The following is a 121,896-nucleotide window of genomic DNA, read 5'->3' as shown; positions in this document are numbered from 1 at the left end:
CATAACTATTGGGATTCCAATTTCCTTCAATTAATGAACTATGCATTATCACTGTAATCTTGAAGTGCATTCAAAGCTGGTTTAAAACTATAAGATGTTTTGAAATGTTACTTTGAGGATTGCATGTTTGAATCTGTTCAAAAATAGTATTGTTAACATTGAGCGGCATTGTACGTCCTTCACTTCTTTCCTACAAAACTAATTATTTGAGTATGTACCTACATTTCTGACCCGCAAGCTAGCAATTCCCAATTCCTTATTAAAGTAAATTCTGCACGTATTTAGTTTGAGCTGACAAAATTGCATGAAACATAACTTACATCTCCATTTTCATTTGATTTTTTTCTCTTTGCCAAAAGATCATGTCACTGTAAAACAGTGGATTGATTATTCATGTGGTTTTGCACATGTACCCGTCAATACTGTCAGTCTAAAATTGCATATTGCGCTTAAAAACAAAAAAAATTAACTAGTGGGACAAGTACTGTTTGGGTCAGTCGGATATATGTTACCACTCAATAATTAATAAATCAAACAAGCTGCATTATAAAAGTGCTTTTCATATGGTTTGATACATTATGAGTAAGACGTCGTTTCAATTTCCTACTGAAAGTTTGTCCGTCAATTGATACTTCAGAGGAATGCTGGGCAAGGGAGCTCAGAGCCGCACGAATGGTGATGTGAGAGCAAAAGTTCATCCACACGCACCCTCTTCTATGGGCGAACTGCAATCCCTCCGCTAACGAGCGCACGAGGCTAGCTGCAGTCAGAAACTTCGGGGTAGGTGTGGGTTTTCTTTCTCAACCTCAACCCTTCCATACAAATACAAAATCCAATATAATGCCGCACATTAAGTTGACGATTGACCCCGTCATTTAAAATAACACTGAACTGCAAGATGATTGACAACAGCAACAGTTGCGCTGTGACTTAAGGAAAGTAAAACTTTCAAAATAAAAATTACAAGGCACGGATTTTTATTCTTAATTGAATGCAAAGTTTCTTGATGCTTAAATTTGCTTTGGAAACAAATGAGCTATCGTTGGCACTGAATATTTAATAATATTTAAAACGGTCTCAGTCCCCCTCGATTTGATTGGTTTGGTTTGTGAGTGGAGCCGGTGGGGATTTTGACCGCCCCCGGTCACTGACGCGATGTGGTACAACCCGGTAATTTAAGGTGCTGCCAGTTGCCAACAAACAGAACCACGGAACCAACGGGCTTCTTTTATGCGCGTTGAGTAAAGTCAGTGCCCCCCTCCTCCCCCCCTCCCAAAGACTGAAGCCGACCTGTCCGTGCAGATGGACAACGAAGGAGCGGTGAGTGGTGCCAAGGCAGCGGCCCTACAAGTGGAGCTCTGGGGGAGAGAGAGGAGGTCTAGGGGGTGGCAGGAAGGATCGGGGTTAGTTGTTTTCTATGAACTTGAGGAGGGATTGTCTACTACAATGATCAGCGTTATCAGTCCGATTATAATCGGATTGTAATCGCAGGCGCTGCGATCTCTCATCAGCTATATACATATATCAACTATTAATAAATCTGAACTTGGGCTGGAGGTGGGCGAGGCTGGGAAGGCGTGCCGGCAAAACACGGCCACGCCGCGGCTTTAGTTCGACGCCAGTGTGAAGGGAGCTGTTCCGGGGACCGAGATTTTGTGTTAGGATTTCATTTTCGGTATATTTCTTTTTGAATTTAAAGTTATTTAAACGAGATCGCGTGCACCAGGTTTGATTTGCGGAAAGGGAAAGGTGCGAAATTCAGTCAGGGTTTACATTTTCGTAATAGGAACGTATTATTTTAACAATTAAGATTGAAATAACATTTCGAACGATACTAACTTTGAATTCGATCGTTGTTTGATTTAGTAATTTTTCACATTAAATCCCATTTGCCGTTTGGTTGTTATGATTTAGTTCGGGGAAAAAAACAATGGTACCCTTTTGTTTGATGCTGACTTACATTCCCGGCGACATTTACTGTGGGATTTGGACATTAACGACCGTAATATGCACATCCGACATTCTCGTCCCGAGTCCCTATAGCGTTTGGAGGATTGTTTTTTTGTTCGTGTTTTTGTTTTTTTGGATTTGCGAGCGTCGCCTTTCCGCAGCTTCCCGCCAAAACCCGTTGCGCGGGCGCACTCGTTCCAGTTCTCGCCAGTTTGGTCAGATCCCTTCGGACGCCGAGGGCGGGTTGCGATTCGCTTTAAAAAAAACCAACGGGGCCGGACTACATACTACCGGTATTGAATAAATATACATTAAGTTTTTTTTTAAATTGCTTTGAATAATTAAATAGAAGAGCAAAATTTAAGATTTTTTTTAAAGATTGTTGATAATGGGACGGTTGAAACAAGATTCGTTTTGCCGATTTCTATTATTTTAACTTGTAGAGACAAATGATTGAAAGTAACGCGTTTTTTTTTGTTAATGTTATTTCACATTTTTTGAAAAAAATTAGACAGACCAGACACGGCCGCGGTCGACGTCGGGTCAGTCATCGTGTTGTTGCGGATGAGGCGAGGAGGTGGGGAGAGAGCCGCGTGCACGAAGTAACGGCTTTCGAGCGCGCGCTTCTGCGCGAGTTCCAGCCCTGTAATTATGTTTGAATGCGATTCACTCACTGGGCGAAGTCAACAAAACTCTACCAGATTGATTTGGTTTTTTATATGTATATAAACGTTTTGCTAAGATTAAGCAACGTTATCAATTGTGATTTTTTTTTTTGTGGCAGATGTGATTTTTTTTTAAGCAGTTTTATTTTTCTACCGAGTTCTGGAGATTTTTTTTAAAGTGTGAACAATTAGAAAGTTTAGCGAGTTGTAATTTCTCTACCCAAAACAAAAAAAGACCTGGAAAATGTTTAAGTTTGTTTTAAAACGGAAAATCGTGGATTCACTTTTTGAAATGAACTATGTATGGTTCTTGGGAGTGCAGGTAAGAGCTTCTCGTGGTGACGGAGAAGTTCAACTGTTTCTCCAAATATGTTAACAGAACATGTACAAATATATTAGGCATTTCATTAATGGTTTACACAACTTTTCCAGTTCCAAGATGGTAACAGAATTAACTTATGAGTTTTAATGCTAACATTTTAATTTATACCATAGAGCAGAGAAGGTTAAGGGGAAATTTGATAGAGGTGTTCAAAATCATGAAGGGTTTTGATAGAGTAAATAAGGAGAAACTGTTTCCAGTGGCAGAAAGGCCAGTAACCAGAGGACACAGATTTAAGGTAATTGGCAAAAGAACCAAAGGCGACATGGGGAGGGGGGGAATTACTCAGCGAGTTGTTATGATCTGGAATCCACTGCCTGAAAGGGTGGTGGAAGCAGATTCAATAATAACTTGTAAACAGGAATTGGATGAATATTTGAAGTGGAAAAATTTGCTGGGAAAGAGCAGGGGAGTGGGGCTAATTGGTTAGCTCTTTCAAAGAGGTGGCACAGGCATGATGGGCCAAATGGCCTCTTGTGCTGTATCATTCTATGTGCTTACTGCACTGAAGTAACACCAGGTATATAAAATTGCTACTGTCATTATGTTTAATTGTAGGAATTATATAAACTACTCTGCTTTCTCAAGTAGAGGTCTCTTCATTTTTTCCCTTAAAAGAAAGTTTAAGTGTGTACTGACAGTTGAGAAATTTAATTTTACTCATGGTATAATTGCAAACTACTGTTAGGATGGACAGTCTGTATGCAATGAAAAATGAATTTTTTTTGAATGGTATTGTCCAACACACCAGACCTCAATAGGTTCTTTGAATAGTTGGACCAAAAACACCACAACATTATTATTATTTTTACCTTCTATCTGTATTTTACTTGTACTGATCTTAAGCACATTTTTAAATGTTGAGTAGAATTTTCTTGTGTAAATAAAATGCTGTGAAATGTATTGGAGATGACAGATTAAAAAACATTCACAAAATTAAACTTAACAAAAATTAATGCTACCCATCCATATTGTGTGCTTTAGCATTTTAGAACAGTTAAGGTCTAAGTGATTGAAACCGATTTGAATCAAACAAAATGAAAGTGTTTGCACAATAAGTATCCTTTAGTTTAAAGCCCATTGATGAGGATTGCTGGTGTTATTTGATTTTACTAAATTACTAATAAGTATTAATGAGAAAAGAAACTTTATTTTCAAATGTACCATTTTCTGTGTTGTTCATATTCTGTAGCCAATCTAAGCATATTCAGATCAACCATGAATGAGCTTAACTAGTAATTCTGGGTATGGTTTGATTTTTAATTTTTTTTCTTTTTCTTTTAATGTATTTAGTTTTATTGGATAGCTTGCTTGGTTGTTCCTGAACTCATGAATCTCTGTAACCTGGTTGAAGTGTGCCTTAATATTTAATAATTATTGACGTAAAATTAGGTTTAATAGTATAAAATTTTACTGGGTACAAAAGTTCCAAATTTTTTTTAAAAGTTCCAAAAAGGAAAAACTATAAATCTGAGGTTAGAACAGAAAATGAACAGAACAGTTAACGTTTCAGGTCAAAGACCTTTTGTCAGAACTAGAAGATGTTAAAGTTTAAAACTTCAACTCTTTAACATCTTCCAGTTCTGACGAAAGATCTTCAACCTGAAACGTTAACTGTTTCTTTCTCCACAGATGCTGCCTCACTTGCTGAGTTTTTCAAGCATTCTCTGTTTTTATTTCAGATTTCCAGCATCCGCAGTATTTTGCTTTTGATTTAGTAAAATGCTTGTTTACCTTTCAATCTTGGATTCCAATGACGGGTTACACACCCAAAATGTCATAACCTTGTCTTCTTTTGTACGCTGACTGATCTTCAGTGTATTTATAGCACTTCCTGTTTTTATGCCAAATTTATCAGTTGCTTGGCTCCGGATAACTAGTTAGACAGAGCAAAAAGAGAGGTGAAGGAAACAATAATTGAAATTGAGGCAATGCTAGTTTTAATTAGAGACAAACTGAACAAGTTGGGAACAGAGATTGGGAAATTATTAATAAACAGTAATAAAAAAAATTGTAGAACAAGAAACAAGTGCACACGTAGATTTTGATTGACTGCCTTGTGGCCAGCGCTTTAAGTGTTAAGATAGTCAAAATCCTGGAAGTAACAGCAGGACAGAGGGAAAATGTGTTACTAACAAGATGGTGTTGCCTACTCAAAGTACAATTTGCAGTATGGCTGGGTTCAGAATTCTTAAAATCAGATTGATTTAGAAAATGTGAAGCAACAAACTCAAAAGATAGGAGCCAACTGTTCTTGATCTGACATTGACAAGAGAGAAATGTTCATTATTATTGGAACTGACAGCTTCTTCTGTGTTCTTAAAATGTTATAAAATCCTCAATAGAAAAAAAATTATTAACTAAATACGGATGTATCCAAGTACAATTTTCAATTGTTCAAAAGAACGAACGGGGTCTAACCATTTATCTAATTACTAGAGTTGAAAATGCCAATTTCTGGTCCTTGTCTCATGGCAGCTCAGTCCTGGGATATGCCTGCAACAGGCTGAGTTTTAGCTGTGGCTGCCTAGCCCTGCATCCTCTTTTCCACAAGTGGAGGCATCTGATGAGGCTGACTGGAGAGAACCCATGTGCTGCTATTCTGATAGAGAGCACCATTATGTGAGGACTCATGCAATGCCACTGATACTGTACCCTGGTTCCGCCTGGTTTGTGATCAGCGGAACAATTGGCCCAATGGTGGGCAGATAGCTGCAGAGGTGCCTGCAGCTGCCATCCTCTCCAGAGCCCCTTGCAGTTATGAGATTTCCCTTATGTAGGCACATAGGGTGTCAATGGACTCTTATCATGATTCCTGCAATCGGCATCAGCTGGGGGTTGTCCTTACTGCCTCACACGTAGGTGTGATACTTGGCGAGCATCCAATTTGTAGCGGGACCTGAGATCTGAGTCCCCAGAGTTTTCAGCCAAGGACTCCCGAGCTTGCACTTAGACCTAGCAAGCTCCTCCTCCATTACCCATTTCTCATTTTTCTTCATGCATTGTGATCCACCCAGTGCAATATCCTTATCCCTGCTATTTCCCGAGGCTAAATCTCTTTGGGTTGGTGAATTGGGGAGAGCGAGAGAGCAAATGATGGCGTGAGTAAGTTTACAAGCCATGACCTTGAAGTTGAGTGGTCAGGCACATCCTTCTCCTCTCCTTCGCATTTGATTTATTTAGAGAGGTTATAATGGGTCACTGGCAGAGAAATCCTAAATTGTAGTAGGTACAAGAATTCAATTGAATGGAGGTAGACTGCTGCTGCAGCAGGCAATCGAAAAGAAAGACATTGAAACGAAGTGCCTACAGTTGGCACTGGCTCTGTGACTTCTCTGTCCTTGGCAGGCAACACTCTGTGTCTCCTAAGAGTTCCACTACCGTTTCCTTGAAGTATGTCAGATGCCTACAATCAGGTCACATCTGGTGGTGACTCGGGCATTAAGTGCCACCTTGCCCTGCAAGTAGGATGCAGACAGGCCTGTACTTCTCATGGCATTCTGTGCATTCCAAGTGTCAAAGGACTGGGAATGTTACAAGGATAAGGAAACAGATGTGAAGTGAGAATTTGAAGGGTTAACATGCATGTGAGTCTTGTGAAAGGAGGTGCATGCGTATGTGATATCTGGAAAAGCCACGATGCACATTGCATGCCTCTTTCATCCCATGAAATCTGAGATGAGGAGTGGACTGGCACACATGATAGTGCAGTAAAGATAGAGAGATGCTGTTACCTTGCCTGCCCTCATTGGGTCATTAAACTTCTTGCAGCATTGCACTGCTGTCCAGGGTGGCAACAAAGCTGCATTTAGTGCCACCTCCCTTGACATGGCTAGAGCCAGTGATATCACTAGCCTTTTCCCATGAACTTCAAGCAGGCATCTCTTCTGCTGCACCTGCTTCAGTAGTTCTCCTGGTCTGCGTCAGAGCAACTGGCTACTTTGCAAAACAGCAACAAAGAAGCTCTGATCCTTATTTCATTCAGGAGGGTTGCCTGTTTCTCTTTTCCTTTATAAAAACATATATTTTCATTATCAAATCATTTATATAAGTTTAAAAAAATACAATTACAATAAATCAAATAGTACCTGCTTGTCTTTTGCACTGGAATTTCTTTCCTGAGCAATGGAATTGACACTGGCCCCTTAAGCTATTGCAAGCTTTTTAAATTCTGCATCAGCTGGAGCTTTCTGCCCCCTCCCCTTCTGCATAATGTACCTATGGCAGGCAGAGTTGGGCTCCCTGTCTGCCCATCACTGTAAAGTGAACTGATCCCGGACATTGGGATGTGGTCAGCAATGGAACTTTGCAGCAGCTGTTTTTGTGTCTTCCACAGCTATCGCTTTCTGCCATTCATATATTCAAATGAGAATAACAAAGATAACCACTTGAGGGAGATATAAATTTAAAAGGATTGTAGGAGGAAATCAGACAGGATAATGAAGCTGAGATGTTGGCTTGCAGCTAGCCAAAGGGAGCATTATTGGAGTTTTGGGAACAGTCTGTCCATTTACTAGTCCATACAGCCATTGTTTTGGCAGCTGCAACATGAGTTCAGATAGACTGGAGAATGGGAATACTTTGGAAAGAAATTGCCAATAAAAAGTCTGTAATCAGAGAGCCAGAGGGTATAAACAAAGAATTAAGAAAAAGGGTGAAAAATTAAGAATTGATGAACACAATAAATTGTTTCGTCAGAATAGTAGATATGTGGAATATACACCCATCAAAAGCAGTTGATTAACAGTTTTAAAAAGAGCTGGCAGCTTAACTGTTTAGCATGAGATTGACTGTTAGAAAGAGAAATGCAAACATGGAGGATCAAATGCCCCATGGACATGCCTGTGTTAATGCAAATACCACTGGTATACAACTAGGAACACAGGAACAGGAGAAGGCGATTCAGCCCCTCGTGCCTGCTCCGCCATTTGATAAGATCATGGCTGATCTGTGATCTAACTCCATATACCTGCCTTTGGCCCATATCCCTTAATACCTTTGGTTGCCAAAAAGCTATCTCAGATTTAAATTTAGCAATTGAGCTAGTATCAATTGCCATTTGTGGAAGAGAGTTCCAAACGTCTACAACCCTTTGTGTGTAGAAATGTTTTCTAATCTCGCTCCTGAAAGGTCTGGCTCTAATTTTTAGACTGTGCCCCCTACTCCTAAAATCCCCAACCAGCGGAAATAGTTTCTCTCTACGCCCTATCTGTTCCCCTTAATATCTTATAAACTTCGATCAGATCATCCCTTAACCTTCGAAACTCTAGAGAATACAACCCCAATTTGTGTAATCTCTCCTCGTAACTTAACCCTTGAAGTCCGGGTATCATTCTAGTAAACCTACGCTGCACTCCCTCCAAGGCCAATACGTCCTTCTGAAGGTGCGGTGCCCAGAACTGCTCACAGTACTCCAGGTGCGGTCTAACCAGGGTTTTGTATAGCTGCAGCATAACTTCTGCCCCCTTGTACTCTAGTCCTCTAGATATAAAGGCCAACATTCCATTAGCCTTCTTGATTATTTTCTGCACCTGTTCATGACACTTCAATGATCTATGTACCTGAACCCCTAAGTCCCTTTGGACAGCCACTGTTTTTAACTTTTCACCATTTAGAAAGTACCCTGTTCTATCCTTTTTTGATCCAAAGTGGATGACCTCACATTTGTCTACATTGATTTCCATTTGCCACAGTTTTGCCCATTCACCTAATCTATCAATATCGCTTTGTAATTTTATGTTTTCATCTACACTGCTTACAATGCCACCAATCTTTGTGTCATCGGCAAACTTAGATATGAGACTTTCTATGCCTTCATCTAAGTCGTTAATAAATATTGTGAATAATTGAGGCCCCAAGACAGATCCCTGCGGGACTCCACTGGTCACATCCTGCCAATGTGAGTACCTTCCCAGTATCCCTACTCTCTGTCGCCTTTTGCTCAGCCAATTTCCTAACCAAGTCCGTACTTTTCCCTCGATTCCATGGGCTTCTATCTTAGCTAACAGTCTCTTATGTGGGACCTTATCAGATGCCTTCTGGAAGTCCATATAAATAACATCCATTGACATTCCCCTGTCCACTACTTTAGTCACCTCTTCAAAAAATTCAATCAGGTTTGTCAGGCACGACCTACCTTTCACAAATCCATGCTGGCTCTCTCTCTAATGAACTGAAAATTCTCGAGGTGTTCAGTCACCCTATCCTTAACTGTTCAGACTAATAAAGTAAATTGCAATATACCAATTTCTTAGAATTTTGCTACATTATTTTAGGGATAGAAGGGATTTCTGACTTTTATCATCTTTGAGGCTTTACCTGTAGTTAATGATTTTCTTCAAGAAATTTTAATTAATTGGGTGAAGTCCATTAATCAAGCAAATTGCAGATTGTGGAAAGAATAGGACAAATATACTATCTCCTTCTGTACTTGTTTTCCAAGGTTTCTCTGTGGTCCTAACGCATATAATATACTGGATGAGGCTAGGAGAAAGAAGGGTTGGCAGAAAAGGAGTTTCTTTTTAAAAAAAGATAACAGTTGAATAAAACTTTGTGTGTCTGTGCATATGATATTGGTAGTTTTGTAGTAACAATAATAAACTAGTAAAATGCCTGACTAGAGCTGATTTTTTTCAAAGTAAGCCCAGAAATTAGGATCAAAGGACATAAATTTTAATCAATGAAAAGTAAATGTAAAATAGATATATATCAAAAACGAGTGAAATATTTAGAATAACCTGCTGGCGTGATTAGTAGAGACAAGCACACAGGGATCGTCAAAATGCAGTTTAATGTGAAGGAAGAGTAGGCTACTAGAGGATGAGCTTTGATGGACCTCATGGCCTTTTCTTGTTAATGTTTCTTATGTTCCTAAAAGGGGGGAAAAGATTAAGTAGAAACCAGAGAAACTTAAAAAATAAGTACATTTTTGCTGCTGTTTTTATGATAATTAATGAAGTGGGGAAATACACTTTGGACTGGAGGGATGCATGCTCAGTTCCCTGTTTTTCTAACTTTCTAATTTAAGCTCGGTCACCATGAAAAGGTGCCTCTAGCGACCTACTTGCTTTGTGGGGGAGAGGGCAGATTTGAAAGACAGCATTTGTAACCCTGCATCTATTAGGAGTTTACAAAGGTAAATTAACAAATACATTGGACTATCTTGAGGACCTGCACAAGGTATATGATCTGGTGAGACCTGTGTGGAAGAAGGAAAATAGTAGGGTTGCATAGCCTCTATAAAATATTTATCACCTTGAGTTTGATGGTAGTTTTTGAAATAGCCTTTAAAATTTGGATTTGAAAACAGCTTAATTCCACCCTCTTCCAAACTCCTATTATAAAACTCATGAAAATAAAAGCCTTGCGAGTGACTATATATTTGCAGTACTTTGTTCCAGGAACTGATTACATCAATTATGGCATGAGTTATAGTTTTGGTGAGTTGATGGTTTAAAAAATCCTTTTCTTTTACAGCAGCAAAATTCTAATCTGCCACAAATGGATTCTTCATCTCCATCTCCAAACCCAGTTTCCCCAGTGCCACTGAACAATAACAATCCAACCAGTGCCCCAAGATTTGGAACAGTCATTCCCAATCGGATTTTTGTAGGAGGAATCGATTTTAAAGTTAGTTTCTTATGCATTCTAATACAATAGTTGTAATATATTTTCACTAAACAGAGAAGTTTGTAGATTCAAGGCTATTTGTGTTTCAGGCAGCTTTATATGTTTTTTTCGTAGACAAATGAAAATGATCTAAGAAAATTTTTTGCTCAGTATGGAACAGTTAAAGAAGTCAAAATAGTAAATGACAGAGCTGGAGTTTCTAAAGGGTGAGTATAAAAAAACTTTGAATAAAAAAGCAATTTAATCACCTCAGAAATGGTGTGAGGAAGGGCTAATGGGAGAGATGCTTCTTTGTTTGATTGTTATGCACCTGAGAAGTCAGAAATTTACATGGGATTGAAAACTTTGATTAAAGTTCTCAGCAATCCTACCAAATATTTTTAGGAGTCTGCACAATTGATGGGAAATATATATACTGAATTTTTCCAGTTGTCAATAGATTAAATTATTAGAGGGCTTCTAGTCCTTCCTTGTTAAAATATTAAAGATCTAAGCTTAAAACACCCAGCATCCTAGACTTCATATGTTAAATAAACCTCAGGTGCTCACTACCTCATGCAGTTTGTGTGAGTTTGTCTGGCTGATCATCCTCAGTGATGCTTATTTCTGTGTCACACTTGTACAGGACATGACAAATTCCTGAGGTTTCGTGTTCAAGAAAAGAGTACCAACACGAAGTATTCTTGAGTAAGATTTCAGAAAAGCACATTTTAAACCTAAGAGAATGGCTTTAAGGAAGATTAAATGGAAACTAGAACTGGGAAATATTTTGTTATAGTTACTTTAGGATGTGGAAACGACATCCATAATTACAAGACAAATGTACATGATTAAAATTATAGTGACTAAATAATGAGGTCTAAAAAGAGATTAAAGCTAAAGAGAATTTAAAACGGCATAAGAAAATAGAGTAATAAGGAATGGGAATCATACAATAGTCAGTTTGTGACCATAACTAAAATGAGTGTCAGATGGTGGAAGAGGGCAAGAAAAAGGCAGATTGAAGAAGTAACGAAAGAAATGTTTTAATTGAAACAGTTTGACAGAATCATAATGGTTGGATTAATCCTTTAAATAATAACAGGTAAGAAAAGAATTGGATAGAACTTTGTATGTATTTGTCTGGGATTGGTAATTTTGTAGTGGCATCTACATAACAAACTAATAAAACACTTGAAAGCAGCGGATCTTTGTGTTACCTTTAAAAGCATATTGAACTTAAAAGTAGGATCAGAAGACAGTGAAAAATAAATTGAGATACTTGAAGTAAACCAGGAATAACTTCTTTCCTCATAGACCGATAAATGTTTAGACCAATTTGCTAGGTGGGGTAGTAGAGAAAAAAATTAGGGATGTTCAAAATATAGTTTGATGTTATGATGGGAGAGTTTGGACTCAAGGGGTGAGCTTCAATGGGCTGTCGGCCTTTTATGTTTTTTAAAAGTTAAGTTGGGTTGGAATTTTATGAGGTTTGGGAAATGGTAGATATGTGAAATGAATTCTTCAGATTTGTCTACATTAGACAATGCCAAACCCACTCATTTTGGTTCAGAAATTTTACATATGTAGAGGTCAGTAAATCATGTTTTATGAAGAAGTTCAAAATAATAGGATCAATTATTTGGTGTGTTGACTATTACTGGCTAGTTAAAGGAAAAGGTAAATGTAGGAGACTCCTTTTTATTCTAATTCTCATTTTATACTGGAAATGGCATACTTACAAAAATTTTGATTGATTCTTTTAAACACATTTCATTTTCTCTTTATCTGCTGTGAGGTACACAAAGTTGTGTCTTCCTGCTTGCCAGGTCACTCTGACATCACAGATGATTGATGTCCTGAAGTGGCTCCATTAGAAACAATGGGGTATGAATCAGACTGGCCTAAGAACTATTCTGGAGGGCCTCCAGGAAATGACACTACCATCCAGCTACTTTGCATCCCTAGCCAGTAGTGTAGTGTCTGAGGGTCTCTTGGCTTCTGGGTTGATCTGAATTTGCAGCTTTGTTGTTTTTAACGGATGTTAGTGGCATAACTGGAGTCTGGGAGAGTGATGCTACCTTGTGTGCCTCCAGCAGGCAACAAAACTTTCCATTTGTTCACAAAAAAGTTAATCAGGTAAAGCATAGGTGAGTACTTTGAATAAAAATAGTGCCTTTAGAATGATCTTCACTTTTTAATACAAAGATAACATTCCAATTTAGGCATAGAGTCCATCAGTCTCACGGACCACTGAGTGAACGTACTGCTAAAAATCATACTAGAAAGAAGCTGATTTGAGAATTCTCACGGTACATTTTGGTTTTAGAAGTGGGAAAGAAATGTGCAAAAGAATATTTGGTTTAGGAATGAGTGCTAATAAGCAGTAGAAGAGAAAAGTATATTTATACATAATAGATTGAGAAAGTGTTTGACAAGGTGAAGCAATGAAGATTAATGGATGTCCTGCAAAAATTTGGAACTGATGAGAAAACATAAGGATTATTAGAAATCTTTGCTAAGAAAGGAAGTATTAATAGAGTTTAATAGGGCTGAATTTCCTCTGCTATGCACTCGGGGAGCACTCAGTTCCTGGCTTCAAAGCAGATGAAAAAGATGAGGAGACCCTTGATGACTCAAGTAGAGCAGGTGCAAGCATATGGCTGCTCTGCAACTAAGGTGGGAGGGACCTAATGGTACCTCCCACCTCATTTCCTACAGGTATGCTGTATTGTGCACCCAAATGCAGGATGTTAGGCCTTTCGCTCAGTCCCGCTTAGATTGGATGATCTGGGGCAGGCAGCAAGACCATGAAGGACCCTAAAAGGTAAATGACTTTTTCCCCAGGTTCCCTATCAATTTTCGGCGCTGCAGGCCTACTGATTGTCACTTTTGGACAGCAGTCTGTACCGCTCTTAGGCCTGCATAAGTGGCTAGATTTCTGCCTCCAATTCTGGCTGCAGGCCCCTACCAAGGGGTGGGCCTGTATCTGAAGAATCTTGTCCTGCACTGATGGCCTGAACACAGAAATACAGGTGGGTTCAGGTCATGTCAGGCAGAGTGCACTTCGGACACGCTTCCTCTGTCTAATACCTACTCGGGGGTAGCAGTAGAATTGGCCCCAATAAGTTAACAAAATGGTAAAAGATCAGAAGAAAAGTGAAACAAAAGTGTTACATTACTCAATGTTGTCAACATACATACTTTTGAATTTATTGTGAGAGTCCATTTGCATGCTTAAAAGTGAATTCAAGGCCAATGAAAAATTGATAAAACAACCAAAGGTACACCAATAATACAGCACTGATTGCAGATACAAACATGACATTATAAGAGATACTTAAGGAAGCAAATCAAACAAGTTTTATATATATATATATATCTTGAAACTAAATGGTAAGAAGACAAAATTAAAGGTAATGTTAAAGAAGACATCCCAGAAATTGACCTTCGAGTATGCTAGTCAAACAAGATTGAATGGCCAAAGTAATAGAAGTTAAACAAGATAGCGATTGACACAAAAGTGAAGGATTTCTGTGCCACTGTTGATACGATGCAGAATGTTTAAATGTTATGTGTAGTCAACAGCATTATATGGACATGAAAATTGAATTTTTGAATGCTGAGGAAGACTGAAGGGAGCCAATTTTCCATTGTTTTGCGACCAAGTAACACTTATTTCCCAGGACCATCATAGAGGAAAAGGGGGTGGAGACCCGTGACACTGGGTTTCGAGTCCCTCTGTGCTGCACATGTATTTCTGGTGGGGGGATGGTGCTCACACCTCAAAAGCTACAAAGCATTATCGTAACATGGTAATGAAGTGCGAATGATATCACCATGCCTCCTGCCTCATTTTCTTGGGCCTCTCTTTGGCACATGCCCAAGCCTAGGCCCCTACAGTTAGTGGGCCTTACCGCTTACCTTACCTCCTCAGGCAGCCAAGTCCTGGGGGCAGCAATAAGATGAGTCCCCTTTTTTGTTTAACAGCCAACAGGACTGGCATCAGCCAGAAGGTCTACTAAGTGTGGGTTCTTCTGAAAGTAGTCAGGAGGCCCAGAAGCAGCTGGATATTACTGCTGCTATAGGCTTCTCAGGCCTGCAGCAACTGTAGACTTTTCTCCTTCGCTTCTTGGTACAGGCCCCTTTTAAGGGGCATTCCTGTGCTCAGAAAACATCATGCTGGAGAAATTACCTAAATACGGTCAGACTCGGGTCAGGTCAGGCAGAGTGGGGGAGGAAAATGGAATCCGAAGGTGTTTGAGTTATGGTTCTACAAGAAGGCTAAACATTAATTGTATTTTTAAAAAATGATTTAAGAGGATCTTTGAACTAGTACAAGAAATGAGAAGTGATCAGATTAATTTTGGTAAGAACAACAACATAATCTGGGCATGTTATTTTGTAGCCGATTTGTGTATTCATGGGACCATGGCTCAAAGTTGCTCGTAATTCAGAACCAATTGTGATATAATTGACAGCACATACAGGCCACAAGAATGGTTGGTGTGGGGGGAGAGAACAAAAATCAGATTTACTGGTAATGATTTGATTTTTGCTTCATACCCTGGAAAAAAAATGTTCCTTTTAATTCACAAAACGTTTTGGGAAAATATTATGTAAATAATTAAGCCTTGTGTAGGTCCTAGGCATGACACCTAGGATGTCATGCCCTGGCAGGGAACCTCATGTCACCTCCCTCACCTATGCCTGAGCACAAAGTCAGAAAATTATCCCTTAATTGTGTGCTTGATCATTCAGTTTGGCTCAGCTAACCACAGTCTGTTAGTTAAGTATGTTGAAATGCTCAAATTTGTAGCTATCGCTGGACATCTGGGAAAATATATTAAGTATTGTTTTCTAATTTTCCCCCATGATTTTTTTTATTTCCCTGTGATTTTGTGGATATTGGTATTATATTACTATGTTTGTTTGCGCTTTTTCCCCCCATATTTTATCCTGCTTGAAATTAGGTCCCAACATGCATGTGTGGCATCAGGCCCCACCCAGGTGACCTCCAACCCTGGTAACTTAGCATTAATTAACAAATATTTTTACTTTGGTCCTAAGTCTTGTTACTGTGCAAGCCTTCCCACTGTATTTTTAATACGCCCAATTTTTTGCGCTTCCAAACAGAGTGGTCTTGTGTGCATAGGGTTGAGCCCTTCCTAGCGACTGGACACTTCATGGGTTGCAATATTTCTGTTTTCTTTCAGGTTTTGTTGGGCAATTTTTTTTTACTGGTGTTACAGTAATCTGTGTGTTACATAGGATAACACTTCTGTATTTATAAAACAAAGTATCTTCTGATTCACTTGTAATGGTGCCATGGGAGATCACCTAGTTTTATTTAAGGAGGCCTTGACTTTTGGTACCCCCAAGAAGCACATCTCCACTTCAACATCAGCAGTACACTGAAGTTCAAAATGTTTGCATTGGTTAAGCCACTTTCCACGCTGGTTCAGAAGTCCATTTTTTGCTTGATAAACAGTTGATGTAAATCTCAGCACGAGCAAATAATGCAGTCAGGGTAATTCTGTGCCTAAGTTCCTGTACTGATTAAATAGAATTTCTATTCATTCATAGTCAATGGATGGAAAATCTAGCCTTGGATTGATCTTTTGAGGAATTTTTTTTAACTAACACCACTCCTGCAAGTATTGTGAAAAGTGATCAAGGACTTTTCTCACATAAGCTATTTTAAAGATGTCTTTTGAGTCTATATTCTTAGCCATGTAGAACTTTGCTTCAAATAAGGCATGGTTTTTACATGTTGTTACAGCACAAGACATTTGAGCATCCATTGGTGCTGAGTGATGTACCTGGACAGTTGTTGGCAGCTTTCGGAGTAGACTGAATAGTAACATTTGGATACTAAAGAGTCATTGAAATTATCAAACAAGAAGAGGCCATTCTGCCCATTGTGCCTGTTTTGAGAAGGAATATCTCTGAAAAGTAAAGATCCACCACTCCACCATCATTCTACAATCCACGTGACATCCTAACTGGAGCCATATATCCTGCAGGATCAGAAGAATTTTTAGGAACAGGAAAACGTCTTTAGGACCTGCAAGCCTATCTCCTTTTCAGAGTTTAATCACACCTATTCACCATATTCCTCAATCCTTTTTGTTTCTAGAAACACATTAAAAGGGGTGATTGCACAATTCGGCACTGCCAGCAGGGAGCAATGCTCACGGGACCTACGTTTTGGAAAATCATGTGTTGCACTTCCTGGGAGTGCTGGATTGTGCAATTATCACTTAATTGACTCAAAGCCAATATGCTATCATTGAACCAGTGAAATGTGTAGCACAAAAGGGAGACCATTTGGCCCAATGTTTTCTGGAGCTATCCAAACTAATCCCGCTGTCTCTTCATAGTCATGCATATTCCTTTGTTTGAAATGTTTACCCACTTTTTTTCTAAAAGGTGCAATGGCCTTTGCCTCAAGTTCTCTCAATGGAAAAGCATTCCTTGCTGTAACAATTCTCTTCATAAATAAATCTCTTCTTAACTCCTCTAGTTTTAAATTGATGATCCCATGTCACTGATACCCCAACTGGAAGAAATAGTCTTTCCTTATTTACCCTAATGAAATGTTTCACATTGTTAAAAACTTCTACTAAATGTCCTTAGCATTCTCTGTGCCGTTGGAAATAGTCACAGCTTTACTGGCCTTTCTGAGTAAATTATTTCACAAACTTACCTTATGGTTTAAAAAAAAAAGTTCTATTTTGTTTTGCTTTACTCCTAATTTCCCTAGTAAAAAGAATTCAAGGCACTGGGCAACTGGAGTAAACAATTATATTTCCACAGCCAGAAGTGCAGAGTGGATGATCCATCTCGGCCTCCTCCCGATATCCCCACCATCACAGAAGCCAGTCTTCAGCCAATTCAATTCATTCCACTTGATATCAAGAAATGGCTGAGTGCACTGGATACAGCAAAGGCTATGGGCCCCGACAATATCCTGGCTGTAGTGCTGAAGACGAGTGCTCCAGAACTAGCTGCGCCTCTAGCCAAACTGTTCCAGTACAGCTATAACACTGGCATCTACCCGACAATGGAAAATTGCCCAGGTATGTTCTGTCCACAAAAAGCAGGACAAATCTAATCTGGCCAATTACCACCCCATCAGTCTACTCTCAATCATCAGCAAAGTGATGAACAGTGCTATCAAGTAGCACTTACTCAACAATAACCTGCTGACCGATGCTCAGTTTGGGTTCCACCAGGACCATTCAGCTCCAGACCTTATTACAGCCTTGGTCCAAACATGGACGAAAGAGCTGAATTCCAGAGGTGAGGTGAGAGTGACTGCCCTTGACATCAAGGCAGCATTTGACCGAGTGTGGCACAAGGAGCCCCGAAGTTAATGGGAATCAGGGGGAGAACTCTCCAGTGGCTGGAGTCACATCTAGCACAAAGGAAAATGGTAGTGATTGCTGGAGGCCAATCATCTCAGCCCCAGGACATTGCTGCAGGAGTTCCTCAGGGCAGTGTCTGTGGCCCAACCATCTTCAGCTGGTTCATCAATGACCTTCCCTCCATCATAAGGTCAGAAATGGGGATGTTCGCTGATGATTGCACAGTGTTCAGTTCCATTCGCAACCCCTCATATAAAGAAGCAGTCCATGCCCGCATGCAGCAAGACCTGGACAACATCCAGGCTTGGGCTGATAAATGGCAAGTAACATTCATGCTAGACAAGTGCCAGGCAATGACCATCTCCAACAAGAGAGAGTCTAACCACCTCCCCTTGACATTCAACGGCATTACCATCGCTGAATCCCCCACCATCAACATTCTGGGGGTCACCATTGACCAGAAACTGAACTGGACCAGCCATATAAATACTGTGGCTACAAGAGCAGGTCAGAGGCTGGGTATTCTGCGGCGAGTGACTCACCTCCTGACTCCCCAAAGCCTTTCCACCATCTACAAGGCACAAGTTAGGAGTGTAATGGAATACTCTCCACTTGCCTGGATGAGTGCAGCTCCAACAACACTCAAGCAACTCGACTCCATCCAGGACAAAGCAGCCCGCCTGATTGGCACCCATCCACCACCCTAAACATTCACTCCCTTCACCACCGGATCACCGTGGCTGCAGTGTGTACCATCCACTGGATGCACTGCAGCAACTCGCCAAGGCTTCTTTGACAACACCTCCCAAACCTGTGACCTCTACCACCTAGATGGTGGTATAGTGGTGAGCATAGCTGCCTTCCAAGCAGTTGACCCGGGTTCGATTCCCGGCCATCGCAATTAATTGTTCTTATTAATTTACTTTCTTCAGAAACTCGGAGTTTGCAAACGAATTTGATGCAGTTCAGTTGGATATTGTTTCCAAAATAATATTATCGTAAAATGTTTTACAAGGGAACATAGATTCAAGGTAAAAGGCGGGAGGTTTAGAGGGGATTTGAGAAAGAACTTTTTCACCCAGAGGGTGGTTGGAGTCTGGAACTCACTGCCTGAAAGGGTTGTGGAGGCAGGAACCCTCACAACATTCAAGAAGCATTTGGATGAGCACTTGAAATGCCATAGCATACAAGGCTACGGACCAAATGCTGGAATATGGGATTAGAGTAGACAGGGCTGATGGCCGGCGCGGACATGATGGGCCGAAGGGCCTCTATCCGTGCTGTATAACTCTATGACTCTACGACTCTAGAAGGACAAGGGCAGCAGGTACATGGGAACAACGCCACCTGCATGTTCCCCTCCAAGTCACACACTATCCCGACTTGGAAATATATTGCCGTTCTTTCATCGTCGCTGGGTCAAAATCCTGGAACTCCCTACCTAACAGCACTGTGGGAGAACCATCACCACGTGGACTGCAGTGGTTCAAGAAGGTAGCTCACCACCATATTCTCAAGGGCAATTAGGGATGGGTAATAAATGCTGGCCTTGTCAGCGACGCCCACATCCCTTGAATGAATTTAAAAAAAGCTCTATAAATGAGGCTGGCATCCTATCCTATCTGGTCCATTGGGCCAAATTTATACGTAAAATTTTGCACAATGCTATCCTTTGATAATGCTAGCATCTGTCTCCATTTGGATGATTCTTAAGGTATGTGAGATAATGCTATATCTCCTGCATGGAAGTGGGTTGGGAAATTCAGAGATGCTCATACTAAGATGCTTTTGACTTTAGAAATATAACCAAAGCACTGCATAATTTCAACATGTTTTGGACCTCATTTTGATGAAAATATTAAAGATGGTAACACTATAACATTTGGTTTAAGATATATCTTAGAACACAGGATAATGCCTATGGACCTCAAGGCCACATACTTTCATGCTAGGATTTGAGGCTGCAGAAATTACTTCGGTTGATAGTAGTGGAAATTCATTACCATTCTAATCAGTTTCACATCATTTGGTAGAGTGCTCACAAAGTGCCATTCCATATATATAGCACCTACACCATGATCTGTAATTCGGATGATTGGCTGGCGAGCCCTTGCACTCAAGAAACTACGTGGACGGCACTTAAGAGAAATTTTCAGCAAGACAGGATTTCCTCCAAAACAGAAAAGTTGCAGTTACAGCCAAAGCTGCTGAATTCCATAGGGGCATAATCATTGCTAAAATTAGATATTTTGAGAACTCTGCAGCTTGAATCCTCCCACCTGCTGTCATAAGAGTCACATCATTCAGCCTCAATGCTATAAGCAGATCCAAAGCAGGTATTTTATGGTACCTGATAGAAGACTGTTCATGAGACCCTGTAGAACTAAACCTGCTGGATGCATTGTTGCCTGAAACGCTCATTTGAAGATTTTGCGATAAACGTAAAAGCTGAAAATGCTTTAAAATGGTGGTCTTTGGAGACAACATCCATAAAATTACAACGTGACATTTCAGCATATGGGCATCTAGCACATTTATTTGAAATTTCTTTGCACTATTTTAGCAGGTAACCTATCTATGGTGAACGGTTTAATGCTCCAACCCATGTTCCCATTCAAATAGTTGAGAGGAATTTCATGAAGCATTTGTATATTAGTACCAGATGACATAATTTCAGGCACTGAATGCCAGCATGGCACCCATCTTCTTAGCCTTTTGACCAGCATCTTCCCCACAGATGTACCCATCCAAAGGCGTGTGGGTTTACCGGTACTTATCAATGAATCTTTAACTCATTAATCTCTATGAGCATATGGACTGAAGCCTCCAATTCTTCTATCCTCTCTTTCATCTCTTAATTAGCAAGAAACATTCCTAACAATAGTCCTTTCTAAATACTTAGTTGCGATAGTTGTCTAAATATTGCAATAAACAAACCATTGCTCTTATTTCCATTTCCTTTTGTTTAAGCCTAATGCCGGTCATATTTACATAAACCAGTAAACCTACTTGACAGTTTTTTCTATTGAGGTTTTATAAACTATTACGCTGAAGTATTTTTGAGAATTTTTTGCTGCCATACCTGGCTCAGCTAGTTCTTTTGCACTTCAGAGGCACAAGGGAAAACAGATACTGATCCAAAGAAGGAAAGATGAGGCGGGTTACCAAAAGTTTGGTCAACGAGGTGGATTTTTAGTAAGGTCTTGAAAGGAGGGGCTTAGAAAGGAATTCCAGAGTGGGGCCTAGGTAGCTCAAAGCACACCCGCCAACAGTGGGGTGAAGGGTGGGAGAAAGTACAGTAGGCTGGAGTGAGGAATGAAGAGTTTGGGAAGGAGGAATTGCAGAGCTGGTAACAGTTACAGAAGTAGGGGAGGGCGAGAACATGATGGGAATTAAACATGAGGATTTAAGGCATTGGTGAATCAGGAGCCAACAGATGTTGGTGAGAACGGGTGATTGGTGAGTGGGACTTGGTGCAGGATAGGATACAGGCAGCAAAGCTCTGGAGTTTGTGGAAGATGGGAAGCCAGCCAGGAGGGGATTGGAGTAATTGAGGCTAGAGGCGACAGAGCCGCGAATGAGGGCGTCAGGAGCAGATGGGCTTAGGTATTGGTGAAGGCAGATAATGTTACTGAGGTGGAACTAGACAGTCTTTGCGATGGGGAGGATATAGAGTTGAATGGGACGTCGAGGTTGTAATCATGTTTGATATATTTTTCTGGTGAGTTGGATAGAGTCGGTGGAAAGGGTACAGAGTTTGTGTTGGAGGCTGAAGACAAAGGCTTCGTTATTCCCAATGTTTCGATGGAGGAAATTAGTGCTCGTCCAAGGGTGGATGTTGGACAAGCAATCTGATAGCACAGAGGCAATTGAAGGATCAAGAGAGATGGTAGACAGGTAGAACTGGGTGTCAAGCATACATGTGGAAGCTGAACCCATTTTTATGGATGATATTGCCACAGGACAGCGTGTGGTTGAGAAGGGGCCAAAGGATGGATCCGAATGGTACAGGGGCAGAAGCCATTAATAAGGATGCTATGGCTTCAATCGGATAAGTAAGAATGTAACCATGCAAGAGTAATCCCACCCAGCTGGATAATGGAGGAGAGGTGTTGGAGGAAGATGGTGTGATTGTCGAAGGCTGCAGAGAGGTTGAGAACGACAACAAAGTATAATGCACCACAGTCACAGAGAATGTCGTAAATGACTTTGGCCAGTGCCAAAATTGATGTTATTTTGGCTGCTACAGAAGGTTTCACTCCTAATTTTGTTAAAATCTTGATTGCTTTGATGAATTATCAATGGCCTTTGATCGCCAAATGCTTTTGACAGTGCCCATTACCATGCATTTTTGTAAGTAAGTCAGAATCATTTGGTGCATCACCAAAGCTATATTCATGGATATTTGATTTTCTATTAACTCAAGAGTTCCCTGTATCTCTGTCCTTTCTCTATTCCTCCTTTATATCATTGAACTCCTCTGCTCATTTTCCAACCTCATCCACTCTTCTGTTGATGATTCCGCTCTACATTTATCACTTTCCTGCAGATTGCATATCCATGAATGCTCACAACCTCCAGTCCTCTAAAGTGCAGTAGCTTACCATTACATCTTGATCTTTTCCATTTACTTAGTGAAGCGATGAAAATTGTTAATGTTTTTCATAAATCTAGCCAACTGCTAGATTTTTGGTCTTGGTCTTCATCTATTGACATTTTTGATCTCAAGTAGAACTTCCACATCTCAATTGCTGAAGTTGCCCTCCAAGAAGTGTATTTTCCTCTATTGTGCCAAATGTTTCTTCTCTCAACAAAACACTTTGTTATGCCCAAGTCTGCTCAAACACTTGAATACTGCTGATTTATCTGAAGAAGCTCTTCTTGTGATTCTTTTACTATTCTGGACTTGATGCAGGAAAAAGCTTTTTGTCTGATAGGCAATCTGTTTCTAACATCTTTTCTTTTGCAGTCTTCCTTGCCTTTCTTCTTCTGTTCCTTTTTGGTTCTAAATACAATGTTCTTCACCCTTTTCCTCCACCCTACTGTTTTGAAATGAAACTCGTTCCACTGTCTCCCACTCGAGTAACTCATGCATTCTGAGGACCAGAGCACTGCAATTCCTTATCTCCCTCACTCTTTCCTTTCTCCTACAGCCTTTAGAGTTTTAAAACCCAAGCTTTGTAGCATCTATTAATTACTTCCTGATTTACCTTATTCTTTTCAGCCTTGACGGTGACCCATCACTGGAGGTAGCAACAACTTCCTGGAACGTAATATTTACTTTCCTTTGACCTAAACTGCAAGTACTAACAAACATAAACAACATTGAGTAACACCATTTGGGATGGTCTAACCACAGATAATCTTGAGTTGTCTACCTGCCTGTAGAGGCCAGGAATATGTGTTTGGCATTGCTGGTGTGTGTGGGCATTCTTCCAGCATCATTGCATTAACTGCATGTAAACAGTGCTCTGCAGTGTAAAATCACCTACACTACTTGAAAGAAACTGCACATATGTGAATGCCACACATCCTCATTAAATCTGCCACATAGTATAAATGGGACGGAGATACTGGCCCCAAAACTTGAGAGGGTGGAATACTTGATATTTGCCGAGGGGTCAGAAATTTGTGGCTGAATCCGGTTATACTGGGATTCCATCCAGTTTAGGAGGTCCAGCAAAATCTGGTGTGAGAGGGGGGAATGGGCAAAACCTCCATCCGGGCCTCCCATGGAATTCTATTCATTACGCCCTCAGCAGAACTTTTGCTAGCTGAGAGCTGGTGTCAGTTCTGTGAAGGCCCTTGTAAAGTCCCCAGAACTTCACAAGGAGGGGATTGATTATGTTCTTTGGCCTTTTTTAATCACAGAAGAGGACAGAACCTTTCTGAAATTCTTAGGTCCTTAAATGATTTCTTCATGACATAGTGCCACACTGATTTTTGCATTACTGTTGGAATGGATGCCTCTGATGTGCCTGTACAGGCCCACTCTAACTATGATAATGACACCATTCCCACAATTTTGGACAGGGTCAGCATCTGTCAATGCTGGAGTCCCACTCCGCCACACTTAACTGGCAGAGTTGGGACCGTAGAATTTCAGGGACAGTTTTATTTATCTTGGACTTGACAGTAGAAGAGGACGCTGGCTAACATTAGGTGATAGTTACCCACTTTTGGTATTAAGACTACTTAGATTTTATATGTGGAGATTGAATGCTTAGGAAATAAAAGGGTAAATTTGGTGCAGTCTTACTCGATGAATGCAGATCAGAGAATTTGTATATGCAGATCAGCTTGGCCAATTCACAACATACCTAATTTTCCAGTGATTAAAATGAATACAAAACTCTTTCTCATCATGTCTTTTGTTTCTGTTTGAGCTTGTTTTTTTTTGTTATTCGTCAAAAATTGAGGTGTGATTCAAAGCAAGCCTCTTATATAAAATGGGAGTGTGGAAGATTACCTGACCAAATGTATACTGTCAAACTTTTTAATCAACAGTGTCCCAAGTGTTTTCTTTTGTTCAATGGCAGAATATTGTCCAAGGATGTTGAAATTACATAACAAATGAAGACCATACTTATTTGGGGGAAGTAAACATTTGAAGAAGCTCTGGAAAAAAGCTTACAACTGGGATAGCTTGGGAAAATGTGATTTTAAAACTAGTCATAAGAAATTTTATAAGAACAATGTTTCATCTTCTGAGTCTTTTTAAAAAGATTTTATGCCAATAGCAATTCATTTTTGCCATCACTACTTTTTATTATCCATTACAGTAGTTATAACAATTTTTAACTGACCTAAAATTAAAATTTTAAAATAAATTTGCATTACTGTCAGATATCAATGATCTGCATCATTTTTCCTGTAAGAACTCCTTAAATTTGTCAGAAATACATCTAGATTAATGTGTTGACATTTCTGCCCGTACTTTCCTTTAGGTATGGGTTTATTACCTTTGAAACCCAGGAAGATGCTCAAAAAATTTTACAAGAGGTAAGAGCCAATAATTTTCATTTTACAAAAATCTTGTAACTTAAAAGTGTAGTCACTCTTTAATTGTTCTTCACATGTCCTGGTTCCGTCCAAATAATAATTGGCCTAAGAGGAAAAGAGGTTGGAATCTATCTCTTTAAAAAAAATCTAAGGTATGTATCAAACCAATCAAGTGTTTCCTTCTTTGTATGTAACTATCTTTCTGCATCGTATGTGTAGTGCACCCCATTATTCATTCAATTTTTCCCTTACCTCACCAAGTGGCACTGAGGCCAATTGTAGTGCTGCTGCAGCTGAGATCATTTAACCCAGGAGAGACCAAATTAACCCTGGGACACTCCTGGCTGCATGACTCAGTACCATACCTCTGGTGTACATCTTCCTAGAATGTCATAGGGGAAGGTTATACCATGAACTTCAATGGTTTCTTTTTCAAAAAAATGTTTATCCAAAGTATTTTCTAAAATCTTTGTGAATGCAAAACCTGTTGTCATGAACAGCCACGATTATTGCCTCCAACAGAGTTTTCCATTGTGACTAGTTTCTCTGCCTCACTTCATGATTTTAATTAATTAATAAAAGCCAAGGCAATAGATGAAATACAGTCCCTTTGTCTATCATCAAGGAAAGTACCAAGTGTTCAAACCAAGTTAGCACTGAATATGATATTTGGACTTTTGAAAAAGTGTTTAATAAACTGCTGTGTAAGAGGTTTGTTGTAAAAGCTAAGGGCTATTGTATTAAAGGTAAAATGCTGACAGGGAGAGAGCAATTGGTGATGGATAGAAAGCAGAGGTTAGGATATTTAATGGTGTGCTCCAGTGCTGGGGCCTTGTTTTGTTCTCTCTATATATCTAGCTATCTATATATATAATGTATATTCATTATATAGTCATACATATGAAAAGCATTACCACAAGTGGCTGTTGAAGCCATTTGCAGTATTACATTCCATATTCACAACATTTAAAAGAATTAAATTATCAGAAGGAGATAAGTAAGAAAGCCTTTCATGACCTCAAGACGTCCCAAAGCGCTTACACCCAATGAAGTACTTTTTGATGTGTAGTCACTGTTGTATTGTAGCTAACACGGCAGCCAATTTGCGAATAGTGTTTTAGTGATGTTGATTAATGTGTAGCCTGTGCAATAGGCCAAATAGCTTCCTTCTATGCTGAAATGTCTACATTTCTGTGACTAAGCTATCCTAAAGTTGTCCTGCATCGGATGTCTTTTTTTGTGGGGGCCGGGGGGGGGAGGAGGAATTATAATTGCATGCTTCCCACAAGGGACTTGCGTTGTTCTTAGTGTCACATGTCATGTTTTGGATAAAACCAATGCATCGGACGCTGATGTCCAACAGTGACATCTGTGCAGAGACTAGTCTGAGGTCAACTTTATTCTGTGGGGAATCACTTATTTCCTAATACATTGAAATACCAAAGAGGAGTATTGATTATGTTCCACGCTTGCAACAAGGCTTTGTAACAGCCTCATGCCCACGTTTTTCTACAAATTAGAGTTGTAAGATACCAGTGTGCCATATTATCTTTGTGAAGGTGTTTGTGTGGTCTCAATCTTTGATAAGAAATTTTATTTTATCAATCTCCACATATAAAATAGGAAATACTTTTATCTTACAGTGGAAAGTCATATTAATTATTCACATGGGGCACAATTTTAAAATGGTAGTGTGGGGGAGGGTCAGTGGGCACGCGGGTAACCCAAAAAAAAAATCTTAACGTTCCCCACGCAATCACAACTTACTTGGTGGCCCTTAACGTTGTTTCCGGGTTTGCCATCCGAAAGCTGCGCAATGGGCAGACTGTGCACCCGCATGACCTGCTGTCAGCTGGAGTGTCTGGATTTAAAGGGCCATTGCACCAATAGCTTTTGCTGGAGCAAGCACACAGAATGGAGCAGCAGGGGGGCAAGCCAGCTCCAAGATTCAGTGACGCCTCACTTGAGGTTCTGCTGGCCGGAGTGAGGAGGAGGAGGGAAATATTTTACCCCGCCGACAGGAGGAAACGCCCTGCCTATGCCACCAAGACGGTCTGGCTCGAGGTGGCAGAGGAGGTCACCAGCAGAAGCAACATCTGCCACACTTGGATCCAGTGCAGGAGGCGTTTCAATGACCTAACTAGGTCAGCAAAAGTGAGTACACTTACTGATTCTCCTGCATTCTGTGTTCCACATCACCACCCACTCCCCCGCTCACATCATTGTGCACTGCCAAGACTACGCCATCATATCACTCCTCACACCCACTTAAGGCTCATCGTCAACTTACCGTCACTTCCTGAGCACTTCCTCACCCCCCCCCCCCCGCCATTTGTGAACCCACCACTACCACTCATCCCATTCCTGATCCAGTGTGATGTCTCTGACTGATACTCACTCTCTGATGCATTTCTTTCATGGTCAGTCTCGCCCAAAGCAATGCATTCATCGGCTGACCACTTCAACCTCACTCACTGACGTCTGTACTTTCTCCGCTGATACGAGAAGAGAGCCCAAAATGTATGGGAGAGGGCCAGGACTGGAGGGGGGGTCCGCAACAAATAGTGGTCCTCGCGGAGGACAAGGCCCTGCAGATCAGCCACACCCTCGAGTGCCTGTCGTCGGGAACGCCGAGACTGGCACCCAACAAGTGTCTGGTGACGTAACTTTTAACATTCATCGCACACAACGTGAATTGATGTTAATGATGCTTGGCATGTTGAACACCTCAGTATGCTCATTGCAACATTACTCATCTGTGATTATGCTTAATATTACCTTCTGTTCTCTTCCAGGCCCTTCAACGACCACAGTGACGGCAAAGAGTGATTCCTCAGAAGAGCTCCCGGGCTCTGAGGGCGCACCGTCTCATCTTAGTAAGCCATGCACCAGCGCAGATACTCACACCTCGGTGGGTCCGGGTAGTCAGTTGGGTTGGCACCTGGTGAGTCACCACACACAAGTGAGCACGAGCAGACACTGGTGGCAGGGACAGCTGTGGAAAGTCCTCGTCGGTGAACGCACTCCTCTTCCAGGCTCTGCTCAGCTGGAGGCAGATGCTGAACACCGGGGGCCATTCTTCAAAAGGAGAATGATCAAGGGACAGCAGCACATTTGCGAGGTACTGGTACAGGTGCCACGCACACGCTCCACAATAGCGGAGAGGATGGAGGAGTCCACTTCCTGCACTAGTGGAATGGTAGCGCAGGTATGTGCGGGAATGTCTGCGATGGAGAGAAGTCTAGCCTCCATTGAGCTTTAAGCACAAATGATTCCATTCAGGCCCTGACAATGGCCGTTCAGACTCAGGGTGAGCAACATTCTGCCGCCTTAAGCAGGCAGACAGAAACTTTACAAGTGGGCTTCCAAAGCATCACACGTCCTCCAAACTGTTGTCCAGCGGGGTAGTAGGAGTGATGTGGGCCTGGCCCAGGAGAGAGATGATGGCGAAAGGGGACATGGAAGTGGGGACGCCACTCAAAGCACTTCAACGTCTCACCTGTTGTCCCCCTCTCAACCAGTACCCACAATGCTGCCTCCTCTCCCGGTGGCCGAGTCTGCCCTTGCACAGGTGCAGGTGGAGAGTCTTTGGCGGGGCCCTCACGGGCTCCAAAACCCAAAGGGCATAGGCCAAAAGCATCTAAGCAGTCGGGGCATGAACATGAGCAGCCTGCCACTACCTCTGCTGCAGTCACAGAGGATGCACCACAAAGAAGTAGTGGGAAGCGAAAGGCTACGGTTTTGTGACCACAAAAGGTATGCACAAGGATGTCTGACAGACTGTCATGTTTTTCATTTATATTTGTTTTTTGTTACATTCACATTAAACGTTAGCATTCTCACCGCTACTGCCATGTCTTGCTCATTCTTGAGTGCCTTTTGTGATGGCGCCCGTTCATGTGCTTCATCATGAACAGCGAGACTTGATGCCACCAGTGGGTGCGTTTACAGCGGTTGTATGTAGTTGTAGAACTGTTTCGTGCAGGTGTGGGGGGGGGGAACACTGGCGTTGGCGTTGCTTTCCAGGTGGTCTGAGGACTGGACTATCTTAACATTGCAGATGTCCCTATGAGAATCGGTCAAATATTAGTGACTCCCAGGCCTCACGAGCAGCCAAATGAGCTGCTGCTCTGTCGATGGGTTCCTTCTCCTCCTCGTCCTCCTCTTCAGTGTTGATGGCAGATGTGGATGCTGGATCAGAGCATGGGGCCCCATCAACTGGTAACCCTCTATGTTGCGCAGGACTATAATTCTACCCACTCTCATTGGTGCGTATTGAAGTGCTCCCCCAGAACGATCTAGGCACCGAAATCGCATCTTCAGCAGTCCAATCACATGTTTAATGACAGACCTGGTGGCGATGTGACTGTCATTGTATCGACGCTGTGCAGCGAAGAGAAACCCCACCAGCCACATGTGCAGGGGGTATCCCTTGTCTCCGAGGAGCCATCCCTTAAGCCTGTTCGTGGAAGAAGGCTGGGATGTTGGATTCCCTCAGAATGAATGAATCATGGCAGCCGCCAGGGAATCTGACGCACGGGTGAAGAAATCTTTTCCAGTAGTCGCAAACGAGCTGCACATTGATGGAGTGATATCCTTTTCTGTTGATGAATAGTCCTGGCTCGTGTAGAGGCGCTTGGATTGCTATATCCATGCAATCGATTGCACCCTGTACCCATAGGAAGCCAGCTAGAGAGTGGAAACTCACTGTCCTCTCCATCCGGCTGAGATCATCCATGGGGAAGTTGACGTAGTGGGACGCCCTGCGAAACAAACCATTGGTGACTTCTCTTATGCACTTGTGGACAGACAGCTGAGAGACCTTGGCGATGTCATCGGTGGCGCCCTGGAATGATCTGGAGGCGAAGAAGTTGAGGGCAGCGGTCACTTTAACTGCTACAGGCAAAGCGATGCACCAGGCCCAGGGAGCCATGCGCCAGGGAGCAGCTCGGCATGAAGGAGGCTGCAGATGTCTGCGACCACCTGGCGACTCACTCTGAGCCTTCGTAGGCACTGCTAAGAGAGGTCCAGGAAGTCTGCAGATCCTCTCATGTGGGTAGTGCCTCCTGCAACGTCTCTCTGTTGTTCCCCTGTCCTCTCTTGTGCAGGTGCCTATGGCACACCTCTGTGTTGTGGAGCTGCAAGTGGCAGAAGTGCATGCCGTGCCTGGCGAGGATGGTGATGTTCCTCCTCCTCAGAAGTACTGGTGAATGCAGCCATTGCACCCCCCTCCCCCCAATCCTGATGATGTCAGATTGTGGGGGTCCAAAAAGTAGGTAAATATGTGTAAACAGAATAATTCTGAGTGTGAACCAAGAATTTTCAGTCTAAATACAAAGAACTTCCAGCCAAAAGTTTGTCTGAGAGAACTGAGCGCCCTGCTGCAATTACGCACCTTTTATCCCCATTTTTCAAACAGGGATTTAAATGGCTGCCGGCTGCAACCCGCCTAGTTTCCCATGGCATGCTTCACACAGCACAGGAAACACGTTGGGGCAGCGTTGAAATTGCTTGCCAGCATGATTAAGTACATTAATGCAGATTTTAAGTACTTTAATTCCCAGTTTAAATACCATAAAGCCGGCGGGACTTCCGGGTTCGGGACCTGATGCGCACCCAGCGGGTTGGAGCCGGGTTTCCTTCCCGCTCCAGAAATGCCCGATTTTGTTTGCCTCCAACGCACTCGAACTTCGATGTTAAAATCGTGCCCATGGTGTCCGATAATCCTCCCTCGTCCCCAGCTGTCCTGAGTCATGATCTCGCTTTATTTCTCGATTTTTTTTTTTTTTTTCCCCCTTCCTGTAAACAGCAAATGTCTTTGCTGCTCCCTACACAGGAAGTCTGTGCCGTTCATTGGTGTTATTCCAATTAGTTTTCTAGGCATTTCCATAATTGTATCCATTCCCTCAACTTTTTAATCATTCTGATTGAATTTCTCCTGGTCCTAGGGCAGTGTACAATTGGACAAATTGTTTCAGGCCAACTAATCCTTTTAAGGTGTTTATGTTCAGTCCTTGATATTAAAAGTACTTGATTTGCAGTTGATGCTAGCACCTAGTTTTAGAATTTTTGGAGAGTACCACAGAACCTCTCTGGTCACTGACTCCCACAATTTTTGTCTTAGGCATCCTCCAATCATGATGTCTCAGGCTCGTTCTAGGGCTTGCAGAGATTAGCTGAACCACTGAAAAAGAACCATGAACTCTAGAAAATCCAAATTCAATTCAGGCGGCGCAGGTTAACCTGAGGATCCAATTTGGTAAGACCCACGCCCCAAATTTGGAACATAATTCAAGTAAGACTGAAACACTTGGCTAAGTGCCCCTCTTTTTCCCTTCTCCCGTTTGCACTAGTTGAACTCCATTTCACTGTAGCTTATATGGCTCAGAGGAAAGGAGGCCCATGAAGAGGCGTGGTGCAGGCAAAGTGGAAGGAGAGGGCTTGTCAGTGAGTGCCACCTCCAGAACCCCACATGGCTGCTTAATGCTGAAAGATCAGCGACCTTACCAGGTTAGCCAAGGTAAGAGGAGGCAGTCACAATTTGAACCAATGCAATGTTATATACATGGTTCACATTTCCACCCACCTTGCCCTCCCTGTGTTGAGCACCATTTCATACTTCCCTACAATGTTCATGAGTGATCAAAAGACCCTTCACATCCCTTTCTTTCCTTGTAAGTGTCCCTTCACTCACAGCCTAACATGTTGGGAAGTAGTGAAAGACTCAATGTATTTGCTTACTGACAGATGGGTTGCATTCCATATGATGGCAAGCAGAGTGCCTTCTCACTACTTCCTTCTTAAAGGAGAAAATACCCCCCAACCAGAAGTTGCTATCGAAGGAGGAACACCAGAATTCTGGCCTCAACTCTTAGGAGGAAACCATGGAAATATTGGGTAGGCATGACAGGGAACCAGTGGGAAATGAAGAATTAGGAGGGAGGTGCCAGCTGCAAGTTGGTCCACCTCATGTCGTCTCTTTTCAGTTGCTGCTGCTCAGCTGCAATGTCACAATGCATTGCCAGTGCATAAGCTCACAACTTGTTTTGAAAATGCATTTGCCATTGTGCAGCTCATCTACTCCTGCTAACCTCTTTTTGTGCCCTTCTAGGTATGCCATAACAACGAGCAGCAACAGGAATCTGGTCCCTCTGTTTCAGCAACACCCAGCCCCTGTTCATTAACCTTATTAGTGCACCTCTTCCTCGCAAGCATCAGCCCAAATACACCCTTCCCCCTCCCCGGCGAAGCTTAATTAGTGAAATCTGGTAAGCACAGGAGGAGCTGGGGTGGAAGATAAGGAGGCAGCTGTTGCTGGCCAAAGTATCAGGAAACTGCTGCCTTCCACTGAGAAGCCACAGGGTACAGATCTCAGGTGTCCAGCAGTTACAACAAGTTTGCTGGCAGAAAATCAAACATATGTTCAGGCAGTGGGAGTAGTCCACTACTCATATCTGCAACGTTGATGGATGTGTACACAGTCATGCAGTCAATCCTGAACCAGTGGCAGCACCACCACAATCAGTAGGGACTCCAAAAGCAGAGGATTTACGAACATTTGTAGCTTCTAGCATGGTAGCTGTGACTACTGCCCTAGACGCCTTGGGTGTCAGAGTACAGAGGGCTACAGGGCTAAATTGATTGGTACCACACAATCTGCTTACTTGCTGATCAGTGGCCTAGCAGTTGTGGACATATATGTTGTTGCTGTTTCTCAGGACATTGCTAGATATATGTACTCCCACCACCCCTCAGCTGCCTATACATACGGGAGAAAGCAGCCCACGTCCAGGCTGACCTTGCAGCAGCACAGGGGATGCATCCTACAGGTGATCCCTCTGGAGCCTCAGCTGCCCTGAGATGAGGGCCACATCAACCCTTCAAACCCCTACTGGAAAACACCAGCTAGCCATCTCAGAACTTCCTGCTACTGAAGGAGCGACAAGGAAACGTAGGGAGGTTGGGATTGAAATGGCACATATTTGTTGGCACAAAGAGGAGGCACGCTGTTTGAAAAACCATTGTAAAGTACAGGAAATTTGTTTGTAATAAAAATTATGAATCACTGTTGGTGACTGTGAGAAAAAGTAGCAAAATATTTTCAGAATTCTATTAATAGAGGCCAGCTTTTTGTCAACATATGAATGAGATGGCATATTTGCAATAGGGTGACCATGATGACAGGACTGATTTTACAGTAGGAAGATGTCTGTATGAGGTCTGCCTGTTTATATCTGGCAGTTTGCAGAGGGTCCTGTCACTACCTCTTCTACCCTCTTCCTTCTCTGAGACATTAATCAGCAGTCCTATGCAGATGGCAAACTTATGCAGCATACAGCAGACCACATTTATATGAGAGATCATACTGAGCTACTCTGGAGCATTCCCCCCAATGTGTCCAGGCATGTGATTTGTGGCTTCAGAATCTCTTTGTTGTGCTCAGTGATAATCCTGGTAGCACCATGAATTTCATTGTATTGGGTTCTGATACGGCATCAAAAGCCATTACAGCGTTCTTAGTCACCCAGACACCTGTCTTTGACCTGTTCTGGAAAGGGCACATATGATGACAGGGGTCTCATCGATGGTATCTTGCACCGGGGAAATCCAGTGACCCTGTAAAAATGTGCAAGGCCTGAACGATAGATGAACTGGACTGTTCATACCAACAAGGCATCAGTTATCTGCTTGATGCAGCCAAAGGCTGATATTGCAAATGCACCCTGATGCTGCCTAAAAGGAATCCGTAGCATAGAAGTTCAGTTGCACAGTGAAGTTTACTGCTATTGGCAGTGCGGTGCATGTGGTAGAGGTGTGCTGAAGGCTTGGGGCAAGCAGGCCAGTTATTGCCTCATGAGGGAAATTGCCGCCTTCTCAAGTACTATTGAATTGTGGATTTTGTGGAAAGAGCTGTGGGTATCTGGTTGGGTGCAAGGTGCCATCTACATATCCTAATCGCACTGCTGATATTCATGTTCTTTCTTCTCATAAGAGGCATAGGGGAATGCCCACAAGGAACACCATAGTGTCCAAAGGTGAATTTATGAAGGCATGGAGCCCCAAGAGTAATGCTGAACACTGCTTAGCAAGGTTGAGGTGCAGAAAACGTATTGTGCAGCAACATTTTAACACTACAAAAATTTTTGAGGTAGCTTTACCAGTACTCCCATCTAGCTTTTGCTGCCTATCAACCAGCAGTGCCTCGTTTGCACAGATGTTGCGTTTTTGAGGTGGGCCACAGCCATTAGTTATGAAAGTCCCAACAGTTACTGTCATGCCTAATTATAATCCAGTTTTGATGTTGCAAGCTGCCCACAATCTGGGCGGAAGATTTTTTACTGATGATGAGTTGGTACCAGGCCGACCAACTTTTCCTTCACTGTCCTCCCTGAATCTGCTACGGAATGGGCAGAAAACAGGAGGAAATTTTAGACCTTGATCTGTGTCTCTCTGTTCCTGTAATGGTCACTATCTCTCATTCTTAATTCTTTCTGTCTTCTAATCTTTCCGTTCCCTTTTTCACATTATTACTGTCACACATTTCCATTTTCTATGTTTCTGTATGTCTCAGAGGCTCTTTTTGTCACTCAGTGAGCCTTTGCTTCCATCTATGTCCTCTTGTTTATATGTCTTCCAGCCTCTGCTTCTCACACACTTTCTTACTCTGTCTCTCATACTTTTTCCTTTCACCTTTCAAGGGGGCTTCTGATCCTCTGATACCTGCAGAAATTATCTCTCTTCCAAGGTTGCAAAGGAGGGAGCAAGGGCACCTGCAACTTGGAGCTCAGTTTGGGAGGGACCAGCAAGGCTTTATCCTTATCTCAGTCTGTCTTTTTCTCATTTGAGAGTTGCTGCAATATGTGCCAATGGGAAGGAAAATTGCCTTGACTTGGTGCTGGAGCCTGGGGCTGGAAAAGTGTTTGGGGCTTGGGGTTGTGAGGGATTGAAGGCTAGGTCCTGGGGCTGCGCGGGCATGAAAAATAAGCCAAGGTTCATTTTATCCGTGTAGCAAAGGGGACACTACCTTGCACTGTCGAAGTGGTTGCACAACATCATTCCCATGTGCTTAATTTTAATGCTTCACTTCATTCTGAGATATAACTGGGGCAGGAAGCAGATCACTCACATCTAATTGCTCACTGGTGACCACTTGATTGATAATTAATGGGCACCCGGTGCCTACAATTAAATTAGATTGCCATAAACAAATGGACAGCAGACATTCACAATTTTCTATAAATCTAGTTTTGCTAAGCTGGCAATCATATGTTTAGTTTGCAAATAAAACCTTATGTAACCAGTCACTAAATGGGTATCGGCAAAATGAGTTGTGAAATGTATTTCCTTATTCTATTCCTATCCTGGGCAGGAACAACCACGGAAAGCTAAAGCGCATTCTATGCTGTGGCCAACATGTGCAAGGAGTGTGCTCGACACTATATGCAAGGTAGCTACTTGTTTTTACCAATAGTTCAAGAGAACATGTGCCTTGGTGCTGTTCTGAGTTGGATACCACATTAGATGATTGGTTTTCTATCACTGGATTTGGTAGAGTTAATTTGTATGTGGAGGTTGAATACATAAGGAGAATGTTAAATTACTTATTGCAGGTATAGTCTAAATTGTTTTGAATGCAATTCTATCTCTACATTCAAAGTTCCAATGCTTCCTGCCCTCTTGTTTTTTTCTGACCAAGCATAGCTTGGAACTTAACAGTATTTTTGTTTTTAAATGTCATTATTTTAAAGTCAATGGGGGTTATATTGGATAATGCCCGAAAACGGGTGCTGGGATCGCGGTGCGCAATTATCCCACGTCCGTTCGTTGCGATGCAGGCAGCACGTAAGATTCATGCTGCCTGATGATTGCTGCATGCAGCCAGCGCTACCTCCGCTGTTGATTGGCTGCACGCATTAGCAGGGGGCCCTGATATCGGGAGTGGCTAGCACGACTTAAAGGCAGCCTTCACCTCTTAAAGGGGAGGTGCACTGTGGCTGCAGGAAGTGCTGGAAGTCCATTAGGAAGTAAATCTGTGCTGGAATATAATGAAGAATGGCTGTGCCTGTGAGAGAGCGTGCACCAAGGTTCTCCGACGATGCAGTAGAGGCCTTGGTGGAAGAGGGGGCAGAAGAAGGGGCATCCTATATCTGCAGGGGGGCAGGAGGCCCTCCAGACATATGCTCAAAAGGCAATAGGAAGAAGTAGCAGATGAGATCAATGCCAGGAGCATAGCGCCAAGAACATGGATGCAGTGCATGAAGAAGTTTAATGATTTGACACGCGTGCTCAAGGTGAGTGAGTTCAACTGTCACGCTTGCAGCTACCAACTCGGAGATTACACTGCACATAGTTTAGAGGCTAGGATAGAGGAGGGATCTGCACGTGATGAGACACCGGTCGCAAGCGCACAGGAGCCAGAGCGGGGGGGAAGGGATACCGCAGGTTCCAGCTCGCTGGTGGGCGAGATCACACACTAGTTCTGCTGCGGAGGAGTCAGATGATGACTTCGATGGGCCAGGCTACGGAAGGATGATGGTGGTATACAACCAAATCCTTGGTGCACTAGAAAGCCTTCACAGAATATTAAGGGGCATGGAGGAGTCCAGCTCCAACTTGGCACTGGGCTTTGCGCAGAGCTTGGAGCCCATCCTATCCCACATGGAACGGGTGGTCACCTCTATCAGCACACCTATGGAATCCACCATGATGTAGCCTCTGATGACACAGCTTCCATTGCAGCATAAACGTCTGCCATCAAAGGTCTGACTGCTGCCGTGGAAGCTCAGACTGTTGCTATCATGGCTTTGGGTACCACTGCTGAAAGGGACTTCCAGACTGTCTCAGCAGTCCAGCAATCTATTCTCCAGCAGATCACCAGGATTGCTGAGATGCCGCCCTGGGAGAGTGACAGTGGCACCATGGAAGATGAATCTGCTGTCCTCTCGGAATGCACAAGAGTGAATAGTATCATTTTGTTTGCATCATTTCATATGTTAATTTATAAATGTGGATTTGACTTTGCATTTGATGGTGGTTTTTATTTCTGCAAAGAGCTGTGGGGAATGTGTAATCATATAATTTGATGGTCACGTGAGAGAGGAAAGGTAAGGAGAGTGGGAATGTTGGTGAATAGGGAGCTGTCGTTGAGATTACTGGTATCGCTCATAATCTGATCACACAGAGCCCTGGCAGACAGGGCCGGTCTACCTTGTAGCCTTCCTGCTGCACTTCCTCCTCCACTTCCACTTCCGTCTCCTCCTCCTCCTCCCCCTCCGCCTCTTCCTCCTGCTTGTTGCTCAGGTTCTTGCCTGATAGGCAGTGGCAAGGGATGTTCCCTCATAATGGCGAGGTTATGCAGCATATAATGACAAATCTTTGATGCCCGCTCAGCTGAGTACTGCAGGGCTCCTCCAGAGCAGTCCAGGCAGCGGAAGTGTTGCTTGAAATGCCTATGATGTGCTCTATGATGTTCTGTGTGGCATCATGGCTTTCGTTGTAGTCTGTTGTGCATGTGTGCGTGCGTTCGGGACTGGAGACATGAGCCATTTCATGACAGGATAACCCTTGTCGCCCAGTAGGCAGCCTTTAACTTGCCGTGCTGGTTGAAATACAGGTGGAACAGAGGACTGCCACAGAATGAAGGAACCATGACTGCTGTCAGGGTAGCGGGCATTGACCTGCATGATATGCTGCGTGTTTTCGCACACCAGCTGCACATTGAGGGAGTGGAATCCCTTTCTGTTGATGAATATGGCCGAGTTCAAATGTGCAGCACGCATGGCAATAAGCGTGTAGTCATTGGCACCCTGCACCATGGGGAAACCTACATTGCGAGCAAACCCTTGTGCTTACTCCTGCTGCTTAGGGAATGAGCTGAATCTGTTTCAGAATGCGTACAGAGCCTTAGTGATCTCCCTTATACAGCAGTGCACTGCAAACTGCAAGATATTGGTTATATCTCCAGCAGCAGCTTGAAAGGAGCCAGAGCTGTAAAAATTAAGTGCCACGGTTACCTTGACAGCTAGTAAGAACGGGATATGACGCTCGACTCATCGATCGACAGTTCCGACGGGCCACAGCAAAAAATCGCATAGACCTCCTCAGGAGACCAACACGGGACGCAACCAACAGAGTACCCTTTGTCGTCCAGTACTTCCACGGAGCGGAGAAACTACGCCATGTTCTCCGCAGCCTTCAACATGTCATCAATGAGGACAAACACCTCGCTATGGCCATCCCCACACCTCCACTACTCGCCTTTAAACAGCCACCCAACCTCAAACAGACCATCGTTCGCAGCAAATTACCTAGCTTTCAAGAGAACAGCGTCCACGACACCACACAACCCTGCCACGGTAACCTCTGCAAGACATGCCAGATCATCGACACAGATACCACCATCACACGAGAGGACACCACCCACCAGGTGCATGGTTCATACTCCTGTGACTCGGCCAACGTTGTCTACCTCATACGTTGCAGGAAAGGATGCCCCAGAGCATGGTACATTGGCGAGACCATGCAGACGCTGCGACAACGGATGAACGGACACCGCGCAACAATCGCCAAACAGGAGGGTTCCCTCCCAGTCGGGGAACACTTCAGCAGTCATGGACATTCATCCACCGACCTTCGGGTAAGCGTACTCCAAGGCGGCCTTCGAGACACACGACAACGCAAAATCATCGAGCAGAAATTGATAGCCAAGTTCCGCACCCATGAGGACGGCCTCAACCGGGATCTTGGGTTCATGTCACACTACACGTTACCCCACCAGCGAACAAATGTTATCTGTTTTTAATATAATGGGTCATTTGCTGGCTTTCTCTGCCTTCCGGATGTTTCTGCCTCTCTCTGTTTTTTTTTCCTGTTTGTTTTTTTGTTGAATGTGTATTCGGGGGTTCTGCAGGTGACACCTCTCTGTCTGAACACGGTGATTGCCTTGGCAACGGGCAGTTGCAGGGGCAGTCTGTAAACACCATGTATTGTTCTGTGATGTATAAATGCGTAGGCTTCAAGGAGCTCCTGAACATTTACCTGACGAAGGAGGAAGCTTCCGAAAGCTTGTGAATTTAAAATAAAATTGCTGGACTATAACTTGGTGTTGTAAAATTGTTTACAATTGTCAACCCCAGTCCATCACCGGCATCTCCACATCTTGACAGCTATAGGCATTGCTGTCCTTGCCTTGCTCTGGCTGCAACAGTTGACAAATTTCAGTCATGACCTCTTTGGTCTGATGCACTGGTCGTCGCTGAAGTTGAGGTAAGAGAATTGGTCCCTGAAGATATGATCTCCTGCTGAGTGCCCTGCTCCTTCTCCACCCTCTTCTAGCAGCTTGTCCTGCTCTGTGTGGCCTCCCTTCATTCTCCCAGTAATGTTCATTTCCCAGAGGATGCCCTAGCAGGCCACCCATATCTGGAAGCAACTTTTTCCAGCACGCAATCTTAAATGCTACTAACAGTACTGCAAGACCTGCTAGACCACACTTTAGAATATTGCAACTTTAGGCAAGTATAAGAAACTTAGAAAGACATGTACAATTGCACTAGCAGCCAGAATAAATAATCCGCAACTAACCTGTAACTCCCGCATGATTTCTTTAAATAGTGCTGGTGGGGGATCCTTCATGCCGTTTAAGCCCTGTTCAGCTGTGCGAGGTTGGCTGGAATGTGGAGTTCCAAAATGTCGCTGGCTGATATGCGTCATAATCTCCCTACTCTACATGCTGCCAGCGGTCGTTAGGTGCACACGCAAATCCCTTTACCAAGATGGTGACCTGCGCAGTTCACATCGTGGGTGTGATGGTGCATCTCGAACGCCACCTTCGGGGTGTAAGTATTTGCGTAGCGCCTAAAGACGGGCGCGACACGGCCAATTTTGCCCCGAGTCACTCTGCTGTCTCCTGAGTCAAGGATTGTATTATGATTCAGAAGGATGTCCTTGTATTCAACTGAGCTTGGGAAGATCACATGACTCAAATGGCTTCGCAATGTCCCATATTTTTAAAAAGGACGTTGTCACATCTGTTTTTCTTTCCTTTGGTGCCAAAGTATTTTTCTGAGGTGATTGAATGTAGTTCAATCATAAGAGGTCATTCTAATAGGATAGATATCCACGTATGAAGAAGTTCCTTTCTTCACTAAAAAGTTTATGACAGGAGTCTTGGTTGTTGAGTGGGAGCAGTGTAGTGTTCTGTGCTAGAAGGGGATTGAATGTGTCTGTTTCAGGGAAGTCTTCAACATAAATTAATTACAACTAAAATTAGATGTTTTTCTCATAACCATGGAGTGGATCCTGCTTCATGTGATATTCTTAAAATTGTGACATGCTGTAAAACAAAACGATGGAAGGATTTACAATCCAATTCCACTTGAATTCACTGGAGACCCATTTGTATTTTCCATTCTCCTTTGGAAGATTATATGTTTGGGATTATCCCGAAACCAAACTCTTGATTGGAATTGAAATTAGTTTTGTACGTGCTCCTGTTACCCTTCACAGGCACTTTTGAAGTGTCATCCCAGCAATGGATTGCTGTTACCAGTCAGGCAGTTTGCTCTCTCCAAAGTATTTGAGAGTGGTTTACAAGGTATGTGAAGACGTATTGAAAGCTAAAGGCAGATTATTCACTACTTTTGCAGTCGTCATTTTCCAAATGAAGTTCTCCAGAAACAGTTATTCTGCTATACTCCCCTCAAGAATCTTCTGGGATTGCAAAAAGTCTGCATAATTTAAATTAAAAAGGAATATCTTCTAAAAGAAAAAAAATCTGGAGTACCATTGTGGAGTCAATTAAGGAAGTCCTGCGCAAGAATGTTTCAAAAGCCACATTCCCATTTGAGATGATAACATCTTTGATTCCAGGTGTGAGGAAAGCTTTAAGCTTTATGCCTTTGGTGACTCGTGCCTTTTTTAATGCGCTATATGTTACTGTCATTTTATTTGCCAATGATTGAATTGCACTCAATAATGCTATCAAGAAGATATCTCACTGCAGAACATATGCAAGCAACGGATGCAGAATGAATATAATATTGCACGTGATGATGGCTGACTAATGTTCATTAATTTAAAGCAGAGTGATAGATAATTGGTTTTACAAGGATATATTCCCCAAATTCATGTCAAACTATATTTCAGTTATTTTCTATAGACATTATTTCCTACACATATGACATTAAGTTATAATATTTTGTACATTTATATCTTTTTTCAGGCAGAAAAGTTGAATTATAAAGATAAAAAACTGAACATTGGTCCAGCGATAAGAAAACAACAAGTGGGGATTCCACGTATGTATATATGAAATAGATAATTTTCCCCATTGTTGGTGAACAATTAAAAGAAAGAATACAGTATGCAGTGCTTCATAGGATCAGCCATGAAAAGCATCACAGCTAAAATTCTTACTTGTGCAACCTTCACATAAAAATTGGGGAGAAACAGCAGGGAGGATCTTCCACTGAAGTTATATTGGTTTTCCAGGCAGGTGGGTGTGGAACATTGGGCAGGGGCATGTACCGCTGGGTTTGTTAGAATATTGGGCACAGCTGTGGCTGTTTTAAGGAATAATCTAGTCTGTGCTATGTTCCTTTTCAACTCCATGAAAAATGTAATCAATAATCTATTAAAGAAATCAACATTCTCAGACATTCCACATGGTAAAGCCCTGTGTTTGCTTGATTTCTTTGATGAGTTATTAATTACAGACAAAAAAGCACACTCCCATTTATTCTTAAAAATAAAGGCTTCACGCTTGTTCTTACTTTTTGCCTGTCTCCTTTCTCCATTTTGTTTTTCTCGCTTTCCTTACCTTTCTTTGTAGAATTTTAGGTTTTGCAGTGGTATAGTGTAACATTTTGAATGAATTGTGTGATTTTGAATGAAAAATGATTGGAATTATTCCTGCATAGACAAGTGGTCATTACTGGTTTTGCTCTTTATCTGTGTAGCACTAATGTAGCTTTTTTGGAGAATGCCCTGATGTTGGATACAAGAGGCAGTAATAGATTGAGACAGTCAAGTGAGAGTTTGCCGGTTGGGCAGCATATTTGGCGTCTGGCAGGAGGAGGCAGTTTTGGACCTTGGTGGGAGGAAACAACAGATCAGCAGTTGGGGACTTTCTGCCGCCCTCCATCTGAACAGGCCGTGTATACCACAAATTGAGTACCACTGGGTTAATGGCAAAAGAATCAGGATTCTGGAAAAGTATACAATTAGCCAGTATGTATATTTAATTAATGTGCACCTAAGTGGGCTTCACCGTAGTAAGTTACATTGCTTATTTGCCATTTTGCACAAAATGGGCGAAGGGATGACTGTAAATTACCAGGCATTCCTACGTCGAGTCGGCTTTTCACTTACTTTTTCTTGCACAAGTCAATGCATTTTGTGTTTGCCACTTGCACTCAGGATTCCAGCAATTTCTTTAATTAATTGGGAGGTGGCATTTCTTTTCAGGTTTATCTTTTTGATTGAAGACGGAACCACCCCACCCTCACCCCAGTAAGACATAAATTGGATTAGCCTGATGATGCAAACCCTCTGTCCCTTTCATCTCTCCTTTTGCTGCGTTCCCCTCCCTCAGCTCTCTCCTCTTTCTCCATCTCTCTTTCCTTTCCCCTCCTTGTCTCTCCCCGCTTCTCTTCTCACCTCTCCCCCTCCATTAGTCTCTTCCCTCACCTCCTCTCCCCTTTCCCTTCTTGATCATTATCCTCTCCCCCACCCAGTCTTCCCTGCCTTCTACCCTCCTTCTCCTTCCTCCCTCCCTCTCATCTGACTCCTCTCCCCTCCCCCAGATCTTGATTTCACTATTACCCCAACCTCTAACCCTGCTAGACCTGATAGGTGTCCTTGGTCTTAATTCCCTGTGTGCATTGCCACAGGAGATTGGCTAGTATATAATCGGCCAGAAATTGCTGCAATGGCAGGTTTGGTGGCGAATAACTTTATTTGGACTTTTATGCTCACCATTAACATCGCACAATATTTGCGCCACAAATTGCTGGAATGTGGATCTGATAACGGCGCGGTGATATAAATATCGCATCTGGGTCCTCATGCACATCGTGCCTAATGGCTTATCTCTTTGGCGAATAAAAGAACAGGATAGAGAAAGAAACCGAGCGGACAACATGGAAGGAAATAGGGTTAATGGGAGTCAAACAAAATATCTGGAGACAGAAAGAGGAATAAAGAGATTGGGTTAAGTGAGAAAAAAAAGACCAAAAGGAAACTGAAGAAAAAAGTTAAAAAGAACAAGCAGGCCCAATTGTATTTGGGAATTGTTGTATTGGACCTTGAGAGAATAATAAATGAATGGCAGGATAGGCGTGTGAAGTGTAAAAACATTCTTGACCCCATGAAATATAGTACCAGCCATTCTGTTCCAGCATGATCAGGAACAGTGAAACACCCAGTGAGTACACCATTGCACTGCTTTCATAAGAATTGCGAGATGAGAAAAGACCATGGTTCATCTAGTTTGCCTTCTATCATCCTAGTAGTCGCATGATACAATAATAATGGAGTTTTTGACTAATCATAGCAACCAGCCTCTATCAATTAGTCTAAACCTCTAGGAACAATTCACTACCTGCTGGAGTGAGACGCCACAGCTTCATTATTACCTTTCTGGGCCTCCCAAGGTTGAGTGTCGTGTTGGAACGTTATTAACAGGGTCCTCTCGGACATTAATTACAATTCCTAAATGGCTGCGGCGGGAATAGTTCGTAATAACATTGTAAATCCAGCAATTTCATAATCAGCATTAAGTTCATTGGAGAGCTTCACGGCGAGAAGAGACTTCAATTGGCTTTGGTGATGCTAACAGCGGAGCACCGCAAATCGTCCAACAGTTTGCGGAGAATCAGAACTCATGGCATATCTCTTTTACTCTCAGCTCAAATTCCTGGATTTTTTACAAATTAGTAATAGCAAGCACTGTTAATGTGACATCATAATGATGCGATTTCCCAGCAATTTCTAGCTCAGTAGTAGTATCAGTGGAATGATGTAAGAGATCATCTCCAAGTAATGGGCAGAAGTTTTAAAAGACATTAAAGAAACAAAGCACCCGTGAATAGCTAAGGAAACAAGAGACTTCTGGAAAATGGGAGAGTTGGAAAACATGGGGGTCAGGTATGAAATTAAAACAGGCCTGAAATTGAAATAGAAAATGCTGACAAAGCACAATGGATCCATGAGCCCTGGAAATAGATGAAGGCATAGTAAGCCTCATATCTAAGTTTGCGGATGACACAAAGATTGGTGGCATTGTAAGCAGTGTAGATGAAAACATAAAATTACAAAGGGATATTGATAGATTAGGTGAATGGGCAAATTGTGGGAAATGGAATTCAATGTAGACAAATGTGAGGTCATCCACTTTGGATCAAAAAAGGATAGAACAGGGTACTTTCTAAATGGTAAAAAGTTAAAAACTGTGGATGTCCAAAGGGACTTAGGAGTTCAGGTACATAGATCATTGAAGTGTCATGAACAGGTGCAGAAAATAATCAAGAAGGCAAATGGAATGCTGGCCTTTTTATCGAGAGGACTAGAGTACAAGGGGGCAGAAGTTATGCTGCAGCTATACAAAACCCTGGTTAGACCGCACCTGGAGTACTGTGAGCAGTTCTGGGCACTGCACCTTCGTAAGGACATATTGGCCTTGGAGGGAGTGCAGCGTAGGTTTACTAGAATGAGACCCGGACTTCAAGGGTTAAGTTACGAGGAGAGATTACACAAATTGGGGTTGTATTCTCTAGAGTTTCGAAGGTTATGGGGTGATCTGATCGAAGTTTATAAGATACTAAGGGGAACGAATAGGGTGGATAGAGAGAAACTATTTCCGCTGGTTGGGGATTCTAGGAGTGGGGGCACAGTCTAAAAATTAGAGCCAGACCTTTCAGGAGCGAGATTAGAAAACATTTCTACACACAAAGGGTGGTAGAAGTTTGGAACTCTCTTCCGCAAACGGCAATTGATACTAGCTCAATTGCTAAATTTAAATGTGAGAGAGATAGCTTTTTGGCAACCAAAGGTATTAAGGGATATGGGCCAAAGGCAGGTATATGGAGCAGAATCACAGATCAGCCATGATCTTATCAAATGGCGGAGCAGGCACGAGGGCTGAATGGCCTCCTCCTGTTCCTATGTTCCTGTGAAAGAGAAAGAACAGGTTAATAGGGAAGGCTTCAGTTCTAATGAAGAGTATGCACCTGATATGTTGACTGTTCTCTCCACAGATGCTGGTTAACCTGCTGTGGGTTTACACCATTTTTCTGTTCTTGTTTCAGATTTCCATGAGTTCCGATTCTCATATCTGCAATATTTTGCTTTTTGCACTCAGTGCTGCTTTGTTTCTTTAGGCTCTTTCAAGTCAAAATTAACTTGTTGCAATGGGTTTGACATCTTGGCAGCAAGACTCATATGGGTGACATTCTCAATGCTATTGATATCAATGCATCAAAACACTTGAAACAAAAGGTTTCCCGTGCAATTTTTCCCCCTAGCAGAAAAACACTGATGCCACACCCACCACAGCACGATGTAGAGAATGCCTTTGAATAATTCGATTATTTTGCTGAGAACTCTTTCAGCTGATAATTCAAAATTTGATTTGAATTGTGTATTTTAGAGGGTCCATAATTTTCTGAGGGCTACTATACATTGTGATCTTTATATATTTCATTCAGTAAGTTGGTGATTTTTTTTATTGACACACATTTCTGTCTGCTGAATAGGAACAAGCTTAATGCCAGCAGCTGGAACAATGTATTTGACCACTTCAACTGGATATCCTTACACATACCACAATGGAGTGGCTTATTTCCATAGCCCAGAAATCACTTCTGTTCCACAACCTTGGCCTGTGAGTAAATATGTATTTGAATATTTTAGTTTTTGACTGGTAGCGAACTACAAGGTATAATAAATATTGTCCAGTTTGACACATTATGAGTGAATGTTATAAATGGGAATAGTTCAGTTATCCAGTCATACAGAACTCAGGATGGCACAAGGTATATATTTCATGTTTTCAAGGATCCTTGAATAAAGCGTGAAAATGTTCACACAAGCAATATCATAGACATCTTATTACACAAAACACTGGGGGAGCAAGAATGATTGAGGTGAAGGACTGAGTCTCAATGCTGCTGCCTCTCCCTGATGGTGGTGTTAATCAACAAAGCTGTACTCACTGGCACTTCTATTTAAGATTAAGAGCTCAAAAGACTTAAAGTTCTGGATAGCAGAGTGCTTGTTGACTAAGACCAGCTGGCTATTGTGCCAGCTGACAACCTCTCTAGTGTCAGGCAGGCGAAGAAAGGCACACTACTGGAAGTCGTGTGGGCAGTAAGAGGCAGAACTTTTTGTGTATCTTGCATGCTAGCAAGTATTTCTCCCCAACCAAGAAACAAATGATACTAGTTGGGGAAATCTTTTGCAGACCTTGTGATGCACAAAAATAGCTGTACCTGGAGTAAATATTGGGAAATTGTGCATCCCCAAACTTGGTTTTGCATCCTAAAAGGAAAATAGCAGGCTGAAGATGTGCAGTTGTAGTATTAAGTAGATCATTTCCCCTAATGTTTCTGCCGTGCTATTTAATTAGTTGTACCGCATTATTTCTTTTGTTCAATTTTGCTTTTGTAAGAAATGTCTTACAAAGAGTTGGAGAGTATGAAAGTAAAGTTTTGGCCATAATAATTAACGTATGTGCTACATAGAGAATTCTCACATTAATTACTGCATCATTGTAGCTTTCATCAATTGCATTATTAAGAGATTGAGCCCTTCTAATGAATTCAGCCAGTATTTGATTTGAATTGATGTTATAAGTAAAAGTTGACCAACTCTGACGTTTTCGACAGCTCTATAAAGCAACTGTAATATAAAAGTTTTTTAAAAAACTACCCAATCACCTATGGGAATGCGCAGAGGATGTCAGCACCAACTGAACCAGGATTAAAGGATGGGAGATATTTCGACTAGAATGTGCATATGTAATTTAGTTATCATTTTAAAATCAAGCATTCTTCCCTTATTTCTGTGTACTTCATTATAGTTAAGTATCAAATGTACAGCCATTTGGTGAAACAGAGTTGATTGGAGCATAGGAGTGTCTCTGCACTGGAGGCTGAGAAGCTGTGAGGTGCAAAACTGAGGAGCTACAATGCAACCACTAGCAGAAGGGTGTAATTACAGCGTGACATGTTTACATTGGAAGTTTCCATAATAAATGTGGATTTAGGAATTTGTAATGAAAAAGTTGTCAGGAATTGCACACAGGCATAAGATTTTTAATATACTGGTCGATCTTCCGGAGCATTGCACACATTGAGTTGGAGAATATGTTCGTTCTCATACCTGTTTCAGCTGTCTTCATGTTGCTGTTTCTCTCCTCTCCTGTTTCTGTACTCCTAACTCTTTGTTTCTTTCGCTATCCTCTTCTGTTTCTCTGGGGTCGATTTGCTGCAAATCGGGCGGGCGGGGCAATTGATACATGACCAAATTCAGTAATAAGATGCCCGAAAAATGTTGATGGTTGCGCTTCATTTAAACCTCATAGGCTCACGTTAGTAGTGTTGATTGGCAGCTCGCCGCTTTCGGGGGCGGGATTTCCAACTGGACCAATACCTATTTAAGACGATGATGTGGAGATGCCGGTGATGGACTGGGGTGGACAAATGTAGGGAATCTGACAACACCAGGTTATAGTCCAACAGTTTTATTTGAAAATCACAAGCTTTCGGAGGCTTTCTCCTTCGTCAGGTGAGTGTGGGATTCCATGAAGGTTACCGCATATATAGTCAGAGAACAATGCCTGGTGATTACAGATAATCTTTCCAACTGCCTGTTGTCAAGGCAATCAGACAGAGAGACATTACATACAGGACCTTCAGCGATTTCAGGGCCCCTGACCGGCAGTTCCCAGCTTTTTTGGAATGGGAAGTTCTTTACCCAACATGCATAGCGGCAGAGAAACCTCTCTGTCCCTGCGATGGGGCCGTACAAGCATTAATTCCCAGAGATAGAGCGGTTTCTCTGCCACTGTGGATGCTGGGTAAAGAGATCTCAATTCCACATAAGCTGTTTCTTTCACCCACTGCTGCATTGCACTTACCTGCGTGTCCTGTGTTTTAAGTAGTAAATGGACTTGGTGCATTGAAGGCTGACTGTAGTTCGGAATTTGCGATTGTCCATGGTTTCAAGGCACAGCTTGTATCTATTACAATGTAAGTTATTTGGGACTGTCAATAAGTGCCTGTTTTTGGGGGGTGTCCGTTTGTACAGGTTTCACTGTAGTTGGTTTCAAAATTCAACTTTTTTTAATTGAACGGACATAAATATCAAGAAATATACTGTCTTGAGCTCTTCCCCTTTCTTTGTCACCCCAGTCCTTTTGTCCCGCTCTGACTCCAGTCTCTCTCAGTCCCTCCCACAGCTTAATATACTTTAATAAAGTTCATAGAACAGAAAATAAACTCTGCTACAGGTGTTAAATCAGCAGGTTTTTTTAAAACTCTCAACCATGCAGCCTCTCTGTTAAAGAAATGCTAAATAATGTTTTTGAAATTTGTCCTTTTGCTTTTCATAATTATTTGAGGATAAGCTACTGAGCGAAAACTTCCTGAACGTAAAAGATATTTCATCAGGACAGCTGACTGAATGTTGCTGATGCATCCTGGGAAATTAGCTATATTGCTTATGCTCAGAATACACAATCCAAATTCAGCTCACTGTCACATTCTGGGCAAAAAAGTCAAGTCCAAGCCCAAGCTTTTGGGAGAGGTTGAGGCCTTCAAGTGAAAACTTTAATGAAGGTATTAAAAAGCACAAAATACAACTTAGTGGATAAATGTAATCCTACTTTTATGACAAATGTAATGTTTTGAATTTTTAATTAGTTTAACCGTAGAAATTTCAGTTACTGAGAAAAAAATGATGGATCAAAATTTTCAGATGAAACATTTTCAGAAAGCAATTTGTGGGGAAAAGCCACCCAATAGCCAGATTGTCCAATTAGAATGACGAATTGATCATAGAATGGTTATGGCACAGAAGGAGGCCATTCGGCCCATCGAACCCATACTGGCTCTTTGTAAGAGCAATCCAATTAGTCTACTGCCCCAAAAAAAAATTCCCCTCAAGTATTTATCCAATTCCTTTTTGAAAGCCATGACTGAATCTGCTTTCACCACCCTTTCAGGCAGTGTATTCCAGATCATAACTACTCCCTGCGGAAAAAAGTTTCTCCTCATGTCGCCTTGGGTTCTTTCGCCAATCACCTTAAATCTGTGTCCTCTGGTTCTCGACCCTTCCGCCAATGGGAACAGTTTATTTACTTTATCTAAACCCTTCATGATTTTGAACACTTCTATCGAATCTCCTCTCAACCTTCTCTGTTCTAAGGAGACCAACCCCAGTTCCTCCAGTCTGTCCACGAAACTGAAGTCCCTCATCCCTGGAACCATTCCAGTAAACCTTTTCTGCAACCTCTCTAAAGCCTTCACATCCTTCCTAAAATGCAATGCCCAGAATTGGACACAATACTCCAGCTGTGGCCAAACCAGTGTTTTGTAAAGGTTCAACATAACTTCCTTGCTTTTGTACTCTGTGCCTCTATTTATCAATGGCTTTCTTAATGGCTTTCTCAACCTGTCCTGCCACCATCAACGATTTGTGCACATATACCCCCAGATCTCTCTGTTCCTGCACCCCCTTTAGAATTGTACATATAGTTTATATTACCTCTCCTCATTCTTCCTGCCAAAATGTATCACTTCACACTTCTCTGCATTAAATTTCATCTGTGATGTGTCCGCCCATTCCACCAGCCTGTATGTGTCTATTACTATCCTCCTCAATGTTTACTACACTTCCAACTTTTGTGTCATCTGCAAATTTTGAAATTGTTCCCTTTACACCCAAGTCCAAGTCATTAATATATATTAAAAAAAACAGTGGTCCCAGTACTGACCCCTAGGGAACACCACTGTATACCTTCCTCCAATCCGAAAAACAACTGTCACCACTACTCTGTTTCCTGTCACTTAGCCAACTGCGTATCTATGCTGCCACTGCCCCTTTTATTCCATGGGCTTCAATTTTACTGACATGCCTATTATGTGGCACTTTATCAAATGCAATTTGAAAGTTAAACACAATTTGTCTTTAACAAATCCATGCTGGTTTTCCTTTATTAATCCACACTTATCCAAGTGACTATTAATTTTGTCTCAGGTTAGTTTCCCCACCGCCGAGGTTAAACTGACTGGCCTGTAGTTGCCAGGTTTATCCTTACACCCTTTTTTTGAACAAGGGTGTAACATTTGCAATTCTCCAGTCCTCTGGCACCAACCCCATATTTAAGGAGGATTGGAAGAATTATGGCCAGCACCTCTGCAATTTTGACCCTTACTTCCCTCAGCAACCTAGGATGCATCCCATCCAGACTGAGTGACTTAAGAACATAAGAAATAGTAGCAGGAGTAGGCCCTACGGCCCCTCAAACCTCCTGCCCCATTCAGTCAGATCAATGGCTGATCTTCGACCTCAACTCCCCATATCCCATGATTCCCCTAGAGTCCAAAAATCTATCCATCTCAACCTTGAATATATTCAATGACTCGGCATCCACAGCCCTCTGGGGTAGAGAATTCCAAAGATTCACAGCAATTCCTCCTCATTTCACTCTTGAATGGCCGACCCCCTATCCTGCGTCTGTGCCCCCTAGTTCTAGACTCTCTAGCCAGGGGAAACAATCTCTCAGCATCTACCCTGTCAAGCCCTCTCATAATCTTATATGTTTCAATGAGATCACCTCTCAGTCTTCTAAACTCCAGAGAGTATAGGCCCATTTTACTCAACCTCTCTTCACAGGACGACCCTCTCATCCCAGGAATTAATCGAGTGAACCTTCGTTGCATTGCCAAGTATATCCTTCCTTTGTTAAGGAGACCAAAACTGTACGCAGTACTCCATGTGAGGTCTCACTAAAGCCCTGTACAATTGTAGTAAGACTTCCTTACTCTTGTACTCCAACCCACATGCAATAAGGCCAACATGCCATTTGCTTTCCTAATTGCCTGCTGTACCTGCATACTAACTTTTTGTGTTTCTTGTTCGAGGACACCCAAGTTTCTCTGAACACCAACATTTAAGAGCTTCTCACCATTTAAAAAATATTCTGTTTTTCTGTTCTTCCTACCAAAGCGAATAACCTCACATTTCTTCACATTATACTCCATCTGCCACTTTCTTGCTCACTCACTTAACCTGTCTATATCCCTTTGCAGACTCTTTGTGTCCTCCTCACAGCTTACTTTCCCACCTAGCTTTGTATCGTCAGCAAACTTGGTACATTATAATCAGTCCCTTCATCTAAGTCATTGATATAGATTGTAAATAGCTGAGGCCCAAGCACCGATCCTTGCGGCATCCCACTAGTTACAGCCTGCCAACCTGAAAATGACCCGTTTATCCATACTCTCTGTTTTCTGTCCATTAACCAATCCTCTATCCATGCTAATGTGTTACCCCCAACCCCATGAGCCCTTATCTTGTGTAACAGCCTTTTATGTGGCACCTTAACGAATGCCTTTTGAAAATCCAAATATACTACATCCATTGGTTCCCCTTTATCTACCCTGCTAGTTACATCCTCAAAAAACTCCAGTAGATTTGTCAAACATAAAACCATGTTGACTCTGCCTAATCATATTATGATTTTCTAAGTGCCCTGTTACCACTTCCTTAATAATGGATTCCAGCATTTTCCTGACGACTGATGTCAGGCTAACTGGCCTGTAATTCCCTGGTTTCTCTCTCCCTCCTTTCTTGAATAGCAGGGTTACATTTGCTACCTTCTAGTCCACTGGGATCGTTCCAGAATCTAGAGAATTTTGAAATTGGCTGGCTGTACTTATCTACTTTAAGTACAGCCAGCCTTTCTAGTACCTCCTTTTTATCAATTATTAGCCCATCCAGTATCCCAACTATTACTGTGACTTTGGCGGCATCTTCTTGGTAAAGACAGATGCAAAGTACTCATTTAGTACCTCAGCCATGCCCTCTGCCTCCATGCATAGATCACCTTCTTGGTCCCTAATCAGCCCCACCCCTCCTCTACTACCCGTTTACTATTTATATGCCTATAGAATACTTTTGGATTCCCTTTTATGTTAGTCGCCAGTCTATTCTCATGCTCTCTCTTTGCCCTTCTTATTTCCTTTTTCACTTCTCTGTACTTCTTATATTCAGCCTGGTTCTCACTTGTATTACCAACCTTACATCTGTCGTACTTTTTCGGCTTCATCTTACTCTATCTCTTTCGTCATGCAGGGAGCTCTGGCTTTGGTTGCTCTACCTTTCCCCCTCGTGGAAATGTACCTGGACAGTTCCCAAACCATCTCCTTTAAAGTTTTGCCTGCCAATCTTTGATTCCAATTTACCCAAGCCAGATCCGTTCTTAACCCACTGAAATTGGCCCTCCTCCAATTAAGTATTTTTACTTCAAATTGCTCCTTGTCCTTTTCTGTAACTAATCTAAATTTTATGATACTATGATCACTGTTCCCTTACTGTTCCCCCACTGACACTTGCTCCACTTGAGCCACCTCATTCCCCAGAACTCAATCCAGCAATGCCTCTTTTCTTGTTGGGCCGGAAACTTATTGATCAAGAAAGTTCTCCTGAACACAGCTCAGAAGTTCCTCAGCCAATATATGTAGGTGATTTTCATTATAAATGTGGACATAGTAATTTATAATGGAAAAAGTTGACACAAATGTGTGATGTAGAGTGACAACAGGAAGTAATGTTTTGTAGATAGGGAATGTGCTCAGACATTTTTAATAAGATATATAGATTAAAATAATAAAAATTATGAAATCAAATATTACATAAAAATGACAGAATGTATGACTTTAAAATGGGGGCTGAATTATATATGTGTGCTCTGTTCCAATTATCCCGTAACCCTGCTTCAGCTGAAGATTACATTTGGTCTTGACTCGCCATGAACAATGCTACAGGAGATCAACTGGCATACATAATGATGCAGACATAAGAATTTAGATAATATCAAAATTTGCTGATGAGACCAAATGGCAGGAATGCAAATTGTGCTTATAAAGGGTCATGCTGAGATAAATAGCGATAATTTGTTAGCACTGGTCGGTGAGGCAATCATGAAAGGACACAAAGTTAAAATAATCACAAAAACAATTAAATGGGAGGTTAGGAAAGAAAATCACGGTGATTAGAATGTAGAATTTGTTGCCACAAACCATGAAGCTGAGTCAAAAAATTCTTTGAGGGGAATTATATACAGTTGCTTGACAAAGAAGAATGTTATACAGTATGGGGAGCGAATGCAGTAGTGGGACTAGACTAGCTGGCTTATTAGAAAAAATATTTACACAGATTTCATGGGCTGAATTAGATGGATCGAATGATCTGTTTCTATCCTGTAATGTTCAATAATTCTGTAGTCTGCTGGGGAGAGAAAGACTTCCCTTCATTGGAGAGACCCTGATAATATAAAGTCTGTAAGCATTTTGTGCTCTGTCAACTTTTAAGGTACTGTTTACCGTTATTCTTTTCCATCAGCCTCGCTCTATTTCTAGCTCACCGGTAATGGTAGCTCATCAAGCTCAGCCAATTTATCAGCAGCCAGCATACCACTATCAGGTAGGAATTTGTATTAGTCAAATGGTATTGTCTGTTTTGCGAAGCATTGAATTGAGGCTTTGATGTTTTAAAAGCGGATTAGATTTTATGAACTCATGCTACCAGCATGGGGCTTCATGTGCCAGAATAGCACACAGATGTGGAGGTAGCACAATCTGTGGGACTTCCCGTTTGTTAATTTTAATGGATGAAAAATCCTGTGTGTCCTAAGTTCCTAAAATCTACCCATGTCTTCTTTCTCTCTCTCAGTATTTTATTAAGGTGACTGAGAAATTGGTGAATATGCAGTAATCTAGTGCACAGAATAATGTAACTTCTGTTAATATATTGAAATTACTGCTTTATATTTCATGGAAGATGTGATTTTGTGTGTGTGTGTGTGTTCTAATTTTCTGTATGAATGAGGCTCCCATCTTTTTTACGGTATTGTGAGTGGAAGCCAGGGCTCATTTTTCCCTTTGGCCTGTCCTGGGACATTGAGGCCAATTGTGATCACCCTGACTGATTTTAACTAATTTAACACAGGCTAGGAGCCATAATTAGTCCCAGATCACATAATACATTTACCCACTGGCCCACCAGGGATCTTCATGGAATGTTCTTGATTAGAATCCAAATTTTGTGCGAGTTTTGGAGACATGGAAAGGTGAAGGACAGGGGGTTCTTCACTTACTTTGCAACTGTAAATCAATTTTGAAAAAGAAGTGATTATAATTAAATCCATAATGAATAGCACACATTTTCCTTTTGATCTTAAATTGATCATGTTGGGAGATATGTCAGGCTTGTGCATGTTACAAAAGGAAAAGTGCAGAGTTTACGATGCCACTTTGAAGCAGCAAGTTGATAAGTAGAAGGGGTGCTATGGGAGAATTTTGGTTAAATATTCTATTTATGTGCTCCTGGCATATTGTGAATTTCTGCACCCTTGGCACACAACTTTCTGTCCACTCGGCAGAAGCAGAATTGTATCTCTTTCTGTCTGGTTGCATTTGAAAATATCTGCCTAAGTGTCCATAGAGTCCTCTTCTAGCCTCCTTACAACCTCACAATATTGCAAAAACTATGCACCTCATTATAGGGGAGGGCAGAACTCTCTTCCTATTTGCATTGCAGTCCCCTTCCAATTGCATTGTATTCAATAGTGGAATGAAAGTGTACTTGGGAGTTTTCAGCTAAGAATGGAGATGAACATCATCTGAAGTTCAAGAAAGAAATACATAATTAGGCTAATTGATCCATTAAGAGTTCTGACATAAACTGTGGTTGAATTACAACCAGTCTCCAGGGTCAGAATGAGGCTATCTACTTCTGCTGTTCTGCAGTTGGATCAAAGTGTTCGCTGAACTTATCAGCCTTAGATTGGCTACTTGCATTGGACATACATTAGATATTTAACTTATTGTGACTTATTAGGTATTTAACTTAACTATTGTACATATATATAATGGATTCATCTCTAATTTTGTACTAACCCAATAAATATGTTGCAAGCAAGGTGATGGTTTTTTTAATTCTCGGGATTGTAGGAGGAGCAGGTAAAATAGATAGGCTGTCTTTAGATAAGGAAGTGTAGTGCTACAGAAGTTGGTGGAACTCAAGGTGAAAAGGGCACTGAGCCCTGATGACATGCATCCGAGAATGCTCATGGAAGTCAGAGAGGAAATAGCAGAGGCTCTGACTACAATCTTACAAACATCCTTATTTGGAAGTGGTTTAGAGGACTGTAGGGTTGCCAGTGTTCTGCCTCTGTTCATAAAGGGATAAATAAAGTAACTATAGAGGGTGAGCCTTACATCAGTCGTGTGTAAGTTTCTAGAGTTCATAATACAAAATAGAAAGGCAAGGGTTAATTAAAAATGGCTGACATGGATTTGTTAACTGCATGTCATATCTCACAAATTTAAGAGTTCTTTAAGGAAGTAATGAAGTGTGTGATAAAGGAAATGCTGTGGATGTTGTGTGTGTGGATTTTCAAAAGGCATTTGATATGGTGTTGCATAGGAGGCTTGTTGATAAAATTAAGGCACATGGTGTTAAAAAAATGTAGCAGTGTGGATGGGAAGTTTATTAAAGGACACAAAACAGGTAGTAGCGGTTAGTGGATGTTATTTGGACTGGAAGGATGTAAAAGGTGGTGCTCCCAGAGGTCAGTGTTGGAACCATTGCTCTTCTCAATGTATATAAATGATGATGTGGAGATGCCGGTGATGGACTGGGGTTAACAATTGTAAACAATTTTACAACACCAAGTTATAGTCCAACGATTTTGTTTTTAATCCCACAAGCTTTCGGGGGCTTTCCCCTTCCTCAGGTAGTGTGGAAAAGAAAATTGTCTTTTCCACACTGCCTGAGGAAGGGGAAAGCCCCCGAAAGCTTGTGGGATTAAAAATAAAATCGTTGGACTATAACTTGGTGTTGTAAAATTGTTTACAATATATAAATGATGATCTGGACTTGTGTATGGGGGCACAATATCAAAGATTGCAGTATATACAAAATAAGGAGCCTGGTTAACTGAGGAGGACTATAAGTGTATTCAGGAGGACATGAGTAGATTGGACAACATATCATGAAACGTAATGTGGAGAAATCTGAGGTGATGCGTTTTGAGTGGAGAAGTAAGGAGAGGCCATATACATTAAATGGTATAACTTCAAATGCAGTAGTGGAGCAGAGAGACTTAAGGGTTCAGATACACATATATTTAGACGTGGAAGAGCAAGTTGATAAAACTTTTTTAAAAATCATATGGGATCTTAGGTTTTATAAATCGGGATATAGAATACAAAAGCAAAGACGTAATGCTAAACCTATACAAATCAATAGTCAGGCCGTAGCTAGAATATTGGGGCCGAAATTAGTTAGTGTCCCAAACTGGATGCGATTCTGGTGGCACAATGGAACAGAGAGGCCCAAGGACTATCTTAAATTCGTCCTCAGGCATCATTATCATAATGCAGGCAAGCTGCAGGTGCCAGTTAGACACAGCTCACCTGTCAGGGTCTATCCAATATCGGCCGAGGCCCACAGGTGAGTTCAGGTAGGAGGAGAGGACAGCGATCCGCAGTTGTTTTGTGGAGGCAGGAGGAACACTCCACTCCTTCCAACTTCTCAACTACCACATTCTTCCATGTTTTGGGGACTTTTTTTGAGCAGCCTCCAGCAGCCCCTTTAAGGACCCTGATTAGTATTTCTGGGTCTTGAGCAGCCTAGTCACTGCTTGTGCAACACCTGCATTCATTTCAGGAGGTTATCAGGGTTCCAGAAAAAGGCCTCAACCAATTTAGCAGTGGCCCAAATGCCCGTACAGATTGGGCACAGGTCTTTGTCCTGCTAAATTGGTTATCAGTGCGCCCATTTCAGGTCCATAAAATAAGTGCAACCATGTTGAATTTAGACTCCATTGTGTCCAGTTTTGGATGCGTTACTTTCGGATGCACGTCAAGGCAATGGAGAGAGTGCAGAAGAGATCCAGTAAGATGACACCAGGGATGAGAGGCTTTAGTTTTGAGGAGGTTACAAACTTAACATTGTCACCAAAAAAAGGGGAGAGGCTCGGAGAATTTTTTTTTACGTAGATGGCGGTTTGGCGGTAGATGGCAGACATGGAATGCTCTGCCAGAATCTGGTGGAAGCAGAAGCCGTCATAGCATTTAAACGGGAAGTGAAGGGTATGGACAAATAATTGTAAAAAAAAAGAATCATTTAAAAGGGATATGAGGAATGGGAAGGGGAATGGGACTAAGTACATAGCTCTTTCAGAGGCCTGGTGGATCGAATGGCTTTTTTCTGTTCTATAAAAATCTATGTGAGCGACGTTGGTAAAGCATATTTATCACCAATCCCAAGTTGCCTAAGAAAACAGTTGTGGGTCTTATTTTGAACCGCTGGGGACCTTGTCATGATGGATGCTTTCAAAATTGTGTTAGCTCTAGTGGCAGAGTGTGACGATTGTATGCACCCTCAGCATGGCAATCTCTGATTTTGACTGGATTTTAGTATCTTGATAAGTTGTCTAGCTATCTGTCAGAAATAAACTTCTATTTATTTTCATGTGAAAGAAGACTTTCTTTCAATTTTTATTCAAATAAAGTAATCAGATATTTAATCCAACAGGTTTGCAGTAAAATTTATTAATAAAATAACTGGAACAAATACAACATGGTTCCCCAAAATGTGTTAATGAAATAAAACCAATAAATAATTAAATTGATTATTATGCAGTGGGCTAGGGATATATTTTTTATTTAATTTGTACAGCAGCAAAAATTATTAAATTAATTGTGCAACAGTAGGGCTGGGAAGATTTTTTTTTTAATTTGCAGGTGGGCCAGGCCAGGAGTATTTTTACGTTTTTTATTGTAGCCAGGAGCCGGGCTGGGAATAGTGCGGCCAGAAGTAGTTTTAAACTAATTTATACAGCAGTGGAGATTTAGTTGTGTGGAAACGGGGCCATGAAGATTTTTTTTTTACATTTGCAATTGTAGCCAGGAGTGGAATGTGAGGAGCAGAGCCTGGAATATTTTATAATAAGTTTTTATTTTGGTCGAGCAGGGGGATCAAGGTCTGACAAGCATTGCTAGGCTGGCAAGGTTTTGCAGCCAGCAAGGGAGTCTGAGGCGCAGAGCCAGGCAAGGAATGTTTTTCTTTTTTTTTTATTGAGAGCCAGGGGCGGAAGAAGGTAAATATATTTTTATTCTTGGGAGTGGTGCCAAGTGCAGGGCCACAAAAATATTTTTGAATTGCTCTCAGGAGGAGGGCCAAGCTGGGAATGGAGCCTGAGCATCCCATTGCTATTCTTTAGTTCTCATGTTCGCCTATTTGCTTACCCCATTACTGCTGTCTTAATTCTTTCCTATATGTGGACTCAACCTTTCTGGTCCCTCTGTTCATCCTTTGCTGCACCCTCATTGTTTCCCCTCAGTAGCTGTTGTTCACACTGTATCTGTGCAAGTAGACAAACTACAACCCTATGAGGCCTTCCTCCTCTTTCTGTCCTGTCCTTTTTTCTGATGTTTCCCTTTTTCATCACCCTTCCACCTCTTCTGACTGTTTCCCCTCTTAACTCCTTTTGGCACTATATTCAAAAACTCAGCTGGTCTTCTCAGCATTTACCCTCACCTTACTGTCTCCCTTCTGTAGTTGCTGTTCCTCTATCTGTGACAGCCAACAAACCTCAAACCCCATCTCCTTTTTCTCTCCCGTCCCTTCACCTGACCCTTCCCCCTCCCCTCACCCTTCCCCTCTTGTTGCGTTTTTCCCTGTTTGCTTTGCCTTGGCATTGTACACAAAAGCCCAATGGAACTCCTTGTGCTGCATTGAGATGGGGAAACTGGCAAAGAACGTGATGATAGAGACGAAATGGGAGATGGCGGCGGAAGTGTACCAGTAGGATAGGGAGTAGGGGGCCAAGGAGACAGGACAGAGAAAGCAGAGGCCAGGGGCAGATGTTCAAAGAAACTACAACAGCAGCCCCAGGAGCAGCTGAGGAGGGAGGCAGGTGGCACCATAAAGAACTACAGGTAAGGGTGAAACCAGTCTGATATCAGGGAGTGGAAATGAACAGGACTTGATTCAGGGAGGGGAAGAAGGGGATCGAAGGAGCAAAATTTAAAAATAGAAGGAGCAGGCATTGGCAGCAAGTTTTAAGATATAAATAGATACTTAAAAGGCTTACTGTGTTGCATCATGAGGCAGAAAAGCGCCTTTAATGCAGAAAAACGTTGCACGACACCTCACTGAGGCATAATCAGAGAAAAATGAACACCTGAGCCAAAGAAGATATTAGATGGAGTGACCAAGAGGTGGGTTTTAAGGAGGGTCTTAAAGGAGCAGAGGGAGATGGAAAGGCAAAGAAGATCAAAGGTGGAGGTGAGGGAATGATTGAGCAAATTGAAACGGCTATGCAGTTGGGAGTTTGAAAGTGCAGTTATAAATGGCTTTGGGGTAGACGTAGAGGAAGTGGGGTTGGCTAGGAGTAGAAAGATGTGGGTGGTAAGGAATTCAAAGAAGTGGTCAAAGATGGCTGTGATAATGATAGAGAGACCTCAGGAGATGGCAAAGTCAAGGACATAGCTGTGAATATGGGTAGTAGAGTTTATATGGAAGGAGAGGTTTAGGGAGGACACTGAATTCAGGAGAGGACAAGGGGAGCTGAAGGTGGAGATTGAAATTGCAGAGGATGAGAAGTCACTCAGTGCAACAGCTGAGGTAGGATATCTCTGAGAAACTTAGGGGGGTGGGTCTTTGTTGGGAGGGCTGGGAGAAAACAAGGATTTTACAAGAGAGGCAATAGGGGTGGAATAAGATAAGGTACTTGCAGGAGGAGAAGGTACCAGAGGAATATGGGGTGATACTATGGTGTCATTTGGTGATGAGGACCACACTACAGCAGTTTGGGCAGTGCACATGGGGAGGCTTTAGTAAAGGGGCACGTTGTCATTACTTGTGAGCCGTTTCAGTCAAAACTAGGATTTCAGTGCATCCACAATAAGGTCATGGATGGCAGGGCCCATGTTCGTGAGTGAGCAGACATTCTGGAAGATATTAAGGAGTCGGGCGGTGATTTTTGTTCTGCTGGCAGAGTCCAAGGGGACAGTGATAGGTTGAATGAGTGGGACAGGGAGGAGGTTGGTGAGATTAGCCCTAGCAGGCATTCTGAGTGGAAAATCAAGGCATCATTTGACCGAGTGTGGCACCAAGATGCCCTAGTAAAATTGAAGTCATTGGGAATCAGGGAGAAAACTCTCGAGTGGCTGGAGTCATACCTAGCACAAAGGAAGATGGTAGTGGTTGTTGGAGGCCAATCATCTTAGCCCCAGGGCATTGCTGCAGGAGTTCCTCAGGGCAGTGTCCTAGGCCCAACCATCTTCAGCTGCTTCATCAATGACCTTCCCTCCATCATAAGGTCAGAAATGGGGATGTTCGTTGATGATTGCATAGTGTTCAGTTCCATTCGCAACCCCTCAGATAATGAAGCAGTCCGAGCCCGCATGCAGCAAGACCTGGACAACATCCAGGCTTGGGCTCATAAGTGGCAAGTAAAATTCGCGCCAGACAAGTGCCAGGCAGTGACCATCTCCAAGAGAGAGTCTAACCACCTCGCCTTGACATTCAACGGCATTACCATCGCCGAATCCCCCACCATCAACATCCTGGGGGTCACCATTGACCAGAAACTTAACTGGACCAGCCATATAAATACTGTGGCTATAAGAGCAGGTCAGAGGCTGGGTATTCTGTGGAGAGTGACTCACCTCCTGACTCCCCAAAGCCTTTCCACCATCTACAAGGCATAAGTCAGGAGTGTGGTGGAATACTCTCCACTTGCCTGGATGAGTGTAGCTCCAACAACACTCAAGAAGCTCGACACCATCCAGGACAAAGCAGCCCGCTTGATTGGCACTCCATCCACCACCCTTAACATTCACTCCCTTCACCACCGGCGCACTGTAGCTGCAGTGTGTACCATCCACAGGATGCACTGCAGCAACTCGCCAAGGCTTCTTCGACAGCACCTCCCAAACCTGCGACCTCTACCACCTAGAAGGACAAGAGCAGTGTGTACATGGGAACAACACCACCTGCACATTCCCCTCCAAGTCACACACCATCCCGACTTGGAAATATATTGCCGTTCCTTCATCGTCGCTGGGTCAAAATCTGGAACTCCCTTCCTAAAAGCACTGGGAGAACCTTCACCACACGGACTGCAGCGGTTCAAGAAGGCGGCTCACCACCACCTTCTCAAGGGCAATTAGAGACGGGCAATAAATGCTGGCTGCGCCAGCGTCGCCCACATCGCATGAACGAATAAAAAGAAAGTCAGTAAGAGAAAAGGATGGGGCATTTTGGGTTGCTACTCCTAAGGAGGCAGCGACAGTTGTCTCAATGGGCCCTTCGGAGAATGCCAAGAGCGGGACAGAGGGTATCTGGGCTTATTCAACAAAATGAGATAGAAGTAATGGGCTTGGATCCAGAATGGCAGCAAAATGCACATGCGAATAGACACAGAAGGAATTCAGGTTACAAAGACATGGTAGAGATTAGGAAAGACACGTCCTGGTCATAAACAGAGGACAGGGAGGAGACGATATGAAAGAATCTAAAGTTAAATTCTGAGGTCCTGTGATGTGGTGAAGTTGACTTGTATTGTGGGGGGGAGTCAGCTTAGATGGTCCACAAACCAGTGTCCAGGTTTGGAGACAGTTGTAGAGAGGTTATCCAGTGGAATGAGATGGCTGAGGAAGAGTGGAAAGTCAACCGTGAGCTTGCAGAAGTTGATCCAGGGGTCCAGCAGGTGTAGGCAGTGTGCACCAGCGGATCTGGCATACCAGCAGAGGAACAAAGAGCAGTGGGAGTAAAATACAAGAGTAAAGTGAAGTCGAGAGAGACAAGAAAGAATAAGATAAAACCATGGGATCAGTGCAGATAAGGTAGTTGGTTCCAGGAACCGCTGCAGGGAAGTGAGGAGCACTCAAGTTCGAGAGCAGCAGCTTGAGGAGCTTTAATGAATATTCCGAGATTTTTTTTTAATCTTCCCCTTCTCTATAAAATCGACAATTGTTTTGTGCACACAGTTTTACTCCTGACTCCACCTTCATAAAAGAAGAAAATTGAAAGCACTGATTAAAAGTTGTATTTACTACAACTGAAAAATTGTTAAATTACCAGAAATCATTAAAAACTGAATATCAAAACCAGTTCCCTTAATTCATGGGGAATAAGTTTTCTGTCATTGAGTTACCCAAGTTTGATTTATTGCATAAATTTTGCAAGTACAAAGGCCTTCCATAATGGGAGCACTGATGAGAATTGGGTGCAGTGATTAGTTTTCCACATTCTATGATCTGTAGTCCTGTTGAGTGAGGCTGCAAGCCAGGAGTGAAGTCTCGCAAAATTTGCACTAGTCTTTAAGCTCATCCACTATTTTTTGACCACCGACACCTTTTTGAGTAGCAACCCTTTGAGGTCTACTTTCTTTAGATGTGGAGATGCCGGTGATGGACTGGGGTTGACAATTGTAAACAATTTTACAACACCAAGTTATAGTCCAGCAATTTTATTTTAAATTCACAAGCTTTCGGAGGCTACCTCCACCACATCGTTCACCTGAGGAAGGAGGTAGCCTCCGAAAGCTTGTGAATTTAAAATAAAATTGCTGGACTATAACTTGGTGTTGTAAAATTGTTTCCTTTCTTTAGGACAATTCTAATTGGTGTTCTTTTTTTTTATTCTTTCATGGGATGTGGCTGTCACTGGCAAGGCCAGCATTTATTGCCCATCCCTAATTGCCCTTGGAAAGGTGATGATGAACAACTGAGTGGCTTGCTAGGCCATTTCAGAGGGCGATTAAGAATCAACCACATTGCTGTGGGTCTGGAGTCACATATAGGCCAGACCGGGTAAGGACGGCAGGGTTCCTGCCCTAAAAGACATTAGTGAACCAGATGGATTTTTACGACAATCCGGTGGTTTCATGGCCATCATTACTGAGACTAGTTTTTATTATTCCAGATTTTATTTAATTAATTGAATTTAAATTCCCCAGCTGCCGTGGCGGGATTGTTTTGCAATCCATGACAGCTTCCAGGTACAACACTTACCTTAGTAATGGTTCAGTCGTACCTGCATTCTTATGAAATAAATAGCATGATATTGGTTGAGGAACTCCTTTCATTCCCTTCAGGGACTTGAAACTGTTACTGCTACCTCCTGCTGAAATCTTTCCCCAGTATATGACCAGCTTTCTTAAATTGGCTTGCTGCTTCTTTTTCACCTTCCACAGCAATAGTTCAACAGAGCCTTAATCCCTGCACTATTGTCAGTGCTCGAGCAGTGTCATTGTTGCTTGAATTAGTGGGTCTTGAGGTTTCAACTAAGTTCGTTGAGGCTTTTTTTAACTCAGTTACCCAAGGCTTGTGGCTTTCCTTCATAAGGCACAGTAAATTTTCCTATCTCCTCAAAAGAGAAGGTAGAGGTAATTGTGAATAGCTTTTTTTCAGCAGCCCTCAGTCCTCAATACACTGTCCTGGACAACTGCTGACTCTTCATTATATTATCAGGATTGCCTCTCAGTTGGGAACGTGTCCAAATGTCCTGGAGATAACAAGGAAGTCATGAGTGATCCAGATATTTCTGTTCCCGCATTTTTGTGGAATTTCAGGCACCTTTTATTTATGTTGTTTGCAGCAAAATTATCTGAGAATGTGAACTTGCTTTGTTTTCTCATAAACTTCCTTGTAGACTGCCATAGAACACTTGCTTTCTGAAAAGAAATCTGAACTTTTTAGATGATTGTTGTTTTCACGGGATGTATTTCATTATCTGCTATTTTTGTTTGCAGGCGCCTGCTCATTGTCTCGCAGGCCAGTGGCAGTGGGGGTTACCACAGGTAAAACTTCTAATTGTTTCGTTTTTGCATGATTAGTAAGCTATTTTTACATTTGAGCAAAAGATGGCAGTGCGCCAACTTATTAATAGCTGATGTTTGGAATTTGGGTCCCGCTCTGCGCTTATTAATGACAAAAAAGTTTTGCCTGCTTGATGCAGGTTTACAGATTAATATGCATGGCGTACAAATTTTTCATCAGCTTTATGAATGGGAAACTGAAACTGCACTGTGGCTATTTAGCTTTTTGTTGAAGTTAATGAAGCTTGTTAAAAATAGAGTTAAGAGAGAAATCAGGAGGGCAAAAAGGGGACATGAGATTGCTTTGGCAGATAAGGCAAAGGAGAATCCAAAGAGCTTCCACAAATATATAAAGGGCAAAAGAGTAACTAGGGAGAGAGTAGGGCCTCTTAAGGATCAACAAGGTCATCTATGTGCGGAACCACAAGAGATGGGTGAGATCCTAAATGAATATTTCACATCGGTATTTACGGTTGAGAAAGGCATGGATGTTAGGGAACTTGGGGAAATAAATAGTGATGTCTTGAGGAGTGTACATATTACAGAGAGGGAGGTGCTGGAAGTCTTAACGCGCATCAAGGTAGATAAATCTCCGGGACCTGATGAAATGTATCCCAGGACGTTATGGGAGGTTAGGGAGGAAATTGCGGGTCCCCTAGCAGAGATATTTGAATCATCGACAGCTACAGGTGAGGTGCCTGAAGATTGGAGGGTAGCAAATGTTGTGCCTTTGTTTAAGAAGGGCGGCAGGGAAAAGCCTGGGAACTACAGACCGGTGAGCCTCACATCTGTAGTGGGTAAGTTGTTAGAGGGTATTCTGAGAGACAGGATGTACAGGCATTTGGAGAGGCAGGGACTGATTAGGAACAGTCAGTATGGTTTTGTGAGAGGAAAATCATGTCTCACGAATTTGATTGAGTTTTTTGAAGGGGTAACCAAGAAGATAGATGAGGGCTGTGCAGTAGACGTGGTCTACATGGACTTTAGCAAAGCCTTTGACAAGGTACCGCATGGTAGGTTGTTACATAAGGTTAAATCTCACGGGATCCAAGGTGAGGTAGCCAATTGGATACAAAATTGGCTTGACGACAGAAGACAGAGGGTGGTTGTAGAGGGTTGTTTTTCAAACTGGAGGCCTGTGACCAGCGGTGTGCCTCAGGGATTGGTGCTGGGTCCGCTGTTATTTGTTATTTATATTAATGATTTGGATGAGAATTTAGGAGGCATGGTTAGTAAGTTTGCAGATGACGCCAAGATTGGTGGCATTGTGGACAGTGAAGAAGGTTATCTAGGATTGCAACGGGATCTTGATAAATTGGGCCAGTGGGCCGATGAATGGCAGATGGAGTTTAATTTAGATAAATGTGAGGTGATGCATTTTGGTAGATCGAATCGGGCCAGGACCTACTGCGTTAATGGTAGGGCGTTGGGGAGAGTTATAGAACAAAGAGATCTAGGAGTACAGGTTCATAGCTCCTTGAAAGTGGAGTCACAGGTGGATAGGGTGGTGAAGAAGGCATTCAGCATGCTTGGTTTCATTGGTCAGAACACTGAATACAGGAGTTGGGATGTCTTATTGAAGTTGTACAAGACATTAGTAAGGCCACACTTGGAATACTGTGTACAGTTCTGGTCACCCTATTATAGAAAGGATATTATTAAACTAGAAAGAGTGCAGAAAAGATTTACTAGGATGCTACCGGGACTTGATGGTTTGACTTATAGGGAGAGGTTGGATAGACTGAGACTTTTTTCCCTGGAGAGTAGGAGGTTTAGGGGTGATCTTATAGAAGTCTATAAAATAATGAGGGGCATAGATAAGGTAGATAGTCAAAATCTTTTCCCAAAGGTAGGGGAGTCTATAACGAGGGGGCATAGATTTAAGGTGAGAGGGGAGAGATACAAAAGGGTCCAGAGGGGCAGTTTTTTCACTCAAAGGGTGGTGAGTGTCTGGAACGAGCTGCCAGAGGCAGTAGTAGAGGCGGGTACAATTTTGTCTTTTAAAAAGCATTTGGACAGTTACATGGGTAAGATGGGTATAGAGGGATATGGGCCAAGTGCAGGCAATTGGGACTAGCTTAGTGGTATAAACTGGGCGACATGGACATGTTGGGCCGAAGGGCCTGTTTCCATGTTGTAAACTTCTATGATTCTATAGCTCCAACAAAAATGATATCATGAAATCCATTTAGTTTTTGAGATACTGTGGAACCATTGCTGAATTTAATTTCATTAATGTGGTGCTCACAAGCCAGCCTGTCAATAATCAGATCATTAGTGTGACATATTGAATATCGAAAAACTGGTCCTGACCCAAAAGGAAAGGAATCCTCAGATGTTCACACACAAATGCATATTATGGTACTTCTCTTTTTATTTATACTATTTGACAAAACTGACGACAGTGAAGAAATTTTACCTGTATAGATGATATGTAATTGGCATCAGTATTCTAACATTTTGCTACCCATTGGCTTCACTGACAAAACCAACGGTCAAAACTTCTGACCGGGAGTTCTTATATAGCATTATATACTATACAGAAAGGTCTGGAGAAAGGATGTGACTCATCAGGTCATCATGCAACATTTATTAAGGGACATTGTGCCATTTTTGCACTTGTTTGGATGATGCCCTATTTATCTGCGTCTATGGAGCCTGAGGTAGACTCAAAAATGAAGGCCTTATTGAAGAGGGGTAATCTGACTAGATTGATTCCTGGTATGAGAGGATTGTCCTATGAGGAGAGATTGAGTAGAATGGGCTTATAATCTCTGGATCTTAGAAGAATGAGAGGTGATCTAATTGAAACATACAAGATTCTGAGGGGGCTTGACAGGGTAGATGCTGAGAGGTCGTTTCCTCTGACTGGAGAGCCTAGAACTAGGGGACATAGTCTCAGGATAAAGAGTCGGCCATTTAAGACTGAGATGAGAAGGAATTCCTTCACTCTGAGGGTTGTGAATCTTTGGAATTCTCTACCTCAGAGGATTCTGAGTTGTTGAGTATATTCAAGGCTGGGATAGATAGACTTTTGGACTCTAGGGGAATCAAGGGATATGGGGATCAAGCTGGAAAGTGGAGTTGATGTCGAAGATCAGCCATGATCTTATTGAATGGCGGAGGAGGCTCGAGGGGCCATACGGCCTACTCCTGCTTCTATTTCTTATGTTCTTATGACATCTGTTCTTCACATACAAAAAAATAAAGAGCTATGTATCCTTCTAAATGGTTTTACTTATTACTGTGTTTTTCATGCTTGTACTTTGCAGTTTTGGCGAGACAGTAGGAATCAGGATTTTTGTATCACATCGTCTCATCCAACAAAATATTTTCTAAAGCTTATCCAAATGGCCTAGCATTGTAAATTGATGTGTCAAATACTTTTTTTGTGTGCCATTTACATTGCTTACTTATTTCATCAGTCACCAGCTTCTACAGCCTCTGTGTTATATCTACAACCATCTGAGATAATATATCAACCAGTGGAAATGCCTCAGGATGGCGGATGTGCACCTCCTCCACTTCCAGTGATGGAAGCCTCTATGCCCGAGGTAAAATTATTAATTGGTTAACAAAAAGAAAAACAAATTGCAGTATTTATTTCTGTTTTTATCTGACGTAACAATTTATTCAGTGCCCTGCAGTGTAATTTCTGACTTTCTTGTTGCCATCCTCTCTGCAATTATATATAAACTGTTGATTGCCTATGGAGTTGGTCATGAACAAAAAAATTAAAACCCACGTCTTTGTCCTAATGTTACTTTCTCTATGCTTGTCTTCTGCTTTCTATTTTTTTGTGACTCACATTGTTTTTCTGTTTGCCTTCCACTCTTTCTGTTTCTCTCACATTTTTGTTTGTTGTCAAAGTAGAGTTTACTCTTAATTGTGCCTGGGGAATCAGGTAGAGGGAAAAAGGGCGGACACTTGTCTTTATCTTTCTCTCTCTATGTCAACAACTTGAATTTGTATTCAGCAGTTTACAAGAGCGAAGTGGACAATGAGCAGGTGACAGTGAAAAAGTTAGGAGAGGTGGATTTTGTTTGCAAGATGAGAGATGAACCAAGGCTAATACATTGGAAGATGGGAACCATTAATGGATGCAAGGAAAGGGGTGATGGGTAACCAGGACTTAGTAAAGAAATAATGTGCATTTATATAGCACCTTTCAAAACCTCATGACATCCCAGTGTGCTTCATAGCCAATTAAATACTTTTGAAGTGTATTTATTATTATAAAGTAGGGAGACATGGCAGCCAATTTATGTACAGCAAGCTCCTGCAAACAGTGATGAAATAAGTGACCAGATAATCTCTTTTTTTTAGTGGTGATGGTTGAGGGGTCAATATTGGCTAGGACACCAGGGGAACTCCCCTGCTTTTCTTCCCATAGTGCCGGGATTTTTTTACACCCATCTGAGAAGGCAGACATTTGGTTTTCCATTTGATCCGAACGATTGCACTCTTGACAGTGCAGCACTGAATTGTCAGCTTACGTTATGCACTCAAGTCTCTGGCGTGGGGTTTGAACCCACAGCCTTCTGACTCAGGCAAGAGTGCAATCACTGAATTAGGCTGACACCTGTAGATGATAGGATGCAAGTTGCAGAGTTTTTGTAGATTGGAGCTGAGGTGGCCAGGGAGGAGAGCATTGGAAACGTCTTTCTTTATATATGCCTGCCACTTAGTACTCCCTTAGTACTTCAACTTCTGTTTTCATGGTTTTCCAAAATGTAATTAGTGGTAATTTTAAGGAGAAATAAGGATTTTTGTGAGCATTACACACTTTTGTACTGAGTCAGATCATTATGTAGTGTGCAATATTAGGTTAGTAATTGGATCTTTTTGTCCCCTAGCCCTATGCTGATCACAGTGTTCAAGCACCATACCACCAGGTTTACACCCAAAGTCCTATGGCAGTAGCAGCCCCTGTGATGCAGCAGGAACAGGTGAAGGTAGGAACACATTTTTTCCCCCCCTATTTTAGTTTTTCCCAGGCAAACCCCAGATGAGAGGGGAGGAAGATGGTCTACCACTAAAAAGAAGGGTGACATATTAGCCATTTTTTCTTTCCTCTGGTGACATGATCCCACACCAAGAACTTGTGTTAGTGATTGCAGGTGCAACCTATGTCATATGATAATAGGCCAAATCTTGCTGGAGCAGGACATCTTACGGTGTGCGCCATTAGTTAGACTGTTCCCTGAACCCTTCAGCATCAAAAAATTTTGCACCCTAACTTGCTGGAAATGAGAGGGCATCTGGGACCTTAGTGAACAATGGGACCAACAGTGTATCTCCTTAAGCAGTTAGATTGAAGGATTGAGAAAGAAACAGAAGAACGACGGGGAAGGAGGGTGAAATAGAGTCAAATCAGGTACAGAAAGAGAAATAAAGAGAGGGAAAGAAAGATTGGATTAAGAGAGAGAAAAAAGAGACATAAAGGAAAAGTTTTTTAAAAATTGCTACATGCAAGAATGAGATTGAACAGTTTAAATTGTTCCCTTTCTATGCCAGAAAGGTTGATTGGCATTGCATTAACAATTATCACATCGTTAAAAAGGTACTTACGCTCTTAATTACCAGATTTAACTTTCTGTGGCGAGGTTAATGTGCAAATCCAGCAAGTTCTTAAAAATAACGGGGCGGCAAGGGCGAGATGCCGTTTGTGCAAAGTAAACAGTGGAACGTGTAAATGGACCAGCAAGTTCTGGACATTCGCATCTCACGGTGTATCACTTAATCTCCTGAACTTGCTGGCCGATTTGCATATTAATAACAGAGTGTGTCATTAACACGCTGTCATTTTTCCAGCAAGATCCGGCTTAGTGTGCTTCCCCAATCTGAAATTTTCAAGAGTGACAGAATGATGGGATATATTTCGCTTAGCTAATTTTAACAAAGAAGTAGATGTGACCATTTGGTGGGAAATGGTACTTTATACTTTTTTTACGATAATTGTTGAACCAAGAAAAAGAAAACGTACACTTTTCCAACAGTTTCTTGCTCTTTTTGTTGATGTAAAGTTTGTACTGGGAGCCAGATATTATATGGGATCCAAGTGCAATAACTGGCCCTAAACTGAATATAATTTGTCCAAGTAATTGCAAATAAGATTAATGTTGTGCCATATTCAGAAAGGATGACAAAAGACGACCGTGACTACAGACCCATTAGTCTTACTTCCATTCTGTGTAAAATAATAGAATCAGTTATCAGGAATAAACATGAGGACGATCTTTACAATTACAATCTAATAAACAGCAATTAACATATTGAATAGTCGAATATTGCGAGGATGGTTGAGTGTCACAGAATAAAAGCATTGTGACAGCTGCCCGAGTACCTTACAGAAACTTGCATGATCTGTTTTTGTGATTATCGACCAGCTGGTAGCCCTTCGTATTCATGAGTGCTGCTGGTTGGTCTTCTAGTGCCTTGATAGCAACATGTGTGCAATCAGTGATGCCCAGGATGTGAGGGAAGCCAGCTACTGTCGATAATCCATGAGCTGACTCAAATTTACTATTGAAGTCAATGAGGAAAGTGATGTGCTGGTTTGCCCTGGCTAACAGTGCATTAGTGACCTTCCTAATAAAGCTGTGCACTGCAGATTGGAAGATGTCCTCTGTAGCAGACTGGAAGGAGCCAGTGGCAAAGAAGCTAAGTGCTATGGTGACTTTGACTGCCACTGGCAAAGCATAACACTCTGGTCCAGGAGGCTGCAGACTGCAACAGCCTGCTTGGAGAAGCACAGCCTCCTGATGCATAGCCCTTCAGATAAATCCAAGAAAGTAACTGTTGGTGTGCATGTGCTGGGTATGGCCTCCTCTGAGCATCCCCCCTCACCTGCTGTCTTCTATTAGGCCCAGCAGCTGCTTGTGCTGCTTACTGAGGTTGCTGTTGCTGCTCCTGTTCCTCCATCCAAATGAAACTGGCAATAACACCGCCCATGATAAGTGATAGAGCTTACTGAGGGTAAGTAAGGCAAGTAATATCAGAAAGAAGCGATTTGGAAGCTGGAAATTCTCCTAGCAATCCAGATGGCACACAGATCCTATGATCCAATTACCTGTAGCTGAGTGCCCCTTTAAATACAGCTTCAGTGGCTCTGAGTGACCAATCTCACTAGGATTGACTGGCGGGTTGGGTGCTGGGCGGGTCTTCTGCAATTTCCTGTTAAAATGGCATTGGGGTTCTAATTGCTTCATAGGACCCCAATTTGCGTGTATTCTTGAGGTCCCCAAAAACTAAGATGGGTACCGTGGCCAACTTAAAAAAAAACTGGACGGTTAAAATGGAGGCCAGCGGAATGGCTGCCCCGTTCCTGCGGGGCAGAGAGGGTTAGAATTGACTCTTTAGAATCCTTAATTTGAGATTAAATGATGCGCATTCAGAGATGCATGGGATATTCAAGAACAAACAACCAGCCCGGATTTATCAAAAGCAAGATATGTTTGACAAACTTTTTTTTGAAGAAATCATTGCTATTATAGGTAATGGGAATACAGTAGATGCAGCATATATGGATTTTCAAAAGGCATTCAATCAATAAGGTGTCCCACAGGACGATTGTTACAAAACTTCAGGCATCTGGTATAATAGGAAATGTAGCAGCAAGGACAGTAAGTTAGTTGGCGGACAGGAAACAACGGGTTAGTTGCTAATCAGCATTGCTTGGGTTGGGTGTGATATTTCTCAGGGGCAGTCAGTACTGGGTCGCCTTTTGTTCTTGATGTGTATTTATTAATAATTTGGATTTGGGACACAGGTAGCAAGATATAAAATTTGGTGAGCAAACAGCGAGGAAGGCTGCAGAAGACCTCGGGGGACACGGACAGGGTGGGGGAATTGGTAGACAGGTGTAATTTAATGCAGAGAAGTGTGAAGGAGTGCATTTTAGGAGGGAAAACAAATAATGGGAGCATACACTCAGTTGAAAGATGCTGACTAGTGTGGAGAATGAACCTGCAGTTGCTGCAAGAAGAGGGAGAAGGAGGTCCTATACCACACAGGTCTTCAGGAACTGATTTTCATACCTCAATCACTGATAAGCAATGTATCGGCATCTCTGCTTCTCAAGGGAAGCAATCACAGAGCTGTGTCACCTGTTGCAGCACAAACCTAAGCCCCAAACCAGGGCATGGACACCACTGCCTGTGACTGTCAAGGTCACTGTGGTCCTGAATTTTTATGCCACAGGGTTGTTCCAGGCTGCAACAGATGACATCAGCAACATGCACTCAGTATGCTGTGCATTGCTTATCAGGGATGTCACCAAGGCTCTCTACTTCAGAAGGAACAACTTCATCTTCTTCAGTGTGGAGCCAACGAAGCAGGTTGAGAGAGCTTGGGGCTTTGCTGGCTCCCATAAGTGCAAGACTGCACCCACATTGCCTTACTTGCTCCGCATCAAGACCCAGGCATGTATGTCTAGAAGTGATTCCTCTTCCTCAATGTGCAGGTGGTGTGTGACGACAGGCGGAGCATCATTTAGGTCTGTGCCCAGTTTCATGACAGTAGCAATGACAGCTTCGTCCTGCGTTAGTCCTCATTACCCCCCCACTCCACCCAGACCATCGGGTTTCACGCTGGTTGCTAGGGAACAGGGTGTCTGCCCTGAATGCGTGGTTCATGATTCGTGCCAAACACAGAACCCAAGGAGATCTGCAATCGGAACCGTAGTCCACCAGAGCTCTGATTGAGCAGACGATAGACCTTCTCAAGCAGAGGTTCCGTTGCTTTGATTGTTCAGGAGGAGTTTTGCCATACAGCCTAGATCGCGTCTCCAAATTCGTGGTCGTCTGCTGCGTGCTCCGTAATATTGCCTCCAAAGGACCCAACCCCTGGAGCCACCTGGGGAGGAAGAAGTGCAGGTGCCTGAAAATGAGGATGAGTAAAAAAAAAGAGGGCGACCAGAGCCAGAGCTGTCAGGCAGCAAATAATCAAGGAGAGATTCACCTGAACAATCCCTCTGTCCCTACCCCCAGCCCATGCAACACCACAGCTTGCACCCAACTCACCACATCCACTACATTAATGTCCTCAAAGTAGAAAACCTCCTTTGACCTCTTCTTACCATCAGTATAAAGCAGCAGAATAATTAACAGAAGTCGAACAACACCAAGAAGAATCATTCTTCATTTCATTATTCCACAAAAGTAACAATAGACAGCTACAGGTGAGGCAGGAGAGTCCGAGAGGGGGAGGAGAGTCCGAGAGGTGAGCACAGTGTAAAGGAGAGTCCGAGAGCAGGAGAGTCTGAGAGCTGAACGTAGTGTAAATCGAAGGCAAGTCATGGCAGCACAGCTCGCACCTGTGATATACTCCTCCTGTACGATGTGGGAAGTCATGGACACTACCAGTGTCCCTGGCGACCATGTGTGCAGGAAGTGTGTCCAGCTGCAGCTACTGGCTAACCGTATTTCGGAGCTGGAGCTGCGGGTGGATTCACTGTGGAGCATCCGCGATGCTGAAACTATCGTGGATAGCACGTTCAGTGAGGTGGTCACACCGCAGCTAAAGATTATGCAGGCAGAAAGGAAATGGGTGACCGCCAGGCAGAGTAAAAGGACTAGGCAGGTAGAGCAGGAGTCCCCTGGGGCCATCTCCCTCTCAAACAGATATACCGCTTTGGATACTGTTTGGGGAGATGGCTTATCAGGGGAAAGCAGCAAGAGCCAAGTTCGTGGCACCACGGGTGGCTCTGCTGCACAGGAGGGGGGGAATAAGAGTGGCAGGGCTATAGTGATAGGGGATTCAATTGTAAGGGGAACAGATAGGCGTTTCTTCGGCCGCAAACGTGACTCCAGGATGGTATGTTGCCTCCCTGGTGCAAGGGTCAAGGATGTCATGGAGCGGCTGCAGGGCATTCTGAAGGGGGAGGGTGAACAGCCAGTAGTCATGGTCCATATCGGTACCAACGACATAGATTTTTTAAAAAAGGGATGAGTTCCTGCAAGGTGAATTGAAGGAGTTAGGAGATAAATTAAAAAGCAGGACCTCAAAGGTAGTGATCTCAGGATTACTACCAGTGCCACGTGCTAGTGAGTATAGGAACAGGAGAATAGACCAGATGAATGCGTGGCTGCAGGGATGGTGTAGGAGGGAGTGATTTAGATTCCTGGGACATTGGGACCGGTTCTGGGGAAGATGGGACCTGTACAAGCAGGACAGGTTACACCCGAGCAGGACCGGGACCGATGTCCTCGCGGGGGTGTTTGCTGGTGCTGTTGGGGAAGGTTTAAACTGGAATGGCAGGGGAATGGGAACCTGAGCAGGGAGACAGAGGAGGGGGAAACAAGCATAGAAACAAAAGACAGAAAAGGAAGAAGCAATAGTGGAAGGCAGAGAAAACAAGGGCAAAAAACAAATAGGGCCATAGTACAAAATAATACTAAGTTGACTAGCAATCTTAAAAAGACAAGTCTAAAGACATTAATGCGCGGAGCATTCACAATAAGGTAGATGAATTAACAGCGCAGATAGATATCAACGGGTATGATATAGTTGCGATTACGGAGACATGGCTGCAGAGTGACCAAGGATGGGAACTGAACATCCAGGGGTATTCAATATTGAGGAAGGACAGGCAAAAAGGGAAAGGAGGTGGAGTAGCATTGTTAGTAAAGGAGGAAATCAATGCAATAGTGAGGAAGGATATTGGCTCGGAAAATCACGATGTGGAATCTGTATGGGTGGAGCTAAGAAACACCACGGGGCAGAAAATGTTTGTGGGGGTTGTCTATAGGCCCCCAAACAGATGTGGAGATGTAGGGGAGGGCATTAAACAGGAAATTAGAGACGCATGCAAGAAGGGTACAACTATAATCATGGGTGACTTTAATTTACATAAAGATTGGTCAAACCAAATTGGCAATAATACTGTGGGGGAGGAATTCCTGGAGTGTGTACGTGATGGATTTCTAGACCAATATGTTGAGGAACCAACTAGAGAACAGGCAATCCTAGACTGTGTTTGTGCAATGAGAAAGGATTAATTAACAATCTTGTTGTGCGGGGTCCCTGAGGGCAGAGCGACCGTAACATGATAGAATTCCTCATTAAGATGGAGAGTGAAGTAGTTGAATCCGAAACTAGGGTCCTGAATCTAAATAAAGGAAATTATGAAAGTATGAGGTGCGAGTTGGCTAGGATAGATTGGGGAACTTTACTAAAAGGGATGACGGTGGATAGGCAATGGCTAATATTTAAAGAACGTGTGCAGGAATTACGACAATTATTCATTCCTGTCTGGCGCAAAAATAAAACAGGAAAGGTGACTCAACCGTGGCTTACAAATGAAATTGGGGATAGTATTAGATCCAAAGAGGAGACAAATAAAATTGCCTGAAAAAGCGGCAAGCCTGAGGATTGGGAGCAGTTTAGAATTCAGCAAAGGAGGACAAAGTGATTGATTAAGAGGGGAAAAATAGAGTATGCGAGTAAACTAGCAGGGAACATAAAAACTGACTGTAAAAGCTTCTACAAATATGTCAAGAGAAAAAGATTAGTGAAGGCAAATGTAGGTCCCTTACAGTCAGAAACGGGGGAAATTATTATGGGAACAAAGAAATGGCAGAACAATTAAACACATACTTTCGTTCTGTCTTCACAAAGGAGGACACAAAAATAGTGCTAGGGAAATTAATGGGGCTAAAGGCTGACAAATCCCCAGGGCCTGATAATCTACATCCCAGAGTACGAAAGGAAGTGGCCCTGGACATTGTGGATGCATTGGTGATCATCTTCCAAAATTCTATAGACTCTGGAACAGTTCCTACAGATTGGAGGGTGGCAAATGTAACCCCACTATTTAAAAAAGGAGGGAGAGAAAAAACAGGGAATCATGGACCAGTTAGCCTTACATCAGTAGTGGGGAAAATGCTAGAGTCTATTATAAAGGATGTGATAACAGAACACTTGGATGGCATTAACGGCTTTGGACAAAGTCAGCATGGGTTTATGAAAGGGAAATCATGCTTAACAAATCTACTGGAGTTTTTTGAGGATAGGGGAGAACAAGTGGATGTGGTGTACTGAGATTTTCAGAAGGCTTTTGATAAGGTCCCACACAAGAGGTTAGTGTGCAAAATTAAAGCATATGGGATTCGGGGGAATATACTGGCATGGATTGAGAATTGTTGACAGACTGGAAACAGAGAGTATGAATAAACGAGTCTTTTTCCGGGTGGCAGGCAGTGACTAGTGGGGTACCGCAGGGATCAGTGCTTGGGCCCCAGCTGTTCACAATATATATCAATGATTTGGATGAGGGAACGGAATGTAACATTTCCAAGTTTGCAGATGACACACAGCTGGGGTGGAATATGAGCTGTGAGGAGGATGCAAAGAGGCTCCAATGTGATTTAGACAAGTTGGGTTGCAAAGAGGCTCCAATGTGATTTAGACAAGTTGGGTGAGTGGGCAAGAACATGGCAGATGCAGTATAACGTGGATAAATGTGAGGTTATCCACTTTGGTTGTAAAAACAGAAAGACAGATTATTATCTGAATGGTGATAGATTGGGAAAAGGGGAGGTGCACCGAGACCTGGGTGTCCTTGTACACCAATCGCTGAATGCGAGCATTCAGGTGCAGCAAGCAGTTAGGAAGGCGAATGGTATGTTGGCGTTCATTACAAGAGGATTTGAGTACAGGAACAGGGATGTCTTACTGAGGTTGTACAGGGCCTTGGTGAGACCACATCTGGAGTATTGTGTGGAGTTTTGGTCTCCTTATCTGAGGAAGGATGTCCTTGCCATGGAGAGAGTGCAATGAAGGTTTACCAGACTGATTCCTGGGATGGCAGGACTGACGTACGAGGAGAGATTGGGTCAGCTAGGCCTATATTCACTAGAGTTTAGAAGAATGAGAGGTGATCTCATCGAAACATATAAAAGTCTAACAGGACTAGATGCAGGGAGGATGTTCCTGATGGCTGGGGAATCCATAACCAGGGGTCACAGTCTCAGGATACGGGGTATGCCATTTAGAACCAAGATGAGGAGAAATTTCTCCACTCAGAAGGTGGTGAACCTGTGGAATTCTCTGCCACACAAGGCAGTGGAGGCCAAGTCATTAAATATATTCAAGAAGGAGATAGATATATTTCTTAATGCTAAAGGGATCAAGCGAAATGCTAAAGGAACAAAGTGGGAACAGGGTACTGAGTTAGAGGATCAGCCATGATAATTTTAAATGGCGGAGCAGGCCCAAAGGGCCGAATGGCCTACTCTTGCTCCTATTTTCTATGATTCCATGATACACATCATCCCTGTGCAAAGCCCTGGGGCCTGATTTTAGCAGGCCGGCGGGTTGGGTTTCGGGTGCGTGACCTCCGTGCCCGGTGAAATTAGTGGGTTGCCCGCGCGATCGTAGCAGGCAATCCACTAATTGGAGCCACTTACCTGCTCCTCCGGGGTCCGCACTGCTGGTCTGCGCGTCGGGCGGGCTGCGCATGCGCAGTACGATCTGTCACCTGGAGGCTCTCTAGTTAAAGGGGCAGTCCTCCACTGACAGATGCTGCAACCAATGGAACAAATTACAGCATGGAGCAGCCCAGGAGGAAGGCTGCTCCCAGTTTAATGATGCCTCACCCCAGGTATCATCAGATGGGGTGAGGAGGAGGGGGAGGACAGAGATCTTCCACCCGGCGGGTGGGAGGAAGCGGCCTGCCTCTAAGGCCTGGCTCGAGGTGGCAGAGGGGGTCACCTGCGCCACCAACATATCGCCCACCTGCATACAGTGCAGGAGGCGCTCCAATGACCGCAGTAGGTCAGCCACAGTGAGAACACGTAGTCTTTCCCCTACACTCCGTCTGCCACAACACTGCCCCCACCCCACATCTCCTTCGGCACCGCCAACACTACTCTGTCACATCACCCCTCATACCCACTCAAACCCCATCCTCATCTTACCTGCACCTACTCACCTCGCCAGTACTCACCCCGCCACTAACGCAACCCAATCCTCATACAATCTCATGGCTCTATCCCATACTCACCCTCTCGTGCATCTCCCTCACGGCCAGCCTCACTCAACCTGCCACCAACTGTGCTGCAGCCACAGGGCATGCATCACATATGTGCAGTAGGCAGCGTAAGGCAAACGTGTCGTGAGCATGAAGGGGATGCACTAGGGTGTCTGAGGGTTTGCCATGGGTGTTACCTATATTGAATTTCAGAGCAACAAACATCACACATTATATTGGCACCACCACTGCCATGTCTCCGCGAATCCTGTCTGTTGTGTCCAATAATGCCCGCTCCTGGGTATCACTATGAGGACCCACCACTGATGCCACCCAGTGTGTCACTGCAGAGTAGGTGCAGGTGTATTTGCAAGCCTCTTCCGCGCAGACGACTGAGAGACATCGGCGGTGTACCCGGCTGCACCCTGGAAGGATGCGGAGGAGAAGTTGCGGAGGGCAGTGGTGACTTTGGCAGCAACAGGTAAGCAGATGGTGCTGGGGCCAGCCAGGAGCAGCTCGGCATGAAAGAGCCTGCAGACCTCCACGACTACATGTCGAGTGAATCTGCGCCTCCGTGTGCACAGCTGCTCGGAGAGGTCCGGGGAGCTGCGCCTCGGTCTGTGGACCCTGTGCAGGTGGGCGTGCAACAGCACCGTGTTGGGGGGCTCCACGTCTCTGCGGCGGACGGCGTGGACTGCGAGGTTGCTGGGGCTGGTCATGCTGTTCGTCCTCCGAGGGTGTCCGCGCACCACCCATCTGGCAGGTGTTGGTCTGAGGGGTTGTGCAGGGTAGGTGGGTGGTTCCTCGGACTGGGGCTGCGGTTTCGCGTCGGTCTGTCCTCTGGCGTGGTGGGGGGCAGGGGTTGCCCTATGTGACGCGGTGGCCTCCTGCGTGGGTGAGGGCTTCCCCCCGCCCCGCCCCCCCCCCCCCTTGGAGTGCACCTTGGCAGCTGCCACAGGCTGCTGGCTGCAACACGCCTGGTTGGAGGGAGACTGTTTCCCCCAGTGTGTGAAACACTCTGCGTTGAAGGTAAAATCCCACACTTCCTGTTTTGACAGCTGATTCAGCTCATTTAATGACCTCAACAAGCAAGGTAAGTACACTCAAGTGGATCCCCGCTGGCTTTAATTGCCTGCAGGATTCCCACCAGCGGGGGCCGCGCACGCAGCCCCGCACGTCATCGGGGAACCCGGAAGTGGTCGGGATCGTGGCGCGATCCGGTCACGTGACTGGATATCGGGATTTTCGGGGCCCCCCCGCTGGAAACCCACAGGAAACCCGACGGTAAAATCGAGCCCCTGGTGTCTGACTTGTGTGCTCTTTTCCTTTTTCTGACGTTCCTCTGTGGCTGAAGCTTGGGCGGTGGAAGGCTGCTGAACTTCCACTGAGGGCACTTGAGATAGCCGTGGTGAGCGATCTCAAGACACTCTGGGCGCAGCACCTGGCTGCAGACTGCTTCATCTCGGCAGCAGTCAGGGTAGTCTGACCCCGCTGGCTGCGTGACACCAACTAGGTCATTGGTTGAGAGGCTGGCGGAGTAGCTGGCATGCTGCCATCCTGTGAGAGGACCCCATGTGCCTCTCCCATGGTACTATTGGCACTCACGTGGGGCTGAGCCTCAGCACCCCCACTGCTCTGCCTGAGAATGGTACAGGAGTGAAGTGAGGTTGTCATTTCTATTGTGTCCTACATGGCTTGAAAGCCAGAGAAAATGTCAGAGAAAATGTCAGCAGTCTGTACTCCCAGCAAAGCTGTCAGAGCTGCTAGCAGAGGCTTCATGGCTGTGCCCACCCCCATTCCTCTGCAGTGTTTACAGAGCTGACTGCTCTATGGTTGACCGCAGTGTTGCGATGGCGTGCATGGGGACCCCACACACTCCATGCTCTGTGTGAGTGTACAGAGGCTCGCTGGCAGCCAACCCAGTGCATCTAGAAGTTCCTGGTGCATTGCTATCAGTCTTCTATCGTCTGGGCCATCAAAGTCATCATCTGTACCCTCTGCAGCAGGGCTCAAATGTGAGCGCTCCCACGGGAGAGCTGCTTCCTGGGCCATCCGATCCCCCTGCCCTTGCTCCAGCACACTAGTGCTAGGTGCACCTCCCTTTGCAGACCCATCTAACCTGCTGTTATCTGTGTTGGTGCCTACACGGATATGGTCAAATGATGCTGATTATGCCATAGTGTTGCCCTCCTCTTCCTCTGCTCACCCTGTACAGTTTCTGGACCTAAAAAGAGAGGGACAGCCAATCTCAAGGGTAAGCAGGGAGAGACGAATGGCTATTGAAAGCAGCTGCACTTGGTCATGCAGAGTGTTTTGGGTGATATTGGAGTGGTGGCTGCGGGCCCGACTCACCCCCTGCCCCCATGTCTAGGACCTCCTCCTTGAGTGGGAACAGGACATTGGACGTAGGCTCTCCCTCCTCCTGTGCGCACCTGGCCCCTTGTATTAGGTGCCAGTTTGTCCTGCATTTATGAAGGGAGTGTTTTATTGGTGGCCTAATGAAATGTTTTGAGGATGTGCATGTCATGGTCGAATAGTTTGGATGTAGTGGGAAAGGTGGCAGAGTTGTGGGGGTCCGAGGGAAGAAATAGTGAGGAGATTAACAAACGTGTGAGTAATAACAGAAGGAGGTGTGGTGCAGCGATCGCAGGAGAGTGAAGGGAAGCAGAGGAAGGAAAGCTTGTGAGTCGTGGGTCTGCAAGTGGCGCAGAAGTGAGGAGAGTAATGCAAGATCTGATTTGGGTGTCCTACCTTAGCAACCCTGCTGAGATCATTGAACTTCTTGTGGCATTGCAGCCATATCCTGGGTGCAGTGCTCTTGGCATTGACCTCCTCTGCCACCTCTTGCAATTGCTGCTTGGATACCTGTCTGGATACTCTTCGGCCTCCCCGTTGGGAACAGCAAGCACCTCCCTCGTGTGGTGGACCTCTTCGACCAGGGGCCCCAGTGCAAAATCTGAGAACCTGGGGACCTTCAGAGCAGCTGTTTTAGGCATGCCTGAAGTGTCCACTGCAGATTCCAGTATTTTGCAGCCAAAGTACACCTACCCTTTCAGAGGTATTGGTGCCTTTAAATAGCATCATAGACGCGTCATTTTCAGGGCACCGATTTAGGCAAACTGCCAATGAAAAGCAGGAGTAACGCTGGCTGTCAGCCTATTCCAACATTACTGAAACATGGGGAACAATTTCTCAACTTAATGCACCTACGTGTTCAGGCATAGGTTGCGTGCGCTGTGCCGATTTGGTCCCCAAAAATGACGTGGACCAATTTCTCCCTTTGCAAACACATAATTTCCTAAAAGAGTGAGCACAGATAAAAAGCTTTTTTTTTTAAAAAGGCCAGTAGAATTCTGGGTTTTATAAATTGGTGGTTAGAGCACAAGAGCATAGAGACTATCCTAAACTTGTACAACACAGTGGTTAGACCACATTTAAAGTTTTAGTCACCCTATTAAAGAAAATACATTAAAGCCATGGAGAGCATACAGCATAGATTCATATCAGCATGATACCAGGGATGAGAAGCTATAGTTATGAGAAGAGACTTGAGATATTGCAGATATTGCCACTGGAGCAAAGAGGCTAAAGGAGAATTAGAGGTTTTTAAAATTAATGAAGGGTTTAAGTTGGAAAAGTAGATTAAGATTTATTTTCTCTGATTGCGGAGTCAGCAATGAAGGGTCATTAATTTTAAATGTGTTGTTAGAAGAGTGAAGACAGGAGAAATTTCTTATGCATGTTAGAGCATGGATGGTTTTGCCTCATTGGGTAGTTGAGACAAAAACCATTGCACTGTTTAAGGGAAGAATATTTAAAAATTAAAGCAGAGGAAGATATAGCAACATGGGAAGAGAATGGGGTAATGGGATTAGTGTTGGAATGCCCTAGCAAAGAGGCAGTACAGACACTGGTATGAATAGCCTCAATCTGTGCTGTAAACTTGTGCGGTTAAATATGACAGTGATCCAAACTGAATACAGTGGAACTGCCAGCACAAAACCTGGCAAGAGTACAGAACACAGCGATAAGACATTCCCAGCAGGGCAAGAGCCAACCGCATAGATGGACCCTTTATTTAGGTAATTTCATGGTGACTTTCTAGAACAAGAGGTTGGCAGAGTTCTGTTCCAAGTTTCATGATGTCAGCATTGGAGCCATAAATTACCCATCAATCTTGTGGCAGAGACAATTTCTTCCTTCGATTACCTCTTAAATGTGTGGGTCATTTATAAGATATGGTGGGACTTGGTCTTTGGATCTCGTAATCCTGAGTGCTAATGGATCTATCAGGTTCCAGAAGATAAATGATCTCTTGGCCCAGGTGAAAGGTCAAACCTGGCACACTTATTTAACAGCGTGGCTCTCGAAAGCACTGCTGTGGAACAGTTTTAAGTTATAGCAGCCTCGTGATAATACTGTTGATTTTCAGGAACATTTCCATCTTGAAAGCTTACTATCCTAAATGTAAGTCTTTTGTACATTTGTATCAAGACCACGACTTCAACCCTGTAGAGTGTGATGTGCCTGCAATCCTTGATAACAGAAATTGTTAAATTATGGACATTCTCCATTTTCACTAAGAATTCATGTTACTATGGTCTCTGCCTCTCATCTGCCTCTTGCAGATGCAGTCGGTGTGACGCACCCCATCATCTCCTTTTCTATGAAGCATGCTTGGAAGGTGCAACCATTTCTTCCTCAGGTTCTACCTATATGGGTTCTGAGTAAATTGACATCTGAATCGTTTTCTTTGTACTAAGACTAATAGTTTGCTAGCATTCCTATCAGTATTGAAGGGTTTGTGAACAATGCGTTGATGGCAAATCCACTTTATCCTGTTTGGCATGTGGATGGGCAGTTTTTAAGCCCCATCCTGTTTTTTTGTTATAATTGTTCTTGAGTTCCACTTAAGGAAATCATGATGCTGAAATTTTATTTACTGCTTCAGATTTCTTTCATTGAAGGGAGTTGGTATGGACAAGCCTAATCATGCAGGTAAGACAGAGAACTGTCATCAATCCAGACAGCTGTTTCGTTCTTTAAAAGAACAAGACTTAAGGAAACAGTGGTTAACAAATTAGGTAGTGGAGTCGTATTTCTTCGTACTTCATCCTGGGAGAGCAAGTGCCCCAAAAAAAGTTGGAGTGCATTGCTGGCAGAGTGGCCATTCTTGGGCCAATATGCGCAGGTATCCTTATGAGGTCATCTACAGGCAGCTACCTGGAGCAGCTTACATGTAGGCTGAAATTCTATTCCTGGCACATTTCCAATCTCTACATTAACACCCCCAGTACAATTTCAGGAAATGAGCCAAAGGTCTACCTGAACCTGGGCAGGGGGGTGGGGGGACTCTTTTTAGTAAAAGAGCCAAGGAGATGATGTTAAGGGAGGTCCTGGTGAGGAGCTGTGCCATTTTTGGATATGAGGTGCGCCCTTCTCTGCCAGCTGCAATGAAGGCAGTCTGTGGAGAGGTGGCTGAGCAGGTCAACCCTTGGTGCAGGGCTTCTGTGACCTCACAGCAAGTGGCCAAACATGCTGAGGAAGTGCCTAGTGATGGGGACATGGCAGATGGTGTCTCTCAGATTGATTCATTATCAAAGGACTGAACCTAAAACAGACTAGGGAGCAAGCCCTGGCAAGGAGGTGATGAGACACCCTCGGCTTAAGAATTTGCTTGGGAAAAGACAGCATGCAACCACCTGACTCTCTTTTCTCCAGTGGGCTAGATTCTTGTCCGATTGGCAGGGCAGGACCTTTGCTGCCAACCTGCTGAACTTTCCTCCCAGGGTCCTCATTGTCCATGCAGGGTGGATTTGAAACAGTAATACTGATCCTCATTGGGTTACCACCCTAGGAAGGAGGAGAAATAGAGTGCTGCTGCAGCCTTTAAGATGCTACAGCTGGTTAAAGGGGCACATGGCATTTTGAACAGTATGAAGTATAAGTGTAAGAATGTGTGAAAGAGCAGCATCCTTGGCCAAGGGCTGTCAGCAGCAGGAAGAGATCCCAGATGCAGCCATGGAGATTTGGATGGCTAAAGTAAGTGCTAAAAGAGATTGACTATTGGCCACAGAGGACCGGAAGCCAAATATTGTGTGGTTCAGGCCTTGTGGAGGGAGGTTACTGAAGCAGTCAGTGCAACCTCCACCATCTCAAGAACTGCCACATAGTGGAGAAAGAGCTTTAATGACCTCATTAGAGTGAGCAAACTATACTTCCATTCTATGATGTGAAACACAGAAGAGCTTGTTTAGCTGTGTACACTGACGTTTCTCCTTGAAGAAGTAGCGGCTGAGTGGAAAGGAATTGTAATACTGCAGAGAAAGCACATTAAGCTGACACTACTTAGGATGAACCTTGTCCTGCCTTCACCAACCTTCAACCTTCTCTTGCTAGCTTGCCATCTCCCACAGCCTCTCCTGTCTGCTTATTATTTGCAGAGCTTCTTTGTGCAGACTCAGTTTGCAGTATTGGTGTTCCTCCCCCAGTTGCAATTCGTTATCAATGGTCATTCGCAACCTTTACCTTGACAGGAGAGAAGAAAATGTTGAAGGAATGTGTGGCGTGGACACTTATTTCCCCCGTGAGAACACATGCATCCCATGATGAGTCGTGCAAGTACATTGTCCCTTTTAATGATCAGTGCTTCAAGACGAGCAGAACTCCTTCTGACAGGCTATGTGAGTTGACAGAATGGTTGAGAGTTAAGATGGTGCTTGAGTGTTTGCAGGGGTTGTCTTTTGCATTAGTAAGTTTCCCTGACACACAGATGATGACAGAGAAGGAGCATGAGAGGTAAAGAGGTGAGTGAAGACTCGATCACTGGTAAAGGATATGCAATGGGAATAGTGCCGTGACTTACCTTGGCCAGCCTGCTGAAGTCATTAAATCTCTTCCTACTCTATGTGGTAATTCTTGGTGGGTGGAGGTTGCAATGACTGCTTCAGCAACCTCCCTCCAAACAGCCTGCATCACCCTCATGGGATTTCCTGCCCTCGGGGCCAATAGTTGATTTTTTTAATCAACACTCGGGGTCGTGGACAGCTGTTTCAGCTGGAAGACCAGCAGGTTTCGGGCAGTCCAAGGGACTCCCTACACCGAGTTGATGGTCTTCCAGCAGCAGTTGATATCTGTCTCGGTTTGCATCCCGGGGAACAGCCTGTAGAGCACAGCGTTCCGTGTTGCTGAGCTGTTGGGGATGCCCTTCCCCTTTTTGCCTGGGGGCTTGTGCATGGCGTCCCTGCGGACGTGGTCCACCTTGAATCTCGAGACAAAGTGGAAGATAGCTCGGGTGACTGACGGCGGAGCGGTGGGGAATGGGCCAGACCTGGGCCACGTAGAGCAATACCACGATCATGTCATGCCTTATCACCAGGTTCTTGTCAGCCATGGAGTGGGAGGCCTCCCCGCCGCCCCCCCCCCCCGACATACCAAGCTTCTGTTTGGTCTTGCCGACCCATTCCACACAGTTCTTGGTGCAGGCCTGGGGCCTCCCAAACCAGATCCCCAGCACCTTCAAGCAGTCGGACCTGATGGTAAAGGGGACAATGGGTTGGGCCTCCCATCTGCCAAGGAACACGGCCTCACTCTTACTGCGGTTCACTCTGGCCCTCGAAGCCAGCTTGTACTGGTCGTAGATGCCCTTTAGTGTCTGGACCGACCGCAAAAGATGGTGACGCCGTCCATGTACAGGGAGGCCTTAACCTGAGAGCCTCCGCTGCCTGGGATCGTCACACCCTGATACCTGCATCCTTTTTGATGGACGCGGCAAACGGCTCGATACAACACACGAACAAGACCGCAGAGAGAAGACAGCCCCTCCTGACTCCAGATTTGATCGGAAAGCTCTCCAACTCCCACTCGTTGATTAGGATTGCACTACGGATGCCTGCGTAGAGCAGTCAGATCCAATCGCGGATTCCCTCCCCAAACCCCATTTTGGAGAGCACGTCCATCATGTACATGTGGGATATTCTGACGAAGGCCTTCTGATTCAAGCTGATGATGCAGGTGTTCACCCGCACCGCCCCCCCCCCAGTTCTGCATGTAGGCAATCGTATCCCTGGCTTCTAGCCTTTACCTCAACCAGCTACACAACGAGTACATTTGAGAATCTGGGAGCCGACAGTGTCTACTGCCCCCTGCCCCAAAAAGGTTGTTGCTGCTTCACACGTTCTTGCAGGTATGCTTCCTACAGTTCAAAAAAGTATGTCCCCTTTAAACCAACACTCATCTCTCCAATGGGTATTAACCCAATGAGGATCTATATTACTGCTCCTAACATACCCTGCATGGTTAATAAGGGCCTTAGGAGGAAAGTTCTGTGGTGCATTTGCAGAGTCACATGGGCAGGTTATAATCTTGCTAATCTGCCAATGGGAAGAGAATTCAGCCCTAAAAGTCGAAACAGAACCTCCAGAGCACTAAACAGCAGGAGAAGTGGAACAAACCTTCAGCTGCAGCAAACAAAATGTCTACCTCAATGCAGTACCTGCCTCAGGAATACCACTGTGCTGCTCGTACCACCATTTATACAGTGACAGTAATAATTAGGGTGGAAGTTGGGGAAAATAGAGCAGCAGGGTTAGCCACATCCACTTCACTCCATTTAAAGGCAGAGGAGCAAGCTCTGGGCAGAAGTTAAAGGGGAATGCCACTATTTTTGGAGAAGATTCTAATCCTATTTTCTACCAGCAGAATGAGTCGATAGCCATTACCATCCCAATTTACTGACTTAAATGCTCCAATAGTGCACAAAATAATACAATTTCTGGGAACTTCTCCAAAAGGTTGTAAAGTTGCCCATCTGGTAAATCAAAGGAAAATACAGCCCTCAATATTCAGTGTCACCAAGGGGAAACACCAGGGAAAGAAAAAATATATGGTGAGGCCCCACTAACGCTCACCCAACATTAATTTACATACAGGCACAGACTCCAGCATAAAGGGCAGTTACCGTCTTAAGAAAACACAAACATGATAAATTGGACATAGTTACGAAGGATATTGAAAATGGTGTTTTCTTAGAGGATAACAGCCTTTATGCTGGAGTCTGTGCCTGCCTGGAAAATTAATATTGGATGAGGGTTAATGGGGCCTCACCCTTTATTCGATTGATGCGTCAGGCCTGGGGAAACCTGATTCAGGAATTCTTGTATCATGACATGCCACTAGTAGTGCACACTGGCTCTGTATGGACTCAGATTTCCAGGAAAGCAGACCTAATACTCCCAGTGAGGACAGCAAAGCCCTGTGTGATGCTTGTCTGCAACCGGTTGTCAAGCCTTTCTAATCTTGCACCTCTACGGCAGCAGTCTGCATATCCATGCAAGAAGCAGACTGCCCTTAGGGCCTCTGTCACAAGGGCCTCCACTGCAGATGTTCCATGGTGGATTGCAGTGCTGATAAATTGTCCTCCAATGTACTACTTATGTTATTGGTGAGCCACAATCTGCAGCGCTCTTGTCTGATACAGCCGTGAATGCCTGCACCATCGCCAGTGTCTTTCTTTCAAATGCAAGGTTCATGAGGTGCACATCACTAGGTTCTTCACTTAAGAGGCAGTGCCTCCAGATCCACTGGCTAGCAATGTCTTCTTTCTTGTGTCCCACCAGCAGTGGCTGCGACTCACTTGTTGTGTTTCACCCAATGTAATCCCCTCTGGATGAGTCTCTAACTCCCCCAGGTGGATATCTCTGAGCCGCTGCTTGGGATGGATAGAGTGAGTGAGGATGCATGCTGCCAAGAGCTGGCAGTGTTGGATGCTGAGGGGGCTGCTTCTTGTTTTGCACCTCATCCAGTGTAGGAAATTTTGTTAGAACCGTTTCCTGAGCAGCCTAGCTGTCATACAACTTTCAGTAGACGGAGTGACGTGAGGGTTTCATGACATGGTTCATTGATATTTAATGAAGGAAGGCAAGCAGAATGCCATGATAAATCTTAGCTGGTACATGCCCTCCTGCTTCCCATCTCCAACACCCCTGATTGCCTCCCTCCCCAGAACATGCATCGTTTCATCCTCCGAGATAACTCATAGGGAGTTATAGATCTCAGGTTCAGGGTGTGGGGTGGAAGTTGGGGAAAATGGAGCAGCAGCCACACGCACACCACTTCATTTAAATGCAAAGGAGCAAGCTCTGGGCTGAAGTTAATGAGGAATGCCGTTATTTTTGGAGAAGGTTCTGATCCTATTTTCTACCAGCAGAATGAGTCGATAGCCATTACCACCCCAATTTACTGAGTTAATTGGCAGAAGGGTCGAGAACCAGAGGACACAGATTTAAGGTGGTTGGCAAAAGAACCAAAGGCGACATGAGGAAAAACTTTTTTATGCAGCGAGTAGTTATGATCTGGAATACATTGCTTGAAAGGATGGTGAAAGCAGATTCAATCGTGGCTTTCAAAAAGGAATTGGATAAATACTCGAAGGGGAAAAAAATTGCAGGGCCACGGGGAAAGAGCAGGGGAATGGGACTGACTGGATTGCTCTTACATAGAGCCAGGATGGGCTGAATGGCCTCCTACTGTGCTGTAACCATTCTATGATTAAGTGCCCCAATATCGCACAAAATCAAACAATTTCTGAGTACTTCTCCAAAGGTTGCAAAGTTGCCCAACTGGTAAATCAAAGGAAAATGCAGCCCACAATATTCAGTGGTCACCAAGGGAAAACGCTGTTATTGGCTGCTTTCTTGAAAAAGAAACCACAGGGTGAAATTACCATAACTGTAAGACTCATGTGTCAGCATGAAGACTATAATGAATGTGATGACAGGTGTATGCAGCAAACAATTAGATGCTAATTTTTCTGTTTGGGATGCCTGGCACTGAACTGTATCTGCCAGGAACATATATCAGGAAATTGCTCATCCACAGCCCATGATTTTCAGTACATTAAAATTAATAGAAGGAAAGTCATAAGCTGCAGATATGCAATTACTGAGTATGCATTGCTGGTGGCCACGGTTCTGTGCCAGGAGAGCCCAGGTGGAAAATTTTCTCCTGCACTCCATGTGAGGTTATTTCTCAGGATGAATGCATGTGAGTAAAGAAACACTAATTTGATTGAATTTTTTGAGGGGGTGATTAGGCGTGTGGATGAGGGTAACGCAGTGGATGTGGTATACATGGATTTCAGTAAGGCCTTCGATAAAGTCCCCCACAGGAGACTGGTCAAGAAGGTACGAGCCCATGCAATCCAGGGTGCCTTGGCACTTTGGATACAAAACTGGCTTAGTGGCAGAAGGCAGAGGGTGATGGTCGAAGGTTGTTTTTGTGACTGGAAGCCTGTGGCCAGTGGGGTACCACAGGGATCGGTGCTGGGTCCCTTGCTGTTTGTGGTCTACATTAATGACTTGGATATGAATGTAAAAGGTATGATCAGTAAGTTCGCTGATGATACAAAGATTGGTAGGGTGGTAAATAGTGAGGAGGATAGCCTCAGTCTGCAGGACGATATAGATGGGTTGGTCAGATGGGCGGAACAGTGGCAAATGGAATTTAACCCGGAAAAGTGCGAGGTGATGCACTTTGGAGGGACTAACAAGGCAAGGGAATACACAATGAATGGGAGGACCCTAGGCAAGACAGAGGGTCAGAGGGATCTTGGTGTGCAAGTTCACAGATCCCTGAAGGCGGCGGAACAGGTAGATAAGGTGGTAAAGAAGGCATATGGGATACTTGCCTTTATTAGCCGAGGCATAGAATATAAGAGCAAGGAGGTTATGATGGAGCTGTATAAAACACTGGTTAGGCCACAGCTGGAGTACTGTGTGCAGTTCTGGTCGCCACACTACAGGAAGGATGTGATCGCTTTGGAGAGGGTGCAGAGGAGATTCACCAGGATGTTACCAGGGCTGGAGCGCTTCAGCTATGAAGAGAGACTGGGAAGATTGGGTTTGTTTTCCTTGGAGCAGAGGAGGCTGAGGGGGGACATGATTGAGGTGTACAAAATTATGAGGGGCACAGATAGGATGGATACTAAGGAGCTTTTTCCCTTTGTTGAGGGTTCTATAACAAGGGGACATAGATTCAAGGTAAAAGGCGGGAGGTTTAGAGGGGATTTGAGAAAGAACTTTTTCACCCAGAGGGTGGTTGGAGTCTGGAACTCACTGCCTGAAAGGGTTGTGGAGGCAGGAACCCTCACAACATTCAAGAAGCATTTGGATGAGCACTTGAAATGCCATAGCATACAAGGCTACGGACCAAATGCTGGAATATGGGATTAGAGTAGACAGGGCTGATGGCCGGCGCGGACACGATGGGCCGAAGGGCCTCTATCCGTGCTGTATGACTCTATGACTTCCAGGTGAAAGCTAGGGGTGTAAAGGGTGCCATGATATCTCATATGGGCATGGATGGTAAGAAATTGAAGCACTTTAAAGACTGAAGATGAGGTGATTGTAAATGGCAGATATGCTTAGAACAGTGCATTCTTGATAGATGAAGCTGACCTGGTAGTCATTAAACATTTTGCAGCATTGATTGCCACAAGTCGAACGGTAGATTTGGCACAGACTTCTCTGGCCACCTTACACTTTTCTGCTGCAGCTCTTTTGAGGCTGTCCTTTTGTCAGTTTCAAAGAGGAGCTGGCCTTTTGGAGCAGCATTTTAATATAGGAATCCACGAATCAGAGGGCTCTGTGCCCTGCAGGAGTGCTCTTCTAACACTTTTAGATCAAGAAATTGTTTTGGTGCCACCAAAATGAAGTTTGGTGTTGTAGTTCCTTTAGCTTGTTGTAGGTCTTCATATTCTGCAGCATCTTGTTATTTCTGCTCCAAAATTGGTCAGCTCCCAATGCCTGGACCTCACCCAGGTTTCAAAAAAATCAAGTTGACCCCTGAAATTACAGCTTGGTCGGTGCTCAAAATGGACACCTCAGCCCGCAATACTTCAGCAATGATCACACCGGCCTTTGATTGAACTCAGCAATTAGTTAAGAGCCAAAAAGCTGTTGGCAATATTCAGAAATGGTAGATTGCCTGTTGTTTCTTTGGCATATTTGGTACAGTTAGTTTTTGCTCCTAATCTTCTGTATCTTTTAACACAAACAGTTGATCTGGATTTGTAGTAGATAGGTGACAAGTATGGTTTTAATTACCTTGGAGTAACCTTGACAACTTCTGTTTTCAATTCCACTAACCATTAAAAATGGATCTAATGATGCTTTCATACAAGAAGCGAATTTTCCTCTGCCGAATGTGCCCTATTTGTACCTACTTCTGGGATATATGTAGAGGTAAAAGGAGTGGCAACGCCTTGCATTTGACGTGATATTGTGCCTTGATCAGGTGCCGAGATTTAATGATACTTAAAAGAGCTGTAAGTGATGTAATTCTGGTATCTTCATCTGTTTCCTCCCTGAAAGCTGGTTGGAGATCAGGTACTAATATCGCTCATACACTGGATGTTCTCAGCAGATAGACTGTGTCTGAAATCAGATGGATTCACAAACACAGGAATCAACTAGGATTGTGACTGGCAAATTGACATTTGGGCAATTAAAAGAGCACAGTTTAAGATTCTTTCGCTGAAATAGGGCTGATTGTGTCCAGTAGCTTTTAAGGAGAGCTGGGGAGATGTATACAGTTTCTGGCTTTCGCCATCCCCCTTAGCACAATGAGTGTCCCATTAGAAAATGAAGGAAGAAGACCAGGAAGAACTTTTCGATACCAGGGAAGTGTGGCATCATTACAGGAGAAGTGCTGCTGCTCCCCATTAGAGTGTGATTCAAATATATTGGCCACAAAGGAAATATCTGCACCTGACTGAGGAGCAATGCCTTTGGAGGCTTCAATTCACCAGGGAGGCAGTGACAGAGTTGTGCAATATGCATTGAAAGGACCTTACAGTCTGACACAGCATTGCCAGTGATGGTGACGGCAGCCTCAATTACTTTTTGCCTTGGGCTCTTTCCAAAGGGCCAGTGGGAACATCTGAAATGCCTTGCTACGTGAAACAGATGACCGATACATTGTTTGCCAGAGCAAGCAGATACATCACTTTCCGCATGAGCAAGAGGAGGTAGCAGGCTTTTCTGAATGGCAGGATTCCCAAAAATCCAGCGTGTCATTGATGTCATTCATATAGCTTTTTTTTAATTCATTCATGGGATGTGGGCGTCGCTGGCAAGGCCAGCATTTATTGCCCATCCCTAATTGCCCTGGAGAAGGTGGTGCAGAGCCACAATCTTGAACTGCTGCAGTCCGTGTGGTGAAGGTACTCTCACAGTGCTGTTAGGAAGGGAGTTCCAGGATTTTGACCCAAGTCAGTATGGTGTGTGACTTGGAGGGGAACGTGCAGGTGGTGATGATCCCATGGGCCTGCTGCACTTGTTCTTCTAGTGGTAGAGGTCGTGGGTTTGGGAGGTGCTGTCGAAGAAGTCTTGGCAAGTTGCTGCAGTGCATCTTGGAGATGGTACACACTGCAGCCACGGTGCGCCGGTGGTGGAGGGAGTGACTGCTTCAGGTAGTGGAAGGGGTGCCAATCAAGCAGGCTACTTTATCCTGGATGGGGTCGAGCTTCTTGAGTGTTGTTGGAGCTGCACTCATCCAGGCAAGTGGAGAGTATTCCATCACACTTCTGATTTGTGCCTTGTAGATGGTGGAAAGGCTTTGGGGAGTCAGAAGGTGAGTCATTCGCTGCAGAATACCCAGCCTCTGACCTGCTCTTGTAGCCACAGTATTTTTGTGGCTTGTTCAGTTAAGTTTCTGGTCAATGGTAACCCCCAGGATGTTGATGATGGGGGATTCGACGATGGTAATGTCGTTGAATGTCATGGGGAGGTGGTTAGACTCTCTTGCTGGAGATGGTCATTGCCTGGCACTTGTCTGGCAAGAATGTTACTTGCCACTTGTCAGCCCAAGCCTGGATGTTGTCCAGGTCTTGCTGCATGCAGGCACGGACTGCTTCATTATCTGAGAGGTTGCAAATGGAACTGTACACTGTACAATCATCATGGAACATCCCCACTTCTGACCTTATGATGGAGGGAAGGTCATTGATGAAACAGCTGAAGATAATTGGGCATAGGACGCCGCCCTGAGGAACTCCTGCAGCGATGTCCTGGGGCTGAGATGATTGGCCTCCAACAACCACTACAATCTTCCTTTGTGCTAGGTATGACTCCAGCCACTGGAGAGTTTTCTCCTTGATTCCCATTGACTTCAATTTTACTGGGGCTCCTTGGTGCCACACTCGGTCAAATGCTGCCTTGATGTCAAGGTCAGTCACTCTCACCTCACCTCACCTCTAGAATTCAGCTCTTTGGACCAAGGCTGTAATGAGGTCTGAGCCAAGTGGTCCTGGTGGAACCCAAACTGAGCATCGGTGAGCAGGTCATTGGTGAGTAAGTGCCACTTGATAGCACTGTCGACGACACCTTCCATTATTTTGCTGATGATTGAGAGTAGACTGATGGGGCGGTAACTGGCCGGATCAGATTTGTCCTTTTTGTGGACAGGACATACCTGGGCAATATTCCACTGTGTTGGGTAGATACCAATGTGGCAGCTGTACTGGAACAGCTTGGCTAGAGGTGCAGCTAGTTCTGGAGTACAAGTCTTCAGCACTGCAGCTGGGATGTTGTTGGGGCCCATAGCTTTTGCTGTATCCAGTGCACTCAGCATGTGGAGTAAATCAAATTGGCTGAAGACTGGCTTCTGTGATGGTGGGGATCTCGGGAGGAGGCCAAGATGGATCATCCACTCGGTACTTCTGGCTGAAGTTGGTTGCAAATGCTTCAGCCTTGTCTTTTGCACTCACGTGCTGGGCTCAGCCATCATTGAGGATGGGGACGTTCACGATGCCTCCTCTTCCCGTTAGTTGTTTAATTGTCCACCACCGTTCATGACTGGATGAGGCAGGACTGCAGAACTTTGATCTGATCCATTTTTGTGGGATCGCTTAGCTCTGTCTGTAGCATGCTGCTTCCGTTGTTTAGCATGCATGTAGTCCTGTGTTCCCTTTTTGTGTGTGTGTGTAGTCCTGTGTTGCAGCTTCTGCAGATTGGCACCTTATTTTAGGTACGCCTGGTGCTGCTCCTGGCATGCTCTTCTACATTCTTCATTGAACCAGGGTTGATCTCCTGACTTGTTGGTAATGGTAGAGTGAGGGATACAATTCTGCTGCTGCTGCTGGCCCACAGCGCCTCATGGATGCCCACTTTTGAGCTGCTCGATCTGTTCTGAATCTATCCCATTCAGCATGGTGGTAGTGCCACACAACACGATGGACGGTGTCCTCAGTGTGAAGACGGGACTTCGTCTCCACAAAGACTGCGCGGTGGTCACTCCTACCAATACTGTCATGGACAGATGCATATGCGACAGGTAGATTGGTGAGGGTGAAGTCAAGTAGGTTTTTCCCTCGTGTTGGTTCTCTCACCACCTGCTGCAGGCCCAGTCCAGCAGCTATGTCCTTCAGGACTCGGCCAGTTCGGTCAGTAGTGGTGCTACCGAGCCACTCTTGATGATGGACATTGAAGTCCCCCACCCAGAGTACATTCTGTGCCCTTGCTACCCTCAGTGCTTCCTCCAAGTGGTGCTCAACATGGAGGAGTACTGATTCATCAGCTGAGGGAGGGCGGTAGGTGGTAATCAGCAGGAGGTTTCCTTGCCCATGTTTGACCTGATGCTATGAGATTTCATGGGGTCCAAAGTCAGTGTTGAGGACTCCCAGGGCCACTCCCTCCTGACTGTATACCAGTGTGCCACCACTTCTGGAGGGTCTGTCCTGCTGGTGGGACAGGACATACCGAGAGATAGTGATGAAAGAGTCTGGGACGTTGGCTGAAAGGTATGATTGTGTCAGACTGGCTATGTCAGGCTGCTGCTTGACTGGTCTGTGGGACAGGTCTCCCAATTTTGGCACGTCCCCAGATGTTAGTGAGAAGGACTTTGCAGGATCGACTGGGCTTGGTTTGCCTTTGTCGTGTCTGGTGCCTAGTGGTCCGATGCTGCGTGGTCTGTCCAGTTTTATTCTTATTATGACTGCACACAGGAATGCTCCATATATGAATCACAAGCGCTTTTATTCCATCAATGTTCAGCTTGTGTATGAGTTTCTGTATTGTATACTGCATGTGAATGCTTGATTCCTTGGCAGCACTTATTATGCATACATTTTGTGACAGTTCACCATGTCACCATTATTGGAAGATATCCAGCAAGTGAAGTGTTGGATCCTGAGAGACCAAGAATGTCTACTGTTGCCTTGGCTTGTGACTCCACTGCAACATCCCTGCACATCAGATGAGAATAGACACAATTCAATGCAAATCAGGAGGGCAAAAAAGGGACATGAGATTGCTTTGGCAGATAAGGCAAAGGAGAATCCAAAGAGCTTCTACAAATAAATAAAGGGCAAAAGAGTAACTAGGGAGAGAGTAGGGCCTCTTAAGGATCAACAAGGTCATCTATGTGCGGAACCACAAGAGATGGGTGAGATCCTAAATGAATATTTCACATCGGTATTTACGGTTGAGAAAGGCATGGATGTTAGGGAACTTGGGGAAATAAATAGTGATGTCTTGAGGAGTGTACATATTACAGAGAGGGAGGTGCTGGAAGTCTTAACGCGCATCAAGGTAGATAAATCTCCGGGACCTGAAGAAATGTATTCCGGGACGTTATGGGAGGTTAGGGAGGAAATTGCGGGTCCCCAAGCAGAGATATTTGAATCATCGACAGCTACAGGTGAGGTGCCTGAAGATTGGAGGGTAGCAAATGTTGTGCCTTTGTTTAAGAAGGGCGGCAGGGAAAAGCCTGGGAACTATAGACCGGGGAGCCTGACATCTGTAGTGGGTAAGTTGTTAGAGGGTATTCTGAGAGACAGGATGTACAGGCATTTGGAGAGGCAGGGACTGATTAGGAACAGTCAGCATGGTTTTGTGAGAGGAAAATCATGTCTCACGAATTTGATTGAGTTTTTTGAATGGATAACCAAGAAGATAGATGAGGGCTGTGCAGTAGACGTGGTCTACATGGACTTTAGCAAAGCCTTTGACAAGGTACCGCATGGTAGGTTGTTACATAAGGTTAAATCTCACGGGATCCAAGGTGAGGTAGCCAATTGGATACAAAATTGGATTGATGACAGAAGACAGAGGGTGGTTGGAGAGGGTTGTTTTTCAAACTGGAGGCCTGTGACCAGCGGTGTGCCTCAGGGATCGGTGCTGGGTCCGTTGTTATTTGTTATTTATATTAATGATTTGGATGAGAATTTAGGAGGCATGGTTAGTAAGTTTGCAGATGACACCAAGATTGGTGGCATTGTGGACAGTGAAGAAGGCTATCTAGGATTGCAACGGGATCTTGATAAATTGGGCCAGTGGGCCGATGAATGGCAGATGGAGTTTAATTTAGATAAATGTGAGGTGATGCATTTTGGTCGATCGAATCGGGCCAGGACCTACTCCGTTAATGGTAGGGCGTTGGGGAGAGTTATAGAACAAAGAGATCTAGGAGTACAGGTTCATAGCTCCTTGAAAGTGGAGTCACAGGTGGATAGGGTGGTGAAGAAGGCATTCAGCATGCTTGGTTTCATTGGTCAGAACATTGAATACAGGAGTTGGGATGTCTTGTTGAAGTTGTACAAGACATTAGTAAGGCCACACTTGGAATACTGTGTACAGTTCTGGTCACCCTATTATAGAAAGGATATTATTAAACTAGAAAGAGTGCAGAAAAGATTTACTAGGATGCTACCGGGACTTGATGGTTTGACTTATAGGGAGAGGTTAGACAGACTGGGACTTTTTTCCCTGGAGAGTAGGAGGTTAAGGGGTGATCTTATAGAAGTCTATAAAATAATGAGGGGCATAGATAAGGTAGATAGTCAAAATCTTTTCCCAAAGGTAGGGGAGTCTATAACGAGGGGGCATAGATTTAAGGTGAGAGGGGAGAGATACAAAAGGGTCCAGAGGGGCAATTTTTTCACTCAAAGGGTGGTGAGTGTCTGGAACGAGCTGCCAGAGGCAGTAGTAGAGGCGGGTACAATTTTGTCTTTTAAAAAGCATTTGGACAGTTACATGGGTAAGATGGGTATAGAGGGATATGGGCCAAGTGCAGGCAATTGGGACTAGCTTAGTGGTATAAACTGGGCGACATGGACATGTTGGGCCGAAGGGCCTGTTTCCATGTTGTAAACTTCGATGATTCTATGTTTCCACCAGATCCATTATTGAGTACACCATAGGCATGCTGAAATAAACATTGCTGATGGCTTGACATTTTTAGGGTATCCTTCACTACAACCCAGCCAAAGTTTCACAGATCACTGTGGTCTTCTGCTTTCTCTGCATGGAACAGCTGGAGCTGAAGCCCTCTGATGAACAGCTGGAGGGCATTGCTGATATCCTCACCTTATTGCACAAATTCGTTGTCAAACAGTTGGCATAATAGGATGGAAGTGAAAAGAAAGGATGTGTACAAATTCTGAGCTCGGGCCCTGCTTCCTTCTTCCTCATCTACTACCTACTCCTCCAAGCTCTATCCCTGAATTTGGTGGACTGACCTCAAACGGGATATAGCTTTTCTACTGACTCTCCAGTTACGGGCATCTGCCTCCTGTTAGGTGTTACCTTCTATAGATACATGCATTGATTCTGTGAAATTGGTGGCATGGAATCGTGTTGCTCGTTGTATGGAGGTGCTTTTCATGTATATTTTGAAGATGGAAAGGTGTAACAAGCAGATGCTGGTCATGAAAGAAGTTATCATTGAGCTGTCACATTTGTCATTGTGCTGGAAAGTACACAGAATAACATCATATACATCTATGGAAGGATTGGAGAAAAAATGAAAGAATGCATGAGTAACAAAGACGAGTTTGTGATACTAATAATTGGTATATTGCGTAAGTATGGGCTAACACTGCAGGATCATGTTTTGCTCCTCCTGGTGAGGTCATTGAATTTTTTCCGGCATTGCAGATATATCCTCTGGATGGTGCTCTTCGCATTCAGTCAGCCAGCCCCCTCCTGCCATGTTTTTTGCCCCTTGGTTTTAGACATCCTATGGCTATCTCTGGGAAAATGAGCCCCACTCTAAGCTGCACCTCCTGCAGCAATAATCCAAAAAATGATTTTTAACTGATGGAGCCAAACCCCAACAAGAAACATGCGTCTGTCAGGTCTACAGCAGCACTCAAAGTTTATGACTGTGCACCCAACCCCAATTGCTCGATGTATTCAATGCACAGCCACAATATGTAAATCCCCAGCACTTACAAATACACTAAACTTCAGGCAGGTTTGTTTGGAGAATGCATCTCCAGTGCTCTGAATGACTTGTACTCACTTACAGGAGAAGAGGAAAATTGGCTGAACTTAACTATCGAGTTTAGCTTTCCTTTCAAAAACTGTGTGAGGAAGCGGACAGTCTGAATTTGTGTCAGCTTTTCCACAAGATGTACTGAGTCCCACTCAGTAATCTGTGCTTTAAGTCAACATATACTTCGTAGTATTAATGGGGGCTTTTAAAAGTCCAGTAGCACCACTACTGACCGAGCTGGCCGAGTCCTGAAGGACATAGCTGCCAGACTGGGCCTGCGGCAGGTGGTGAGCGAACCAACACGAGGGAGAAACTTACTTGACCTCATCCTCACCAATCTACCTGTCGCAAATGCATCTGTCGATGACAGTATTGGTAGGAGTGACCACCGCACTGTCCTCGTGGAGACGAAGTCCCGTCTTCGCACTGCGGACACCATCCACCGTGCTAAATGGGATAGATTCAGGACAGATCCAGCAGCTCAAAACTGGGCATCCATGGGGCGCTGTGGGTCATCAGCAGCAGCAGAATTGTATTCCAGCACAATTTGTAACCTCATGGCCCGGCATCCATGGGGCGCTGTGGGTCATCAGCAGCAGCAGAATTGTATTCCAGCACAATCTGTAACCTCATGGCCCGGCATATTCCTCACTCTACCATTACCAACAAGCCAGGGGATCAACCCTGGATCAATGAGTGCAGAAGAGCATGCCAGGAGCAGCACCAGGCGGACCTAAAAACGAGGTGCCAACCTGGTGAAGCTGCAACTCAGGACTACATGCATGCTAAACAGCGGAAGCAACATGCTATAGACAGAGCTAAGCAATTCCACAACCAACGGATCAGATCAAAGCTCTGCAGTCCTGCCACATCCAGTCGTGAATGGTGGTGGACAATTAAACAACTGGAGGAGGAGGCTCTGTGAACATCCCCATCCTCAATGATGGCTGAGTCCAGCATGTGACTGCAAAAGACAAGGCTGAAGTGTTTGCAACCACCTTCAGCCAGAAGTGCCGAGTGGATGATCCATCTCGGCCTCCTCCCGATATCCCCACCATCACAGAAGCCAGTCTTCAGCCAATTCGATTCACTCCACGTGATATCAAGAAACGGCTGAGTGCACTGGATGCAGCAAAGGCTATGGGCCCTGACAACATCCCGGCTGTAATGCTAAAGATTTGTGCTCCAGAACTAGCTGCGCCTCTAGCCAAGCTGTTCCAGTACAGCTACAACACTGGCATCTACCCGACAATGTGGAAAATTGCCCAGGTATGTCCCGTCCACAAAAAGCAGGACAAATCCAATCCAGCCAGTTACTGCCCCATAAGTACTCTCAATCATAAGCAAAGTGATGGAAGGTGTTGTCGACAGTGCTATCAAGCGGCACTTACTCACCAATAACCTGCTCACTGATGCTCAGTTTGGGTTCCGCCAGGACCACTCGGCTCCGGACCTCATTGCAGCCTTGGTCCAAACATGGACAAAGGAGCTGAATTCCAGAGGTGAGGTGAGAGTGACTGCCCTTGACATCAAGGCAGCATTTGACCGAGTGTGGCACCAAGGAGCCCTAGTAAAATTGAAGTCAATGGGAATCAGGGGGAAAACTCTCCAGTGGCTGGAGTCATACCTAGCACAAAGCAAGATTGTAGTAGTTGTTGGAGGCCAATCATCTCAGCCCCAGGACATCGCTGCAGGAGTTCCTCAGGGCAGTGTCCTAGGCCCAACCATCTTCAGCTGCTTCATCAATGACCTTCCCTCCATCATAAGGTCAGAAATGGGGATGTTCGCTGATGATTGCACAGTGTTCAGTTCCATTCGCAACCCCTCAGATAATGAAGCAGTCCATGCCCGCATGCAGCAAGACCTGGACAACGTCCAGGCTTGGGCTGACAAGTGGCAAGTAACATTTGCGCCAGACAAGTGCCAGGCAATGACCATCTCCAACAAGAGAGTGTCTAACCACCTCCCCTTGACATTCAATGGCATTACCATCGCGGAATCCCCCACCATCAACATCCTGGGGGTCACCATTGACCAGAAACTGAACTGGACCAGCCATATAAATACTGTGGCTACAAGAGCAGGTCAGAGGCTGGGTATTCTGCGGCGAGTGACTCACATCCTGACTCCCCAAAGCCTTTCCACCATCTACAAGGCACATGTTAGGAGTGTGATGGAATACTCTCCACTTGCCTGGTTGAGTGCAGCTCCAACAACACTCAAGAAGCTCGACATCATCCAGGACAAAGCAGCCCGCTTGATTGGCACCCCGTCCACCACCATAAACATTCACTCCCTTCACCACCGGCGGACCATGGCTGCAGCGTGTACCATCCACAGGATGCACTGCAGCAACTCGCCAAGGCTTCTTCGACAGCACCTCCCAAACCCGCGACCTCTACCACCTAGAAGGACAAGAGCAGCAGGCACATGGGAACAACACCACCTGCACGTTCCCCTCCAAGTCACACACCATCCCGACTTGGAAATATATCGGCGTTCCTTCATCGTCGCTGGGTCAAAATCCTGGAACTCCCTTCCTAACAGCACTGAGGGAGAACCTTCACCACACGGACTGCAGCGGTTCAAGAAGGCAGCTCACCACCACCTTCTCAAGGGCAATTAGGGATGGGCAATAAATGCTGGCCTTGCCAACGACGCCCACATCCCATGAACGAATGGAGAAAAAAAAGGTTTAGGTCTCATGGCCAGAGAAGTATGGAGGCAGAACGACAACGAGTTGGATTTGGAATTTTTCATTAGTCTATTGCTGAAGCAGATTATTGTCCTGTTTTGTAAACCATTTTATTCAAATTCATTCAGAGATAGTTTTGAAGGTGGTGGTAATGATGATGGCATTACCATACTTTATTGTATGAGCCCTTGCTTTGATGACAATGTTTAATTTATTTTGGTGTTTTGTGATACTAGTTTAGACTAGCACTAGTACCTCATGTAGCTGTATCTGTGATGAACATAAGCATAGTTGTCAATGATCCTGTGTTAAATTTTTTGCCTCCAGGAATCTAGGTTGCATCCTGTCAGAAGAAATTTTTCCCAACCTCCGCCAGTCGGGATAAAACCTCGTTACACACGCAGTCCACATTATCATCTGAGGAAGGAGTATAGAGCAGAAGATTCTATTCTTACTCCACCTTCTTCAACTGAATCTGTTAAGTAGAAGAATTTGTAATGCCATTGTTGTATTGGAACACATACGTATGAAAGGAGACATAATTGATAAGTCTTAATCTTTGAAAGTACATGTAAGAAGTGATTCTTAAAGATATAACAGTTTAATTGGTTAAATAGTGTAGGTTTAAATATGTAACTAGGGCATCTTGGTTTGTAAATTGGAAAAATGTTATGTTATCAAACATGCCACAGTTAATATGTCTGAGCATGTCTGCATTTTATACTTCAAACTGAAGAGATCTTGCAGTATAAGTTAGAACAGAATATTTTTAAGAATCATGGCAACAATGTGAATTCTTAGAAGTTGCAAATAATCCAGACCAGGCATAATATGTGGCTGTTGGGTACAGAGCAGTAGTTATGCTGATTTTGAGAAATAGCAGGAAGTTAAAAGTGGAAATTTATTTAACAGGAAAAAGGAAACATGCCTCAGTTTTGAGCTTGAATGTCGCACCTCTAATTTTTAACAAATTTTAATGTTTACAAGTTTTTACACCTTTTCCTTTGTATAATTTGTGTTTTCCACATAGATTAATAGAACCTAAATTGTTTTTTTTACTATTTGTGTTGTGTATCTTTTTATTTATAGTAATGTGTTTTGTAATATTATTGATGTGTAAAGTTTAAATTGGAGTATGTTAATTTAGACTGGATTCTTTTTACCCTTTCTCACTCGATGTGGAGGAGTTACTTAGTGTGTACGGCTTGAGTAAAAGCCCTGACTTTTGGACCATTTACTTTTGCACACGGTACCTTTTATTGTGTTGCCTTTATACATATCCTTCTAAAATGTCATGTTTTTACATAGGTAGGATAAATGATTAATATAGTATAATGTTGAAGTATTACTGTTTTACTGTAGTTTAGATTGTTAGTTATAGCTTAGGTATAGTTAAGTAATTATTAGAGTTCTAGATGTAAGGCAAATCGGTGCATCCTGAATAATCAACTGGCATCGTAACATTTAAGTGCATTTACTATGTCATCATAAGATGGAGGTATCTGTGAGTGCATGTGTTCTATTAAAAACAGGTTTTCAATTCCACTTGCTAATGTAAAGGTAGCATTTATGTCAGACATTTAAAAAAAACAATTGGCAATATCCAAACTTTTCAATGTGATTAGTAGTCAATTATGAGACCCTGGGGTCAATTTTAACGGTTCCCGCCAGGCAGAAAACGGCAGCAGTGGGTTGATCGCCCAATTTACATGCCATCTAATTGGGTGGGATGTAAATTGGGTGGCTGACTCGTTGCCGCATGTTTGCTGCCCAGTGGCAACAGTTAAAATCAACTCCCCCTCCCCCAATCTTGTGTTGGTACAAGGTTTTGTACCAGAATGCTTAGGAACTATATCTCAAATACATGGCTTGTTTCCCAGAGGTAAATTCTTTACTGTGAATAGTTGATCGGCTTTGCATCTCATGAACTGAAAGTTGGTGAGTTCGCATCAGGAAAGAATCAGCATGGAGGGTGTTTTGGAAATAATATTTGTAGTTTTTGAAGTAATATTGGATGCAGTTTGCCATTTGTAGCAGAAAACTCAGCACAACTTTGAAAATTAGCATTGTAATTTAATCCTCCCAAATAATGCTGGTTGCAATTTCCAGTTCCCTTCTTGTATTGCTGCAAAAATCTGAGGGATTGAAGCCAGGACCTCTGGTGTACCAAACTCAGATCTTCCTTCAATATCTGGCAACTTAGTGGCTGGAAACATTACTAAGTTTTTTAGGCTAAATACCAGTGCAACCACAGTGTCTTTGGCTTTGAAGTGTCTTTTTCTGCTATTATACTGTCTGAAGCCGGTCTTGTTTCCACAGCAATAATCCCTTCCTCCCCAAGTCTGGTTTTCTGGATTTGAAAGTTGATCAACCTCCCTTCCTTTTTTATCTCATCTGGCTTGGTAGGTATTTGCTACCAGCACACAATCAAGCTTCACTTTCCACTAACTTGATCGTTTGCTCACTGCAACAATGGTGATCCACTCGATGTACCATAATATTTCACTTCCACCATCACCAAAAGATCCTGATCTTTCAGAGAATTGGCTTTCTATGCCAACTCTTAATCATTGTCTCTCTCTAATCTATGCCGGTTTGTCTTTCAGCTATTTTCATTTTCTCACCAATGCACATATGTTTGTTCTCGTCTTCTCCATCATCCTCTGCACCCTGATCGTTATACCCCCAATTTTAGGAACTGTAGATTGTCCTTGTTTTACTTGGTGTCTCCTTATGTTCTGAGGTTTTTAATCCTTTCGCCTGTACTTTTAAGGGGAAGGAAGACTGTAATTCATGAAGGTACAAGGCTAAACTGAAATTCTGGATAAGACAACAGATTGGTTTATACAGGCTGAAGGCTGATACTGGTATCTTGTGGGCCTGGATATTGCTTTCTTGTTTTATGTGAGTGAACTTGACCTTCCATGCACACTTAGCTGTGGAGCCATTTCACAGTAAATCATGGCGTTTCATTGCAAGTGGGTGGTTTGGACCATTTTTGATGTCAGATAGCCAAGCATGGTTGCTAGCCAGCAGCTGACCTTACCATGAAGTTTGGCCACCCTAACAGCTGAAGAGACGAAGCGTGAGATTGCCCTTTCCATTTTGCCCAGTGAACACACAGCTCCCGCTGCCAAGGAGAGAGAATTGGGGCAGAGACCTGTTACACTAGGTCTCTGCCTGCCTCTACCTCCCCCCAACCATGCTTTGTCCTGGGATTTCAAAAGCTTCCTCCCAGGGGACAGAGTGCTTGGCACCTGGAGCACGTGCAAGAAATGTAAGCCAATGCAAAATGAGTTGGGAGACCCTAACGGTACCTACAGGCATCACAGTCCTGCAGCCAATGCTCAATTTGTGCCCATAGTTCTGGGCACAGGTCCCTGACACAGAGTGAGCCTGCACCCAGGGCACTTCAGGCTGTGCTAATGTCTTAACTCAGAAATACAGGAGTTCTGGGTCATGTCAAGCGGAGTACACTTTTGGTGCACTCCGCCTCACTAGGAACTGGGCAGAAAGGGGAGAGGAGTATTGGAGCCAAAGGCTCCTTCTCCGAGCCATATTGATCAGGAGCATCTCAGGTTTAATCCTCGGTCTATGTTGAGGCAGCTAATTGTAGGAGGGGCGCTATAATTGGCTGCAGCGCACCTGAATTAGGGAAGGTGAGAAATCAGCCAGGGTTCCGGCAGTTGAATGCCATACAGCAATCTTTACTGGAATGGCAAGTTTGTGGCCACCGGATGAGGACAGGCTTGAGTTCACCTGTAATGTCTTCCACAATTAAACAGCCTAGACTGCAATCAGTTTCAATGCTCACACATGAATAATGATCGCTTGGGTGAGGTACCAGATGGCAACTGCCACCTATGGCACTGTATCCCAGTGAGAGAGTCAGTGCCTTCAGGAGAGGAGCAGGTGGGATGAAAAATCGGGAACTGAAGAAAACAAGAAGCATTTTAAAAGAAATATATACATAATAAGGTACATACCTTACATTGGATGGATTCATTGCAATTCAGAATATTTTGTTTTTGTTACTCTCTACTGATAGATTCCCCTTACCCCTGCCTATATTACTATCCAACCAGTGTGCTAACGACATGCTTCACTGCCTGTTTTTGTTTTGCTGTACAATTCTAGGAGGTGATCCTGTAATCTCTTCTCTCCTGTGGTGATTGGCTTAAAATTTGTCAGCTCAGTGTTACAAATGTCATCAAAATCCTTCAATTTTAATAGTCAGAACTAATGTCTACCTTGCAATAATTTAGACTTGAATTTTCTATTTCAATGATATGAATGTCAAACAATCAACCTCTCAAGGCAACATATGGTCAATTTCAGTTGTTTAAAAAGACATATTAACATTAGACCTTTGTTACAGCAGTCAGATATCATATGTGATGGCGTAACACTTTTCATGTTATCTTCTCCTTTACTGGAACTACATAAAACACCGTCATTAAAGTGTAGTCGACCAGTTGATCCTTAATTATGCCCATGGTCAGCAAGGTGCAGTTCTTAAACCACAATTTCTCTGGGGTAAAATCTGTTTGTATTCAGATAGCACTACTAAATTATTATAAATATATGTTACAACTAGATTTTGGTTCCTAAATCATTTATAATGGCAGTATTCAGGTTAACCATGGTAATACAGAATGTTCAGAAAATAGTTGAGAACCTAGAAGCTTTTTTCTTATATGAACTTGAACCAGCACTATGACCTGTTGTGGCTTAAAATGGACTCCCTGTATGTTTGTATTACACAGCGAGTAGAACAGTAGAATTACACAACAGTTTTGTTATTACATCTTTTAAGAGTAATGGAAGAAGATTAATAATAATGTGCATAAGAAGGTTGTAGCATGGAAATCAACCAATAAATAACCAACGAATAGCTTATTATTAAGAAGAAATTGTGGAAGTTTGTTTATCTGTTCTTCCACACACTAAAATGCAAGCAGTTACAGCTAAAAATTCCCTTAACCTTTCCCTCCCCAGAGATTAATCTTATCCCTCCAATTTATTTTCTCCACACTATTCCCTCTTATCAGGCACCCCACATGATGCACTGTTTCCTCTTATCAGGCACCCCACATGATGCACTGTTTTGCAAAAGACTTACCTCGCTGCACCCTGCTCCCATGACACAGCAGTGCCTTGTTATATTACTGGTCTGCCGGCAATTTGGTTTTCATTAGATTATTAAAAGTCAATTTATCTAAAAACTTATCTACAACTTTTCATCATTCTCATACCTTTGTAGAACTTAGAAGACTAAATAACCATGAGGGATTTATTTGTTCAGTGTCACTTGTAGTCTTTGTATACTCTCCTGGCTTAACTATGGTCTTTCTTATGCATGTGCCGCAAAACAGAAGATAAATAATTAGATATTCAAGATCTCTTGTCAATAGTGTTTAATTTTCTTCATATATATCTTGTGACACAATCAGTATTACCAGGTATCTGGTGTGTAGGTCACATTATTACATAGTATTTCAGGACCTACAAATGTACGGGTAGAATTTATGTGCCAATGCAAATGACCTTGCTACCTCATGTAAAAGTTGTGGATGGAAATTTTACATCAGTGCAACATACCATTTTTTACAATAGTTGTATGTACAACCATGGATGTTGGAATGAAAATATATAACTAGATTTGATTCTAATCAGATCTTATTTATAATACTAACTCCCAACTTGATTGTGACATTAATTTGTTTTGTTGGCGGTAATTTTCAGCTTTGTCGCCTAGGCAATAATCTGGCCGAGGGGGTCGCCCGCCTGTTGTAGAACCCCCACCCGATTTTCATCCATTAATTTCAGTGGAATGAAAAACAGGCGGGAGACCTGCCCAATCAAGTTAAAAATGACTCCCATTGCCTCTGAACTTATTTGTGAATCTAGACTCTGAACTTTGATTGCTTCCTCAGTTGGGGTACCAGTGTTGCACTCTTATCCAGCATGGCAGCAGCCAGAATATCATTTCTGTACACAACTGCAAAAATATTATCCACTTTCAACCATTGAGTTGTGAGGCAAGTGCCCCAATGCAACTAATTTATGGTTTATAGTCTATAAATCAGTTAACAAGTTTAATTTTTACTACCACCCTTAAAATAATCCATGGCTTGTTACAATTTGGATTTTAGAAGTACCATTTTACTCTTCAACAGTTTCATGGTAGTTCCACAAGTGCACTTTGTTCCCCATGTCCCGGAAGCTGTACACTATTGATCTGCCCTTAGAAAGGTTGCATGACCCAAGATTAACAGTTGTAGTACACTACATACCAAATGTCATGAAGGCACAACCAACATATTTAGTTCTGCAGTAGACAGCATATCACAACTCAACTCAAATCAAAGCATTTAACAGCTAAAATTACTACTGCATTTAGAGTTGAAAGAGCACGCAAACATAAAAAAAAGATTAGGCAACTACTGCAAAGTATGATTATTTTATCCTCTCAAAAGGTCCTGCCACCGCAGAAATTTGAGATGCAGTCTTTTGTAGGTTTAAATTATAAACAGTGCATTAAATTCTCAAACTGCCATGGTTGGATTTGAACATGTTCTCTGGACTGTTAGTCCAGGTCTCTGGATTATTAATCCAGTAGCATAACCACTACACTACCGTTTGCCCACAAAGCAACAGTAATTACACATCAAAAGGTAATTCATTGGCAGTGAAGTGCTTTGGGGTGTCCTGAGGTTGTGAAAGGCATTATATAAATGAACGCCATTTTTTACTTGACTTCTTCCAGACCCAACAAGGTTTTTCAGGTGAGTTGTCTCTAACAATAAAATCTTCCAATTTTTAAGCCAAAATGCCCTTGGTCTCCACATTTAAAATAGCATAATTAACAGATGAAAAAATAGAATTTCAGACATACTGTTAATAATGAAGTACTATTAGATTAATTAAATCCAGAATATTACAAATAAACCTCTGTAGAATTCTAATCTAGAGTTGGCTGAACATTCTGAGTCAAATGGCAGACTCTCATTTGTGGACACAGCTTCCCTTGTTATATCTAAAGCCCTTTCATATGAAAGTTTAAAATACGATCTGTATGTGTGTTAGAAGTTTTTAAAAAGACATCCTTCCTTTCAAAGGACCGTGGTGTTAATTAGGTTTTATGGCAACAATTGACCAAAAGCACCCTCTGAAACAAGCTATGGCCAAGTAGACAGAGGTTGCAGACATTCACCTTGGAACTTAAAGCATTGTACACAGTGTCACTTCTTGTCACATTATATTTAAAAAGAGAATAAGTTCAGTTTTTGTCAAATAGCCATGTGATAAACCCATCGTTGATTAATCTTTAGAAGTATGGTATTGTTCAAAATGTAACATTAAAACTGTCCCATAATGTCAAATTAAAATTAAGTGATGGAACACACACAATTACAGATTTTCCTGTTACTGTAGATAAAATACATTAAGCACAAGTAAAATGTAACTTCTGAAGATGTGCCATTGTTATTAGAGATAATTTGCTACAAATGTTACAAATAAAACTGACTATATGTAATCGTGAACAAACTAAACTCAGTTCAATGCATCACATCCAACATTTCCTGATTATATTCTCATCACCATGTAAAGCTCTTTACAAATAGGGAACATTTTACATGGATTATGTAGAAATGAGGTGTCAAATTTTACACACAATCTTTTTAAGTTTTAGTTGTAATGTTTAGTTTGAAACAAATACAAGGAAGATGGCCATCATCGCATACTTCCCTTATTGTACACAACTTTTACTGCACTCGTGTAAAACTAAGAAATTATGTCCAAATGACTGCTTTGTGAATTATTTAAAGTCTGTAAACAACTAAGTCTGTTCAAGCATTTATGCAAAACTGATGTTGTAGCATGGTTTAATTGTTCTAACATAACCATATTTTTGATAACTAAATTCCGAATGAGGATTAACAAAAGTGTTTTTTAATGTGATGCAGATTTGAGTTTGGTTTGGCACCTAAAGTGTAGCTTCGTAGTATTTAAATATTAAAGTAAGGCAACAACTTGTTAAAACTGTAAAGAAAAAATACCATATTTGACCAGTAGAATATATTGTTAAGATGTAGCAAAATGTAAAAGGCTTACAAATTATAGACATGACCAGCAACTCAAAAATGATTGTAATGTCTTAAAGTAGTCTTGTTTATGTAAGTCCCAATGTAAATAAACAGTTCACTATTATGGTTCAAAGTTTCTGTGTATAACTGAGGAGTGTGCATTGTTAACAATTGTTCTTGAACCTAATCAGTTGTGATTTCCTGGATATATGTATATAGATAATTAACAGATGCAGTTTAATATAGAAGAATGGCCGGTAATAAATTTTGGGGGGGGGAAATCAAGAATAGAAGTATACTTCAAAAATTGTAAATTTCTCCATGCATTGCAGAGGCAAAGTGATCTAGATGTACAAACATAAATTCTCAAAAGTAAGTAGACGTGTTTAAAAAACAAATCAATAAGGCACTTGGTATTGAGGTTTGTGATGAGAGGAAACTAGTGCAGGGCCCAGAAGTCATGGTGATTCAGTACAAAATGATGGTTAGGTCACATCTGGAATACTGTGTGCAATTATGTGTTCACAGTAGGAGTCATATAATAGTTCAGGAAAATGTTGAATACAGATGTACCAGCATTGTTCAAGGGTGAGAGGATCTCACTTATAGAGAACTGGGGCTACATTCTCTTGAATTAAGAAGATAGAAATGGGAGTGTTAATTATTTCCATTGGTAGGTGAATCAAAGACACAAGACAGTGATCTCAAGATAAGCACTTAAAGGGAGAGATTAGAAGAAACTTTTTCACACGGAGTTATCAGCATGTGGATAAATAGTAATTGGTGCTAAATTGGTTCCAGCATTTAAAAGGTACTGGATGATTACTCAAAGAAATAGAATACAAGAGGGTATGGAGAAAATCAGGAAAATGGGATTCATTTGGAGAGAAAACAACCCCAAGCGGGCCCTAAATTTAGTGCAGGCAAGTAGGACTGAATGGCACCTTCCTATGCTTAAATTTTTGTTTCTAAATCAAAACTTTAGTGCCTTGCAGGCTTTCCAAGATTGCTGATTGTGGAGGCCTATTCTCACATAGATACATGGGAACTCTCAATCTGTTGGAACACATGAACCACAAGGATTTTCATCCCCTCAAAAGGTGCTGCACAATGGCCCAAAATGATCCCCAAGGTTGCTCCAAAATAAAGGAGTTCTATATACAGTTCTTCACCTTGTATCATTCAGTATGTCATGTCAAGTCAAGGCAACTGACTCCAAAACTGGCTTTTGGAGAGCATAGATATGAATTGAAATCATAGGCTTATAACTCTTTACACTTCCCCTAAACCCCTAAACGATAATAAAGCATACATTGTTTAACTAGGCACACCTGTTGCAGGGCAAAGTTTTGTTCCAGCAATGATTATTTCTTATTCATTCAGTTACCATATCGAAACAGCATAGTGGCATTAACCCTGGTGGAAGGGAGAGCTCCTGGGGATATTGTTCCTTTTAAAAAAAAATGTGTGCCATGTTCAGGTCAACAACAATTTGCATTTATATAGCAACTTTAACATAGAAGAACGTCCCACGGCACTTCACAGAGGCACAAGGAGCAGCAGACGCTGGTATTGGGAGTGGTGACCAAAAGCTTTGTCAAAGGTTTTAAGGAGGAGAGAGGCAAAGGAGTTTAGGAAGGGCATTCCAGACCACAGGGCCTAGGCAGCTGAAGGTTCAGCCGCCAATGGTGAGGTGATAGGAGGAGGGTACAGATAGAATGCTTCACGCTGTCTCGAACAAAATTTATTGGAGTTTTTCTAAATTATTTGGAAAAAAGCTAGGGGGCAAATTCCAAAAACTTAATTACTAAGATAGAATTTATATTTATTTAAATAAAAATGAGAGGCTATCTTGTGTGTATAAGAGAAAAAATATGACAGACCACTGATTACACTTCTGTTGGCTTTAATTATAAATACTCAAACCAGAAAATGTATTAAGCCGCAACTTTACATACTTTCCCAGTGTCTTTCCAAATCGTAATTGAGTTTTTTTTTAAAAAGCAATTGAATTTTGAAAGCAAACAAAGCCTCTAATTATAACCAGTGTTTTGTCGATAGTTAGAAAATGTAAACATTCTTATTGCTGACAGCTGAGAGAGGAACAGACACACAAATAGAAACAATCACACTTACACTTCTAGCAGCCAATCACAAAACAGCAATTTTAATGTGCCTGACCTTAAACGCCCCCACCCAGTGTTACCAAGTCCATGCCCTCCCTCTCCTCATTGGCAGCAGACACCAGGAATCCAGCAATGAGCCAAACCCCATGTTCCACCACACCCAGTTCGACCAAATTCCAGTCGTCCCCCCACAGTGATGCCAGACCAAAGGATCCACCCCATGTTCCCAAATCCCAGCAGCACTACTACAATGCCAACAAACTCCAGGATCTCCACCCCAGTTCTGACAAAGCCCAGGACCATCCTATAAGGCTCCCAAAGCCCAGGACTGTTCCTAGTGCAGCTAAACCCCACCCCACTCCTCCCCTGTAATACTGCCACATACCCAAACTGGTACATGGTTGCATACCATCTTGCAAAATACACATATATAAAAATAAAATAAAGACATTTATAGTTTTCACAAAATAATGGGCAGAATCATGGAATTTGATCCCACGAGCAGAACTGGCACTTAAATGGAATTTGACTTATTAGGGTTGAATTTTCCTTTTTGTTGTATTGTGGGAACGTTCCTTTCCCAAGCGTAATGGTGATGGAAATGGGGCAGAAAGCGTTCAATCAGATCTGTGGCTCCACTGCATGATCCTTGGGTTTCCCAGATGGGCAGTGCTGTACCCGTGTTTAGAGTTAGTGCAGGACTAGCATACACGTTTAGATAAGATAGAAGGGAGTTTCTGACCCCAACTAACTTTTCTGAGACTGCCCATTGGGCACTCAGGTAGATGGGTGCCCATAGAATCCAGGCACAAGCTTACGCTGGCATTTTTTAAGGACATGGGGTTAGCCCAAAGATGGTGCTAAAGCCCTGAGAACGTGCTTTAAAAGTTTTTTGGGATGCCTCCTCTGCTGGATGATGCATGGGCCTTTCAGGCTTGCACTGCACTCCTGTTTCCTAGCCTGCTTTTTGGTGCTAAGTGCAGCCAGGGAGCAGGCCGGCATGGCCCAAGATAGGAAATTCGAGACCACCTGGTACAAGTAGGTGCTTTGGGCTTCATAGAAACATAGAAAATAGGAGCAAGAGTAGGCCATCTGGCCCTTCGGGCCTGCCCTGCCATTCAAAATGATCATGGCTGATCATCTAACTCAGTACCCAGTTCCTGCTTTTTCCCCATATCCTTTGATCCTGATTCAGGTGTGCTGCACCTGTCAGTTGCCCAGCAGGAGGCTCCAGAGGAAAATGAACAAAATTCACTCACGAGAAATCAGTGCCCCAATGTTACTTCCTTGTTAGAAAATAGCATTATCCTCTGGCCATGAGGAATGCCACAGGAAGTCGAGTATATTTTTATAGGAATTTGTAGCTGTTCTAAAATAGCTCTGACTGCTTTCTGGGAGAGATTTCTTTTATCTTGTTTTCTTGAGGCCGGTTGAGCAAATCCTGTCTGTTGAATGGACTTTGATATATTCAAAGAAAACATCTCACCTCTGTTTATATTGATTGCTCAATGACAGACCTCTGTCAGCTAAAATGGTTCGATTGTCTCTTATTGTTAAGATAAGCTTTGTTTTTCAAAAGCCAGCTGGGCGTATACTATGTCAAAATGTCTTGGTTAAAGCAGATGTTGGATGGTATTAACAATCAAGATGGCATAGAAACATAGAAAATAGGAGCAGGAGCAGGCCATTTGGCCCTTAGAGCCTGCTCCGCCATTCAATATGATCTTGGCTGATCCTCTATCTCAATGCCATATTCCCGCTCTCTCCCCATACCCCTTGATGCCTTTTGCGTCGAGAAATCTATATAGCTCCTTCTTAAATATATTCAGTGACTTGGCCTCCACAGCCTTCAGTGGTAGAGAATTCCACAGGTTCACCACCCTCTGAGTGAAGAAATTTCTTCTCATCTCAGTCCTAAATGTCCTACCCCGTATCCTGAGTCTGTAAACCCTCGTTCTAGACCCTCCCAGCCAGGGGAAACATCCTCCCTGCATCCAGTCTGTCTAGCCCTGTCAGAATTTTATATGTTTCAATGAAACCCCCCCCTCTTCTAAACTCGAGTGAATACAGGCCGAGTCGACCCAATCTCTCTTCATGCGACAGTCCTGCCATCCCAGGAATCAGTCTGGTGAACCTTTGCTGCACTCCCTCTATGGCAAGTATATCCTTTCTGAGGTAAGGAGACCAAAACTGCACACAATACTCCAGGTGTGGTCTCACCAAGGCCCTATATAACTGCAGTAAGACATCCTTGCTCCTGCACTCAAATCCTCTTGCAGTGAAGGCCAACATACCATTTGCCTTCCTAACTGCTTGCTGCATCTGCATGTTTGCTTTCAGTGACTGGTGCACAAGGATACCCAGGTCGCTTTGTCCATCAACATTTCCCAATCGATCACCATTTAAATAATACTCTGTCTTTCTGTTTTTCCTTCCGAAGTGGATAACTTCACATTTGTCCACATTATACTGCATCTGCCATGTATTTGCCCTCTCACTCAACTTGTCTGAATCTCCTTGAAGCCTCTTTGCATCCTCTTCACAACTCATGATCCCACCTAGTTTTGTGTCATCAGCAAACTTGAAAATATTACATTTGGTTCCCTCATCCAAATCATTGATATATATTGTGAATAGCTGGGGCCCAAGCACTGATCCCTGCAGTACCCCACTAGTCACTGCCTGCCACCCCAAAAAAGACCCATTTATTCCTACTCTCTGTTTCCTGTCCGTTAACCAATTTTCAATCCATGCTAGTATATTACCACCAATTCCATGTGCTTTAATTTTGCGCACTAACCTCTTATGTGGGACTTTATCAAAGGCCTTCTGAAAATCCAAATAAACCACATCCACTGGTTCTCCCTTACCCTACCAGTTACATCCTCAAAACACTCCAGTAGGTTTGTCAAACATGATTTCCCTTTCATAAATCCATGTTTAATTTGTCTAATCCCGTTGATATTTTCTAAGTGTCCTGTTATAACATCCTTTACAATAGACTAGCATTTTCCCGACTACTGATGAACACCTCAGATTGATAACTCAACCATTAGTGGGTGGAAAGTTCAGTGCAGCTGCCTGAAAGGCCGGGCTATTCTGTAGGACAGCCATGCATCAGAATCCTTGCTTCACTGTGCCTATAAAGGTACTTCAACCACGTAGCAATTCACCAACTTACATAAATGCAGGAAAAAGAAGCCCACAACAGATGAGAGATGCAAATAACAGGAGATGTTTTGACACGAATAAAGCCAGAATGTGTGCAGGCAGTCAGCAAGGGTCATGTAGGAAGGCATCATGAACATGTAGACTAATATTCATCATTGCTGCTGATATTAGCTTGGCTTAATTGTTAGTACTCCCAGAAGGTTGTGGGTTCAAGCCCTAATCAAGCATATAATCTACACTGATACTTAAGTGCTACACTGAAACGCTGTAATTTCAGATTTTGGATGAGATACTAAATAGAGATCCATCTGCTTGCTCAGCGAAAGATCCCATAACATAAGAAATAGGAGCAGGAGTAGGCCAATCGGCCCCTCGAGCCTGCTCCGCCATTCAATAAGATCATGGCTGATCTGATCCTAACCTCAAATCTAAATTCATGTCCAATTTCCTGCCCGTAACCCCTAATTCCCTTTACTTCTAGGAAACTTGTCTATTTCTGTTTTAAATTTATTTAATGATGTAGCTTCCACAGCTTCCTGGGGCAGCAAATTCCACAGACCGACTACCCTCTGAGTGAAGAAGTTTCTCCTCATCTCAGTTTTGAAAGAGCAGCCCCTTATTCTAAGATTATGCCCCCTAGTTCTAGTTTCACCCATCCTTGGGAACATCCTTACCGCATCCACCCGATCAAGCCCCTTCACAATCTTATGTGTTTCAATAAGATCGCCTCTCATTCTTCTGAACTCCAATGAGTAGAGTCCCAATCTACTCAACCTCTCCTCATATGTCCGCCCCCTCATCCCCGGGATTAACCGAGTGAACCTTCTTTGTACTGCCTCGAGAGCAAGTATGTCTTTTCTTAAGTATGGAGACCAAAATTGTATGCAGTATTCCAGGTGCGGTCTCACCAATACCTTATATAACTGCAGCAATACCTCCCTGTTTTTATATTCTATCCCCCTAGCAATAAAAGCCAACATTCCGTTGGCCTTCTTGATCACCTGCTGCACCTGCATACGAACTTTGTGATTTTCTTGCACTAGGACCCCCAGATCCCTTTGTACTGCAGTACTTTCCAGTTTCTTGCCATTAAGATAATAACTTGCTCTCTGATTTTTCCTGCCAAAGTGCATAAACTCACATTTTCCAACATTGTATTGCATCTGCCAAATCTACGCCCACTCACCCAGCCTGTCTATATCCCCTTGTAGGTTTTTTATGTCCTCCTCACTCTCCACTTTCCCTCCCATCTTTGTATCATCTGCAGACTTTGATATGTTACACTCGGTCCCCTCCTCCAAATCGTTAATATAGATTGTAAAGAGTTGGGGACCCAGCACCGACCCCTGCGGAACACCACTGGCTACTGGTTGCCAGTCCGAGAATGAACCATTTATCCCAACTCTCTGCTTCCTGTTAGATAACCAATCCTCCACCCATGCCAGAATATTACCCTCAATCCAGTGATTCTTTATCTTGAGCAATAATCTTTTATGTGGCACCTTGTCGAATGCCTTCTGGAAGTCTAAATACACTACGTCCACTGGTTCCCCTTTATCCACCCTGTACGTTATGTCCTCAAAGAACACAAGCAAATTTGTCAGACATGACTTCCCCTTTGTAAAGCCATGCTGACTTTGTCCTATTAAATTATGTTTATCCAAATGTCTCCTTAATAACAGATGTTAGACTAACTGGTCTATAATTTCCAGCCTTCTGCCTACTACCCTTTTTAAATAAGGGTGTTACATTAGCAGTTTTCCAATCTGCCGGGACCTTTGCTGAGTCCAGAGAATTTTGGAAAATTATTACCAAAGCATCCATAATCCCTACTGCCACTTCCCTCAAGACCCTAGGAAGTAAGCCATCAGGTCCAGGGGATTTATCTGCCTTGAGTCCCATTAATTTACTGAGTACCAATTCCTTAGTGATTTTAATCCGTATTTAGTTCCTCCCCCCCTCGAGCCCCCTCTTTGTCCAGTGTTGGGATATTCTTAGTGTCCTCTACCGTAAAGACTGAAACAAAATATTTGTTCAGCATTTTTGCCATCTCCATGTTTCCCACCATTAATTTCCCGGTCTCATCCTCTGAGGGACCTACGTTTGCCTGAGCCACCCTTTTTCTTTTTATATAACTATAGAAACTCTTGCTATCTGTTTTTATATTTTTTGCTAATTTATTCTCATAATCTATCTTCCCTTTCTTAATCAATCCTTTCGTTACTTTTTGCTGTCTTTTGAAGACTTCCCAATCTTCTATCCTCCCACTAAGTTTGGCGACCTTATATGTCCTTGTTTTTAGTCGGATACTATCCTTAATTTCTTTACTTAGCCACGGATGGCTGTCATTTCTTTTACACCCTTTTTTCCTCAGTGGAATATATTTGTTTTGAAAGTTGTAAAATAACTCCTTAAATGAACACCACTGCTCATGTACCGTCTTACCCTTTAACCTATTTTCCCAGTCCACTTTAATCAATTCCGCTCTCATACCATCATAGTCTCCTTTATTCAAGCTCAGTACGCTTGTTTGAGAACCAACCTTCTCACCCTCTAATTGGATATGGAATGTAACCATGTTATGGTCACTCATTTCAAGGGGATCCTTAACTAGGACATTATTAATTAATCCTGGCTCATTACACAGGACCAGGTCCAAGGTTGCTTGCCCCCTTGTAGGATCAGTTACATACTGCTCAAGAAATCCATCCCTAATACACTCAATAAACTCTTCCTCAAGGCTGCCCTGCCCAATTTGATTTGTCCAGTTAATATGATAGTTAAAATCCCCCATAATTATAGCTGTTCCCTTATCACATGCCCCGACTATTTCCTGATTAATACTTCTTCCAGCAGAGTTGCAACTATTAGGAGGCCTATATACTACGCCCAGTAGTGTTTTTTTCCCCTTATTCCTTATCTCTACCCAAACTGTTTCATTGCCCTGATCTTTTGTCCCAGTATCATTTCTCTGTATTACAGTGATTCCTTCCTTTATTAACATAGCCACCCCACCTCCCCTTCCTTCCTGCCTGTCCTTCCTGATTGTTAAATACCCTGGCATATTTAATTCCCAGTCGTTGTCGCCCTGCAGCCATGTTTCTGTAATGGCCACAAGATCATACCCATACGTAGTTATTTGTGCCGTTAACTTGTCCGTTTTGTTACGAATGCTACGTGCATTCAGATAAAGAACATTCAAATATGTTTTGTGACACTTAGTTCCTGCTTTTTCCTTTTTTAACACTTTACCTTTTACTCCAGACCTTCTGTCCCTTCCTGACACGCTTTCCTCTGTCTCCCTGCTCAGGTTCCCAACCCCCTGCCACAGCTTTGATGCTGGGTTAATCGCCTTGCGCCTTCTAGTTTTTATTTTATCTGTCGTGCCTAAAGTACACTTTCTTTCCGCTGCTCTACGTTTTTCCCTTTCACTTGTTCTTGAACAACTGTTTGTACTATTTGTATTGCAGATTTCCCCTGGGTCTTCCCCTCTCTTGCTGCTCTCAACTTTATTCTCTTCTGACTCCCCGCTCAGGTTCCCATCCCCCTGCCACTCTAGTTTAAACCTTCCCCAACAGCACTAGCAAACACCCCAGCGAGGACATTGGTCCCGGTCCTGCTCGGTTGTAACCCATCACGCTTGTACAGGTCCCACCTTCCCCAGAACCGGTCCCAATGTCCCAGGAATCTAAATCCTTTCCTCCTACTCCATCCCTGCAGCCATGCATTCATCCTGTCTATTCTCCTGTTCCTATACTCACTAGCACGTGGCACCGGTAGTAATCCTGAGATCACTACCTTTTGAAGTCCTGCTTTTTAATTTATCTCCTAACTCCTTATATTCACCTTGCAGGACCTCTGCTAACAGAATAGCAGAGAGTTATCCCAGTGTCCTGGCCAATATTCCTCCATCATCAGATTATCAGATCATTCATTCATTTGTTATGTGCAAATTAGTTCCTACGTTTGCCTACAAGCCAAATTTTCTGCTTCGGTGGAAACCCAACGTGATCAGATGGATGAGCTTGGTGCCCGCCTGAATTGGCCATTGCTGAGCCCAACGAACCTTGAGGGATCAGCCTAACTTTAATAATTTTGGCGGGTTCCAACTTGTGCCAGGGAGCCCAGCTTGTGGTAGAAAAATAGCTGCTACAGGCCTGGGGAACCAGCAGCAGTGGAACTGGGGCAGCTGCAGAGGAGTGCCAAATCTTAACATTTAAAAAATCATCAGGTTGCCCCACAATTGCATTCCTTAATGGAGCCATTCAAAATTTAACTCCCTTCCCATACACCATAGTAATGAGTGGGGAGCCACTGAAAAGGCTATCTGGCCAATTTCCTGCCCTTGTTCACACCAGATCTACCCAAAATTGGGTAGAAAGCCAGAGGAAAATAGTGACCACAGTTCAAAAGTAATCCATTGGTTGTAAAGCACTTTGGGACATCCTGAGGATGAGGTAAGGCACTATATAAAATGCAAGTTCTTTCTTTATTCTACCTGCCTCTAATCTTTCACATACTCAGGGATCATGTCATTCACTAACTTGGCATGCACCCCAGCAACATGTCACTCCCATTAATCGGCTTGTCATATTTGTTAAAAGGAGTGTGTTGCCAATTCCATTGTAATACTTAGTTCCTTTTCTGTTTCTTGTGTTCATAAGTTCCTGATAGCAGGTGTCCACCTCACAGGATACAGCACCACTCAATGTACCTGCAGTAGGCACCAGTACAGCCACATCTACCCAGGAGGAAATTTAGATTTAGACTGATGACAGATCATCAAGTGATGCACAAGTGAGGAAGTGCAAGTAGAAGTGCCAGCAGAGGAGCAGGAAAGTGCTGATCAGATGACAAATTAAGGGCATCCATTAGATATTGAATTTTGGGATTGATGCAATCTAGAACCTGCATACAAAAGAATGTTGCTTTCTGAGCACCAGTAATTCATGGAGCCAATTGAAAGCGTGAGAACCACTCTGCAAGGTTGAGTGGAGGAGTCCACCAGCTGCATCTTGTCAATGGTGTTTAACCGCTTTGCAGAACAGTCCACCTTCAAAGCCATCTGCAGCTGTGTTTCCCTTTAACACAGGTCCTAAGCACAGCCATGGGCTTTCTCAGGAATGCTCTCGCTGATGCTACAGAGACTTTGGGCTCCACTGCCCATGAGTCTGTCCTGTTTGGATTCATCACACTGGAGAATTGCCTGCAGCCTTGTCTTTTGCACTCACGTGCTGGACTCTGCCATCATTGAGGATGGGGATGTTTACAGAGCCTCCTCCTCCCGTTAGTTGTTTAATTGTCCACCATCATTCACGACTGGATGTGGCAGGACTGCAGAGCTTTGATCTGATCCGTTGGTTGTGGAATCGCTTAGTTCTGTCTATAGCATGTTGCTTCTGCTGTTTAGCTTCGTCAGGTTGGCACCTCATTTTTAGGTACGCCTGGTTTGCTTCTGGCATGCTCTTCTACACTCCTCTTTGAACCAGGGTTGATCCCCTGGCTTGTTGGTGATGGTAGAGTGAGGAATATGCTGGGCCATGAGGTTACAGATTGTGTTGGAATACAATTCTGCTGCTGCTGATGGCCCACAGCGCCTCATGGATGCTAGATCTGTTCTGAATCTATCCCATTTAGCACGGTGATTGTGCAACACAACACGTTGGATGGTGTCCTCAGTGCAAAGATGGGACTTCGTCTCCACAAGAACTGTGCGGTGGTCACTCCTACCAATACTGTCATGGACAGATGCATCTGCGACAGGTAGATACAGCATGCAGATCAGTTTTGGTGGCAGTGTTGGTTCACAGCATTTTTTTAAATAGTTATGTATGCAAGCAATGTGTGTGGCCTACAGCTTTTCTGCAATAAAAATGTAGAAGAGGAAAAGGTTGTTTCCATGCTTCGCATGCTACTTCTGTGAGGGTGCTACACCATACAACCCTCGTGAACTATTGCCAAGTAATAAAATAATGTCTGCAAAGGTCAGTACATTTACTTTGGCATTCCCCCTTATACCACAAAGTTTCCTCCTCATTTGTTGGATCTGGATATATTCACTCACTCACTCAGCTATCTCCGTCCAAGCAGGTTTAACCTCTGTATTGACAGAGGGTGGCATTCTGTCCCACGGAGAACCATGTTCGTTCACTTCACCTCCTGCAGCAAGTCCACCGAGGTTTTCTCAGTAAAAGGGGTGGAGTTTAACCCAAATTCCTGTTTACAGATACTTTTGGATGCATGCATCCCTGGCATAAATTTCACCACAACAAAAAAATTCCCCTCTTTAATGGCAAGCAGCAGCCTTTTAAGAGCTGCTGTTTTGCTGGATGTCCATCTCCCAGCCAATCATGCTGCTGGCCAGGCATCCTGATCTGTTTTTTCATGCACAGGGAACCTATTAAAACATGAAGGAGGGGCAAAATTCATCAGGGCCAGCCCTCCATGCTACCGGCATAGGATCACAAAATCAGGGCTCTAATTTTGAACAGACGCGAGTCTGTGACTTTCATTCTGGTGGTGCATTCGACTCAAGATAAGCAACACTTGTGCGGGAGGATATCTCTGATTGATTTTAATAAGGAAAGCAGTTCAAGAGGGTGAAAATTAAATTGCAGTTAAATTTCTATGACAGTCTAATGCATGTGTATTATACTTTATAATATTGTAATTATTTGCATATTCTGTAAGGTTATTTTGAATTCCAGATCTATTTTTAAAATTCTTGAACTCTGTGTGGAGGAAATTATTCTGTTTGTGATGATTAAGGAATTGCATCAACATGTGTTTTTCCTTCACACTATAATTTCCTGCTTTATGAAAAGTATAAAGTTGGTACAAATACTGTAATCCTCAAAAATGTTTTTTTATTGGAATTAATTTCAGTATTGCCCCTGAAAGTTTTATGACTTCTAATAGTTCACTCTGTCCAATCCACTATTTTTATGTTTCAACAAAGAAGTTCTTTCTGTAAAACCATGACAAAACTATTATCATATTTTCTTACTGTTTTGATGGAGTTTTATCAGTTTATTCTTATTGTAAATGGCAAATTACTTTCCTGAAAAAAACTCTTGATTTGATGTGGTTTTCCAAGTATCCAGGAACTATGCTTCAATCTGCAAATGAATGGCTCCAGCAGAATCTAAACCTCTCAGTGTGTTAACCATTCCTCTCAGATGCCAGAAACAGTTTCCTCTCAGGGATTTTACTTCCTTTCTGGAAATGATTTTAGTCTACAACCATTTTGGAGCTTTCTACTTCAGACGGAGTTTCCATCTGCTGTTTGGACAGCCATCTGACTGGTTCCAGAGCACTTCTTCTCATTGCAGGTAATTCCATCCAAGTTTCATTCTTGCCTTTTGTTTACTTGTTAATTATCCCGTTTAAGTCAGTGGGGGTGGACAGAAAGCTCGTGTCCACTATTATACTATTAAGGGCCTTAGTGCAGACTGACGTGGCATGAAAAGCTGT

General features: G+C 43.3%; 2 protein-coding genes and 1 non-coding gene across 5 annotated transcripts in view; all 3 read left to right on the top strand.

The window, feature by feature from the left end:
• Window positions 1-10,481: 10,481 nt before the first annotated feature.
• LOC137323338 (protein boule-like) lies at window positions 10,482-102,016 on the top strand. The gene is made up of 10 exons (XM_067986821.1): window positions 10,482-10,626; window positions 10,741-10,832; window positions 24,923-24,977; window positions 41,197-41,272; window positions 45,728-45,855; window positions 53,601-53,681; window positions 64,030-64,077; window positions 67,521-67,649; window positions 68,952-69,050; window positions 101,364-102,016. Exons 1-10 carry the CDS (start codon window positions 10,498-10,500, stop codon window positions 101,520-101,522), a joined length of 996 nt encoding a protein of 331 aa, XP_067842922.1. The 5' UTR covers window positions 10,482-10,497; the 3' UTR covers window positions 101,523-102,016.
• trnag-ucc (transfer RNA glycine (anticodon UCC)) lies at window positions 18,804-18,880 on the top strand. The gene has a single exon. It is a non-coding gene; the product is annotated as a tRNA-Gly (tRNA).
• A 19,543-nt stretch (window positions 102,017-121,559) lies between the features above and the next one.
• rftn2 (raftlin family member 2) overlaps window positions 121,560-121,896 on the top strand; it is a 62,692-nt gene continuing 62,355 nt past the window's right edge. Inside the window, exon 1 of one of the 3 annotated variants that reach the window (XM_067987797.1) lies at window positions 121,560-121,754. The gene's annotated coding sequence lies outside the window, so the exon portion shown is untranslated. The remainder of the gene's footprint in view (window positions 121,755-121,896) is intronic. The other 2 variants (XM_067987798.1, XM_067987796.1) reach the window with 2 other exon arrangements.

Source organism: Heptranchias perlo, chromosome 7 (genome assembly GCF_035084215.1).
Source record: "Heptranchias perlo isolate sHepPer1 chromosome 7, sHepPer1.hap1, whole genome shotgun sequence".
Taxonomy (NCBI): domain Eukaryota; kingdom Metazoa; phylum Chordata; class Chondrichthyes; order Hexanchiformes; family Hexanchidae; genus Heptranchias; species Heptranchias perlo.
Note: the sequence above shows the minus strand (reverse complement) of the source record. Positions and strands in the feature narration are given on the sequence as shown.

Excerpts from the sequence above, each read along its gene's own strand:
- LOC137323338 (XM_067986821.1), top strand. The coding sequence starts at position 10,498 with ATGGATTCTTCATCTCCATCTCCAAACCCAGTTTCCCCAGTGCCACTG. Across the intron at positions 41,273-45,727 it reads ACAACAAGTGGGGATTCCAC|GAACAAGCTTAATGCCAGCA; the intron begins GTATGTATATAT and ends TCTGCTGAATAG. Across the intron at positions 64,078-67,520 it reads GGCAGTGGGGGTTACCACAG|TCACCAGCTTCTACAGCCTC; the intron begins GTAAAACTTCTA and ends TTATTTCATCAG.